Here is a 126,997-nt window from a genome sequence, read left to right as displayed (position 1 = left end):
TCCAGCTCCTCAGGCCTTGAAAAGTGTCTGTGTTTTAGGGAGAAAGAAGAGACAGGGGAAGTGAGCGAGAGGGAAGTTCTATGCTTGAGTCAAAACCAGCTCGTTCAGATTTTGTAGAGAAGTTTTCATCCAGTTCCCCAAAGTGAGATGAAAATAACTATCTCATCTTAGTAGATATGGGAAATCATTTGATAAATGTCAATACCTATCGTGTTTCCCCCAAAATAAGACCTAGCCGGACCATCAGCTTCTCATGTGCCTTTTGGAGCAAAAATTAATATAAGACCTGGTCTTATTTTACTATAAGACCGGGTCTATGATATGATATGATATGATATGAGGTCTTATAATTAATGTTTGCTCCAAAAGACGCATTAGAGCTGATTGTCTGGCTACGTCTTATTTTCGAGGAAACACGGTATTTGCAACAAAATCTCGGCAATCCAAGAATAGAAAGTAATTTCCTTAACTTGAAAAAGGATATTTACCAGAAAACAACAGCAAACATCTGGAAAACTTTGGAAGCATTCCCATGAAGATCAGGAGCAAGGTAAGCGTGTCCACTCCCACCATCAGCTCCACCATCAACTCCACCATCATCACCACCTCGACCACCTCCGTCACCTCCACCACCTCCGTCACCTCCACCACCTCTACCTCCACCATCATGACCACCTCAACCACCTCCGCCATCATGGACCATCTCTACCACCACCACTTCCAACACAACCACCAATCATGTTGAATTAGAAGTTCCAGCCATTGCAATAAGACACACACACACACAAAGCAAAGAGAAGCGGATAGACAGGAAGCTATGAAACAGTCACCCATGGATGCTTTGATCACCTCTACCTAGAGTCCTTCTTGAATGAGCACTGACAAAGTGACCTGCAATGGAGATTTGCCTTTGCTGTTACTTTTCTGGGTGACTTTGGGTGTCAGTTTTTTCATTTGTAGCACTGTGGTAGGACTATACCGATTGTTGGCAAATTATGCTCCACTGAGCTCTACAGGCCCCTGCAGGGGGCAAAAGGAGGCACATATGTGCCCTCTGGGTTTCCCATGGCCCCCTCTAAGATGCACCTTGATGTTCATTCAATTTATGTCAGCATTCCTAGTAAGAATTTATTAGAACAAAGGATTCTGTGGCCCCCACAGAAGTAGAAAATCAGCAGGTACACAACCAACACAAAAGGGGACTAAGGATAGAAACAGGCAATTCTTAGGAGAGGAACTCCGGAAGGCAAAGCCCCTATCTCACCAGTAATCAGAGAACCAGAACAATGGATACCACTTCTCACCTATCCAATTGGAAAAAAGACTGAAAACTAACAGTATTGTCAAGGATATGGGGAAATGGGAACACTCTTAGACCAGGGGAATGGAAATGGATGATGCATTTTGGAAAAGTCATTTGTCAGCATCTCTGAAAATATTACGCATGTCCCCTTGGACCCGGCAATCCCACCAGCATCCAGGAGCGTGCCACTGTCTACAAAGACGCACATATGCAGAGTATCCTTGGAAATGTGTGATGACACCAAGACTGTCCAGTTCTGCCATCTGTGACCTCCCTTTGTGAGCTCTCCCAGGGTATATTCTGGCCCCTACACCAGATCAGGAAGAATCCTGAATTGGCTCCATTCCAGAGACACCCAAAGCCCAGGTGAGCTGAAGCCTGGGCTCACCCCTGAAGCAGGTGCCTTCCATGTGTGGGATAGTCACGGTCAGGGCTGCCCCCTGGAGCTCAGAGCTCTTTCCCCCCAGCCCATAGGTAGACCACAAGCCACAAGGAGGTTGAACTCCCACGCCAGACAAAAGACCTGAGGCCTCTACCCCACTCACCAGCTGTGTGACCTGGGACAAGTCACCTCACTTCTGTGGTACCTCATTCGTCGGCAGTTCACTGAGTTGGGTTGGTTTCCTCATCGGCTAAATGAAGCTGACCAAACCATCTTTGTAGTGATTTTTCACATGAAATCATTTATCTGAAAAAGTGAATTGGAAAATATTGACTTATATCTACGTACCAGACCCTTAGTTCCAAAGCGAATTCTCTCTGAATATCCTCTCACTTGACAAGACCAATGCTTCAGTTCTTCTGCACTTATAAGAACGTGGGCGGTTTTCTCTTTTTCACTTATTCGAAACAACGCTGGCCTGAACGTCCTGGCACATCCATCTCAGGGTCCACATACCTATTTCTGTAGCCAGGTTCCAGAAAAGAATTTCTGGGGCAAAAGGCAAGAACATTTACAACACTGGTAATGCTACCATCTGACCCTCCAAAAAGGCTGTTTCTCTCTCACTCCAGTCTGCTCAAAACCAGACAGTGCGAAGATCAGATCTGGACAAAGACAAAATATTCTTATCTTATAAGAGGTCATGAGAAAAATTCAAAAGTGTTCTAATTGGTTCTGCAATGGCTGGCCCAGTCCTTCCAGCCAGAGCTCTGCTACAGGCCAAGCTGTGGGGAAATGGGCCTGTGAGCCCAGCCTGTCCACCTTAGGTTAGCTAGAAGAAAGGACTTCCGGATAGTGAGGGAGGGTGTTCAGATGCTGGAGAGACGACCAGAGGAGCTGAGAGATCTCTTCCAGGGGTCTCTTATAATGGGAAGCATTTGATCTCTCTGGGATGGATTAAAGGGGAGAAAAGAAGCCAGCTTCTCCCAAGGCCTTCTTATCCAAGAATCAAGTGATTTTTTTTTTTTTTTTTTTTTTTTTTAGGCCAAAGCGGCGTCTGCAGTTATTTTCCCCAGGTGCTGATAATAACGCCTCACACAGGAACACAGAGTTTGAGGCCCACCAGCTGGGTGAAAATCAGAGCAAGCCTTCTCCTTTCTTTCGTCAGAGATGGGACCCTTAGGCCCAGAGAGGGCACGGAACTCGCCCCAGGCAGCACAGCCAGGAAAGGGCAGAGCCCCACCTCTACCCTGGGGCTCCAGATCCAAGGCCAGTACCTGCCCAGATTCCCGCACTTCCAAGTTCACGCCTCCATAAAGCCCCAGGGCTGTGGCTTGGACTCCAGACCCTGTGGACTCGGCCTCTCTTGCAGGCAGCATCTTGGACAGGGCGAAGGGCGTTGGAGTCTAACAGACTGGCTTGGTTATTTACCAGCAATGTGACCTCTGGCTGGCCCCTTCAGCTCACTCTGTAAAATGGGGATAAAGGCCCCCCCTGTTGGGTAGTGGTGCTGACGGTGCTGTGCTGGGTGAGCAGCCCGAGTGGCCTCCAGGGGCGGGGCGTGCGCATGCGCCTGCCTTTGTGAATTAGGAAAGGCCTGACTCCACAGCCCATTGTAGTCAAAGCCCTCTTCGCTGCCTTTCCTCCTTGCAGATTGTGAGGCACGAAGCACCCAGCAGCTGTGAAGACACCTGAGCCAGCTGACTTGTGCAGCTAGAAGGAAGTTTGGACACATTGGCCTTGGGCCCCTTTCTCCAACCCTTTAGCCTGCATTCATCCATACATTCATGAATAGGTTTGCAGGCAATGTGGAGCCGTGACTGTGGGGACCAACAGCCCCCCGCAAGTTCAAAGCCCAGTTCAGGCACTTTCTGGCTGTGTGACCTTGGGCAAGTCACTTCACCTCTCGGGTTCCGTATGCCTCCCTCAGCTTTGTGAGTACCCAATGTATAGAACATGTTTAGTGCTATGCCAGCTACACAGCGCGTATTCAAGAATTAGGGACCAAAGGAGGTGCCTGGAGCCCCTCACATCACACCCTCTCCCAGGGCAGGAGCAGAGCAGATGTCCAACTGTCCCAGTGTCACCCTTCCCCTCTGCTCTTCATTCAAGGAGCTCCTTGAAGGGAGCTCAGCACTCTCCGCTCAGCATTTATTGAGCACCTATTGGGTACCCAGCTCCATACTATGCTGGACCCACAGGGCTTGGAGAAATCACAGGATCTGAGATCAGATTCCGGCACCCTCTTTGGAGCTTCCTGATGGTAGAAACGACAACGACAATCAGAAAAGCCAAGAGAAATGGAGCTCGTTCTCCAGCCTGGGCCCCGGGTCATGTGCTCAAGGTACACCTTCTCATCCGCACCTTGCAACACGGCAGGCACACTGAGGTTCCTGAGAGGGGGCAGAAGCTGCCCAAGGTCACGCAGCCTGAAGGTGGAGTTCAAGCTCTGAGATTTGAACCCAACTTTTGTGATGCAGACACCTTATGTCCCTCCCCCACTGTGCCTGGAGGAGTTTCCTGCCAGTGTCAGGGCTGATGAGAATTTGGTTTGTTTTATAGATGGGAACACAACAGAGAAAGGAGAGGACACATTCTAGGTCACTTAGCAACTAATCGCACCTGGTCCCCCTCACCTTTCCAGCCCCCCAACCCCAGAAATAGCCCTAGCACCTGCCCCCTTGGGCCCAAGTCCCTGGGCTCCCCAACCCATATCGCCAGCCATGTCTCCGGCATGCTCCCCCAGACAATGTTTAAGCCCTGGCTGGGGTCACCACACACCAGAGGGAGACAGGGAACAGCTGCGGCATGACCCCTGGCCCCCACTGGGCACCAAGCCCAACCGAGGGGCACGGGGTGGGGAGGGGGCTTTTCAACACCCAAAGTGTAGTGTGAGACTTTCCTCTTTCACCACGTCCTTTAACCTCCCTGAAGTTCGCAGGACTTCCCTGGCTGCTGGAACTGCTCTGGTCGCACCCACACTTCTAGGGCCCTCTACCCCCAAGATGTTAAAACTCTAAAATTTTAAGCACCTAAGAATCACTGATCTCCTGATTCTGAAGTTCTAAACCTAGATCTGGAGAGAAGAGGCAACTCACAGAGCAGCCAGACATTTAGAGACAGAGGTTTCCTCTTTTACTCTTCTCTGCACACAGCACTTCACAGTTTACAGCTAACAGAACCTCACATTCATTGAGCAACTGGGGGAGGGTGGCTGTCCTCAGCACTTTAAGTGAATGAATTCTGCTTCCACCAACCCTCCAGGGTAGGTACCACCATGATTCCCATTTCACAGATGAGGAATCTGAGGCCCAGAGAGATTAAGTGAATTACCAAAGGTCACACAGCTGGGAAATGGCAGAGTTGGGATTCCAACCCAGGTCCCCTGAAGCCTGCACTCCTAACCATCATGCCACACTGCCCTGCATATTGTAAAGTGCTTTTACATCTATTAACCTCTTAGTATTGGGGGGAGGGGGAAAGGGCACAAGGAAAAGGCTGTGCTCCCAGCTTTACAAGGGAGGAACCCAGCGCTCAAAGAGGTACGCTGACTTGCCCCAAGTCACACAGCTAGGAGGGGCCTAATTGGGTCTCCTGGTTCCTTATTTCCGGGTCCCACTACCTCCCCCTCCCCTTGCTGTTCCTAGTCATGGACCCCTTTGTAACCCCAGTCTCTCCTTTTCCCCCTCCAGACCCTCGAGCTGAGTCCAGCTCCCCAAACCCTAAGGGAGAGGCCCCAAGTAGCCACTCCTAGACCTGGACCCTGCAGGCTTCCAGGGTAACCCCAGGAGTCCCTCCCTGCAGAGGCCCAGTGGGTGGTGGGATGCGCTGCTGGGCATCAAGACGCTGGCGAGAGTGGATTTCCAAGCAGGGTTATTTTATACTTTGCAGCTGCTGCCATAAACCCTGGAGCCGCCTGGGGAGGGGGAGCAGCTGCGGGGGAACCTCCCAGGTCCCGGAGCCAGTGCCAAATCCTTCCTGCTATTTCTGAGCAGCCGGAGGAATCCTGAAATGAAAACCTCCTGAAAAAATGGCAAATCTCTGTCCTACTCCGGACAGCCTCATCCTTCCGCCACACTAGATGAAAAGCCAGCACGCAGCAGAGCTGAGCTAGACACAGCCCCAGACTGTCCGCCAGAGACCCGGATTCTCAGCAGCTCTGGACAGGCCCCAGCTCCTGTCTGTCCTCCGATGCCCACGTATAAAATGAGCGGCTGGTCTCAGTCAGGGGTTCTGGGACCCTCTGGACTTCAGAGGTCCCCTAAGGTCACTTAGCTCACTCAGTCCCACTGTTGAAGTTTCTGTGCTCTAACTACTGGCTGTATGACCTTAGACAAGTTACTTGACCTCTCTGGGTCTCCTTTTTTTCTTATCTGTAACATGGGGAGAAATAATGACCATCTCATGAAGAAGGCTGTGAGGAAGAAATAAAATAACATCGGTAGTTCACAGCAGATTTATTTGTAATAGCCCCAAACTGGAAACCACCCAAATGTCCATCAGCAGGTGAATAGATAAACGAATTGTAATACATCCACACAAGGGAATACTACACAGCAATTAAAAGGAGTGAAATAGTGATACACACACAATAGCATGAATAAATCTCAAAATATGTATGCCGAGTGAAAGAAGCCAGACCAAAATAAGAGTACACACTGCATGGTTCCATTTGTATAAAATTCCAGAGAATAAAAATGAATCACAGGGTCTAATATCCAAAATATACAAGGAACTCATGAAACTCAACAACAAAAAAACAAACAACCCAATTGAAAAATGGACAGAGGACCTGAAGAGACATTTCTCTAAAGAGGACTTACAAATGGCAAATAGACATATGAAAAAATGCTCAACATCACTAATCATCAGAGAAATGCAAATAAAAACCACTGTGAGATACCCCCTCACCCCAGTCAGAATGGCTTTCATCAACAAGACAAATAGCAACAAGTGTTGGAGAGGCTGTGGAGAAAAAGGAGCCCTCATACACTGTTGGTGGGAATGCAGACTGGTGCAGCCGCTATGGAAGGCAGTGTGGAGGTTCCTCAAGAAATTACGAATAGAATTACCACATGAGCCAGCAATCGCTCTCCTGGGTATCTACCCAAAGAATCTGAAATCATTTATACATAAAGACACGTGTGCTCCAATGTTCATTGCAGCTTTGTTTACGGTGGCCAAGACATGGAAACAACCAAAATGTCCTTCAATAGATGAATGGATAAAGAAGCTGTGGTATATATACACAATGGAATACTATTCGGCGTTAAGGAAAGATGACATAAGAACATTTGTGACAACATGGATGGATTGAGAATATAATGCTAAGTGAAATAAGTCAGACAGAAAAAGCAGAGAACCCTATGATTTCACTGATATGTGGTATATAAACCAAAAACAAGACAAACAAATGAGAAACAAGAACTCATAGACACAGACAATAGTTTAGTGGTTACCAGAGGGTAAGGGGGGTGGGGGGAGGGAGATGAGGGTAAGGGGGATCCAATATATGGTGATGGAAGGAGAACTGACTCTGGATGGTGAACACACAATGGGATTTATAGATGATGTAATACAGAATTGTACACCTGAAATCTATGTAATTTCATTAACAATTGTCACCCCAATAAATAAATTAAATTTAAAAAAAAATGAATCACAATGACAGGAGGCAGATCAACCTCGGTTGCCTCGGGACTGGGGGCAGGGGGTGGAGAGGAGCAGTAAGAAGAGGTTCCAAAAAAAAAAAAAAAAAAAAAAGAAGAGGTTCCAAGCGGTACAAAGACTGTTTCAGAGGTGATGGATGTATCCATTATCTTGATTGTGACGATGGCTTTTGAGTATACACATATGTCAAAATTATCAAATTGTACACTTTCAATGTGTGCATTTATTGTGTGTCCATTATGCCTCCGTAAAGCTACAAAACGTAAAGCGCCAGACATGCATAAGACTCCATTTATCTGATGTTAGTCATCATTGTGATTGGATCCGGATGATTCTTTGTTGACTTTTCATCTCCTCCACTAGAATACAGCCTCAGATCTGTTTTGCTAACGGTGTGTCTCCAACGCCTGGCGCATAGTAGGTGCTCATTAAATAGTTGTGATTGGAAAACAAAGGGTTTATGACCCTGCAACTTGCTTCTGGGCCCCCTTAGAGCCCAAGGGTTTAATGAATTCCAGCCAGGGCAGACTCAAGGATTCCAAGCCTCTGTGCATGAGAACCAAAACAGGCCAGACCCCCAGTGCCCTGCAATCGCTGTCAACATCCCAGGGGGCCAGGTGAGGTTGAAACAGGACCCATGATGAAACGCAGTGGACACAAAATGCACGTGCCCCCACCTCACTCTCAGCAGAGAGACTCGGCCTTGGGACCACAGAGAAGTTCAAAACTAAGGCGGGAGGCTCAGCCCTGAAGAGCCCAGGCTGAGGAGCCAGACGGACCTGGGTTTGAATCCCAGCTATGCCAGGCAAATCACTGCACCCCTCTGAGCCTCAGTTTCCTCATCTGTAAATGATCTTGCTCATCTCGCTGTGGAGAATGTGGAGAGAGTTAAATGTGGTTATGTATGTGCTGGCACATGTGCCTTCCTCCAGCCTCACAGGCACGTGCTCACACATCTAAAGCATCCACCATGTGCCAGGCACTGGGTCGAGGGCTGGGGAGACATTGGTGACATAGGCCCCTCTCCTCATGGGTTTTGCACTTGGTGGTGACACCCTTGAACACTGTGATTTAATTGGTCTGGGTAGGGGTTCCTGAGTCAGGATTTTTAAAAGCTCATTGTGCAGGTGGAAACCCCTGCCAGGTGGGGTAGGATCATCCCCTCTATACACACATGGAAATGGCGGCCCAGAGAGGTGAGGTAACTTGCCCAAGGCCACACAGCCAGGAAACAGTGGAGCTGACATTGACCCAGGCAGTCTCACCCCAAGGCCCAAACCATCCCAGAGGGTTAAAGACGATGTATGTGCCCAGGGCAGAGCGGCCCAGGAGACGTGAGTTCGTGACTCCTGCTCTCGCCCTGGACATGACTCCCAGCCAGCAAACGTCCAGCCTGTCGCGCTGATCAGAGAAGGGCAGGGCATGGGGAAGGGGGCTCTTCAGCACCCCCACCCCCATTCCCACACTGAACTGGGGTTCATGTCTTGGAGCTGGTTTTGCTCTCCCTCTCCCTTTAGGGCGACAGCAGGCCTGGGGCCCCAGGACAGATGCTGGGCTGAGGGCCCCTGTGCAGTTTTACAAGCCCTGGGACAGTGGGGGCCTCTGTTCAGGCACTTGCAGATTCCCGGATCCTTGGGAACAGTGAGACCCCCACCCCCTTCCCCAAGCCCCACTCTCCCCCCAACCCTAGCTCAGCCACACATGCTCCGAACCACTGTCTCCCTCTGAGACTCACTCCCCACTGGTGCCCACCCAGATGTGTGCCCATAAAAGACCCCCCTCCTGGTAACTCCATCGCAGATGGGGGGAAAGATTGAAGGGGCTCTAAGCAAGAATAGGGCCCTGCTGTCCTCTCCCCCAAAGACTTCTTTCATTTATTCACTCATTCATTCATCAAAAAAGCAATAGAGCCCAGTGGAGAAATCAGCCTCTGGAATCAGACTAAGGGGCCAGAATCCTGGCTGTGTGACATGGGCAACTGACTTCACCTCTCTGGGCCTCAGTTTTCTCTTCTGAGACATAAGACTAATAACAGTACCGACCTAGTAGGGTTGCAAGTTTCAATGAGTTAATTACATCCAGTGCTTAGAGCAGTGCCTGGCACATAACAGATGCTCATTAATTGTGAGGAATCACTGTCACAGAGCCCAGGGGACTGTGGAAGAGGCTGGGTTGGAGCTGTCAGGGAAGGCTCCCAGGAAGGAGGGACATCTAGGCCAGAAGCTAAAGGATGAGAGGGCTTTAGCAAGGCAAGGAAAGGTGTGGAAGGATGTCATAGGCAGAGGGAATAGTAGTTGTAAAAGCTCAGAGGTGAGGAAGACATTGGTTGACTCCTGCACTGGGGCTCAGACCACCTCCTTAATCCCCCCCCCCCCAACACACCAGTCCCAGTGGACACAGGCTAAGGCTAAGGCCACACTCCATGCCCTCTGGAAGGCCAAGTTGAGTATTAATGAGGAACCACTGACCAGGGAGCTGTTGATTGGGAAACTCACCCCTGACTGCTCCCAGGGATCTCCAACGGTCTACTTCTCTTACCTTGTTTTTGCCTGTCATGGGGAAGCTTAATGCATTTCCCAGCCACACCCCAGTGCCTAGGACCCCACAGGAGCTCAGGAACAAGGAGGGAGCCTGTCACACCCAGAGAGGTTGAGTGACTTGGTCAGAGCCACACAGCATCCGGGTATTCAGTATTTGTATTCAATTCTCCCCATGTTCTTGGGCAGGAGCTGGTCTGCTGAGAAAGGGAGGGCCCTTCCCCACTGAGCGAGACAGAGGCCATTGTGTGTTATGAAACCCAAACCCGGGCCCCCTCCGGATAGATGTGGGGGGATGTGGGGTTGGTAGAGGAGAGGGGCAGCAGAGGGACGGCCTCCCTGCCCCCACCACCCCGGGGATCCAGCACGTGCTCCTAGCCCAGCCACATCTGGATTCCAGCTGGCAGCTCCAGGGCGGAGGGGGGGGGCAGTGGCCACAGGAACTTGCCATCAAAAAACGAGGAGGAGCCTTGTGGTGAGGAGACAAAGGCCAGGGCTGCTTGCAACCCCAGGCGCCAGCAAGGGTGCGGTGAGGATGGCATCATCCGAGACCATCCCATCCACAGCCACTCTGCAGGGGTATGGAACACTGAAGGCTCGGCTGGGAGCACCTCCATTCCCTGTCTCCTCAGGGCAACAGAGAGACGAGTGGCTCCCCTGTGGTCACAGTAAGTCACGGAGACGTGCATGGAAACTGGCTGTGTGGCCACAAGTCCAGGGCTGGGGCTCAGCCTTGGGAGCATGAGTTGTTACCCCCCAACCCTTGGGACACCCTTTCTTTCCTCTTTCTCACATCGTTCATCCCCCAGGGCCTAGCTGATATGTCTCCCCCAGGAAGTTGCCCCACCCCCACAGAACAGCCCAGGGGAAATGGGAAACAGCCCCATCTCCCATCAGACTCATTCCCACCCTCAGAAAAACAGCAAGACTCAGGCCAGAATAAAGGTTTATTGTGCTGGTTTGTTATGTCTCAGCACCTGGAGAGTTGTGCAGAGGTTGAGGGGCCCAGACGGAAGCATGGGGAAGAGGACCCCCCACAACCTCCCCAGATTTAAGACGGAGCTCAGACTCCCTGGTCAAGGACTAAAGAATGCTATGGACACAGGCTGCCAGACAACGTGCATCATCTAAGGGCTGGGGGCCAGGGCCCCCATGCCCAGGCCGGGCGTCAGAAACCATCCCCCCCTCCCCAAGCTTCAAAAAAGGTTCAATTCATTTGCTCCATCGCCACCCGCGTACCTGGATAAGAGACAGCACTTGAGAGGGTCCAAACCCCCACACCCCAGAACAACCATAGACTGCGTGTATGGTGGGGAGGGGCGTGCCTTAGAAAACATTTAGAGCAGTAATTTCCAAAGTGTGCTCTGCAACATTTTACTCTGTAGCTGCAAAACAAAAAGGCACTTCACGGTCAAAAGCAGTTTGGGAAAGGCTAAGTGAAACAGGGGCTTTTAACTGCGCGACTGGTCTGAGCCCTGGGGTGCTCTAAGGGGAGTGGGGGAATAGAGACACAGTGTTTCTGCAACTCACTGGACTCTCAAATCTTTTTTTCCACAGGGTACCTCAGGGAACCCAGATGGGAAATGCTCATTTCAGGCCCTGTCAGAACCCTGAGCAAGGGCCCCTCCGGGAAGTTTCCTGATTAATCAGGGCCCTTTCAGCGGTAGCTCTAACCGCACCAACCCCAGGCACTTCTGCACCTCCCTTTCAACCTCTTCCAAAACTCCCAGTTGTTTTGTTTTCCTTTTCTACCTCAATGGAAAAGCAACAACGTTGGCACTATCACAAGAGACCTGCAAAGTATGTTTCCCAACTGACGTGGCTTTAAGAGGACACAGCCCCAGCCCCGCCTCCCAGGGAAACTGTGCTTTGGAATGTAGCCCTTTGGGAAGGCAGCAGCGGCAAATGTTCTAGAACTTCGTGAGATAACTGGGGTCGACTGGAGACCAGTATCTCTGCCCACTGTAGGATCAGGACTCTCTGGGATTTGCAGCTGGGAGTGGTCGAAGAGGGGACATCGGGGCGCATTAAGGACCAAGAGCCTTTCTAAGGCCGAGGAAGGGACCACTAGGGTTCCGACAGTCAGGGCCACAGCCCTGGAGGCTTGTTAGACGCTGGGGGTGATATTGCCGCAAGCACAGGGGCTTTCGGGGGGGCCAGCTGGACCGTCAGCTTCCTGGGCTAATGAGGGAGCCGCTTCTGGCTTCCCTGGGCCTTCGCCGGCCACCACAGCCCCCTCTGCCACTGCTGAGCAGGGTTCCTTCGGCACTTCTGGTTTCTCCACTGGGTCGCCACACCCCTGGGCTTCCTGGTCCACCTCCTGGCTGCCCTTCTCCTCTTCCTCTGACTTGCCCTCCATCATCCTGGCTCCATTTCCACTGGCCTGGGCCACCCTGGCGGGAGACTTGAGGTTCTGGGTGGCGGCAAGGATGTCAGCCTGCAGCTGCTGAGAGGAATCCAGGGTGTCTTCCGGCCGGCCATCAGGAGCCCTGTCTGGGACCTCGCTGAAGGCCTGGGGACCCCCGGCCTGGTCACTCTGGTCCACATACTTCTTCTTGGGGAAAGACGATGGGTAGTAGGCCGAGGCCTTATGCTTCTGGCGGGTGATGACAGCGGCACACACGATGAACATGAGCAGGAAGGTCAGGGAGCCCACCACAGAGATGAGCAGCACATACTGGCGGAAAAAGTCCACGATGCCGTCCAGGAAGTTGGTGGGGGGCTTGGGGCCCGCCAGGAGCGTGGGTTGGGGCCCCACCGATGTGGGGCTGAGGGCTGGGGTCTGGGGTGGTGGGAGGCTTGGGGAGGAGGCCGATGAGCCCTCGGCCTCCCCGCTGCCCCCCATGTCCTCCAGGAAGGCAACCTTCAGGGGCACGGAGTGGGTGGCCATGGGCAGCGCCCTTAGGAGCAGTAGCAGAGAGACGATGAGGCTGGGGGCCACCGCAGAAACCATGTTGTCCAGGACCTGTGGGGAAGCAAGACAGGAGAGAGCTCAGGTGGGCTCCAGGGTCTCAGGGGACCCTGAGGTGGTCCAGGAAACATGGCTGATAGTCTAGCAAGTTGCTTCCGTCCCCCAGGTCCCCGGGAATGGAGCCCCATTTCTTTAAATGCAGAGTTCACACCTGCCCCCCACTTCACTCTGTAGTCCTAGAGGGACCGGCAGAGAGTCACCGCATGTCACCCTGAGGTCCTGGGAGGCAGGGGCTGAATCTTACTTATCTTGGCATCCTTGGGGTTTCGTACCATATCTGATATACAGTAAGTACTCCATAAATGTATCCCGACTGACTTGACTGAATTCGTAATAACTTACCCTTTTACTGCTTGCCATGTGCCAGGTGCTATTTTAAGTTGCTTGCATGGAATTTCTCATTGAAGCTTGGGACCCACCTGATGAAGGAGGCACTATTATTGGCCCCATTTTCCAGATGTGGAAACTGAGACTTAGAGGGCTTCAGTGACTTGCCAAGGGCTGGGGTTTGGATCCAGGCACCAAGGGAGAGACGATGGTAGGGCTGAGTATGTGAGAAACTGAGTAACTGTAAGCTGACATCCCCCCTCCTGTAGGGAGCCCTCCCCAGCAGCCTCCAGCCCCTCTAATGGTCCCATTCCCTTCTCCAGAAGAGTCACAGGTTTTGAAGTCTGCAGACTGAGCTCCGCAGAGGGCCTGATGCCAGGAGCATGCTGGGAGCATCTGCCTCATGGCTAACCTTCACCTACAGGCTCAAAGAAGGATGTGGAGACCGCAGGGGGAAACCCCTTCTGTCTGAGGCAAAGCTGGAGCCTGCTAGAGCGTGAGTCCTATGGCCACCACTAAATGGGAACCAGATGAACCCTGCATCTCCCTCCCCCCTTGGAAGGCCGCTCCCCACATGAATCCCCAGGCCCTATCTGGCCCAGACAGCCCAGGTAACTAATACATTCCTCATGGCCCAGGTTTACAGAGGAGCCCAGCTTCTAAAACACTAACTCTCCCAGCCAGCCTGAGTAGGGCTGGGTGCTCAGATAAACCCGGGGACCCCTTTCTGTGACCCCCCGATCACCCGCTGAGAATCCCACCCGGACCCGGTGGAGGGCCCAGGATTCTTACACTAGGTGGGGTTAGATGTTCCAAGATGGAAAAGCCTTAGGATCCGAGGCCCTGTCTCAAGGAACTGAGATGGGGAGAGAGACGCCCAGAGAAGGCAATGGGAAGGCAAAGCCACACAGTAAGTTCCTGGGCTGAAGGGGGAAGTCAGGTTCCCAACACCTTGACTGCAGGTCCCCTTGAGTGCCCAGGCCTCAAGCCCTGCTCCATAATACAAATGACCATACCTACCTCACAGTAACTTGGGGATTCAGGAGATGAGGTAAGAATGTTGCTGAGCCACTGAGTGGCTTGTTCTAGGTGAGCGAGGGCTTCCCAACTGTCATTAACTAAAATTAATTGCACTCGTGTGAATTTGGACACACTGGCTCAGATGGCAAAATAATAATAATAATAATAATAATAATAATAATAATAATAATAATAATTCCAGGACATAAAAAGAGGCAACACGACTCAGGGGTTCATTTTAAATCAGCTGCTCATTCTTACTTTCATCATGGGTCACTGAGCCCTTCTGTGGGTATATCCTGCAGAAGCCCTGTGGGCTGGCACTGTCATTGTCTCCATATTTCAGATAAGGAAACTAAGGTTCAGAGATGGACAATGACTTGCTCAAGGACACAGACGGTACGTGTCAGAGCTAGGATTTGAACCTTGTTCTGTGTGACTCTAAGAATAGTGTTCTCTCTCTCTCTCCCTCTCTCACCCGGTGATGGCCTAATACCCTCTGGTTGACATCAGGTGGAACAAGACTTGGAGATGCTACGTGAAATTTGAGAGCCTTCCTGGGCCCTTGCCTCTCTGGCACTAGTTGGCAAAGGTTCCTACAGACAGCTTTGATCTTGGGGTCTTTGTCTCACCAATCCCCACCCTGCTTTCTGCCTCCAGTCAAGTTCCAGGAGAGACTTCTCATGGTGGCAGCTGAAGCTTCTCACCACAGACGGTAACTAGGACCAGCGGTGGCTGAAGACCAGGAGGCCTTTCCCGGGGGCTGACTGTGGGGTCCCCTCACTGAAGTTCTGAAGGTGGCAGAATGGTGTCAGGCCTGTTAGGTGGGGATTTGAATCCTGGCTCCATCTCCGTCTCGCTCTGTTGTCTGGCCCTTCTGGGCCTCATCTGTAAACTAGGGGCCTGCAGGGTGGGGAGATGACCACAGGTCCTGCCTGGCACAGAATCGCCGCTTCCCTAGGAAAGGGGGCATTCAGGAGGGGCCGAATTTCTACCCCAGCAGAGCTCCAGCAACAGCGGACATTTTCACACCCAAAGTCAACAAATGCTTATCTTCACCTGACGTGTACCTTTGCTCATTGTCTCCCCCAACCTCCAGAAGCAGACCCACTTTTTTACCTTGTTGGGGGAAGTCTCCTCAGCTCTGGCCAGTGAGGAATCCAGGACCAGACAAACGCACACTCATGTATGCACGCACACATGCAAACATATACACACTCACAGCAAGGAGCTGGACAGAGGAAAAGGCTTCCACCCCCTGAAGCCTTAGGGTCAAGGGACAGAGGATAAAGAAAGAGGCCACACAAACTATCTCTGGCTCTTAACGGCCAAGATCCCAACTCTCAGAGTCCCCCATATCCTCACAACCCTTCCTGGCTCCCCAAGAAAGGTGCAGGCAAAATGTGGGGAGCCGGCCAGGCCTCAAAGGGGATGACTGTGTGACCCAGCACGAAGAGCCTCCTGCCTTCTCTGGGCCTCAGTTTCCCATCTGTAGAATGGGCACACTGGACAGCTCTGAAATGGTCGTTCTGTCCATCAGCTGCCCCATCTCCTTCCTGGGTCCTAATTTTTTCCAGGACACAGGAACTCACAGGCCTTTAGGAGCTTTAGAGGGGTCAGTCAGTCTCTCTCGTTCTACTCAGCCAAGACTGGCAATAGCCTGCCTAAGGTTGCATGGCCAGTCAGCGTGGAGCCCTGAACGGAACCCGGAAGGGAGAGGCCACTCAGAATACCCCATAGGTGTGTGTCCCAGCTGTGTGTCCTGGAGCTGGGCATGTCACCCCTCTAGGCCTCAGTTTCCACATCTGTACAATGGGGATAAGGGCCACCTCCCCAAACTACTGTCAGTACAAGAAATAGCAGTTCTTAGTGCATAGTAGGTGTCAATTAGTGGGTGCCACGTAATTGGCCAGGACTCCCAGCTTGGAGCAGGGCCTCTCTTTAGAGCTCATCGCACCCAGGTTTTATTGTTTTAAATGTGATGGCCTCAGTGGAGGTCAGGACTATGCAGGTGATGCAAATCCTAAGGTCTAGGTACCCCTAAGGTCTAGGTACCCCAAGACCCAAGGCTGAGGGGCCAGAGCAGCTGCTGCACCCCCACCCAGAGACTGGCAGACAGAGATGGAAGGGCGGCCCACAAAAAACCTGGCTTCAATTAATGGCTTTTGGGGGTGGGGGATCGGGTTGCAGCACTGCACCCCCTGCTCTCGGGCAGCCAAGGACAGGGGCCTGGGCCTCTTGGAGGGGAGGCCTGGGGAGGGACAGGGGACTCGAGGGGTCAAAATCCATACACACAACATACAGAAAGCAGCAGCAGCGTGGATCCACACAAAAACATCTAAGGACACACAACACTCGGGCCCCCCGGACGGCTCACACGGCCCACCAGTGCAGATACACAGAGAACACACATGGACCCAAAATGGGCTCATTCTCTGACAACATGTGCACATACACGACCCCCTCTAACACCGTGGACCCCCCCAGATGGGACAGTCCCAGCCCACACCACCCTGCTGTTGACCCTGGGGGCAACCATCCTGGCGTCCTCTTTGAAGAACAGCACAACCCCCCATAGCCAGGCCACAACTGCACACACACAACACTCTGGCCGAGCCAGCAGGCACCCAGGGCGCAGAGAAGGAGCACACACATTCCGACCCCTTCACCCTTAGCACAGATCACCCACATACCCAGCATCCAGCACACCCTCAAAATTCACACACTCGGAGGCGCCTCCAAAGTCTCTAAACTCCAAGACACCCCAGGCTCCGCAGACAGAGGAGGGGACCCCAGGACTCACCAATCCCTCAGCACACAGGCCTGGTGCTCCCGCCAGGTGGAGCGAGAGAGAGTCGGTGCCGGTGCCCGGGCGCTGCTCAGGGCTGGCCGCCCCGCCCTCCTCCCGCCCCCTCCCTCCCTCCCTGGCTGCGGGGCCAGCTTGATTTCATTAAGGGGTTTGGGGTGGGGGTAGGGGAGGGGCGGGGCTGCACTGGGCCACACACATGCCCCTCACTCATACTCCCGCAGGCGCCCCCTCCACGCTCCGGAGAAGCCCAGATGGGGCATTTCCTCCCCGACCGCGAGTCCCCAGGGCAGGCTGGGGCGGACAGACAGACAGACAGACAAGGCTATCCTGCAGTGCCTCCCGCCAGAACAGCGAGCTGGGGTCGTTCTCGCCTTCCAAAGAAGACAGGTCAGGGAGGGTCAGAGGCCCCTGGAAGAGAGGAGGAAAATCCCCATCCTTGGTTCCAGCTGTGACTCAGGTTTTCCGAGGCTCAGGGTGCAGAGTGGGAGCCAGGGTGTGTGTAAGGGAGAGCATGGACGAAGGCCTCATGGAAGGTCCAGGGATGGTGCAGGGAGTGAGTTCTGGCACCCACTTGGGCCCTTCCCTTTTCCAGGCCTCAGTTTCTTCATTTGCAGAGGTGGAGGGAAAGCTTTCTGGGCTCCCTCTGGCTTTGACATTCTAAGGTCGGTGGCTTCACAACACTCTAAATAGAGTGACTAGAGCAGGAGTCGTGGCCCCATTTCACAGATGGGGAAAGTGAGGCAGGGCGAGTTTAAGTGGCTCAACCAGGGAACTGAAGTAAGTCAGTAGTAGCCCTGGAACCAGCACCTCTGGCTGACCTCAGGAATGCGACGGGTCAGTGGACCCTTGCATTCATTCATTCATCAAATGAATGTTATAGATGTTATTAATGAACTCCCATCGTGCACCAGGCGCTGTGCCAAGCAGATTTCAGAGGTGAATCAGACACAGCCCAGACCTGAAGGAGCTCACTGACTTCCAGGGAGAAGGACACATATATGAATTACTGTTTTACAAAACAGAAATGTGTCTGTGGCAGGAGAGGCCAGGCCAAGGGTGGGGGGCAGGGGACAGGGCAAAGAGAGGTCCACTGAGAGAAACGGGCAGGGAAGTGGTCCTAGAATACATAGGTATGAACTAGCGGAGTCTGAACTACAGGAGATGCTGGAGAGGCATTCCAGATGGAAGGACCAGCATGGATAAAGCAGAGTGGCTGGGAATGCCACACACAGGCAAGGTGCCGTTAGTAAATTTGGCTGGAGCAAGAAGCGGACAAAGGGAGGAGAAGGTGATGAGGGCTGGGAAGTCAGCTAGAACCAGGCTAACGTCTTGCAATGCCATTCATCCAGCCTAAGGCAGGGGCCCGTTCTGGGCTCCTCCTTTGGGGACAGAGTGGCCCCTACAAGGAGCCCCAGACCCAGAGGCAGACAGATCCAGGTTCAAATCCTGCCTCCACTGTATCCTGCCCCACACAGACCCTCTGTTTCATCATCTGTAACATGAGGATAGAGACTCTCACATGGGAAAAATCAGAGGCGATGGAAGGCATGAACGTGCTGGGCAATATACAAGCACTGGCCAGAGGACAAGTGTATGAGTCTCCTACGGCGCTGTACCACATTACCACACACGTAGTGGCTTCCAACAGCACACATTTATTCTCCTGCAGCTCTGGCAGCCAGAAGTTAGCCAGGGGTCTCACTGGGCTAAAATCAAGGTGTCAGGAGGGTTGCGTTCATCCTGGCATCTTCGTGGGGAGAATCTGTTTCTTTGCCTTTTCAAGCTTCTAGAAGCCACCTGCATTCCTTGGCTCACAGGCTTCTTCCTCCGTCTTCACAGCCAGCTGCAGTGGGCTGGGTCCTTGTCACACGGCCATCTCTCTGGGATTGGGAGTCTCTCTCCCAATCCCTCTTCCACCTTTAAGGACTCTTGTGATGACAGTGGGCCCACCCAGAGAATCCAGGATCATCTCCCCATCAAGGAGCCTTAATTTACTCACATCTGTAAATTTACTCACTCCATAAATTGTGCCACGTCAGGTGACATTCATATTCACAGGTTCCAGGGACTACGATGTGGACATCTCCAGGGGTGGGGCATTATTCTATCTCCCACATTGCAGTTGAATATTATTACTTTGTTTCCTGGGGAGCTGGAATCATCTACCCTCCAAAGTACTGGGGTTCCTCCTCCTATAGAACCTGCCACTGTACAGACTCCATAAGTGCTTGGGGAAAGGTAAGTGAATAAGCGAAGCCCATTTGACAGATACAGAAACTGAGGTTCACAGCAGCGTAACCTACCCAGGAGCCAACAACATGTGGGGCATCAGAGCCCTTCTTCATCAGCTGCTGTGTCTTAGCTGAACGTGAAACTGCCAGGCCAGTGACCTTCCCTGATCCCAGGGGCCCATCTCCCACAGTAGGATCCCTGTACTTCCTCCACCTGCCCTGTTAAAGGGCTAGCAGACCATGTCAACACACACACACACACACACACACACACATATGCTCTCCTCCAGCCAAACATCTCAACCCACAATCTGAGGACAGAAGAGCAAAAATGACAGGAGAAAAAAGCATCCCTGAGGTCCACCCGCAGCTAACACATCAATTGTGGGTGGCTGGGCCAATCACTGCCCCTCTCTGGGCTGCAGCTAAATGTAGGGTTGGACTAGATGTCTGCCACAAGCATGCCAACGCGAAGTTTTCAACACTCTAACATTCTAAATGTCATTCATTCTCCAATTATTTTTTGAGCATGGACTTTATACCCAGCCCAGTGTCAGGCCCTGGGAGACAGTGATGAGCAAACACAGGCATAGATTACAGAGTAGAGGGGAGACTCGCAATAAGTAAGTAAACAAACAAGTGACTGTCTAACTATAAACTGGGCTAAGAGTTGGGATGGGACCGTTTAGGGCCTGTGGGAGGCTAGTCTGGTCCCAACGCTCATGGGGGTCTCCATGCAGAAGGGATAGTAGAGCTGCTGGTGAAGATGAGGAGGAGGTGTGTAGAAAGAAAAGGATGTGAGAGGATTTCCAGCAGTGAGAACAGCATGTGCAAAAGCCCTGAGGTAGGCGGGAACCAGCACCTTCAGAGCAGTTTCTGAAGATTATTATCGAGTCACAGGAGATAAGCCAGGTTTGCGGGGACCAGGAACTTTGCCTGTTTCCTGCACTGCCTTAACTCCAACATCTAGGACAGTGCCTGGAATACAGCAGGTGCTCAATAAATACTTGTTATGTATGCATGACCACTCTGACCCGCACTCCTCCATTCCCAGGTTTTGACAACCTCATGCTCTGAGAGTTTGCTCCAGTCACAATTCGTCCGTCCCGAGGGTCTCACGTTCCACATTCTGTAGTTCCAGGACCTGTTGTGGCACTTGGCCCAGATGCAGATGATCCCCATGGCTTGTACCGCCATGGCTCCAAGGGGGTGAGGGGCAGGCCTGTGATATGGAGCAGGCTGAGCCATTTGTTTGCAGCCTGTAATTTCAGAGGCCGAGAGCTACGGGCCCTCTGCCCAGCCTTGAAGCCATTCAGAGGCCCCACCCTGCGCCCACCATGCAATTAGCAGCCGTGACCCCCGCCCTGCTGAACAACCATGGCCGAGGCAGCAGGGAGGGTGAGGGCAAAACCCACCCGCCTCCAGTCTCTGCCAGAGCCCTCCCCAGTTGAGCCTGGGGCGGGCCGCCTGGCCCACCACAGCCCCAGCTCCAGGCTGCTCATGGGCTCAGAACCCCTTCTAATTACACAGCTCCTGGGACCACTGGGGCCTGCGCTCTGGGAAAAAATAGTCCAAACCTTTCATGTGGCTGGAGAGGCCAGGGCTGCGGCCTCACAGACCTTGCCTTCAGAGGGACACCCATGGAGCGGCCTCCCTTTGGGTGCTGCAAGGAGGCAGACTAGGCCTCATCCAGGCAGGCCAGAGCTCTAGGTGTACTGTGAAACCTCCCTGGGCCTCAGTTTCCCCATCTGTATACTCAAGATGCTCACTAGTTCCCAGCTATTCCCCAGCTGAGCACCAATATGTGCCAGGAACCAGGCCTGGCAGAGAGCAGTGAATGAGACTGATGCTGCCACGCCTTCGCTCAGGCTGTTCCCTCTACGTGAAGCACCGTCCTCCATGCTACCCGCCTTGCCCAACCACCCCCTGTACATCACCACCTCCAGGAAGCCCTCCCGGAACCCTGGCCTCTGGGGAGGGAGATCAGTAGCCTACTCTATGCTCCTGCACCGCCAGGCTCCCCACTCAGAGCACTGAGCATACTGGGCTATAAGGCCTGTTTACATGTGTCTCTACACTGTCTGCCTCTGCAGTATAAAATCGGGGCCTCTTCTGTCCCTGTATCCCAAGCACTGGTGCCTGGAACACAGGAAGTGCTCGGTAAATGCCCATTCACTGGCTGAATGACTCTGATCCAACCTGCTCATGTTACAAATGGGGAAACTGAGGCACAGGGAGGGATAACAATGCCATTATGTCGATGTGCACCAGCTCCTGCATGAGAACAAGACAGACCAGGCCCCTGCCTCAGGGACCTTGCAGTAGGGGACACACATGAGAAACAAGTCAACTGGCAAATCGGGAAGATAACCCAACACTGCTAAACGCTATCGGCATGAGCAGATAGCAAGTAGTTTGGAAGGGGCTGACGGCAGATGCTTGGGCAACTATCTTAGCAATTGTGGTCAGGGATGGACTTTCTAAAGAGGTGCTTGAACTGACACCTGCAGAATAAGAGAAACCAGGTGCTCAAGGAGCAGGAGGAAGAGCTTCCTGGGCCTAGAGAACAGCAAGTGCAAAGGCCCTGAGGTTGGGAAGAGCTTGCCATAAGCCTCCTCCGGGGAAATAAGACTGGGTGCTGATCTGTTCTCACCAGGGAATAGTTAGAGCTTGGAAATTGAGAGATCAGTATTATGTCCTGGCTCAGTCCCTCACGTACTGTGTGACCCAAGACTCAGTTTCGCTTCCTGAACCAGGAAGGGTCAGCAGAGGCTCCTCCAACTTCTGTCATTCTGTGACTCTAAGTACATTTTCCACTTGTTTGCCCACCCCCAGCAAACAACCGGACACTCACCCACTACTGATGAGAGAAAAACACAGCACAGCTACTTTGGAACCCAGTCTGGCCGTTTTTATAAAGTTAACCAGACACTTCCCAGATGATCAAGCAATCTCACTTCCAGGTATTTATCCGAGACAAATAACATTTTGCACAGAAATGCAAAATTGTCTGTAGTTGCTTTATCCATAACAGCAAAAAAAACTGGAAACAACCCAAATGTCCACCCCTAGAAGACTGGATGAACAGACTGTGGTACATCCAGTCAGTGGAACGCTTCTCATCAATGAAAGGAAGAGAGATGAAACATACAACCATTTGGATGAATCCCAAGAGAAAGAACCAGCCCCAAAGAACACACACTGGATGAGTCCATTTACATGGTTCTAGAACAAAGGCAACACTAAGCTATGGGGACCGAAGTCCAACAAGCAGTCATCCTTGGGGGGTGCTGACTGGAAAGGGGCAGAAGGGAAACTTCTGGGGTGGGACATGCACAATATCTAGATCTGGGTGGTGGGTACACGGGTGCATATGGAAAAATCTAGCCGCACAAACTTCAGATGTGTGTGCTGTCCGTAGGTTATGACACCATTAAGTTTTCTTTAGAAAAAGGAAGAACCCTCCATCCCTCTCTTTTTTGGGGGAGGGGAGGACCAGAGCCGTAGGATCTCTGGCTTCTTGTGGCCGTGGTGGCCTGGCCAGCTGTACACTGCCTTGTAAACATTTACATTCCCCAGGGCCCCCAAGCGAGGAGTGGCTTCATTAGCCTGATGTGGAAACCATCCCAGAGAGCAGGAATGTAAATACACACCACCACACTGCTGACCGGGACCCTTCTCCTGCTCTGCCAGCTGCCCCCTGCCCCTTTGGTCCCCTTGGGCAGGGGACTCCCCCCCAGGAGCTCCCCCTGCCCCACCCTCCGTCCCCCATCACGAGAAGGAATTGAACTTCCTATGCAGGACTGTCGGAAACAGGGGAGCTCTCCCTGTCTTTGAGAAAGGGGGAGATGGCCAAGAAAAACTGGGGAGAGGCTGGAGCTGAACTCCAGGGCCCTAAGTCACGCAAACACTCAGTATGTCATCTCACACTTCTCCTACTCTCCACCCCCTCACTCTGCACTAAGGTCTTCTGTTCCATCTTCCCTCCCTCCCTTCCCCTCTCCCTCTTCCTCCGTTTCTCCCTCTCCCTTCACTTTTCCCTCCCTCCCCCCATTCCCTCCCTGAGCAGGTACTTATTGAACACATAATACGTGTCAAATAGCTTCCAAGCCCTGGGGTTACAACAGAGAACAACAGATAAAAATCCCGTATGTATGAAGCTTACCTTCCAGTGGGACAAGGGAGACAATTAAAAAGGTAACTTAGTACAGTGGTACCTCGGTTTTGGAACATCTCCCTTGACGAACATTTCGGTTTATGAACACTGTAAACCCCCAAGTAAATGCTTCGGTTTTCGAACACACCTCGGAAGTCGAACATGTCATGTGGCTTCCGCTGAGTGCAAGATCCCGAGGCCTAGCTGTTGCTGTTTTCCAACTTTTCAGAACTCGAATGGTCTTCCGGAATGGATTACATTAGAAAACCGAAGTATCACTATAAGGTACATATGGTATGACAGGTGGAAAGGGGTATGGAGAAAAATACAGCAGAGAAAGGATGGCATTCAAGCAAGATCTGAAGGATATGAGAGACTGAGTCAGGTAGATGATCAGAGGAAGAGCGTTTCAGGCAGAGAGAAGAGCCGGTGCAAAGGTCCTGAGGTAGGGGGTACCTGGCATTTTCAAGGAGTGGAAAAGAAGTGTCTGGTATGGCTGGAATAGAGTGGGTGAGGGGAGAGTGGGAGGAAGTGAAGCCAGAAGGAACGAAAGCCTGATCATGCAGGGCCTCTGTGGGCATTTGCAGGTTTTTGGCTTTTATTATGAGGAAGGAGGCCAGCCGTGGTTCCATGTGTGTGCGAAACCCTTCACCACTTCTCCTCTCCGTGCAGCAAGCCTGTCCTCTTCATGCCCCCTCCTCCCAACAGTCACACATATACCCTTTCTCTCTGGACCCTGATGAAGAGATGGCTCGGAGCCCCATCTCTGGAGAGAGGAAGGGACTCCACATAAGGCCCCCATGAAGCCCATAGAGGTCCCCAGCCCAGACCACCAGCTTCTGACCCAGCAGGGACCAGAAACTTGGCTCCCGGGGGCTCCCTATGAACCCCCTGCTCCTGGCAGCTGCCATGAGTCAGCCTTCTGTACGTGGGCCCAGGGCTGACCTCACAGAGAGGGTCTTCCAGGACATTTGGATCCATCCACCATGAAGGAAAGGGCCACAGGTTGGGGGGGGAGGGTTGACAGCAAGGAGGTAAAACACACCCAGGATGAGCCAAGATCACATGCCCTCTGGGACCCTGAGTTCTGCTGCTTCAGAGCTGAGTGACCTTGGGCTAAGTTACTCAACCACTCTGGGCCTCAGTTTCCTCATCTGTAAAATGGTGGTAATAATAACACCACCATCCCTGGATTACTGTGAGAAGGCAATGTGCCTCCGCACGTGGCACTAAATGATAATAATCAATAATAATAACAGCAACACAAGTGACACCTGGGACTGAGAGTCTATCACTCCAACTGGACAGCAGCAAACTTAGAGGCTTGGCATACAGCAGGCGCTCCACAAGGTCACTGGATGGAAAGGGGTAGAGCCACCCCAGCCCCCACCTGCCAGCAGGTGAGTCAGTGAGGGGTGCCCCCCATCCCAGGAGGGGTGTGCACCCAGCCGCCAGCCTCCAGCCCTGCCTGGGCTCCTGCGTGTGTGCAGGCAGCGCGCTTGCGTTACAGCGGGCTGACCTTCCCTGGCTGAGTCCCGCCCCCCTGAGCCAGCCAGGCAGGATACTCGCCGGCGCTGTCCAGGGGGGATGGGCCCCGACAGCTGGTAACATCTGGTTTGAATTGTCGGTTGGAAGCACCAGCCAAGCAGCCAAGGAATTTGTGAGCTAATTTTAGGCCAAAAGACAGAGAGTGTAGCAGGGCGGTGGGGGCTGGCTCCCCAAACCACAGGGGCGGGACTTCGAGGCTTGGGGGAACATGGAGGCCCCTCATGGTGCCCCTGAAATAGTCCACGCCTGCCCGGTAGCCAGGGACAGTATCTCCCAGAATGGGCGCTAATTGGGCACCTCCAGTGTGCCAGCCATGTCCGTGCTCATTTCACCCTCCCATCGCCCCCAGAAGTAGCAAAGACTTCTCCCCGTGTCACAGGTGTGGAAGCTGAGACTCCCAGAGGTTAGAGAGTTGCCCAACACCCTGCCACTGGTAAGCAATGGAGCGGGGATTCCAACCGGGTCGGCCTGACTCCAAGCCTTAAACCTAAGGCCCCCTCCATCTCCGCCCCTGGCATTTACATTTGTCAGTCCCCTTGCCTTACCTCTGTCCTCACGCCCTTGCAAGACCTCCCTAACACGTATGTTCATTCAGTAAACGTTTCCTGAACTCCTACTGCATGCCAGGCACTGTGCAGTGACAAGGAAAGAGGGGACATGGGGACAGAGGCCCCCATCCTTGCACAGCACAAATCAGTATATCATCACTGCTGGCCGTTATCAGTGCCTTGAAAGGAAAAAGGGGGTTGTTGTAAAAGATAGCTGGGGCAGGGCTGCAGAGAGGGCCTCTCTGGGGAGGTGACATTCAAGCTGAGGCCTAAAAGAAGAGAAGATGCCAGTCATGCAGACATCTGGGAAGAGAGTACCAGGTTGAAGGAACAGCAAGTGCAAAGATCCTGAGGCAGGAGCCCGTGAAGGAAAAAGAGCATGAAGGCTGGTGGGGCCAGAGCAGAGCGAGAGTGAGAAGTGACAGGAGCTTTTCTTCACTCCTCCAACCAACATGTTTGTCAATAGGAGAGACGGGGGTCTGAACAGGGCAAGAATTGGGGTCCAGGAGCTTCTTTGGCTGGTTGGACTAGGGGACCCCACTCTCCTCTCCTACATGTTCATCTGTGTCCAAAGATTTGCTGAGGGGCTGCTGAAACTCTGGGGGAAATCACTTGAAACTTGTCTCTCCTGGGGGCCCAGACGCCAAATGGGAGTCAGGACAATAGGGTCTCCTGAAAGAACTCCCCCAGGAGAGCAGGAGGAAGCCCAGAACCAGTGCTGAGGTGGAAGGGCGCTGGTTCACACACACATGGCTGTCCTGGCAGGGTTCATGTGCCTGGGAAAGGGCGTGTGTCTGCGCCACCTTGATGCTCCAGTCTCCTGCCGTGGGGCCTTCTTCTCTCCTCCTTTCTTGGGAAGAGCAGCACGGAAGCCATCCTTCCTCAAGGCTCAGCAGCAGCATTTTCATTCTGCCCATCTCCGGCATGGGAGTGCTGGCTCTGCAGGGCCCTGGGTGGCGAGATCTGGAGCAGTGATGGCTCCAGCCTTCCACCCACCATTATCACCCTCACCAGTCAAGCTCCTGGCCACAGAGAAGCCCCTCTGGGTTTCCAGAACCCTTTGAGAGGGGAGCTCTGCGGGGCTCTCACTGCCGGATGGGAAGAGCAGGGTTTCTCCACCTCGGCCGTTCGTGATATTTGAGACCAGACACCTCTTTGCTGGGTGACTGTCCTGTGCACAGTAGGATGTTTAGCAGCCTGACCACCTACTAGGTGCCAATAGCACTCTCTCCGATAGTGACAACCCAAAGTATCTCCAGACATTGCCCAATGTCCCCTGCAGGTAAGGACCACCGGCTCAGAGCCTTCCTGTGTGGGCATTAATCGCTGTAGGAAGATGGTTCTACTCACCAGCTGGGGAGGTCTGGGACCCCCAGATTTCCTAACACTTACGATTGTGTTCTGTCCATTGAGAAATATTAGGAAAACACAGAAAAGTCGAAAGAAGCCATCCTAAGCGGGATGGCTGACCGTTCTTAACAATTTGCTGTACTTCCTTCCAGCCTTTTGTTCTACATTTGATCCTCCTAATACCGTAGCTATGATTTGTGGAGCATTTACCCTGTGCCAGGCATTGGACCAAGTGTTTACCGTGATTTGTCTCATGAATCCTCCCAACATCCCTCCAACGTGACACTATTATGATCCCATTTCACAGAGGAGGCCACAGAGGCTCAGAGTTCTCGTAACGATTCCATCCTGGGCATTTTTCCGTGTTCGCTTCAAACACCTCATTTTCAATTGCTGAGTAACATTCTATTGATCCTAGGCTGGAGCTGCCTGGCTTTTCCTGACCTGTTCCCAGTTGTTGGAATAGTTCACACACATGTCCCAGTGATGTGCTCTGTGCCAGAATCACACTAGAGGCTGAGTCACAATTCCTACCCGCAGGGGCACACCACCTCATGCCTGGAGGCTGCATGTGCAGTGAGTGCTTGAGTGAGTGGCTGAGTGGACTGGGCCCCTAGAAGCCCATCCCTCAGGGCTCTGCCCACCTCTACCTGCCAGGGGTGCAGAGAGGGGTGTCAGAGTGCTATGTAGCACCCATGTCCCTACGGCCAACCATTTTGAGATTCTGCATTCACGTGATGCCTCACACACAGAGTTTTGGTCCTTCTTGATGATCTCTTCATTCCACACTTTCTTTGCACCCCTACTCTAGCCCAGGCCTCCCCTCACCCCCACACAGCCTTACCTTCCTCCCTGCAACCACTCTAGCTCCTTCCCATCACCCTGCCCTTGTCCATTCCCCCAACACACAGCCCTGTTCTCCATGCCTGGAACATTCTCCTCTCTCTATCTTCCTTCCCACATCAACAACTCTACATCTTTCAAGTCTCAAACATTCTCCTGAGTCCTTCCCACCCCGACCCCTCGGGTCTGGCCACAATGCACACACTCAGAGACCCCAGCACCACTCTTCTGGGCTCTGGGCCCAGCCATAATCTGATCGTTTTCTAGACGATCATTCGATTAATCTCTCTCTCTCCCTCTAGACCCATGAGTCCCAAAGGGCATCACCCATTCTGTCCTGCTCACCTGGCACCCCAGGATTTAGCACGGTGCCTGGCACAGAGTGGACATGCCATAACAATCAAGTTATGAAGCTTGGCTGAGTGGCGTTGGGGGTGGGATACGAAGGATGAGTTTGGGAAACCTCTGCCCAGATCGGCTGCTGGATGAGCCACCCTCAAGGCTGGCAGTGCCAGCTCATAAGAAAGAAGGGACCTGGAGTAAACTTAGCATGCCCCCCTATTTCCTGTCTACCCGGCTTCCTTCCTTATCATCAGAACTGAAGTCAGCAGTCTAGTTTCTTAGCAGTGCATCTTGCTGGACTAAGCGGTCCAGCTTTCTGAAACTCAGTTTTCCCTGCAGTATAATGGGGGTAATTATTACACCCACATCATGAGGTTGTTGTGAGGCCTAAATCACTTTATGCAGATAAAGTGTTTGGCATGGGGCCAGGCATGCAGTCAGTGCCCAGTAAATGCCAGCTTCTTGTCCCCCAGCCATCTCTCTTTGTCCTAGGGCCAAGCTCTGCTGTGTCCTTCTCTCTGCAAAGAGGAGGCTGGGTTCAACTCTGTCACCTTCTCTAGGAACAATGTCTTCCCTTAGCAACCAGGAACCACAAGGGAGACTGGTGGGGACTTCCAAGTTGCAGGGCTGCTCAACAGAGGTGAGAGTTTGGGGCGTGGGATTCCCCTAGAACCCCGCTGTGATCTCCAGGATGGCGTGACATAGAGGTATGAACATGGCTTTCTGATTGAGGCCTGGGTTGCAATCCTGGGTCCTCACACATTAACTGGGGTAGATGACTTCACCTCTCTGAGCCTCAGTTTTGTCTTCTGTGAAATGGGAGGGTCCTAGTCCTCCTTCCCAGGCAGTTTAAGGGGACTCATGGAGATACTCCAGATATATTTGCTGAATGGGTAAGTGGGGCAATTCAGGCACTGATTTTCAAGGACAAGAGGAGATCCAGGCAGGGTGAAGGTCGCAGTGGTATGCAGCGGCCAGCCTATACCCGTCTCTGAAAGCCAATTGTCACATTTTCAGAATTATGTGAGCCAGTTGTTTTGTAAGTTAAATTACCCTGTTTTCCCCAGAATAAGACCTAGCCGGACAATCAGCTCTAATGTGTCTTTTGGAGCAAAAATTAATATACAACCCGGTCTATATTATATTATTACATTACATTACATTGTTATATTATATTAAAGACCCGGTCTTATAATAAAATAAGACCGGGTCTTATATTAATTTTTGCTCCAAAAGACACATTAGAGCTGATTGTCCGGCTAGGTCTTATTTTCGAGGAAACACGGTATATTACATTAAAAACCAAGGTCCTCAATACTTAAAACTCATCACTTCCTAATTATTTTACTATTTTCTGCTATTCTCTCTACTCCTGAGATGACTTACATGTATTATACCATCTACCATATGGATGGTTGGTTGCTCAAAACCTGCCGTGGGAATATTTACACCAAGGAAATAGACAAGCACTGCAAATCATGGCCTGGGTACCAATCCACCCAAGGAGCCAGCTGTTCAACATTTACTAGCACTCCACTGTGTTTGTATCCTGGCTCCACAGTCCTTCCTCTTTCATCCTCTAACTGCACAGAAGGAAGCTCCAAGCCGCCGGTGACAAAGAGCTGGCGGCGCGCGCCCCCTGGTGGCTGCTTTAAGCACCCATCATCACCGATGCTAATCTAAATCCTGCACCTGGGAGAAATAGCCAGGTGGAAAACCAGGCACTCCCGGAGCCCTCAGGAGAAAGGGAGAGCTGCTCCCTGCCCAGAAGGACGGGTTGACAAGAACCTGGGAGACTGTTCAGGTGTCCCCCAAGTCTCTCAGCTTCTGGGTCCTCACTGCCATGATGTGGAATCCTCCCGCTGGCTTTTCTCCCAAAGGGCAAGTGACTCACGTTGCTCCTAACGCGTCATCCCTCCTCCTCCAGCATCCGCTGCCCTGGACCACAGTGGACACCGCTCTTCCACCAGGGCCCCCACCAAAGCATCTTGGACACACCTTCCTTGTGTGTCATACTTGCTCTACGGGTTCAGGGGAGGGGCAGGCATTCCTCCCCTTCTCACGGACTGTTCCTGATGGCCTGTTGCCTGCCGCGTTCCCTGCTGCCTTTCCCCAGTTGCTCCTCTTTCCTCACCCCAGCCCCTCTCTCCTGAGCTGCACCCAGGACCTCCAGACTCGGTCCTCTCTTTGAGCTCCCTCTTGGCAGGTTGTGTCCTGGAGTGGAGGGGACCTTCACTTCCAAAGAGGCTTCTGGAGGTATTTTGCTAGAAGAGAAAAGCAGTCTCCCCTGAGATGATGTTTAGTTCTCTCTTAGAAGATAGAACTCTGAAGCAGCAGTTTCCTTCTCCCCGAAGGAAAATGACTAAAAGACACTGGGACGCAGAAGTTCAAGAGTTTAAATACCTGCTCAGCCACTGCCGGCGGGCCAGTCTCTTTCTCCTCTGTGAGCCTTCACTTTCTGATCTTACCGCTTAGGGTCAAAGTGGGTTTTGAACATGGTAATGTATGCACGTGATAAGTGGTGTTTAAATAGGTCCACCAATTGTCCTGATTAGCTGGGGCGGCAGAGTTTCCCACAATACGAAACTTTCAATGCTAAAATCAGGAAAGTCTCAGGCACACCGGGACTTCTGGTCACCCTATACTTAAATCAGGCGTCAGTAAACTTACAGAGCCTAATCCAGCCTGCCGCCTATTTATAAATAAATTTTATTAGAACTCAGCCAAACCCATTTACTTATGATACATTGTCAATTACTGCATGTGTCCTGCTATATAAGGGTGGAGTTGAGAAGTTGCAGACCAGGTGGCCTGCAAAACCTAAAATATTTACTGTCTGGCCCTTTAGGAGAAAGTCTGCTGGCCCCAAACTTTAAATGACAGCTACTCCTGTGAGTTGCACAAAAGCCTGGTAGACAGACTGCAGCTGTGTTCGCCTGTGTGCGAATGGGTGGGTACTGGGTGTTAAAGGGAGACAGACTCCATGGGGAATGGAGAGGGGAGGGTGGGCTTCTGGGGAGGCTGGCGTTGATGTTTAGAGGCGATTTTTGTCTGAGATGTGGGGGGAACCCAATTCTGTAGGCCGAAACTGGGTTGTGGGGGGCATGAAATAAAGTAGTCCCTGGAAGCCAGCCCCACTTTACCCCCCCAAACAGCCGGAAAGCTTTCCCAGCTACTCAAGGATGTACCAAGATGCCCCCCAGTGTTCCCGAGACAACACTGAAGTCAGCCTAACAGGCTGTGGGGCCTCAGTCGCTGGGTGTGAACAGCAAAGGCCAACGCCACACACCTCCAGGAGGTACCTTGATACCTTGAAGCATCCAACCAATGTTTGTTCATCAAATATTTATTGAGTGCTTGCACTGTACCGGACCCCGGGCTAGGCAGTGGGGTACTTCGGTGAACAAGGCAGAGCCCACCCTGCCATGGGGACACAGGGGAAGGCCAGAGAGGGCAGGATGAGGGTTACTCTGTCACCAGAAGGAAGCTCGTTGGCAGCACACACAGTCTCAAAGAAGGGTGTCGCTTTGCGCTCTCCAAGCCTGCGCCAGCCCTCACAGGGTGACACCTCACCCTGGGCTCCCTGCAAAGACATCCAAGAAAACTGCAGCTGCCCCCAGGGGGCAGCAGCTGGAAATGGCCTCAGGAATGCCCTCATCCCCCAAATGCATGCATGTGACCATGACAACCAGAAGACAATGGCGGTGGGGTGAGGGCAAGGAACCCTGACTCTTCCCTGGTGTCTGGGTATGAAACTCCAGCAGCCAGGGGGAAGGAGGGACCTTGGCTGCTCAGGTCCTGTTGAAGCACTTGGGGACCCTGCCTTAAAGATCCCATCCCTAGGGGGCTCTGACAAGGGCCAGACTTACGGAATAGAGCCTGGAGGCAGTGGTGGCCCAGTGGGCTGTGGACAGAGCAAGGAGGCAGGGGACCCTGCTCCAGGGGTTAGGCAGGGGGAGCTAAGGGAGGAAACTGTGCAGGGTGAGGTCGTCCCCCTCATGGTCCTCCCCAGGCTCCTCCTTTAGGCCGGGGCTCGTGCTGTGCAGGTTCCCGTTGGCTGTGGCGGTGGGCCCCTCGCCCCTGTCGGACAGTAGGGCTGAGATGCAGACCATCTCAGTGGGTGAGTAATTGCGCACGGGGTACATGTGGTTCTTGCGGGAGAGGCGGACAGCCAGCACCACAGTGCACACAAGGAAGGTGGTGGCCACGAGTGCCAGGATGAGGATGGCCAACAAGCACTGCTTCACGGGGATGTTACCCAGGCCCCCTGTGGGGCTGGGGGCCACAGAGCTCTGCGGGGAGAGACCCTGACTCTTTCTCCATTGGTTGATTAAGTTGTCAGTCGAATTGCTGGCTGGCATAGTGGTGCCCCTGTGAGGATGGGAGAGCACAAGAAAGGCTGTGGTTAGGCTGCTTGTGCTAGCAGGTCCTGTAGATGGAGCCTTTGTGGTGGCTGGATCTGTGGACAGGGCCTCCGTGGCTGCTGGTCCCGTGGACAGGGCCTCCGTGGTTGCTGGTCCCGTGGACAGGGCCTCCGTGACAGTAGATTTCATAGTCAGCACCTCCGTGGCTGTGGGTTCTGTGGTCAGCGCCTCCGTAACTGCTGGTCCCGTGGACAGGGCCTCTGTGACAGTGGATTTCACAGTCAGCGCCTCCGTGGCTGCGGGTTCCGTGGTCAGTGCCTCTGTGGCTGCTGGTCCCGTGGACCTGGCCTCCATGACAGTGGATTTCATGGACAGGGCCTCCGTGGCTGCTGGCGCCGTGGCTAGGGCCTTTGTGGTGGACAGCTCTGTGGATGGAGCCTCCTTTGTGGATGGAGCCACCACGGTGGGAGAGATTGTAGTGACCAGTTCTTTGGTCAGAGGGCCCAGTGTGACAGGAATCCCCTGTGTGGCCAGTTCTGTGCTCAGATTCCCAAAGGCTGTCCCTCCTGCATCCAAGCCAGCAGAGTCCTCTGTGGCTGGCCCCGGAGTACCAGTCCCTGCAGAACCTCTTTGCCCCAACCTTCCTATCATAGCCTGAAGCTCGGGGCTCAGGGACACAGCCCTTGCGGTAGTTTCAAGCATTTCTGGAGGGTCCGTATGATACTCATCGTACATTTCGGTGAAGTCCTCATCCATGGGCAACTGTCTCCGGCCCCGGGCAAGCGGGAGGCTTGGGGACTCCTTGGCTCCATTCTCCTGGGTCTCCCACAGCTGGAGGCTGCTGCCAGGGCCCAGCAGGGTCAGCAGCAGGAGGACTTGCAGAGGCATGGCACCTGAGGAAGACACGGACAGAGGGACATCAGGACAGCCTCTCCCCTGGGCCTGCCAAGCACCCTCAGCTGTGATCTGGGACGGCCACAGCTGGCTGTAGGGCTGGTCGGGGGCAGATACTTGGCTTTAGGCATCTTCACGACCCAGTACATGCCTGGTGCACAGTAGGCCCCAAACAAATAGGGGCCATTACTATTTATTGAGATGAATAAATCCATCCAGGAGGACCTTCAACTCCCTCTATACGGTGCATGGAAACTATTTGTCTCCTCATCCTTTTTGGTGAAAGTTTTTTCCTTGTGGGCAAGACAATCCACTGGGGGTGTAGATAGAAAATGTTAGAGCTTCTACTGATATTAACTTCATGTCCCCCCTTCTTCATTTCTATTTTTGTGTACATTTGTAGTATATCGAGTGTACAGTAGTAGTACTTGTATACAATTCATCAATAGACCCATGTACACGTATTGTCCACTGATGAGGTCCATGAGCAAAAAAGTTTGGAGACCACAGGTCTACAGGATAAAGCTCCTTGTCTGGACTCGTGAGGCCTCTTGGAGTCTGATCAGGACCCCTCCTTCCCACCACGTCCCTCTGTTCCACTTGCCCCACTCTTGGCTCCCATCCTGCACAGCCCTGGCCTATCCCTCAGATTCTCAGTTTGTCACACCCTTTCTCAGTGTCTCAGCGTGGTCTGGCTGCCTTTGTCTATGTTCTTGTACACAAAGCGGATGACAGCACCTACCTCACAGACTGTGGTGAAGATGAAATGAGGTGATGCCCACCAAGCCCTTAGCATTTTGTTCCCGTCACAAGCTCCAGCAAGGGGTGGCTACTTTGGTTCTTTCAGTAAACCTATCGCATACGTTCTCCAGGGCCCAGAGCCATCAACTATTCTATCCGAGACCAGGAGAAAATTCAAATCTTTTCAGAACATCCCTGCCCTCAGAAAGCTGACAGTCATTTCATTTGCCTGTGGACAGGGTCACTGTCCATTCCGGTATCACCTTCAGCCTCCAGACCAGGTAGCCAGAAAGGGCAGTACCTCTCCTTTGGGCCATCTCACTGGTCTTTCTTCTTGGCACTGTGAACACTCATGCTGTCTTGTGTTGTTTTTTTCTTCCCTCTCTCTCTCCTTACGCTCCTCCCGCCATTGGCTAGTGTTGGTAAGATTCAAAATCTTGCACTAGAGAATCCTGCGATGAATGACAGCTGTGTTTTAGGGCAGGATTCAGATATTCCTGGGTTCCTGAACACAATACCCTCCAGCGGTGTGCAAACCCTGACACAGTGCTGGGGCAGAGTGAGCCTGGATAATTTCCAGTGTCTTCCCTTGCACTTCATGGGATTCGGAGCAGAGAGTATTTGCTCATCTCTCTTTGACTGACTGTAACTTACTGGCCCCTCAGCTTCCAGCCTCTATCTGACCTCCTTCACGTTAGTGAGAATTATGGTGGTTTCTAAAATGCCTATAATCATATCTGAAAATAATTTCTTAAACCAAACTTCATGATATTTGCACCAGACACTTTTGTCCCTCGTGATTATCCTCCTTTTGCTGAGGAGAGATGAGGCTCAGAGAGGTGAAGGAACTGGCTCAAAGACACACAGCTGGCAAGGGGCAGAAATCTGATTTGAACCCAGTGAGGATTCAGGAAGGCTTTGTGAAGAGACCTGATCTAGCTGTGAGGGCAGAAGGAGCAAAGGCTTCTTGGAAGATGAGCTTAGCTTGCGGTGTCTGTGGCTGGGGTTGGGGACCCAGTTGGGAGAGGAAGGGCAGAGTATGAATAAGGAAATCCTTGAGGCCACATTACCTAGAAAGGTCAGCCCCATATATACCAGGTGCCATGCAGGGCATATGGGGTCAGGCAAAAGGATGTTTGAGTCTCAGCTCTGTCCCTTGCCAGATGCATGATCTTGACACAGATCTTTGTCTTTCTGAGCCTCAGTTTTCTCATCTGTAAAATAGGGATAACAAACAGTACCAATCTCATAGGGCTGTTGAGAGAATGCAATGAGATGATGGATTCAAAAGTTCCAGGATTACAGTAGGTGCTTAATAAATGTGTCACATACACATGTACACATTCTTTGTCCTCTAACCTGCCTTCAAGAGGCAGAGTTTCTTTGTACACGGCGTGGAGTTCCTACTTGGGGAAGAGCATATGGCCTAATCTTGGCTTTCCTTGGGGGGGCAGGGGGAGCAGAGAAATTTAGGAAGAAGCCACCAGCTCAGAGACATATCTGGTAATTACGAAAAGACTCACAACCCCGGTATCCCCCTCCCCGCCAACTTGGGTAGTTCTCAGTTCCTGGAAGGCCGAGCCCTCAGCCACTTCCTGGAAGCCGAGAGGGAGGGGCAGAAACATAAGGCCCAACCCACCAGTTCCTGGGTCTGGAAGGTATCTTGGCAAGTCAGGGCTTGACTTGCTGCAGCCTGGAGGCTGAGAAGATACCACGAATGGGACCAAGGTTTCCTGGCCCCAACATGGGCTCTCGTCCTTGCCTGCTCTCACCCGTCCACCCATCCCCAGTCCCCTGCATGCAGAGATAGTCTCGGGTGGACGAGAGACCACTTAGCAGCTGTCTGACCTTGAGCAGGTTGCTTTGCCCTCTCTGAGCCTCATTTCCTCATCTGTAAAATGAATTATATGCTTCAAAGATTATGGTTGTGAGAATCAAATGGGATACTGCAGGGACAGTCCCCAATGCTGGCATCCAGCAGAGGAGGGCTGGATGGGGACGGGGCTTTTTTGGGGGCTGTGGACAGAGGTGCAGAGAAAAGGGAGACCTCAGACTCAGGGAGAATACAGACACGGTGACCTCCCTACCTCCCCTTGGGCAGTTCTGGAAGCTGCGGGGTCCCATGTGAGAGCAGAGACCTCCCATTTGTTGAAATAAAAGACAAGCAAACTGGGAAAGCTCCCGTCTCCCTACCTGGGCCTGTCTAGGGTGACCAGCTTGTCCTGGATTTTTCCAGTGTCAGTGCTAAAAGTCCCTCATGCACTTACCCCTTAGGCCCAGGCAAGCTGGCAGCTGGTCACCCACGCCTGGCACCTGACATCCTATGGGCTTCGAGGGGAAGGGGCCACAGACATAGCAGCCTTGCACCAACCAGCCATCAGCCCATTTGACTCGGTTCCCAGAAAGAAAACTCAGCTCCCACAGGTTCTATGGCTCCAAGGGGGCCACACAGGTAGTTAGGAGAGGAGCGGAGTGTTAGCACTGTGTGTGGCAGGTCGGACGATAACTCTAATATTTCCTAAAATATGTTTACTGTAATACAACAAACGTGATGGGTTATAAAGCCCTCACTGAGGATGGACTAACGATCTCATCATATGGGGGAACCTCATTTATCTTCATGCATACTGGCTGTTATGAGTCCCATTATACAGATTAGGAAAGCAAGGCTTAGAGCAGTGATATCGCTTCCTCCAGTCCCCACCTTTCACCTCAGATAGGAGGAAAACAGCTGAGCAGGGCTTTGACACTGCCTCATCCTATCTGTCTACTGCTTTACTGCTTGCTTAATGGACAAGGTCAGGCACTGCCCATTTCCTGTCTTTCCCCCTAAAACCAGGTTGCTTCTGATCCCAGCCCCACCTCGGCTTGAGGGGTGGGGGACTGTGCTGTAGGAAGACCCACATTCCAGCTCCAATGTGGTCACCCTGGGCTGCTCAGAAAAGATGCCCATGGGGCACTAAGAAATCAAAAGATCTCCAAATCCACAAGTAAGTCAAACTGAGGCCCAGGTGCCCTGCCTATTCCCCCAACGCCCCAAATCCCTGTGCAGATATAAGTCCTGGTGAATAGGACAGGCCCTGGCCCAACTCCGGAGCAAATTCAGTATCAAACCAGATCCTGTCCCCGCTCTGTGGCTTACGAGTTGTGTGACCTTGGGTAACTGAACTCACCTCTCTGAGCCACAGGTTCCTGGCTGGAACACAAGGACAATGGTAGCACCTACAGCTGATAGGGTTGTTGTAGGTGGAAGGGAGCTGGTTCAGGCTGCATGTTTAAGCACACAGTAAGCGCTCAATAAAGGCCAGCTGTTATCATTATTATTCTGCATGTAGGGCCATGTCCCTGCAAAAGCCCCAACTCTGAGACAGCTTTGACATACCTCTGACATTGTCGGCCAAAAAGGGCTGGAAACGTGTCTCCATGGCAAACCCTAGGCACTGCGCACAGCCTCAGCCTGCTCTGGTTCATAAACCATGTGTTTCCAGTGTAAACAATGTGCCAGGTGCTGGTCTAAGAGCTATACATGAATTATTAGCTCATTCGAGCCCCACAACCTGAAGCAGCTGATTCTCCCCTCTGAGCCTTGTTTTTCTCATCTGTAAAAAGGGAGCACAGCGTTCTGAGATGATTCCCAGCCCCTTTGAAGGCCCTGATCCTTCTGGCTGAGTCTCCCAGGAGGCATTGAGCCTGGCAGCCCAGCCCCTTCCCTATCTGGGTTTCGCTATACCCTGGCTGCTAGCCAAGCCTGGGGAGGGAGGCATCTGCCACTTAGGGTGTGGCTAGCCCGGGCAACCCTCAGAGGAAGCCACTCTGGGGCCTGGGGCCAGAGAACCACCTCTTAAGCCCCCATCCCAGGGACCTTGAGAGGTCTGACCCAGGGAACTAAAAGTCAGAGATGGGAGAGGGAAGAAAACAAGAGTGTCCGAGAGGGAGGAAGAGAATTCCAGACAACTAGAGCCCTAGTCCTTATCTGTGTGTGTGTGTGTGTGTGTGTGTGTGTGTGTGTGTGTGTGTGCAAGGGGAACTGCTTTAGCCATAAGCCCCCCCATTCTCCTTTTTGCCTCTAAAGTACCCCAAATAAAAATTAATAAGAGTATTCTAATTATTATTATTTTCTCTTTTTAGGATACTAGCAATAGTATCCTAATTCTAACATTTTAATAATTTGCTATCGACTAGTGCCATTTCCTCAATCTTTAAAAAAAGTGTGAAGAACACAGCTTTGGAAATGTTATTTTCATGGACCCATAACTCATGCGGCTTCAAGACAAATCCTGCACCGACTCCTAGGAATTGCCCTGACCTAACCCCAGCTCTGTTCCTGAGCCAATCCCTTCACCGCTCTGGGTCTCAGGGTCCCACCCATGAAAGTAGGGTAGAGTGATTTTTAGAGAAACGCTCCTGATTTCTCTAACTTTTTGAATTCAGAATGCTCCCAAGCCAGCAGATGCTGGCAAACCTGCTGGGAAGGACAGGAGGAAAGTAGACGAGAGCAGGATCTGGAAGAGACAGCAGAACAGGGCCACAGATTCCAGGCAGACATTGGTCCCGAGCCCCGGAACTTTGGTCTGCCCTCCCCAGGGGCTGCAGCTCAGGGCCTGCCCTTAGCTGTCAGGCAGGACGGCTGGTCCCTTGGGCACCCCCCACCACTCCCTGTGGTTTTGCAAGCCAGCACTTACCGTGCTCAGCAGAGCATGGGACAGCTGCCTCATGGGCCCAGGAGAAGTGGCTTCTCTGTTTTAGCGACGAGGTCCCAGCCCACACTAACCGGACACTGCTGTGTCACCCGCAGCCGTGGTCCAGGCCTTGACAACCCCCAACGGTCGTGTATGAAAGAAGGAAGTGTGCATGTGGTTACTCAGACAGGGCCACGTGATGGCCCACACCTCCTTGTTTGTGACAGCTTTGGTGACACTGTTGATTGGGACGGGGGGTATCACTCTTGGGTTCCGGTAACCATGAAAACACCAAGAACTATATGGAAACTTTCTGGGGAACAGTGGTTGAGAGGGCCCAAAGTGAAAAAGGCCACAGCATTACTCTACAGGTAATGGAGAATGGGGGTGAGAGGGGACCCCGCCCTGGAAGGAAGGGAGTAACCAGATGCAGAGAAGGATGGCTTTTTGCTTCTTGCCCAGGAACAAACTGGTGGGCGAGAACACAACACAACAGACCTTCCTGAGCGTTGCAAATACGATGTAGTCATTCTTTGAAATCCAAATGTTCTCTCTGGGTAAACAGGTGGTCCTTTCTGCTGCAACCAAGACCCGCTCTGAGGAGCTAGGTTGCAAATTCCAAGCGGGCAACAGCTGCCTATTTTCTCTCCCTGTCTAAATGTTCATTTAGCCAACTTGGGCACCCCAGGCTGCATGTGCCAACATCCAAAGGCAAGCAATTTCAGACTCCGGCCCTGCTGTAGCTCATCTGGTGGGGAAGCTGGCAAGGGAACAGACCATGACAACATAGTGCGGTAACAGCACCCTGTGGTGAGCCAGGGAGGGGTCCCTAACCCACCCTGGGGGGGGGCGTCAGGAGACTCTTTCAGGGAGAAGTGGCACTTGAGACGACAAGCAGAGTGGGCTGGGTGGGCAGCCCAGGCAGAGAGCCAAGCATGGACAAAGGCTGGGAGGCCGAGGAACGCACAGAGCTTTCAAGGAAGTGGAGGAAGGGGCATTTCCCAGGGTCTGGCCTGTGCTGCAAAAACGGTGGCTCAAGACACGTGCAGAGAGGCTCGTACCCTGCTTTGCACAGAGATTGTTTCCACATGAAAACTGGAGACGTGGTGGTTCTTACACAGACGTACCTCGTTTCATGGCGCTTCGTTTTTTGTGGTTTTTTTTTAATTGTTCTTCACAGATATTGCAGGGGTTTTGGTTTAATGAAGTTTCGTGCAACCATGTAGAGCAAATTTATCAGGGCCATTTTTTTTCCCCAACAGCGTTTGCTCACGTCGTGTCTGTGTGTCACATTTTGGTCCTTGTGGCAATATTTCAAACTTTTTCATTATTATTATATTTGACATGATGATCTGTGACCATTCATCTTTGAGAAATCGCTGGTGAAAGCCATCCGTGTGGCAAATGTCCCCGTCATCTTAAGGAATTGCCACAGCCACCCTACCCTTCAGCCACTCCCTGATCAGTCAGCAGCCACCGACATCGAGGTAAGACCCTTTCCACCAGTGGAAAGATCACGGCTCGCTGAAGGCTCAGGTGATGGGTAGCACCTTTTTTGTAGAGCAATATTTTAAAATTAAGGTATGCACATTGTTTTTGAGACCTAATGCTATGGCACACCCCCTAAATTACACTGTAGTGTAAACATAACTTTCATATGCACCGGGAAACCAACACGTTCGGGAGACTTGCTTGCTGCAGGGGTCTGGAACGGAACCTGAAGTAACGGAACCCGAAGTAATGGAACCCCAAGCATCTCCGAGGCGTGCCTGTACTTGGAAAGCTCCTACATGACCATCCATGTACGAACTGCGGTCTTGCTGACGTCAGCTGCTGGAGGGCAGTGCTTGCTGCTGCCCCGTTGGTGGTGTTCACACCGGCCCCCGCTCCCACCTCTCCAACCCCCCCACCCTGCACACCGGGTCCAGCTGCATCACCCCTGCCTGTCCAGCTGTGCTTGTGCGGCGGCCTGCTTGGTTGATTTTTCGCTCCTTTGTGGGAGTAGCTGGGTGAGGCGTGGAGAGGGGAGCTGTTCACACCAGTGATGAGAATGGCTCTAAAAAACCTCAGTACCATGGAGACAAAAGAGAGGAAGCAGTAGGCAACCAAAGCCAGCAAAGCTTAGCCTCCATCCGGTATTCACCAGGCATAAGCTGGTCAACTATGCATTCAGTTAAGGAAAAAGGGGGGGGGGGAACACTTGTGGAATCCTGGAAATACATGGCTGGGCAAGGACCGTATGACAGGCTAGCAAGGTAGAGCTGAGATCCGATCACCTTTTTGTAATTCGCTGTGGCCCTGCCCCAACACGATGTCCACTCCCTGTAGGGCCATTTCCCTGAAAATGGGGAAAACTGCAGGAAAACTGGGGGTGATGTCTGTCACAGAATCACACCTGTCTTCCCAAGTGGCCGTTATCCCACCACAAAGCTCAGGCTCAGGGAAGGACCCACACCGGCCAGACCACAAAGCCCACACTTCCTCCCAAACCAGAGACCAGCTGGCTGTGCAGCCCCGTTCGGCAGCCTGTTTCTTCGGGACAGTGGTTTTTGAAGCTACCCACCAGCCATGGAACCTTTTGTTTAAATGAAAGCGAAGGTCTCACAAAATAGAGAACAGAGCTGCTCGAACGATAGGCCCAGCTCTGAAGGGCTCAACTGCCTGACCCCTTCCTTCCCTCCCTGCATCCTGAGTCAAGGGAGGGCTCACAGGTTGCGATTTGCCTATTTAAATCATTTTAAGGGGAAATGGCCACCCTGGGGCCACCGCAACTGGGACGCAATTCCCCTTCTCAAATGGGAACAGAACTTCCGTGGGTTTCCATGCAGCCCCGATTCTGGCTATCAATCTGGGCAGTCGTAGGAGGAGGCTTCTGGGGTGGGAGCCTGAAGGGTGAAGCTGTTTCTCCCGAGGGAAAGAGAACAGGGCTCCCCAGAGCTCACGGGGTCAGCTTGGGCGATTGAGGGTGGCCAGCGCAGGGGCTAGTCCCAGACCTGGAAGGCCAGAGGGCAATCAAACCTGGAAACGTGCTCCAGACTCAGTGATTTTCCAAGAACGGTAGCAGCTGAAGGAACCCGCCTCCCCCAGCCTCCCTGAGCACCAGGTCTGGGCTTGGCCCTGGCAGTGCAGGGATGAAGGCTCAGGATCTCAGATCTCAAGGGGCTCTGATGAAAGAGACAGACCTGAATGGGGGAAGTCAACTCACCTCAACCTGGCTTATGTGGCAGTAGGATCCCTGGGGTACCTCATGGAATTTAAAGTCAGAAATGTAGCTGGACCTTAGGCATAGCCTTAGGGAGTGAAAGGGACCCCGAAGCCCTTTCTCCATCACTGCGCACCTGCTCTGCCTGCTAGCTCCCTGGCTTCCCCAGCTCCCAGGCCCCTGTACACAAACTCAGATTTGACACACTGGAGTGGACTCCAAGGGGCTCATGGGCCCAGCCTGGGGTCAGCTGTGGTCAGGGGAGGGATGTATTCTGGAAGCAAAGTCCTGCCACACAGACAACCCAATAGGTACTCTCATCCCAGATGTCTCTCTTTTTAATTCATTTGTTTAACAAAATATTTATTGGGCCAGATCCTGGGGCTCCCACAATGAATGAAAACAAGTGCCTGTCCTCATGGAGTTTACGTTCAATTCAGGGGACAAAAGCAATGAGTGAATAGATCTGGTGGCAATAAGGTGTTACGGGGAAGGTGGCGGGGGGGGGGGATCCCTGCAGATACTGGAGGTGGAGGAAGGCTGCGCGGCTCAGAAAGAACAGCACATGCGAAGGCTCAGAGGCAGGCCCCCTGAACACAGGGGCCTCAGGAGATTGGGGAGGCTCCAGAAACAGGTCGCCTCTGCCAGTGTGAGGATTTTAGCTTTAACTCTGAGTGGGATGAGAAGCCATGGAGGGTTTTGAATCTAATTATAGGGGTCAGCAAGATTTTCTTAAAAAGCCAGACAGTAAGTATTTTAGGCTTTGTGGCCATAGGTCTCTGTTGAGACGACTCCCCTCGGCTAATGTAGAAACGCAGCCAGAGGGGAGACCAGATTGCCCAGTGGTTAGAGCGCAGTGCTCATAACATCAAGGTCACTGGTTCGATTTCCACATGGGCCAGTGAGCTGCGCCCCCCCACTAGATTGAAATGACTTGCCATGGAACTGATGGGTCCTGGAAAAACATAGTTCCCCAATACTCCCCAATTAAAAAAAGAAAAAGCAGCCATAGATAATCCTTAAACAAATGGGTGTGGTTGTATTTATGGACACTGAAATTTGAATTTCACATAATTTTTTACTTGTCACTGTTCTTTTGGTTTTTTTCCTACCATTTAAATTGTAAAAAACTATTATGAGCTTGTGGGCTACACAGAAACTTCCAGATTTGGCCTATGGACTTAGTTTGCACCCCCCTGCCTCAATACCTTAAAAGGTTACTCTAGCTGCTGTGTTAGGACTAAAGCAGGGGACAAGAAGAAGCTCGGTTTGGAAGTTGTGATGGTTAATTTCATGTCACTTTCACTGGTCCCCACAGTGCTTAGATATTTGGTCAAACATTACTTTGGGTTGTCTGTATGGTATCTCTGGAAGAGATTAACATTTGATTCAGTAGCCTGAGGAAAGCAAATTGCCCTCCCCAGTGTGGGTGGGCCTCATCCAATCAGTTGAAAACCAGAACAGAACCAAAAAGCGAAGTGAGAGGGAACTCCTTTGTGTTTTCTTTTCTTTTTTGCTGCCTTTGGACTTGAACTGAAACATCTGCTCTCTTGGGTCTCCAGCTTGCTGCCTGGAGATCTCAGGACTTGTTGGCCTCCATCACCGTGAGAGCCAATTCTTTATAACGCATCTTTGTCTCTCTCTGTCCGTACCCATCCTATTGGTTCTGTTTCTCTAGAGAACGCTAACGCAGGAGCTCAGTCCACCTCAGAGATGAGGGGGGCACGAGCTAGTGGGGTAACAGTGGAGGTGTGAGAAGTAGCTAGAATATGGACGTATTTTGAAGCTGGAGCCAACAGGAAGAGCTGACAGCCTGTGTGTGGGATACAAGAGGAGACTGGAATCAAGCAGCGTGGGAGGCAGGGGGCAAGGGAGCTCTCATACAAGAGGCTGGAGAGTATGGATTTGTGTCTCCCTCAGAGCTTGACAGATTCTGTTTGAGAAGACATCCCTCTGGAAGCAAAGAAGGGACCAGAAGGGTGGAGGTAGAGTAACCAGTTCTAACAACGGTCCAGTCTCTACAAGGTTTCTGGCAGGTGACCAATGCCCATATAGGAATCACCACCTAGCCATCTTCGGTGACACTCTGCTCCACTGCCTCTGGTAGAAACTGGCCAGAGGGATGAGAACTCCTGTGTCATTTTGCATCTGTAGTTGAGGGAGGAAGTAAGTAGCCCAGGCGTTTAACTAGGAGGGGCTTTGTCACCTTCTACAACCCAAAGAACATCTCAGCACGGAAACGAACCTGCCAACAACTTCCTGTTATTTACGGGGCAACTTCCCAGTTCTCAGGCGGTCCCTACAGCCCCAAAGCTTGGATTTTGTTGCTGAAACCCTGAGGGTGGACGTCTCGGCCATCAGGGCACTGAGCCCCAACACGCCTCCTTGCCGGAACCCTTGGCCGTTTGCTCCACTACAATTTCCTCCAGGAGTTTTCCCCTCTCACTGTAAAAATGTTTACCCAGCGAACGTTAAGATAAACAGAACTGTGTCTAGTGGGGAGATGTTAGGAGTAACGAGACAGCAGGGCTATAAGGAAGTGAGCTCTGCAGCTGGGGACCCGAGAGGCACCCGATGGAGGGGGCAACTTGCCCCCTCAGCTTCCACGGCACCGGGGGCGGGAAGGGGGGGGCAGGATCCCTTTTACTGCAATCTATCTGCATCCAGGCTGGCAGTGAAGGTGGGAAAGGCGCCTTATTTGGATTTGGAGCCCTGGCACGTGCACACTCACAGCACCTGGTACCAGGCGAGACCCTTGCTCTTCCCTTTTGAAAACACCAATGACTGCTTGACTCTTTCTGCCCAGTGCTGTTCCAAATCCACCATAGCTTTTCCCCCAAATTCACTTCGTCTTTGAGATGTGAATAAGCCTCCATTAACAAAAAAGAAAAAAGAAAACCCGAAGCACCTAGAGGTCAGTCCCCAAACTCCACAGTGCGTGGATTCCTTTCAGTAACAGAAAGACCTGTCTACTTGCTTTCCAACTGTCTACTGACCTGAGTTCACTTCTTTTCTTCTGATCCCAGGCTCCCTGGGCAATGGATTCACAGTGCTTTCCAAGGACCTTCACCATGAAGTCTGTCGTGTGAGCTGCATTCCTCACCCAAACACTCCCTCCACTCACCATATAGTAACCCAAGCTCTTAAAAATCAGTTCTGGGTGGCAGTTTGCTCAGTGGTTAGAGCACAGTGCTCGTAACACCAAGGTCACCGGTTCGATTCCCACATGGGCCAGCGAGCTGCACCCTCCGTAACTAGATTGAAAACGACTTTACTAGGAACTGATGGGTCCTGGAAAAAAACACTGTTCCCCAATAAAAATATATATATTTTTTTAAATCAGCTCTTACCATTTCATTTCCAATAAAGTGAAACGACAACAAATTTCAAAGGTCTCACCAGCCTCTCTAAATCACCTTCCTCCACGTGTCAAGCAACCTAACAAACATAGCAGCTACCGTATCCTTGAGTATCTCTGGATCTGGAGCCATTTCGTACTCCCCACTTCTCCACCCCACCTTTTTCGAAACCTTGGAATTGGGGGACGTTCACAAAGCATACTGTCATTAGTGTCTCCTTGCAAAATCCTTCCACCTCAAAGTTTGTGACGAAGCCTTTGCTGGGGGACTAAAGTGTGGCGTTGGGGCTGAGGGAGGAACGCTGCGATCTGCAGTGGCTTTCGGACTTATAATCGGACCCAACCAGCCAGCGCAGTGATGTCCTCCCCATTTCAATTAGAGGTGGCAGCTGGCACTGAGAGTTTAAGCCTATTAAAGTAGATTGTCCCCTATCCTATTGGTTGAAAATGTATTTTCCAGTTTGTACGGCCTTCATTTTTTGACATGTTAAAATCTTATGTAATTTGTTTTGGCATACTGGAGTCTTACATAATGTGATTTTTATGCAGCCAATCTATCTTTTCCTTTGTGATTTATGCCATTGCTTTGGGATTTAAAATGTTTTTCCCCAGTCTGAAGTCTAGATAAAAAGGAACTTATTTTTTTTCTTCTAAATTGGAGGGGGGGAAAAAGTTTCATTTGATTTAACTATTCGCTTCATGAAGCATGTACGCAGATGTCCCTGGGAGGCTCTGAGGAGTCCCGGACCCCAGAGCTGCTTAATGTCATTACACCATTTCCTTCCCCCCACTATTTATGATGCGTGATTAATGTATTACTAATTTATCATTCATACATTCATTTAAATAATTCCTTTCTGGGCATAAAGACATTTATCGGAAATTTAGAAATTCAGAAAAATCAGATTAAATAAAGATTACAACTGCTAAGTCCATATAGTAATATTTGCGGTATTTACTCGACACATAAACAAACACTGTATATGCATACCCCCTTAAAAGGGTTTGTCAAAAACAGTCTGTTCTGGAGTGGTTACTCTATTTTATCTATCTTGATTCAAATCATGGAGCTAAGGCTAGCCTTCCAACTGGAAATTCTAGTCTTCTGTGTTTGTATGAAGTCTAATGGACGTCACACCCTTCTGCCGTCTTACTCTTGAAAAAGTACTTTTAAAAGCCAATTTAACATCATTTACCTCAAAGTGACTTCAGGGCTGAGAGAGTTGGTGAGAATTCTTTTTAAAACACAAACCCCTTTTCCAATGGCATTAGTAACGCAGCTCACTATGGGCCACTTGGAATATAAACTTGGTGGTTGGACACCCAACACCCTGAAACAATATGAAATGACTAAGTAACTACACAGTGCTACAGCACATGGACGTGACAAGTTAATTAGCCAACTCCGCTGGACTAACTTTTACTCTTCTAATTCCTCAGTGTATCTCCCACTGGTTTCCTTAGGACAAAACCCCCAGAGGTGAAAATCCTGGGTGAAAAGGTAAAAATATTTAAGACTTCTGATACAGCCTCTCAGACTGCCCTCTGGAAAGGTTGTGCCAATTTGCATGCACTCCCTCTAATAGTAGAGGAAAGGAGAAAGGACTTTCTTTTTTAATTAAACACAAAGGAACAAAGGGCATTGTCCAGCCTGGGTAACAAGCACTGCCCGCCTGAATAAGGAAAGGTGTATCCTTAACGATGATCATGGAGTGACCCAATGACGGCTTTAGGATATTCTAACTGCTAGCAGAGAGAGAAAGGGCCACTTAGAGTTAAAAGATTCTTAAGAGCCAACGAAGTTTTTCTGGACACAACACCAAGTACAGTAAGGGAAGTCACCTTTAAAAAAAACGGAAGTTGCCCCTTGACAGGGCCTGGCTGGCCGTCTGGGGCCAACATGGTGACCTTTAGGTCTCCTGGCCAAGATGCAAGGCGCCAAGTTGTAAACACCCCACACCACGCGTCTCCCCCCTGACCCTGGGCACGGCGGGGCTGCAGACACCATCTGCCAGCTTCTCCTTCCTGCAACCACGAGCTGACCATGGACCCGGCCACCATTCACACAGACTCCGGCAACTTTAGGAGAAGATACTGGAGGAAGGGTAGCTTTGTGCCAAGTAGTCATATTTACATTTAGAAACATTTAGAAGAAACAATGGGAAAGTCTTTGCTACAATGACTGAAATGTCATGAGACAGTATTTTAGTGGAAAAAGAGAAACCCCAAAATGGCTTCTGTTGGACACTGCAAACCTTCTGTTGGAATAAAAGTCACAGTCAAACCTAGAGAATTTTATTTCTGTGGAAGAAAAAACTGCTGTCAAAGGCCCTGTCAGGGAATCTGCTCATCGGTGAGGACTCCTTGAGTGGCCGGACACAGGTGTTTCCCTCATCTGCACTATCATGAAATTCTCATCTCTTTCATGATAAGAAAAAGGATTCACCGAGGTTGGGAAACCTGCCCAGGTCCCACCCCTGGCCAAGGCTACTGGCAGGATTCAAACATCCAAGCCTGCCGGGATCTGGCCTGTAAGCACTCGACTCTAGAAACCTCACTAGATGTCCCATCTCCCCCTTTGCTGATGCTGGTCGCTCACCCACACTTCCCTCACACTTACCCTCAGAGAAGAAAAAGCCACCTGGTTCGTTCCACTGAGTCAGAGAAGCTGTAACAGACAGAGGTGTGGGCTGCCTCGAAGGCTGCTGAGGCGTGAAATAAACACGGACACCATTTTGTAATCAATGATTTTTTATCTTTGAAAATGGAAGCAAGTATTTTGACAGAATACTATGGCCGCTCTATAAGAGCCGATCTAGGAATAATTCACTGGTTCTCCTCTGGGATAGCACGGCTTTAAAAAAAAAAAAAAAAAAAAAAGACAAAACAGGAAAAATATTCCACAATGCTTTAGGTGCCGACTCTGAGCCCGGCGAGGCACCTGTTCATTAAATAAGTCATAAGCTACACACTAAGATCAGGATGACTTCTCCTTGCCCTCTCTCTTCTCTTTGAACCACATTCCCGATGGTGTTTCACCACCATCAACAATTTTGTTACTTGACATCAGAACCTTACAACATTTCTGAATCTTAAAAATGAAAGTCCTCAGCAGATTACGTTGACAAAGAAACCTGTACAGGTTTGAATATCAGTCACTGTAATTACTGTTTTCTTTACATCTCATTATCCACTCCAATATTAAAAATACACACATACACACACACACAAAACCACACCGAACATTCAGATGCCCTGAAATCATGAAGACAGTGATCCCAACATCAGTTAAGAACAGGGTACCTTTTTTCATGTGGACATCACCCCCAGCTCGGCTGTGCATTCGAACCCACTGTCCACACTTAGCCTCTGTCCTGGTTCCCTGTACTTGACCCTTCCAGCCAGTCCTGTCCCCGCACTAGCACGAGAATGTGCAAACGAGTTCCCGGCGTGATCCCCATGGCACTGTACGTTTCATGTTCAATCACAAACTAAGCCCTTCCCAAACAGAGGCTCCTCCATCTTGTTTCTCAAACATGCACTATGAGCGAATGGAAGCGGAGAGTGTTCTAGCTAACGGTGGAATGGAACAGGCGAGCAGAGCTCAGGCTCTGGCCCCTGAGTCTGGGGCGTCTCTGTGCTTTGACACAGCCTCAGTGAGAGCTGGAGGGTAGAGCAGGTTAGTTGGGGTGGAGGGTGCAAAAGGACATGTTTGCACATATTAAAGCTACAGCAGAGGTCTGCGCTCCTGGTCTCGCTTCATTCTAGACCCTTTTCCTCCAGCCTCATCTCAGCTAAGTGCGGTTAGGGCTGAAAGGCTGGAAGGAGAGGAATGGCTGGGGGCGCCCTGAGACAGGTGGCTGCGTATGTGAGGAAGAGGAAGGGACAGGAGAGCTGGTGGTGCAGAGAGAGCCACTTCTTCCTCCAGCACAGCACAGGGACAGCACGGGACATGCAGGAAAGCAGAGGATCACATGGGGCCAGCAATCCCCTGGAAGTTCCCTAGTTTTCAGTCCCCCACTACACTCAAGAGCTAGGCAAGCTGCTGAAACGGGCAAGAAGGAACGTGCCACGGTTTGTGTGTCTTCTTGTCCTGGCACCCTTGTCAAGTATTGACTGAAACCTGAAACATGATGTGTAAAGTGATGAATGCAATCGAGTCTGCTTGTGTAACAAAACTGCAGAAACACATGCTAGTTTAGGGTAGATTATAATCATCTGAAGCGCAGGATAACCAAGAAGCAAAACTCCATTCTGGTACAACCACCCAATTTCTAGAAAAAAGAAAGGAAATACAGGAAATGATACGATATGAGCTTTTCTAATCAGAAGACTCAATGAAACGAGACGGGTGATAATACGAATCCACGTGATTTTTCAAGTCTTTCTTGCAGACGGACATGAAGATGACCAGGTTTGTGCTGCAAATGAGCCAGCACAATGTGGCTACTGCTCGGACTGTTCTCAGATGAATGTTTATACAAAATAATATCTTATCTTCATTTAGTTTATAAACATACACAGTGCTGTCCCTTTCAAATTAAGGAAAAAAAAAAAACAACCACACACGAATACTGCAAAGTAGCAAAATACAAAGAAAAAAAAGCTACTTTTGGTTTTGGCAACATTAAAAAAAAAAAAGAAATATAAAAAGCAATGTGGCATTGGTCCCTATTTGTTTTAAAAAAAAAGTACTTGGGCACGACACTGAATCAGAATTGGTTGGTTTTCTAAAATTCAGAATATCTGGGATTTTAAAAGTAGCACTTTCATCTTTTAAAAGTTCAACAAGTCACGTATAACACTTAAAACATCAAAAAAAGCTTTCTGATAAAAAGCTCAGCTTTTGAATCACATTTTGTTTCTGCAAATTTGGGAGACGAATTGAGTTCTCACTGGAATGTCGCCTATCGCTGGTTGACAAATCTGAAATGAAATGTCTCCAAATGGCAGTGCCTCCCTCTTGCCCTCCCTGGGACCACACCAACCACCAGCTACCGGCCAGTCCTTGCTCCCATTTTGGGGGTGGGGGTGGGCCTTCAGGCGGCGATCTTCGCCATCTGCTGTTCTAACTTGGAAATACGCTCATCTTGATTGCAGATTGTGTCTTTTATAGATTTGATCTCTTTTAAAATCTCATCCAACTTGGCTTCATTTTGCTAAAGAAACAAAAAAGGAGGGAGGGGAAGAGGGTGACTACAAAGCAGCAAGCAAAGATCAATGCAGTTAAGAATTTATAGGGCGTAAAGGGGAATTTTCCCTTTGGGAAGTGGCAAGCCAGAGGCTCCAGGTTGGGCCTTAGGAGACAGTAGTTCGTGCTGGTCCGTCCATCTGACGCCCCCAGCAAAACAACTGTATCACAGTACTGCTTGGTACTGTGCACTGGCCTGGACAGACCCTCAGGACACAATGAAACCGCACGACAAGACTGACTCCTTCTAGGCCACCCTATATCCCGACCACCCAATCACACAAGTCCACAGGAGTAACTTCTACATACCAGGGCGAGGGGAGGCCTCCCAGGGCCCTCCTGGGAGCCAAATCCCTTGCCCTGCTCGCCACCTCTTCCAAACAGGCGGAGCTCTCCCCCGTGGAGCTGACTCCTTTGGAAACCTCAGTCAGTCACCCAGGTCCATAGTGCCACAGTCACGGCCAAAATGCCAGCTCCTCCAGGCACTCTGCCCCTTTGGTCTGCTTACTTTCCCACTGACAATTCGCTGTCCTCCCCTCTGGCTCTCTGGAACTCTGTTCCACAGTGCCAGCTGCCCATCTCCTCTCCTCCCTGGCTTGAACCTGCTCTCCCAGTGGCAGCACTCTCCAGTGGCCTAACAGGGCGTCAGCGTCAGCCTTCAGCGTCGCTGCTCCGCTTAAATGATTCTTGCCACAATGTGCAAGATCACCTGCGTTGGGAAGTCCCACTCACGGCGACATTGGAACCCACTGACCACTGCGTCGTTCCCAGGCCCTTCTCTTTCTGGTACCTGTGACCCCACGCCCTCATGTTTCATTTCTGCCCAAGTCAGAGATGGGTATACACAGTTAAGAAAAACCCAAAGGGCTCCTGTTTACTTGGAGACAGCAGTTGACCACATTCTAGCCCAGTCATTATAAAAGAGAGCTAACGGAGCCAAACGTGGCCACAAAGGCAAGTGACTGAGGAGCTTCTTACAAACAGTACCTATTATTATTTACGGAAAGCCCCGTCTGTCCACAGTTGGGACAGCACTTGCGGTGCCCAGGACGCCAGCCAGGCACAGCCCTCAGCCTTCTGCAGTCCTTACCACACTGCTCGTGTCTGCGGTTTTCTTGGGGATGTTGATCAGGTCGCACTTCTTGTTTGCAGTGGGCTTGCTATCCAGAATGTTCTTCTTGACTACCTTGAGATCCCTGTTTTTGCCTGGAATGTAGCCATGCTTCAGGGAGATGAGAATTGGGTCTGCATTCTTCCCCTCAAACCACTCTTCTGCCTCCAGTGCTGCTTCGGGCCCCGCTGTGTCGGGATACAGGTCATCTTGGAAAAGGTCTGACTACAAGAGGCATTTTGGGGAAACCCTTAGGTGAGAAAGAAGAAAGTTCTGGGATTTAAAAATTTTTTTTAAAAAGTGGATTGCCTAGAGAACTGGGTACTTACCTTCCTGGGAACAGTCATGATAATAGGCTCACACTTTCTCTCATGAAGTTTGAAGAATCTTCAAAGGGGAAATAAAGGCAAAGTTGCATTATGTGAAACAGGAGGCCACGTAACAAACAGGCATACTGATAACCATTTTTCTACAACGCTGTATGGGATATGAAATGCTCTGCCCATCACCCCAGCTGCCCGCCCTGGGGAGTAGGGAGGACTAGCATTCCCAGTTTACAAATGAGGAAACGGAAGCCAAGAGTAGCTACACTAGGAAATGAAGGACTGGAGATAAGAACCAGGAGTACGGGTCTATGCATTATGGTGACGGTCAAATTCCAATTATCTGGGGACAGATCGACTGTGGTGGAAATGATACCACCCCTGAAAATGATTCATTTGTGAAAAGTTACCAGGTCAACAACAAACAGGAGAAAACAAACACCGACATATCAAATCTATGATTTGGATGACAGGTGTTCCGAAAACCTGAGGTGGTCAAACATGTGTAAGGCACAGTGTTTAAAAAGTTAAAGAAAACATTCTTAGGAATTAAAACTTTGGCAGCCAAGCACACCACATCATACACAACACGCAAAAAGTTGACATTATCCCAAAGAACAGGAACATAAAGCACGAAACCTCTCCAGTCAGCGCAGTGGAGGAAAAGACAACCTGGGTTTGACTTCCAGCTCAACTGCCACCTGAGCGTGTGACCACCTCACCGAGCCTCAAGTTCCTCATGCACAAAGTGGGGGTACAAACGGCACCGACTCACAGGGATGGCAGTTGAGGTAAAAGAGGAAACCCACACGACATGTCATTCAGTGTGCCTGCCATCTGATGAAAGCCCACGAAAGAATAAGTGGGAGGGGTCCTGAACAACTGTGCTTATGGTCTTTTAGACTTTTGGGCGACAGTAAAATAAACATGTGTTCTCCAGTATTGGCTGTAATCTTAAATTCAGATTCAATGTATTTTAACTCTATTTTGATTGGTTTGGTTTAAACCACAATTTTGAATGATCTGGGACAGCTTCCCTTCATGACTTCAGCTCCAGAGAGTTGAATGTATTTTTTAAAAAACCCACAGTGATTCATATAAAAAAGGTCTTAAAATTTGTCTTATTTTGCTTTTTAAAGATACGTCCGTTAAGGATGTGACCATGGAGACTCAGACCAGTGTCCATGGAAACGCAGTGAGTATTACAGTGTGCGCCATCACATCTGACTGACCACATGATGCCACTCATTCCGTTGTTTAAAACGGCCAGTGGTCAGTGAGTCTCACTGAGTATCTTGTGTTGACAAGGCAGAAGGCCTGGGCGTCACGGAATTGTGTTGCTCCTGCACAACATGGACGGTATAGACAACCTGAATACTTCACGCTGCTGATTCTTTACCTGGCAATCTCACATTTGTTAACGTCAAGTCCCCTTTTGGGCATGTAACCCATCCCTCTCTGAGGCTCCTTGCTGCTGAATGTGTTGAGGTAGTGGACATACGGGGATTCGTCTGTGATCTCAAAATAGCGGATGCTGCTGTCACCCTACGAGAAATTGGAGACAAGTTTGTGTTTAACGTTAACTGACACACCTCGTTGTGTTTGTTTTTTTTAAAGATTTTATTGGGGAAGGGGAACAGGACTTCACTGGGGAACAGTGTGTACTTCCAGGACTTTTTTCCAAGTCAAGTTGTCCTTTCAGTCTTAGTTGTGGAGGGCGCAGCTCAGCCCCAGGTCCAGTTGCCATTGCTAGTTGCAGGGGGCGCAGCCCACCATCCCTTGCGGGAGTCGAGGAATAGAACCAGCAACCTTGTGGTTGTGAGCCCGCTGGCCCATGTGAGAATCAAACCGGCAGCCTTCGGAGTTAGGAGCACGGAGCTCCAACCGCCTGAGCCACCGGGATGGCCCCCTGAAACATCTGATTTAAGTGGGTGTCTCTCTCCCCTATCCCAGCATTAATTAGGACTTCGCTATGGTGGCTGACCTTTCTTGTCTTCTTGAGAGGCTTGCCTAAAGCATATGACAGTTTCTCTTCCTGGCAGAGCAAGCCTTCACTTACCAAACACTAACATGCCCTTTAAACAGTCATCTCTGCCTCCCACTGAAGGCGCAAATGTTATTCCACAGAGCCCGGATACCAAGTCAGAGTCAAGGCAAAAATGTCAACATCTGTGCCAAAAAACTGCATTGCAATTCAACTTCGACAAACAAAACAAAACAAAACAAAGGACTAAGAGAACCACTGCTGAGTTATTTGTTCACTGACACAGAGCAGTACGTTCAGAAATCTGAGGGCACTAACACCAGACAATCAGATAATAATAAAAAGCAATATTTTTCCAACCAAGAAACATTAATGTTAGTATCCTTTAACTTCACAAGGTTTGCGTCTCATTGCAAGCATAAAATTCTATAATAATTTTGCTTAGAATGGTCAGATTTTCTTGGAGATCTGAAACATATACTAACCTAAGTATAAATAATTGTCACACAGTTATATCAACCTGAACAATGAAGGCAATCCTACCAGGTGGAAAGGATGGATGGCTGGCTGGATGAATGGCTGGATGAATGGCTGGATGGCTGGATGGAGATAGATAGATTGGTCTACATCTATATGTCTGTCTGTCTGTCTGTCTGTCTGTCTGTCTATCTAAAGATATAAATAGCTAGGCAGTATCACACTCTAACAATCCTCTCAGTTCTTGTGATTTCCATTTATTTCAATGATGTAAATAAATACTTAAAGCAACGGAAAAGAAACTAAACACATACTATTTGTTCTCTGTCCACGAAAAATAATTTTCCATCTAGTGTTGGTAACGTCTGGGTTAACAGCTCTTTTTGTTTGTTTTGATGCAATCTATGGCAGCTGTTAATATCTAAAGTAAACTGACTTTCAAGGAAATAGACAAGATCTCAGTTTCTAAGTAACTGACCTATAAAAATGTAAAGCAGCTTTGCAGCATGATCAATCAACTATGAAAAGAAGCAAAACATCCCTGGCTGTAAAGGAGCACCCTAATAGGCTGGAGGGACTACAGCACTCCCTTTTCATTCATTCGTTTATTTCAACTACAAGAATTTCTACGGAAAAGGGAACCAACAAAATAATAATACTGAGGTGACCACCTCAGTAACATGAAATAATAATAATAAAGCCACAACAGTTTACTTAGGCAGAGATCATTAGGCAGACCAAGGTTTTCTGATTTCAGTGTGGGTATTCCTGTAACAACTGTTACCTCCCGGAACTTTAGTTGGGAGCCACAGGTGTTCAAGCCCAGGGCTCTACCACTGAATTCCAGAAACAAGAAACCTCTAGAGAGTCTCTGGGGTGCTCAAAAGCTCCTATCCACAAAGCACCATTCTCTTTGAGTCCATGGCATGTGGTAATAAGTACCTAAATGCCAATCCAGAGCTATCCAGTAGATTCAGCATTAGATGTGGCAAATTGGGCAACTCATCCCTGACACCAATTCAGAGAAATCTAAAATCACCAACCACACAGCACCACGAGGTGCTATGTACTCTTTCTCACTAGAATGCCCAAGCGAAGATTTCCGTCAGCTTTCCCGCAGTACCCTAATCCAATCCCTTTCTCAGTCAAAAGTGCTACACACAGTATGTTATTACCACACAACTGGCAAGTTACAAAGAGTCCAGCCTCACCTAAAATCATACCCAAATCACCTGTCCTGACTTTCGCTCAAGACACACACATACACTCTCACACACACACACCAGGCAAATTAATTAAAACAACACAGCACACTGTCCATCTCCATCTACTGAATCTCTGAAGGATAAACTTTTCTTCTGACAGGATTAGATTTAATACCAAACATGAAAATGACTATTTACCTTTCCACATAAGTAAATGATACTGGTGTCGGGATCATAGAAAGGCAGCAACACCCCATTGCTGGTGTCCATTTCATGAAGAGCAATTGGTTCCTGCATATTTTTCTGAGGAAAAAAATAAATACATATGTTTTAATATACACAGACACACATTTTTAAAGAAATTTTTGTAACCTTATTATGTATGCATTCTTGTATCCCTCATTATGCCAGCCATGTCCCTAGAATTAAAGTTCGAACAATGTACATATAATAGTCACACATGTGAATACCAACAGGGATGATAAATGGGTCCAGTCCACTAAGATCGTGTCGATTTGACGACATCATTAACGCACACATCACTGCGCTCCTATGACAAAGACAAGAATGCCCTTCTCCTTTGTGACTTTTTTCTCTTTTAAAAAAGTACTTTTCTTATTATAACGTTCATTATACTTGTTCTTTAAAAAGTTAAAAGACACAAGGAAGAACATAAAAATCGTCCCATATACCATAATCCCAGAGTCCAGTGGGTGGCAGAAACACTGACCATTTTGGTCTATTTCCAAACAACACAGGTTCACACAGATTGGGATCATATCATATGGGCAGTTTAGAATTTTTTTCCCACTTAAGCTATCATGAATATTTTCCCAGCATGACTATTTTGATTTAGACATTTGATCATATTCTTTATAAAATATAACTAAATTTAGAACTTATTTCTCAAATCTAAGATGCTGGATTCCTTCTGCATTCTTTTAAAAAAATACAGTCAACTCAGACTCCTTGGAAGTACAAAGAATGCATTTTTGAAATGCATTTAGCGATAAGTCTATGTGAGGATGAGAACTTGAAGACGTGGGAGCTCGGAAAACTACAGTTAAGAACCCCATCATTTACGTACCAACCCAAAGACCCGCTCAGAAAAGACAGAAAGCTCAAGTGGAAGCCAGTGGAAAGGCTGGGCAAGGGCCTACCGGATTCCAGAGAGCCAGCTGCCGCTCGCTCATGCGGCTGAAACCAGTGGTGAAGACATTGCCGTCAGCCAGAAAGATGGCTCTCATGGGTCGTGCACCTTCGTGTGCTTTCTCCTTCTCCTGGGGAGAGTGAGCAAAGAGGATACATTCAAACTTCAAGAAGGAAGGTGGGGTGGGAGGGTGGGGGCCCATACACTGAACTCAACCACACCCTGCATGCCTTCATGTTAACTCTGTGTGTGTGTGTGTGTGTGTGTGTGTGTGTGTGTGTGTGTGTGTGTGTGTGTAGTAATAACCATCTCCCCACCCCAGATGAGGAAACAAAAAGACACAAAGTGATTTGGTCAAGGTCCTTCAGCGAATTAGCAAGTGTCAGGACTGGACTTCAAAGCCTCACTCTTCCCACCATGCCCGGCTGTGAACTCAAATCCACGCACTGCAAAAACCAGACCCACGAGAGGACTCTGGAAATGTTTCTGTTTCTCAGGAGGACAATGCCGTTGAGGCTGGACATACCCTGCAGTTCCCACCAACTTCCAGGGCTGAGAACCTAGTCTCTTAGCCCCTTCCTCAGCCTCATTTGTTCAGTGAGTGCGCCAGCACCGACCCTTGAAAGGTTGGTGGAAAAGGGACTTTGCACAAGACCAAGCGAGTCCCCAGGGCGCAATGAGCACCAGCTACGACTGCCGTCCGACTCACTCTTGAGAAGCAATACTGCCAAAGAAGGAGCACGTCTCAGAAGGGCGATTTAGGACCTCAGAGTGGAGCTGACGTAAGATGCTCCTGGATTCAACACCTGCGGTTTCAACCCTGACTCAAGTCGCAAACGTCCATCTTTTGTCGTGATATGTGATTTTGTTGAGGCCGAGTTTGGGTGGCAGAGACTGACACTGAGCTGATGCGAGAACCTGCTGTATTTCTGGGAGGTACTTTAACAGGCATTTTGGCAACAGGGTGGGAATCAATGAATCAATGAGTCAACATTCCGTACCAAGCCAGGAATGCCACGGACTGTGTGGGTTAGCCGATCTGGACTTGTCAGCTTTTAAGGACTCTAGTGAACTGATAAAAACGTTGTTCCTTCGTGAAAAATGGTCACCAAGTGAGAGACGAGACTTGGGTAGAAGCTGGAAATATACAACCCTGAAGAGAAACGTGACTGGGAGACAGAACCCTGCACAAGCCTTTTCTGATGCCCAGGTGTTTGCACACAGCCGAGGTCCCCTGGCCAGCAGCACAGCCTCTGCAGCCTGCCTTGAAAAGCAGAAAGTTCACTCACTGAAGTGCTACAAATACTGGCGTTTTGTCTGGAGAATACTTACAGCAACAATCTCTTGTTTCCTAGGATCAATTACTCTCACTTTCTTGTCTTTGGAAGCCGTGCAGATCAGACTGCCATTCCGGTTCCAGCTGACATTGTAAATCATGTCGGAATGCATGTCGTCCAAGTTTATCAGGGCTTCCCCGGTCCCCACATTCCAGATGATGATGGCGTTATCACAGCCTGAGAGCAAGCACAACCACGCCCCCCCACTCATTAGCAATGCCTTTACCATACATTTGGGAAGACTACAAACACAGGATATATATACATGCATTGAAAGGAAGGTGCTACTACTTACTGGGAGTTAAAAACTGAAGCAACAAAGAAAAAAATCGTATAAAAAAAGAAATCAGTGTTAAAGGAAATATATAGTTTGTTAAGTTTGGGTTCATATGAAACAACAACAAACCAAAACAAAGAACTACAAGAAAAAGAATCGTGTTTTTTTAAGAGATAACTGGGCTCGCCCCCCACCCCCAAGGAATTGTCAGTTTCTTTTTCTCGTAACACAAACATCAGAATGAGTACAGCTTGCTTCTTTTCCAGAGGAACTAAAGATAAAGAGCTTAAAGAACTGTTTAGGACACTCAACAAAAACAGTGGACGGCAGGTTATTCAAATCAATGATGCTGTACAACATGGTCTTGTATTAAAGCAGGCAAATTACAGGAAGTGGAAGGGAAATGCAAGAACTGGTCTAACCATGCAGACCTTTATCTTTAAAAGGGGAGAAAAAAATAGGTCAAGACTGACCTGATTTGAGAAGCCCAAATTGTAATCAAGTAAGCATGTGGATTCAGAACCTCATCTCCACAGAGGCCCCATGTTGACTCAGAGACAACCCCTCAATCCATCAACTCTATCCTTCCCTTCAGGGGTCTGCCCCAAGTCCCTGAGGCCCTTTTAAAAAGAGGCATCATTTGTTGCTTCCAGGACATTAGTTCAAGGATAAAGCACAATAAGGGAGGGACCTCCTGAAGGTGAATTCTTGTCAATGAACCAATTTTGCAAGCACTTTAGAAAAATTATACACTAATATCCCGGACACCTAAGTTACCTAAGAGTGAGAAGTAGGAAATGGGTGAAAAAAACTGCATAACAGTATGAAAGGTTGGAGTGGAACTCTGGGAGAGCGACATGACCCTTCCTCTGCCTTTTCCATCACAGGCACACAGGTAACTTCAGCTACTGCGGATGGATCATGTCGTCTTAAAATATGCAGAACGCGGCGTCAACCATTCTCCTTTGCTTGTAATGGGGAGCATGGCATCAGTCCGTTGATGATATCCTATGTTTGACCTCGATGAGAAGGGGAGAAGGAAATTTTCCATGATGGAATTCCAGCTTTGGAATTGTTTTCTCTCCTTATCAGTCTGAGGTCCTTTGTAGAACATTGGAAGGGTTCCCAAGTATAGTCAATTGTGATTTAGAAAAAAGAGAATCCTTAGAAAGGATAATTCAGGAGTGCCTGTTTCCTAACTTAAATTCTGAGACCTTTTCTTTTTGGTTTGTTGTTCTTTTTTTTTTTTTTTTTTTTTACTATTGTTGACCATCAGGAAAAGAGAGAGAGAGAGAGAGAGAGAGAGAGAGAGAGAGAGAGAGAGAGAGAGAGAATCCTACGTAATGCCTTTTTTGAAAAGCAGCCCTTGGTTTCAGTAGGTACCTGGCATTAAATTTTTTATTTAACTCACTGTATCATAAATATCCTTTATTCTCAGTTAAAAACTAAACTGCTGCCCTTCTTTTTACCAGTGAAGGAAAAGATCTTTAAAATTCTACCACTAACATCAGTATTCCTTTTCTTATAAACCAATTTTATTAGGGTGTAATTTACACACAACACAATGCACCCATTTGAAGTATACATTTATTAAGTTTTGACAAGTGTGTATATTTATATAGCCACCGCCATAATCATGATATAGAACATTTCCATCATCCCCACAAAGCTCCCTCGTGCCTTTTGTATTGCTTCTATAAAACAAAATAAAAATTTCAAATTTTAGACAAGAAACGGATTTCTGCAAGCTAAAATTCGGAAACTACTCAAGTGGGAAACCAATAAGAACACTACGACTTAGTCACAAAGGTTCATTGCAGTGCTGTTTAACAGTGAAAAATCAGAAACAACCTCAATGTCCACAAATAAGGGACTGATTTTTTTAAAAACTGAGGTATCCAAATAATGGCCTATTAATGGAGCCATTAGAAATATCATAGGAAGAACATTTAATGGCACATGTAAAACTACTGCTAAGTACAGAAAGCAGGTCATATGCAAAGTGTCTGAACCCGTCTTCATGTGTAAAACCATTTATGTATGTGCACAGAAATATTTTCTGAAAAGAAAACACCAAAATGGTAATGATGTTCCCTCCGGGTGGTAGGATTACAAGTGATTTGTATTTTCTTCCTTTTGTTTATATGTGTTCTACATAACATACATGTACTACTTGTATTGAAGAGAAAAACACAAGCAGTTTTTAAAAGGAAGAAGGATATTTGCTTATCAGGATTACCCCAAAGTTGGCAGCAACTCCAGAGCTGGAACCCAGGGGCCCTGGCTCCCACCCACCTGTTTCCCTTCTACTATATCAAGAATAACTAAAACTGCGGTCCATGGAGGGTCCTAGTAGGAACCATGAATCTGCTGAAATTAGAGGCAAATAAGTATGTATCTGCTCATTCTTCTAAGAGGAGTCGATGGCTTCCATCAGCCTGCCAAAGCCTACACACACTCGCACACACGCACGTGAGCATATGGGTTGGGGACCCATTGCCTCTCAGCACCACAGATTCCTAACGATCTGCTTTCAAACTGCACAGCACACAACCAAAGGCGTTTGCTGCTCTCCTCCACACAAAAATGATGCATGAGGTGACGGCAAGGGGAAAGGAGAGGACTGCTTAGCTCCTACCTGCGCTAAGAAGCACGTTGCGGGCTGTTGGGTGCCAGGCCACGATGCCAACTCTCTTTGAGTGACCTTCTAAAATCACCACAGGTTCGGTCAGGGAAAGGGTGAGTCCGTTTTCTGGGATCTGCCATACCTGTTAGAAAAGGAAGAAAGATGATCCAGATGAAAGCGAGCACCTTTCATTATCACGTTTACTGTGCCCACCCAGTTTGAAGACTTGCTCTGCATAAGCAGAACACATGGTGGGCTCTGCATGGAACACAGAACATTGTGGAATGACTGCATATAGTCGTTCTTAAACATAACAGGATAGTCAAGATTGGAATATCCATTAGGCCTACAAAATGCTACCTCTCCACTTGTATTTATTAGTTAAGATTTTATTCAAATTCCCGTAAGTTCAAAACTCTCCAGTTAGAAGCATGCAAAAAAAGTTGAAAGAAAAATACAAAATGATGGAAGCAACCATGAAAACCAGTCGTGGGGTGAGATTCCCTACCTAAGTCCATGGTTCCTGAGGGGAGAGCAAAGTCCACCCACCAAGGGCTCTTGGGGGATTTTGCACTTTTTAAGATGCCATATTTTCTATAATTTTACATTTGGAAAATAAAAATATACCTGATAGTTTTGCAACATGTACCATAGTAGACACATTTTACAACAAAAGAAGTAGATAAAATGGACCCCGTCAAAATTTAAAACTTTTGTGTTTCAAAGGACACTAACAAGAAAGGGAAAGACAATCCACAGAACGGGACAAGAGTCTGCAAGTCATATCTGATAAGGGACATTTATCTAGAATATATAAAGAACTCTTACAACTCAATAACAGGAAAACAACCCGATTTTTAAAACTGGCAAGGAACCTAAAGAGATATTTCTTCAAGGAAGATATCCAAATGTCAAAAGGGTACATGAAAAGATACTCAACATTATTAGTCATTAGGGAAATGCTGAACAAAACCACGACAAAACATCACACCCAATAAGAGGATGGAATCAAAAAGATTAACAAGTAAGTACTGGCGATGTGGAAAAATCAGAGCCCTCTTACACTGCTGAGGGGAATGTAAAATGGTACAGCCACTTTGGAAAACAGTCTGGAAGGTCCTCACACGATTAAGCATAGTTATCACGTGACCCAGCAATACCACTCCTAGATATCTACCCAAGAGAAATGAAAATATATGTCCACACGAAAACTTGGGACACAAATGTTCACAGCAGCATTATCCGTAACAGCCAAAGATGGAAACACCAAATGTCCAGCAACTGATAAATGGATAAACAAAATGTGATATATCCGTACAATAGAATACTATGTCCATAAAAAGGAATGAAGTCCTGAGACATGCTACAACATGGACAAAGCCTGAAAGTATTACGCTACATAAAAGAAGCCAGTCACAAAAGACCGGATACGGTAGGACTACGTGTATATGAAATGTCTAGAATAGGAAAATATATAGTGACAGAAAGTAGACGAGCGGTTGCTTAGTGGTGAGGGTCTAGGGAACTGGTGAGAGCTGAATAACACAGGAAAATAATATAAAGAACAAGAAACTTTAACAATGGAAGACCTGGTTTTAAAAGACTAAGAAACACCCTCTAAAAAAAAGGAGACAGAGTCATGGCCAAGCTGAATAGCACCAAGAAGCCTGTAGAAAACCAGATATTAAGTACTATTTAAGTTTGCGAAAAAGTTTAATTATCTTCTTATATATGAAGATATATAATTTACCACCAAAAAACTTTTAAGGAGCTAGTTCATGAAAAATTAGAACTTGCCAGTGAAAAACCATGCTCAACAGTGCAACAAGTGAGAAACAGAATTTTCCTTTGTTGGGGATTTTTAAGGAGAGACAAACAACTGTCTGTTTTCAATTGCTTAGTGGAGGCAGAGATCTGAATTAGATGAGTGTTTGAGGTTCCGCTCAGTTCTGTTGTCCTGCAAATAATCAGAACAAGAAGTCTGCCATCCTGAAGCGTGGAAAAAGTGATGAGTTAAGTGACCATTCATTTTTATAGCTAAATGCTGCCCCACCTAAATATAACCCCTTACGCAAATCATGGCAAAATAAATGTGGTTTTTAAAGGCCCAGGTTTAGGGTGTCACCTAATTTCCCCTGAATCCTCACCACTCAGCAAATTTTAAACAAGGCAGATGTAAACAAGCATAGAAGGCAAACGGAAAACCTGCCTCGCCTCTCTCTAACCCTCACTCACCCAGACCTCAGCCTCTCCCCTGGGAGAATGAGGGCTTCTGCTCCCTGCCCCCAGCTGCCCAGCACTATATACTCGTATGCTTTTATCCTGATGTGCACTGTTTTTACTCAGGGATTATGATTAGTAAAACAGCTCCAAATTGAACTTAACTACCTGACTATAAAGGAAGGCTGAAATTTTGAACAAAAGAACAGAAAATGACGCCTGATTTGATCAAAGCATGAAGTCGGCAGAGAAACAATCATGAAATGAGACTTTGGTGACTCAACAGGAAATGCATTTTACCAGATGAATTCTGATCCCCGCTTAGAGTGGTAATACTGCCTGCCACCTCCAGATGGCACTATAACCATGAGCTGCTGGATTTTCTTGCAAGAGTCGAAAAACCTCTGTGATTTGACCACGATTGAATAAATGGTGTGTTTTCTAAGTCCCTAATGAGGTGTGGAGGGAGAACAGGCTTTGGGCATAATAGCATTTCCAGGCTTCACTATTAGGGCAGTTGCAGACCTCACAGCGGGACTTCGCCTGTCCCTTTCTCGAGCTTCCTCATCCATCTCGTTGGATTGCCAGGAAATTTTAATGATGGCGCAAAACATTCATAATTATTAAAATAAGGAAACTATGTTCCTTCTTTATGTCATTTTCGGCAGATTCAATGGTTCCTTCAACTAGGTTTACTCATTTAATACAGGCACCTAACCCATTTTACTACCTTGGTGACCCATTCATGCAACACGTTTCTTGAGTAGCTACTATAAAGCAGGTCCGTTACCAGGCAAGAGGGGAAAGGGCGATGAAACACAGGCCATACGCTTGAGGAGTTTACTGCCTGACAGAAAGCAGAGACTTCTATGAACCTGAAAACCCACGTAAGCAAAGACAAGGGGTGTGATATAGAGGTTTGGAGCATGGTCTCTGGAGCCAAACAGACCCTGGTTCAATTCCTGCCCAGGCCACTTACTGTGATGGTCCCGGGCGAATAACTCAAATCTCTGTGCACAGAGGCCAACACCAGTACTAGACTTCCTAGGACTGCTGTCAGGATGAGATGAGTCAGTAAGGCCCTTAGAATCGTGCTGGCGTACAATCGGTGCCCCCCAAATGTAGAGACAGTACAGTGCAGTGGTTAAGAACATCGGCTCCCGAACTAGGACAGACTGTTCAATTCCTGACTCAGCCATGTATCAGCTGTATGACCTTGGGGACGTTCACCTACCCTGTCTGGGCCTTAAGTTTCCTCAACTAGAAAATGGGAAGAATAATGAACCTGCCCTCACTGGGTGGTTTTGAGGACCAATGGGTAATATGACTCTAAAGCGTTTAGAATAACACCTGGCATAAGGCAGGCTCTGGATAAACGTTAGCTATTGTTCTTACTTGCATTAAATACAAGGAATCCACACTGTGTATGTAACCAAGGTTATGCTGGTACAAGCTGAGTGCTAAATAAAAATACGAATGTCACAAGGTTACCTTCTTGCTGTCCAAGTTTTGTATGTCCAGGAAGGATGCCTAGGGTGACAACCTCTAAGGATGAACAGGAGTAAGGTGACAGGGGGAAGAAGGAAAGAAGGAAGGAGATCAAGTGTCAAGTTTCAGAATAAAAAACACAGACGCAGATAGCAATTTTCTAAAAAGTTGATGCCCCCTAGCGGTTGGCTGAGAGGTTGACAGGGGAAAGGACAGTAAAAGGGAACACAGACACGAGGCGTTACAGTTGGAGGAGAAAGGGACTGGGAAAGCCTGTGAAATTAAATGAAAAGACAATGGAACTCTTGCCTCTGCTGGCAAATAGAGGTGGTGCTGTTCTCCACTGCGGACTGTGTAAAAGAGCCAGCAGAGCTGTCAGTCCTTCCCCACGAAGCACACACACCCCTCGGTGGGTGCTCACTGGCCCCAACCATAGCCCTGTCATTATGTGCTTCTCTGCCCATTTTAGGGCTATCTGCTGCTTCCGGGCAATGGCCTTCCAGTATAAACGGAAAAGGTCTTGCCTCCTGCAGCACCAGGACAGCAAAGAGCAGAAGCGCCACTCCATACATGCTTAGTATTCTTGTGTGTAACCTGGGCGCAGCTGGGCGCAGCCTGCTTAAAACAACTTTAAGCAACGACGCTGGCCTGGTTGTCAGAAGACAGGGACTCCCCGTGTGAGCTGGGACGCTAACCGGCCAAGTTAGCATTCATTAGGGCGTTCATTTCTGGGAGTCTCAATTTCCTCATTTGATACTGGGGAAAGCATCAGCTCTGCTTGCTCAGGGGTTACTGGAAAGGACAAATGAGCTAAAACATTTTGCCCACCCAAGCACCACCCTAATGTGAAATACTGAAAATAGGGTGACCTTTGACAAAATGTCACTCTCAGGGCCTGTGTTTCCTAAGGTGCAAAATGGGACAGACTCCTGCCTTTCTGTGCTGCCACAATGATTCGATATAATCATGCACGTAAAGGCTTAAAATCAGCACTTGGCCAAAAAACAGTGCCTACTGTACATTCATGATTATTTTTCTTGCTGTTACTATGTGACCACTATGAGCCCCTGTATTTTTTTTAAATTTATTGGGGTGACAATTGTTAGTGAAATTACATAGATTTCAGGTCTACAATTCTGTATTACATCATCTATAATGTGTTCACCAACCGCAGTCAGTTCTCCTTCCATCACCATACACTTGATCCTGTATTTTGAAGTCTGAACATTGCAATTTCTTAGGATGAGTCTTGTCTTCAAACTAATTCAGCCCAGTACTGAAATATCTCCTTTAAGGCCAAGATGTCACGTGAGTTCACACAGCTCTGGTTCACACCCAGGCTGATTAGCACAAGTGAGAATTAACTGATCTCTAGGCAGGTCCGGTAGACTTTCTCTGCTCCGTGGCTACCGGCTAGTATCCTAATACCAATCAGCTTTTTCAAAACCATATGCAGTGCGCAGAGAGGCAAACAGGCATCAAACATCCTCCGCTGTGCCCAGAGTGGGCGTCTCAGCTTGGTAGGGACGACGAGCTATCCCCCCTCCAGTTGATTTCGTTTTTGTTTTTTAAATAATACTGTGTGTTCCTGAAATTTTCTCTTTGGACAATATATTACTATGGCAATGTTTGTGTTTTGTTTTGAAAGAAAAGGGGAAAAAATGTAATCAGTCCCAAGGGCTTCCAGATGAAAAAGTGAATCAATCCGTGAAAACCCACTGTGGTGCTGGAAAAAAACAACTTTAAGCCCATGTGCAGGAACTGCTGTATCACTAGCATCCTTTTCACATGTGAAATTCTGAATATGGAAAAAGGACAGCTCAAGAGAACATTTCCAACAAGCAAAAAGGAAAATTAAGAAACGTGGGTTTCTCTCAAGCAGTAATTTTAAAGTGCGCTTTGGTTGATGATTTTACTTCTCAAACACAGTGCCAATTTAAAGTGTACACAAAGTGTTTCCAGACACTGCTTCCCTATTTTAATCACCCGCCATGAACTTGCTACTGGGCTAGGCACTAGCGTTACAGCCACAAAAAGGACTCTTCCCCGCAAAAGCCACATTTTTTCAGATGCTAAGGAAACCAGTTCCAAAGTGGAAATGAAGGAAAGAGATGATCTTGAGGGACAGGAAGAGGCTTCCAGCTTCTGCAGCAGCTGCTGAGCAGCACAATTCCCTGCCGAAGCCACGGATCCGACTCCCAAGGGCAAGGATGCAGAAAGCCAGGATGTTCCTAAATGAACCATGACGCGGAGACCAGTATTAATTTGGGGAAAAATCAAGAACTGAGAGCTGGGTTCTGATTTGCCAAGGCTGTAATACCCACTGGCAAATGGCCCAGATGCAATCTGTACAAAATGGAAATTACGTGAAGCCCTGCTGAAGGGCTGAGAGACACAGGAACCCTGAGGAACGCGCTGGCGTCACCAACTACACCGCCACTTCCATTCTGACGTATTTCTGTATTAGGTGAAAACTGTATTAGGAAAATTTGCAACGGAGGCAAAAATGTGTCAAATAGGGAGCTTCTTTTTGCTGATTTCCACAGGAGTGTAAGACTGATTTGGGAGAAGGGAAAAGTGTCCATTTCCACTTAATTCCTTGGGACGGTTCAGAACATCTAGATGGAGACATGTAAGACTCCTGTTCTGCCTGAAAGATCTTACCCGCGCCCAGACTCTGCAAGAAACAGGTATGCACGCCCACTCTCTTGAATTAGTGCTTGGTTACTACGACCTGAATTACGTATAAGGGACAGTGTTGAATTAACATTGTTCACAGAACTTAACTTGGCTGCTCTTTGTATTAGTTAAAGCACTGTTATTTTCTTGGAGCTAAAATTTTCCCAAGTGAAATACTAGTAGCCACAACCTCTAAGGTTCTCTATGAGAAGGTGTTATTGGAGGAAAAAATATAACTCATAGTACCAAAAATACGGAACCCTTAGGAGCAGAGTCTAGTTTCTAGGAGGAGGCTTTATATAATTGCTATTTGCTGGTATAAAACATCACTTCACATAGTGGTATATTAAAAGCAATACCTTAAAAGCACATTAAACCATATCCATATAATTTACTTTTAGGCTGCTTAAAGAAGCCATCTCTAAAACATGGAGGAATGCCCCCTAAGGCTGGCATTCTTTCTCCTAATTCTACAAAGTGACATCACTGTCATGAAACCAATGCTTGCAAAATTAACAAATCAATACGTAACTGCTTAGGACTCAATGGAATTATACCACAAATACGAAAGACGGTTTTTAAAATTAGTTCCCTTACAGTTCATTTGATAAACTGGCTCTACTGTATTTTTTCTACTGAATATTTGCTAAAGATATTCTTACTGCTATGAATCCACTGCAGGTACACAACAAAACTCACTGCAAAAAATACCAACTCGTTATCCATTTATACTTTCCTCGATTCTCGCAACTGACATTAGTATTACTATCTTACATGTGAGGCAACCAAGGCCGAAAGCACGTATGTGACCTGCACGTGCTCAGAACTCCCAGACTCGTGTTTTTCTTGGTATCCTTTTTCTACCAGAACTAGGCCTTGACATACTACCTACTATGTGCAGCTCATGGGTGACTACCAACAGCCCAGGCTTGGGAAACTACAGAGAACTTTTCTGTTTAAACCGGTGTTGTCTGAAACCATTCAATCTATTGTGCAGTGTTCTTGTACCTTCAGAAGAGCAAAGTGGAAAATTAGATATTAAGAAGCAGGTGGGGTAGGAGAAAATCAAGTATTTCTTTAAAATTTCATTTCACCTGCTAAGTTATAAAAGCTTCTTGTAATTACCCTAATAATAATAATAAATGATTTGGGGGACTGATATTTTAAATGATTAAAATATCAGTGCCATACTTAAGGGCTAAAAAATACCTAGGGGGAGGATGTACCCCAACGCATTATTTAATTTACAAAATGCTCACTCTGGCGATACCAATAAAGGGGCAATGCTAGAGGATTCTGGGAAAGTGGTGGTATCAGTGGCAGCATAGTTTTGGGATCTTCCCAGGTCCCTCCATAAAAACACAGAGCAAGCAGAGAACAAAACCAAATACTGAGGAACAGTATTTACAGAAAACTAGGTGATAACCGCCAAATGGAAGTGAGTGAAGAACCACCACCAACAGCCAGGTAACCTGCATGCTATCAGCCTGTGGGGCAAAATCTTGGGGCAGCAATTGGGGTGCCTGGCAGACCAAGGAACAGCTGGCCAGTATGAGACCAGCAGTGGAAACTGGGAGCAGTTTTGCCCTCTCCAATAGCAGAGGAGAGTAGCGGCCTCAAATAAAAAGGTCTGAGGGGCCGGAGCAGTCTAGACCCCAGTAGTAGAGAAACCAGCCAGAGAGGGCTTCCTTCCAAGACAGGCCTCACACTGAGGTGAAATTTCAAGAAATGAAAATAAATCTGAAATCAGGACAAAAATAAGAGGGACCCATGAACGAGAAAGGCCAAGTAAAAGCAGACCAGAAGTGTCAGAAAGCCAGCCACCATGTTTCTGAACAATACTTAAAAATGACAGAAAGTGGAGCTCTGTGAAGTTAGAACAGCTATGTGAACCACGCCACCCTCTAAAAGTTAAGGGAAAAGTAAGTTCACAAAAAATAAGGCGGGGAAAAAAATCAAGGTCACAAAATTACTATAAGAAGAAAAGAAAATAAGGTGTAGAATATCCCTACAGATAATACAAAAATGCTGAAAAGACATGCTCGAAAAAAAGAGTTAAAAACTATTACATGCTATTTCAAAACAAGATAATAGACATTAAAGAAAACATACAAGACAGGAAACATTATAAATGAGAACTAGAAATACTCAAAAGTAGAGTGGCATAAATCAAGAAAATATTAGAAATAAAAAGCACTTTCGAAATGAAGACTAACCAAGAAACAACCTAAGATCAAAGAAACATAACAGATAATCCCGCACCCACCTCCAAATAAAAGGTAAAAAGCAGAAAATTTTTAGTCTAAAAGAAATGAACAAGAAAAAGGGTCTGGGAGAAACTGACAAATATTGATGATAGGTAAAGAAGATAAAGCATATGGATAAGGGAGTACCTGACAAAGAAAAATGAAAGTGAGAGAACAAAACAAATCCTAAAGGCTATAATTGAAGAAAACTTTCCTAGGGGGAAAAAAACTAGACGCTATATACTGAAGCAGTATGCCATGAACCTAGGAATACCAATTCAGAATAACCAACAATATTCTAGTAAAATTACTACATTTTAAGAAAAAGAAAAAAAACCCTGATGGGTTCTTTTTTTAGGCAAAAAGAACATGGTTAACAAGGGAAAGAAAATTAGATTATCACCTGATTTTTGTTTTTTGACACCAACACGTTATGCCAAAAGAAAATGGAATAATATAAATATTTAGATTCTGGGTGGGGGGAGGGAGATGAGGGTAAGGGGGATCAAATATATGGTGATGGAAGGAAAACTGACTCTGGGTGGTGAACACACAATGGGATTTATAGATGATGTCATACAGAATTGTACACCTGAAATTATGTAATTTCATTAACAATTGTCACCCCAATAAATAAATTAAAAAAAAAATTTAGATTCTCGAGGGAAAACTGTGAGCCAAGGATTTTACATCCAGAAAAACCAACCTTTAAGTATAAAGGTCATTATCAATATAGGAGAACTTAGAGAATATTGTTCCCTCAAGCCTTTCCTATTTTGATTTCATTCCTTGGAATTTCTCTCAGTGAAGGGCCTATCCCAGAGGGAGCCCTCTCTGGTTGGATTCTAGTATACTGGGTCTAGAATCTACCAGAGAAGGAGCTTCAGATAATCCAAATGACTTGCGAGAGATCGGCCTAAGGACTGACGGTCAACACTAAATGTAGTTACTTGCAGAACCAAAGGTAAGGCTGTTAAATGAGGCTATCTGATCTTGAAAACACAGAGTACATCATTTTTAAATGGAGGAAAAATAGAGATAGCATGGACTGAAAGTTAATTTTTTAAAAACTGTTTTCAGTAATCATAATTTGTGGTGATACTACCAGTAGTTTTACTCTGCGATTACTCTATGTATACTGTGAAAAAGCAAATGAGATCAAGGTATTCTAATTCATCCTCTGACTCCTTGAGAAGTAGGATTCTCAGTGTGGAAGAAAGGAGATAGAGATGTAATATTAAAGAGGTTTGGTAAACTCTATAGTCCTGAATTTGAATGGGAAATATTAAGATGAAGTCATCTTTAAATACATATGTATATTCTAGCCCCATTTATTGAAAACTATTTTTAAATTTTTAAAAGAGTTTTCAATTATAGTTGACATGCAATATTGTATTAGTTTCAGAAGTACAGCATGATGGTTAGACATTTATATAACTTAGGAGGTGATCCACCCAATAAGTCTAGTACCCACCTGACACCATACGTAGTTATTACAATATCAAAGTCTTAAAACAATGATATCAAAGTCTTAAAAACAATGATCGCCATGGTAACAACAGGTATCCCTGGCACCCAGACTGTGATCTAGAAATTCCATTTTCCATTCAAAGAAATCAGAGCTTCTAAGAAAAATGGCCGATTTAAGGTGTGGGGCAAGAGATGTCCAAGATGAGCCTGGAACACCTTACTAAAACAGGTAGCAAATAAGCTACTAAAAAGTAGGATCACGTCAAAAGGACTCGGAAACCTTGAGAGGTTCCCACTAACAAAGACTGGATGACTTGAGCTCTGAGATAAGAACTGTAATAGATCGAAACCTGTGAAATATGTTTAAATCCGTGAATTCAAAATTAAATGAAGAGGGGGAGGAACTCATCGGTCACCTTCTGAGGAAGACAGAGAACCAATTTATTATCCTGAAAACAGGGTAAATAAAAGGAAAGAATCAAGCATTGATCCTGCTTTCCTATATGAATTACATTACTGGGTAACTGAATAGTAGGTAAGAGGGAGTTTCCCCTTAAAAATTTCACCAACTAAAAGTGGAAAACAAAATAAGTGAATTGAATATCACGGCTCTGTGACAACCTCCTCTACCCCCAAAGAAAGTGATGGATCTAGGTGTTGAGAGTCAAAATAGCTGCACAAATCAAAAACCGGGCACTTGACATCTTGTGCCTCCTGATGGAGGAACACAGCACTAGCTACAGAGTCTTGCCAAGGGGATCGAACCTGAATCTGACCACACCTCGGGATCCAGCTGCCAATTTGCAGGAAATTCAGAGGACAGAAGACATGTTGAGCTGCACCAGGAGGGTACCATCAGCAAAATCTAGACTGTTGAAAGATAGAGGTCAAAGGACAGTCTTCTTTAACAGATAACACAGTTAAGGACAAGCAAAGGATGGAGAAGGGTTAAGAAAGACTTAAAAGACATACTCAAGTTTTTAAAACTTGCTCGACTAAGCTACAGTGTCTAGAGATGCACACTTGAGTGATTAAAACCATAAAGAAAGGCAAGGAAGTGAGTATTAGGAAAATCAGGACAGTGGTTATTTTGAGGGAAGTAGGGGATCGTGACTGGGAAGGGAGCATGGAAGAGACTGAAAGGCTGAGAAAGTGCAATCTCTTGATGACCTGGGTGATGGTTACAGGGGGTTCACTTTGTAATAAATCATCAGTTAATTCACTTAACTTTGTTTAGTGTGTTTTATAACACAAAAGCCTTTTTACAGGGGCAATATGACCGATAAACACTGGAGAGAAAGATGGATCAAACCTACTTCTTCAAGACAGGTTAAGACTCAGTTTTGGCATCAGGTCGAAACACTGTTCCTTTCACTTTGCAAAATGTGTCTGCAGCCATCAAAATGATCAATTTGCAAGGCACATTAAACGGAACAATTCCTTTTAACAGCAGCATATTTCTTTAATATGCTTTGGCTGCCAAAATGACAAGATCACAGGAGGAGTTAGCCTCAGCCAAAAGTCCATGAGGAAAGATGAGTAAATGTTTAAATGACACAGTTCAGGAATTAATTTGTTTATGTAAAATAATTTTAATTAATAAAGGCTTCCAAACAATGTTTGTAAGTCTGGTTCAGTCCACAGAAAATGAAGAGGGAACTACAAGTAGTGTGGTTCTCCAGGCTCTCCACCTGACATGTGTAAGGCTGCTGGTAACTTAATTAGTCCTACTCTCACTGATGTATTTATTTCAGTACTCCCCACGTGTGCTTACGCCTAACCTTTTCAATATATTTTGGGCTAGGATTTAAAAATGATTCAAACCAATCGTATTGTAAGGCGAAGAAGAACATAATCAAGAATAGCAAGCTTTACATTAAAAAGTACCCCAAAGCCTGGTTTCGTACATAACCTACTTTTGGAATCCAAATGAGAAAAATATAAAGAACTTACTTTAAAATTCTTCCAAAATGTTTGTAGAGCTGCATAAAAAGGACTTTCTTAACCGGGGTCAACTAGACAGAACACACCTTCTCACATTATCTTGTAAAGAAGTCACTTGCAAAAACTTTTTACTATCTTTCAATATCTGTTACACACCCCATTTTATCTGTATAACCTTTGGTATCTTATTTAACTGTAGTATACAATTCATGCTGGTAGTGTTTTCTCTCCTTTTCTGGGGGGTGGGAAGAATCACATGGTCCAATGGTATCCACAGAATTACTGGAAAGTCAGTTCAGTTTCTCTAAATCTTCCCATAGAGCTGATGTGTCAACAAGCAATAAACACATATGAACACACTTATACCAGAGAAGAAAAAAGACAACATAGTACAATCTTTTGATATAAAGGCTTGTAAAACGCTTATCTGCAGTTAAACTTGAATGTCACTAAATCCTGTATAATCCAATGGACAATCAAAAGTGCTACGATTTTTGAGCCTCTACACGCATGCACGCGTGTGCGCGTGCACACACACACGCTTTCTGAAGGCAGCAGGTGAGTCGCACCGGCCTGTGTGCGGCCCACAGCCTGGCAGCTTACCATAACCGTGCAGTCCTCTGAACCGCTGGCAATGACCTGATCGTTATGTGGGCACCAGTCTATGTCGAGCACCGGTCCTGTGTGGCCACATACTGTAGGGTAGGATTTGTCAATTCGACCAGTCTGAAAGAAGAGAGAAACAAACTTAGTATGTCACACCAATGCCACAGAGTTTGTGTGTTCTCTCAGACCCATTTCTCCTTGATCACCTCCACCCAAAACTCGCCACAGTTTACAACTGATAACATTCATATAAGCCAATGTCAACTAGTAAGAACTGTCAACTTTCATTTCTCGAAACAGTTGCTACTGACGACACTCCACCAAATTAAGAATCCAAATTTCTAAAACATTTTAGTTAATCAACAGTATTAATAGATATAGCAAAAGAGAACACAAGAGTCTTCTACCAAAATACAATTCTATGATAGCCAAATTTAAATTATAGGTGTATTTCTACTGTAAAAAACAAAACAAAAAACCTTGCTATTATTCAAAATATAAATTTTAATATAAGCTAATATCCTTGAATATACTAATAACAGTTCTGGAAATGAATAGCATGTTGAGCAAGCAAAGTTAAAGTAATAATAAGAAACACTTTAGCTATTGTTTAGGGGCTAAAGGACTGCATTTTAATGTCTCAGTCTCTCCACTGTCTTCAATCAATAGAAATGGTAGCCAGACAGTCTAATACCAACTGGATCTCATCCATTATCCAGTTCCACACCTCCTTAAGAAGACAATTTTTAATGTTGGTCATAAGTAGCCATCACAATTTGCTTATGTTACACACTTGAATGTAACAAGCCAATCTGGCTTAGACCAATTTTGTGTCAATAGAGACAAATGCCGTTTCAACAACAGATGCACAAAAGCTACTTCCTTTTTTTAAGCAGCATGTCATTCCATGTTGAGGGGTCCACATGTTCCAACAGCAGGTGAAGAAAAAGGCATCACCACCATGCAAAACGAAACCCGTTTTGTTGTTGTTGTTACTCTCCTGTGATGGCCAGTCATTACAACACTGGGGCATGCTTCTTGGCAATTTTTCAGGATCAATAAATTCTGTTTCTCCATTGTGACTTGGCCATGGAAATCTCCAGAGAAGCAATTTGCGAAAGAGCAAAGACCACAGGCTCCAGAGTCAGACAGACAGGGTTCAAATGGAGGCCATACTCCCTAACCAGCACGTGACCTCAGGCAAGCCACGTCATCTGAGCTTCAGCTCATCATCTGTAAAATGAGTAACGATAATAATTATCTCCCAGGATTACTGGGAGGATTCAGGGAGAGAACGTTTTTAGGTAAATCATAACTTAGCGTTACCACTGTCTGTACAAGGGATGTCGATATTCTAATTTACCTAGGATATAGTAAATACTCAATAAAATCTACTGTTATTTCTTATTAGTTCTCCTAGCATAATATATTTACCCCACCATTAGGAATGACAAATATGTGTTAGTGTGAACTACTATGGGCTGAATTGTGCGAATTATTAGTGCTGAGTGTAGGCCACATAGAAGTGAACGGGGCAGCCCTGTCCTGGCTGAGCATGGAGGCCAGTGAGAGGAGAGAAGACATTTAAACCACCAATTCCAGTGCAGCATGAGACCTGCTCCCCCAGGACAGACGCAGGGCGCAGGAACACGGACGGGCATCCAAGCAGGCTTGTCGGAGCCACGGCCTCTGGGAAGGTTTTCTTTGAGAAAGGTGAGTTCCGCGTTGAGGTGTGACGATACCTGTCTACAGACCCTGAAGGCCTGAGTTTTTGTACATGCTCCCCCTTTTCTCTTGAGAAACTAGTGAAATCCAGTTTGGATCTCCTGAGTCGCATCACCAAAAAAGGAATTCATAGACGAAAATGCCAAGGAAACAATACTGTGCAGAACCCAGGTGTTGGAAGAGAAGTCACAGGGGTCATTTACAGGCAGCGAAGCACCAGTGCTTGAGAACCAGACTGCCTGGGCTGGAGGTGCAGCTCTGCCATTTTCTACCCGAGGTCCTGGCCAACTTACTTCCTGTCTCAGCCTCTGTTCCTCAACTATAAAATGAGAACATGATGTGAGGATTCCTGAGACAATCAAGGCAAAGTACTTGGTACCATCCCAGCACTTGAAGTGCTCGATAAATGGTACCCCAAATTTACCAACTGCCAGACCCCACTCTACCCCATCCCTAACTGGGTCTTTCCTTAAAGACGGAACTGGCACCGAGCACCTAAGCCAGTCTTCCTAATTCCTTGACTGCATCCTCACAAAAACCACCTGAGTACGTCACTCCGGGAGCATCCACTCCAGGAACTGTTCTGCTCAAGCTGCTGGTGGTGAAATCACAGGTGCCCGTTTTATAGTAATAGCATTATATTACATACTGATGTAAAATATTATATAACTTATGTATTGTTATTATTTAAACTATAGATATAATCACTCTTTTGAAAACATTCGGAGACACCAAGGCCAGGATGAGGTCTGACACACACTTATGAGGTTGGGGCAAAAGTAACTGGCTTCAAAGGTTAAGGATAATTGCAAAAACCACAATTACTTTTGCACCAACCTAATAAACAGACATTCCAAAAGGAAAGAATAAAGAGAATGGAAGAGAGGCAAAAACTGAAGAGAGAATGGCTGAGAATTTTCCAGGTTCAATTACAGGTGTAAGTCTTCAGATTCAAGAGGCACAAGTCCCAAGTGGAATAAGTTAAAATAAATCCACATCTGTTCACATCCTAACACAATTTAGAATACCTAAAACAAAGATAGTCTCAAAAGTAGCCATAGAGAAAAGAAATATTACCTCAGGAGAGTAATGAGACTAACCGTGGGCAGGCTTCTCAAAAGCAATTACAGGCAAAGACACAGCTCCGAAATGCAATGCTGTGAAACACAACCACTCCCGCATCCTACACCTAGATCAAATATTATTGAAAAGCAACCCAAAATAAAAACAAACAAAAGATATTTTAAACAAAAAGAGACAAGAGAATTTACCATTTACAGACTCTTGTTTAAAGAATTAAGTTCTTAAACGTTTCTCGAAGAATTTCAAAATTAATTTCAAAGAATTGAGTTCAAGGACTTATTGCAGGAAAAGAAAGTAAACTAGAAGAAATGGGATACCAAAACAACAGTGAGCAAAAGTGAAAAACAGTAAATGTGGTAATTGTAAATAGGCATTGACTATAAAAGTAATAATGACTAATTGAAGTACAGACAAAATAAGACAGACTAAAATACTAGACCACATTAACAGGTAAGATATAAAGAGGTATGATCAGAGTTCAAAGGTTTCAGGGCCTTTCGCTAAAGAAAGGCAGAAAAATTGACTAGTTTTAGATGTTAAGTCATGTGACCATGTTAAAATGAAGGGTCATCACTAAAGGGGAAGAGATTTTTAAATCCACATGTTTAAGTAGACCCATGCAGTTCAACCCCATGTTCTTCAAGGGTCAACTTTATTTTCAATCTGTGGTTGGGAATCTGAGTATGCAGAGTGCCAACTACTAGTTACAGGCAGATTTTTGAGTGCAAGGAAGGTCTGGGCCTCTAACCCAAGTTGGTCAAGGGTCAACTGTATATAATTTCCCCAAAGTGTGCAGAGCAGGAGGGAGGTTGGTGGAATTTTTAAAAAAAACCTCATTCAATCCAATTAAAAGAGGAAATAAAAAAAAAGGCCAAAAAAGGGCATCAAAACTGTAAAGCACAAAATAAGATGGCAGAAATAAAACCAACTCTAAATCACAAATTGTGGTAAATACAAATGGTTTCAATTTACCAGACAGGGTGTCCAGATTAGATTAACCCAGCTCCACGACACCATTTTTAAAATAACGATAGCAAAAGGCAAGGAGGGGATATAAAAATATATACCAGGTAGCTATACTAGAACAAATAGACTTGAAGGTGAAATGCACGATAAAAGATTAATGTCATTACATTTTAACATTTAAAGAAACACTTCATGGGGAAGCTACAATAAACTTGAAGTCATCTGGATTACGGGATAGTTAACAAGATTGTATGCTCTCTTGAGGGTGGTTTATGCTTCTGAGGGGTCTGAAAAAGAGGCATTTCAAAGGTATGTTAACACAGAACACAAAAACAATGGACAGGGCTTCCCTTAGGCAGATATTCTTTTACTATGGAAGTTACAGGCCTCACATGACTCCCCACCATGACCTGCCCAGTTAGGAATTAATGATCAGATCACCCTGTGAGGTTCCTTTCAGTTAGATTACAGAGCCCCCTTTTCATCCTCAAGAACTGTAAGGAGAAAATGACAAAGCTACAATTCGTAAAAGATTTTAATAAATATTTGTCTGTCAAACAGACAAAAATTAGTATTGCTATAGAAGACTTTAAGAAAAGTAACAAGTGTCATCTAATGGATATACACAACCTTGTAGCCGAAATTTAAAATATACATTTTTTTCAAGCAAACATTAAACAGTTCTTTAATAACCAATTAGGACATGTCAAAGTAAATCTCAAAAAATACTAAGGAATAAATGCCACATAGAGCATGTTCTGAGTATAATGCAATACAATTAAAAATAGAAAAATAGAAACCCCAAATCTTTAAGACATCTAAATAATTTTAAACTCACTAAATAAGTCACACAGAAAGTCATAATGGCCAATAGAAAAATGTTTACACTGATCAATAAATATATTACTATGATACTATGCTTTGTAATATATTTGATCCTAGTTCCTGGTTCCCCAAACCCTTGAAAGTCCCAAGTGTTGGGAAAGATACAGGTGTCTTTTGTTATGTTAACGCAGTGATTTCTGGACCACACCCAAGGGTGGGGGCTGGCTGTTAGGAGAACCAACCATGTGATCAGAGGTTGGAACTTTCAGTTCCGCCCCCTGACGTGACCTCCAGGGAGGACAGAGGGGCTGGAGGTCAAATTCAATAGCCAGTGGCCAATGACTTAGTCAATTATGACTGTGTAATGAAGCCTCCATAAAAAACCAAGACAGCTTATTGGTCTCTTGTTGGGGAACACTTCCACGTGTCACCAATTCAGGCCCCAGGTTCCACAAGGACAGAAACTCCTTTATTTGGGACCTCACCCTATACATCTCTTCATGTGGCTGTTGATTCGCATCCTTTCTAATACTGTGTTTCCCAGAAAATAAGACGGTAAATTAGTAATCTAGTGAGTAAAGGGGTTTTCCCGAGTTCTGTGAGCCATTCTAGCAAATCAATCCAATCCCAGGAGGGGGTCCTAAGAACATGCAGTTTGTGAGTCAGAAGCACAGGTAACAACCTGAGTTTGTGACTAGCATCTGAAGTATGTGTTGGGGGAGGGAAGGCAGTTTAGTATGACTGAACCCTTAACCTGTGGAATCTGATGCTATCTCTGGGTAGATAGTATCAGAATTGAGTTGAATTTTCAGACACCCTGTTGGTGTCTGACAATTGCTTGTTGGTGTGGAGAAGCCTACACACACACACACACACACACACACACATATCAGAATTGGATCTGGGAACATTTTTCAATGACATCAAAACTTGTGAGATATAGCTAAATCAGATCTTAGGGGAAAATTTACAGCCTTACATGCAGAATATGAGCGATGACTGAAAATGAATTAAGCATCTAACCTGAGAAGTTCAAAACTAAACAGAGTACAACGAACATAAAATTTTAAGAAATTAATGAGAAAGATATAAATAATAAACCAAATCAACACAACTGGACAAATTAGGAAGAGAGAATGCATAAATACCAGGAATAAAAAAGGGACATCATACAAATATGGTAGAAATTTACATAATATGAAAGTAATAGGAATAGCATTTGATAATAAATTTGAAAACTCTAGATGAAATAAGCAATCTCCTAGAAAAAAAATCAAAACTTTTAAAGTAGAAAAACTGAATATACCTAAAACCATAAAAGAACCAGCAGTGTAACTCTACACATCCCTCCCCCGTAAATCACTAACTACCAAAAATCACTAGGCCCACATGGTTTTACAGGTGAACTTTACCAAACATGGAAGGAACAGAGTATCTCAAATGTTCCCAGGGAACAGAAAACAGAAGCACACCGCTGAACTCATTACACAAGGAATGTACCACCTTGATACAAAGGATGATAGTATAAAGAAGAGACACTTAAGCCTACATGACTTGTAAATATTGAGGCAACCTCCCCTTAAAAAAAATAAATAAACCAAATTCATCAGTGATTATGCTCAAAAACCGTAAGCAAAGTGAAAAGACAAGTGGCAGGCTGCGAGAAGATATATATGCAACATATCGACCTGACGAAGTCAACAAACAGTGTAACAGAAGACTGGTCACATGATGTGAGCAGGGAATTCACAGGGAAGGAAACCGGAGAAGCCAAGAGATGTATGAAAACATACTCAATCTCACTGCAATCAGATTAAAACAATGAGGCAGTATTTTACACCACCTATTAAAACTGGCAACAATTTAGAAGTTTAAATACAAGTGCAGACAAGGACCTCAGGAAAGAGGAACTCAGAGAAACTGATCACAGGAGAAGCTGTCCTGCTACAAACTGAGAGCAATCTGGAAACAAGCTGGAGGGAAGATGCCCAGCCCCGAGCTGCCCGACTTCTAGGTGATCTGTGAGACAAAAGCCCCGTATTTCACACAAGAAGGACATTAATCGCAGCACTATTGGGAATAGTGAAAAAAGCTGAAGCAATTTAATTGTCCTTTGATATGGGAACAAATAGCACATACTACTAATAATCTATGCGATAGATATATACACATGTAATAAACATACAAAAATATGATACATACCTGCCTTGAGGAAATGATTACCTCTGGGGAAGGAGAAAAGAACTAAAGGGTAACGGTATTTTAGCTATATCTATTATGCTTTATTGATTTTCAAAAAAGGGAGACATGAAACAAACATGGCACAATATTAACATCTGTTTAATCTTGTGGGTAAGTACACAAGTGTCCTATTATTTTATTTTTTGTTTGATTTGTTTCCTATTTTAAAATAATAATACATTGAGAAACACACCAATATATGTTACTAACCTTACATTTTAAAAAAATCTTTATTCTGAAGGGAAAATGTTTTTATATTTGAATTGTTTTATTTTATCTCAGGGTCTTTGCCTTCTTAGGCTCTCCGCAGCAAACCACATCTTCCATCCTTGATGGCAAAGTACCATCATTGAACTCTGAACTTCCAAGGGCACCAAATAATTTTGTTTCAATCTGGGCTAAGAAGAGCTTTTGCTCAGACATGAAGCAATTTTGAGGAAATTTGGAAGTACTAATACTAGTTCTTAATTACATACTGAGAAGCTTACTCAATGACTTTTTTTTGGGGGGGGTTAAAATTAAGCAACTCTGGCTAAAAGTTATAGCTATTCACCAATATTCTTCAGTCAAGTAAGATATTTAAGAATAGTAATAAACATTTCTGCCACTTCCAACTCAGCCCTGACATGACTATAGCATAAAAGCACTAAAGAGTCCAATGTTTTCATAGGAATTTGAATGTCATTTAAAGGGCAACTTCCACGTACTTCCCTCCTTTCTATCAAAAACATTAACAACAGCAACTGTTGAGTGCTTATGTTAGGAATTGTTTGAAAGCCTTTCTATCTTCACTCTCACAAGTGCCTTTACAATATAGGAACTTTATTACCCCTATTTTCTAAATAAAGAAACTGAGGTACAAGAGAAATCAAGAAGCAGATATATCACTGACCCGCCTTACAAGATTTCTATAGGGAAAGAAAATGTCCACTATGCCATGGGTTTGTGAAAAAGGCACAAAAGTAATGCTGAAATTATTGGCAGCTGGTTATCAGAAACATGGAGTTACCATAATAAAACATCATATCCTGCAAACATCTGCTTCCTCTGGCTGTGACGTCATCATAAATGCTTACAACAAATAAAACAGGGAAAGGAGCATATCGCAGCACAACAGAGAGGGAATTGACTAAATGTCTGATAGTGATAAAAGAACAAAAAGGAGAAGAAAGTGTGACCATTACATGCGGGATACTTACAACACACAGTCAAGTGTCAGCTCTCTTGCTTTCAAGGGCTTATGCTTCCCCATCTCTTTTATCCAGAACATGATCAAATCCAAAGAAAAGCACCTCATAGTTCACCTGATGAATGTATATTAAAAGTGCAGAGTTGGGCAATTATAAACCGCCGGGACTTCAAGTACATGGAAACCGAAGGAAACCATACAATAATGGCCTTAGACAGTAAAGATGAGGACACATCATTTTTGAAAGACATTTTGCACTAGGATCTAATGCGAATGACACATCCAGTGAATAACCAAGGAATCCATGTCTGATTCGCTAAATGGTGAAGGACCGTTCAGAAGGCCACCCACTGAAGTCATGGTGACAGCACAGCTTACCTGCACTTCTCAGCAGCAAATGTAAAGGCAAGCGAAGGCTGGAAGGAATACTTATGAGAATTTAATGCCAGCTTTTAAGTATCTTTTTTGACTATGGCGATTTATTTTAAGAACTACCCATCAATTTTCCAAGGCTTACACACAGAATAATCTCATTTACTAACAAATCAGCCCCCTGTTTCATGAGGGACGCGCTACCTCACTTGCATTATCTAGAATAGGACTACCTTTCTAGCATGGAATCGAAAGCTTCGCTGACAACAGTCAGTCAGCTATTTAGACACCCCACTGCTTAAATTTTTTAATTTACTCATTACTTACGGGTCCCAATCACATGTCACAGGAGAGCTCTGTACCTCTCTAGCTGAACCTCCAAGTGGTGGCAATTGCCAGCAAGTCAACTCAACTGGTGAAAATGACCAACGCCAAGGTTCCCAAAGGCTCTGGCCCAGAGCCCAGTTCAAACCTTGTGGAACATTAGTGAAATAGGTCAGGCACTAGCTTACAGACATTATCTAAAAGATCCAGTGGCCTGCCGGGGCCAAGCAACATGAGCCCCAGGGAAAATTCAACCTCCAAAGTGTGTGTACAGCTGGCACAAGCGAGAAGTGTGACAGCACACTTTCCATGGGGCTGGCCCGGGCTGAGGCTGAGGGCTTTGACATGTCCCAGCCAGCAAGCCTCACGTGGGCACAAAACCTCCTGACAGCAGCACTGTCATTTGCTCTGGGTTTGGGGACAAGTCCTCAAACATTTCAAAGCAGTGGAGCGACTCAGCAGAGCTCCAGAAGACTGATGTTTCAACTACACCCAGAGTTAGGCAACGCTTTTCCAATGGGCATTTTTTTCTTGGGGGATAGGGATGGTGTTGGGGGATTAAAATCAAAATTTAAGCATCAGTAAATACATACTTCGCTTAACTGCTCTAAGAAGGAATGTTCATAATTTTAAACAACTTTGCAAAAACATTCCTCTTAGGCATACACAATTCAACATTAATTCTCGTGAAATGACATTTCTAGTTGTAAGGATATTTGCCATCAATTTCAATGGAAAACCACCACTGCTTCCACTCACGTGTAACAAACAGAGTGTCTTATTTCTCACACTTCATTTCAAAAAAGAATCCATACTTAAGAAGTGCACTTCTCCTACACGCAGAGGCCAGAACTGTGCAACCCAAACCTTTTAATACACACTAACAACCGTGTACAGAAATCTCACACGTTTCAATAAAGGAGTTCCACTCTGGGCTGTGGTTTGAAAGGAGCAAATGGTTTATTACAGATGTACCAATAGGCATTTTTCACCCACCCAAACTCTCAAAATTCAACACTGGAATGCTTCCGATATGACCTGCGCATTATACAAAAGTTCATTCAGAATAATTGTTCCCTAATGTAAGAGTGACTCTCACGTAACTCTTTGACCTGCACATTAGCTCAGTTTAGGTCGCAGGTGCTAAGCAAACGGGTGCTAGCGAGGACCAATCTAATCATTATTGGCTCCTTCAAAATGGAACGTGCTGTGAAAGCCACACACCACCACCCAGCAGGCTTGCTCTTTCTCATGACTAACATATGGTTTCACAAAGCTAATAGTCACATGGTGATAAAAAGTGACACACATTACCTTTATCAGTCAAATCAAACATTCCCCTTTAAGTGCCCAAGGAACTCCACATCCCGTGTCTTTCTGGTTCACAGTCTGGAGTTCAATCATACAAACCCAAGCCCTTCTCGGGGCTGGGTTCTCACCCCTTCTATACTGTTTTCCCTTATCTAATCCAGCACAGGCAGCCTCCCAGTCCTTTTCCAATTTCTAATCTACAGTCATCTTACTATCCAGCCATTTCATAACCATTATTATAACCCGGGCTTATTACCCAGACTGGTTACACCCTGCCCCCCCCCATGTTAACGGCCTAAACAGCCCTCACCCCATCCTGACGCAAGGAGCAAGGTATAAAGATTTTCCAACCTGTTCATCCCTACTTTATATTTCTAAAAGTTTTCATTTTAGGAAAGAAATGCTATCAAAACCACTTTATGTGCCCAAATTTCAAAAACGTTATCATACTGTCTCTAAATTTAAAAAGCTTTCCAAAGGCACTGATAATCACTCCTCACTAGCCTTGGAGGAAGACAGTGAGATCCTGGAACTCGCCGTGAGGAGAATGGTGAGTCTAACACGTGCTTGGAAGCAAAGGAAAAGTTTCCAGCTCAGGCATAAGGGCTCCATTCACACTGTGTGGAGTTCAAAGGAGTCAAAAAAGGATTTCTATTGAAGTGGGTTTTCCTTCTTTCCAACTTCCCGTATACTTGTATGTATACGTGCTCTGTTGGAGTCTCTTAAGGCCCTGTTGCCACCCAAGGAGGAGCTGTAGTGACCGTGGCCATGGGACGGGGGACGGCGGAGGGGAAGAGTGGCCAGATAACGTTCTGCAGGACCAGAAAGAGTGATGCATGCCATGTAGGACTTGTTGACAGGCTGGTCACGGAAAGTGACAGCTCATGACCCAGGAATAAAACATGTGGAGGAAGTTTTACTTTAAGGGAACCAGAAACACCAAGCCTGAGGGTAAGAGGATGTGCTCCAGAATAAAGCCTACGGATTGGGTTACCCAGTCCTGGAAGGTAAGCTAAGCCTGGAGCTGCCAGGGAGCGGCAGTGTGGTTCTACAGACACCTCACCTCCCCGGGAGTCAAAAAGAAGTCTTTATGAGCAGTGAAAATGCCAAGCAAATCATTCTGCCATCATGGGTCCTCTTCACAACTGGCTTCAGTATCAAACAGACCACTTTTAAAGCCCATTAAAAACCTGAAGCAAGTTGCTCTGAAACGATGGATATTGTCTTACCAGCAAGCAAAAGAGGTGGAAGAGTAACATCTCCTTACTCAGCCACACCTAAATATGCAATAGCAGCCAGAGAAGCTGTATTTCCTGACTTCCCGACTTAACAAAAATATTTATGAAGTGAAAAACCCCATCACTGCAGACACACAATTCTATATGATACTTCTGGTCTGAGAACAAACAAAAACTAGGAACTTATGATGAGGTAGAACCAACTCAAAATAAAATTCCGCTTGAAAGCAGAAGCTGAAAAGCAAAAGACCGACAGACGTCCGTGCAAATATAGGAAATTAAAATAAAGCGTTCAATGTCAAATCGGAAAGGACGGTAGTTGCTTGCCTCGCCCCTTGGACTGAGCACATGACACGTCTCCCCTGGGACCTTCGGTATAGGATGATGAGCCCCAGGGCTACCTCTTCCAATCCCAGCTCTGCCTCGCTTTACCCACACGCCTCAGAATAAAAACCCACGCTCCTTGAAGTGGGGATGAAAAACGGAGAAAAGTGCACAACTATGTTAGGTAAATGGTTTGGGCTCCCTGGCCGAGGCAGCTCACATCTTGCAGCGGTTGTAAACAAGCAGGAAGGCCAGAGGAGAGACCCAATTCAGTAGCCTGTATCACTTACTCACAACTTAAAGCTCAGCCAGAAAAGAAACCCAAGTCACCAGTCCTCCGAGAGCGCCAACACGTGCTCCATCACTCGCCCTCCCGGCTCAGCCTTCCCTGGACTCAACTCAGGTCCCACCCCTAACAGATTATTCGACTTGGTAGGAGCAGAAAATTTGCTGCCTATGATTATAAGGTGGCTTCTGGATGAAGAGAGACGGCGGAAATGTGTCCATTAAACCTTGAGTCTATTTCAGAGGAATGCGCATTCGGGAACCTTTTCTCCGCCGCTTTCCCAGACTTGGGCTATCACGTTTACACGTTTACACGCTGAGGGCTTCTGCCGGCAGCACTTGCCTGTGTGCTCAGCCTGTGTGCTCAGCACGACTCGCGCGCCAGAAACCAGGAAAGAGTTAAACGTTCTTTGCACTTGACTCAGTGGCTCCCCTTCACCACATTCTCCCAGATCCCACCATTCTCTGAGCCACCCGTGCAGCCAATCAAAGCAAAGGAAGGAAATTATCCTGGCCAGCTGACAGCCCCAGAGCTCTGATGGCCATATATGGTAAAAACCACTGTCAGAGCCCTGTCAAGCCTGCAGGCCGGCTGCTGTGGACATATCAGGGAACCGCAGCAGTTGGAGAAGCCGGCCAAGGAAACGCACAAAGGACAGGCTGCCTGCTCATCTCCAGGGGAGGAGGGCGGGCGGGAAGGGAAGGGAAGGGTGGAAGCCCGTCATCTGCCAGGGCACACTCTGAGTCACAGCCACTCACTGTAATCAAAAATAGCCCCAGGGCACATTGTGAGGTTCCTTCTGCCAGGACTTTGTGCTCCATTGTTAACTGGGGTTGAGTAGGATATCTCCCCTCCCCCCTCCACAGAAGACTGTGGAAAAGAGTCAGTGGGAGAAAATGAAAAGGCCCTTCTGTGGCACTTCATGTGGTAATGAGGCCGTGTAGGGCTCGTGTGGCTGGCAGCTCGTGACATAATTTGGAAGTCATTGTTCTGCACCTGGTGCCCTCCCCCTGTATTCTCCATGCCTCCTTACCCCCACAAACACCCCCCGCCTCCCAGCATTTCCCAGCCCATCTAAGTGACAGTTTAAGGTGCTCAGGACATCAGACAGCATCTATTTCAGGAGGCAGTGAATGGGCATCCCAGGACACATGAGGACACTGGCGCTGAATAAATCACTTGCCCCTAACACCAAAGCCACCATGTGCCAAACATCCACATCTGTACAAAGGGCTACTGGCATTGTCCAAATAGTGCCGCCCTCTGTGGAAATGGAAATGGCCTGTCAGCAGTGTACAGTAAGGGGGGGAAGCCAATGTAAATCCAGCAGGTGCTGGTTAAAAGCACCATCGGGAGACTGCCTGCCATTCCCTTTGAACTACTCCATGAAAGAAGGCACATATCAGCACGGTGCCTGGCACTTAAAGAAGCCCTCAAAAATGTGAACTGCTGTGATTTCATCCTTGGCGCTGTCTCCACACAAGGCACGGTATGGACCAAGGACTTTCCAAACCTTAAGACAATTCTCTGAGCTGACAGAATCAAAGCCCTGACAAGCTACTGTTTTCGTTATTAAGCCTTCTAATCCCAGAGGAAGAATGCAAAGGATTACATGTCAATTGGACCCCAGTTTCTATACCAAAAAAACAAAAACAAAAACAAAAAAAACCCCTTTCACTCTCAGTGGGGGAAAAAAATGTTCATCAAAAATATACATGTACAAATCAATAAAGACTCACACACCTAGAGTCTAATCCATGAAAGGTCCACAGCTCTTGGCAATCACTCAATCCGAGTTCCAGTTTCCACAACCATAGAACAAAAACATGACAGAACCCTACCATGTGCAAAAACTGAGACACTGTTTATGTAGCGGACCCTCCAAGCACATTCTGATGTCATTCTAGAGGCTTATTTTTAAGAATATGACATGAAGTCCTGCCTATTCCTGAAGATGATACAGAGGAAACATGCTATGTTGTTTTAGTCATAACAATAATCCAAAAATGGAGAACAGTGCTTATTCTGGTTCTTCTAATGATCATGGAAAACACCAATTTTGCACTATTTACAATGGAAGAGAAGGGAGGAAAAAAGAGCCAAGAAAAGTAATTTTCTATCAAAAGCTATCCTTCAGTTCCTGTTAACCCCCCTCTAAGCAAACATCCCATTTCTCCAATACTAAAAAAGTCCACCGAATTTCCCAGAGATCCAGGAATCTGAAGGAGGAATGTGCCCCCCCCCCTCATGCTTTGCCCTCCTGGAACAGAGCACCTCTTCTCACTCATCAGTTTAGTAAAATGGCTGGGCACCTCTTCTGTTTCATCCCTAGCTCCTCCACACAGGAAAACCCCAAATTCCAACAGACCCTCCCTGTGACGTCTTCCTTGACTTCTGAGCCTCTGCTGGAACTCATCTCTCATCGCCGTTTCAAACACGTGATGCACACACAAAGCTCCCCGTAGGGGAGACCAAAGTCAACTGTTACCAAAGCTTGTAAAGAACAAGAACCCAACACAGGTCATGGCACAAATGTCTAAGGAGTGAGTACGTGAATGAATGCATGTGATTTTTTAAAGTGCGGTTTTAGATTTCATGAACACTTAAACAACATTTAGCTCTTTATATATGCTCTGGTGATGCTATTGATAATATACTTTAAAAATAATCTTTACGTGTAATAAGTTAATTGCAAAAATTTTGAAAAAAGTATAGGTAATTATAAAGAAGAAAATAAAAAATCACCTTTAGTCCCACTATCAATGTTAACATTCCAGACTTTCTCTCAAAAACCAGTAATGTAATTTGAAGTTACATATAAGATAGTGGCTATAGGGGCCGGCCCGGTGGCTCAGGTGGTTGGAGCTCCGTACTCCTAACTCCGAAGGCTGCCGGTTCGATTCCCACATGTGCCAGTGGGCTCTCAACCACAAGGTGCCAGTTTGATTCCTTGAGTCCCGCAAGGGATGGTGGGCAGCGCCCCCTGCAACTAAGATTGAACACGGCACCTTGAGCTGAGCTGCCCCCCAGATGGCTCAGTTGGTTGGAGCACGTTTTCTCAACCACAAGGTTGTCGGTTTGACTCCCACAAGGGATGGTGGGCTGCGCCCCCTGCAACTAGCAACGGCAACTGGACCTGGAGCTGAGCTGCGCCCTCCACAACTAAGACTGAATGACAACAACTTGACTTGGAAAAAATCCTGGAACAGCATGTACACTGTTCCCCTTCCCCAATAAAATCTTTGGGGGGGGGGGGAAGAGATAGTGGTTATAACCTTACAACATATATTTCAGGTTACATGACAGTATCATGGAACATAAGGATCACTAAATCTTGCCATGTAACTTGCTCTTGCTACTGTACAGAATCCCTCAATTATTCATCTAAGATTTAAGAATGTTATATATCTGTGTGTGTGTGTGTGTGTATGTGTTAAGAATGTTATATATCTGTGTGTGTGTGTGTGTGTGCGCGCGCGCGCGCGTGCATGTGTGTAGATTTTTTAAGGAGAGGTAGAAAGAATGCTTAAAACGCCCAGATGGCCTGGTAGGCCATTGTGAAGTACTCATTTATTTATGCAGCGTGTGACCTAACATTATATTCTACATCATATTCTGACAATACATGCATTAGTTCTCAACTGCTGCTTAACCCTACTACTTAGCTACTTAAAAACAATACACATTTATTATCTCACATAGTTTCTGAAGGTCAGGAGTTCAAAAGCAGCTTATCTGGGTGGTTCTGGCTCCAGGTTCTCATGAGTCAAGACGTTAGCTGGGGCTGCAGGATCCACTTTCAAGACGGTCGATCACTCACATGTTTGGTACGTTGGAGCTGGCTTTCGGCAAGAGGTCCTGTGGACCTCGCCACTGAGCTACTTGTGTGTCCTCACAACATGGCAGCTCCATGAGACAAAGTGGAAGCTAATATGCTTTTGTGCCCGGGCCTCAGTCACACTCCATCCGCTGTACCATAGCCTAGTGCTTACAGTCAGCCCTGTTTCACACAGGAGGGAACCACACAGCAGCAGGAACACACGGAGGTCAGAATCACTGGAGGCCACCTTGGAGGCTGCCACCACAATAGAGGAAGGCCAGATTTTGGGGAACCTGTTATCAAGAGTTACCATTCAAAGAGCCATCTGGCTTGCGTTCTCCATCCAAGTAATGTCAGGAGACCAAGCGCGTGTAACTCTAATCACCCTCCCCTTATGTTAATTGATGAAAAAAGTAATTATAATACAAAGTGAAAATGCAGCCTGTGGTACCATTAGCGGCAAGGACGAGCAGCTGAGAGAACCCAAAAATGACTTCCACTGTCTCAGCGAATTAGAGGTAACATGTGAGCTGGACACTGAACAGTTAGAAGAGACACTCAGAAAGAATACTGACTGAAATGAATCAAGATTTCTTTCTTAATAAATACGACAGAAAAACATTCTAAAGCAGTCCTTGTCCACCCAACTTCTGGGAGAGAATTAGGTCCTAATGCCCCAAGGCCGCTATTGTAAGCAATACATTTCTCTCCTGTGCATCTAGAAGGCACAGCTCCGTTTCATCCTTGAGAACTAAGAAAACATTCACTGCAATTTTCTGTAGGGCTGAATGCTTTCACTAGCCCTAGCTAAGAAAGACTACAAAATGAATTGGAAAGATAGTTCACAGACATAAATACAGCAAGATCACAAATATTCCCACATACAGCTCCTAAAATAAGTGGCAAAAACCTAACTGCACCAGAAGGTACTAGACAGAGGAGCTAGGAGGAGAAAGAGGAGATGGTGACCCAGAAGGTTAACAGAATGGCCACACCCATCCCATTAGAGCAGAGCTGCTCCACAGGCAATTAGTGGGAGGATAAAATCAGCCATCACTCCAGTACCTCACCTCCAAGTAGGAACAGTCAAGGGAAGAAGGGAGAAAGCAATTAGGGAAGATAGCAGCCCTCCGATTTGCATCCTCCATCCAAGAGAATATGAAGAGATCAAGAGCATATGCTTCTGACCAACTCCCCCCCACACTTGTTTAAGTTAGGGTTCACATGTTCACTGTGATAGGAAGTATCGGAATATGCACGCGGTGCACCCGACTACAAACAATGGTGCGTTTGAATACGCCACATGGCTCATTACAGGGACGGGAATGCCTCAGTCCCACATCACGAGTGTGGCTACTCCACACAGGAGAGACTTGTTCCTGCCCACGTGGTAGAGTGCACAGGGGACTGAGCCAAGACAGCTTATGCAGTTGTGGGGGAAGCAACCCCTGTAGCCAAAACCACAAAGCCAACTTCTGTTCAGCAAGACTGCTATATTATTCATCCTCTGAAAGACCAAAGAATAAGAAAATGTACTAAACCACACCTGGAGAAGTCATGACAGAATGGCATGCCACAGCTTGACCGAAGCATTACCAAAGTCATCGTGAATCATGTGTGCTAATCTAAATCACCCCACCTCAGGGCTGAATACTTTCAATAGTCCTCTAGCAGTGACTTCTTAAAATCCCATGTTCTCAATAAAACCTTCCTAACAAAAACCTCATAAGCCATACAATTAAAATAAACATACATTCATTCCTAAGCTTACCTCTTGCTGTGTACGTGTTCTAATGTATTTGTCTCTACTACTCCCTCCAATTTTCATTTTAAGTCCCGGAAGACAGAGACCATGATTCTCCCAGAATCTATTCCCAAGCCTCAGGAGGTAGCCATAATAAGCCGTAGTTACTGCTTACACTAACTGGCTTTGACGAGAAATTCATGAAAGGCCATGTTTTTAAATGGGAGCCTTTCTGAAAGTGCTACAATACATCTTAAGATCATGCAGATTCACTATTAATACGTACAGAAAGCCCCCAAAGCATCACCCAAACCAACCTACCTATAATCTGGAAAATAAAACAAGGTGGGGGGAAACATTACCAGCAGTCCTGAGCTAGTTAGTAAAAACCACACCCACTCCCGAAGTTCATGTTCAGAGTAATCCCAGACTGCTAGCAACGCACTGGAGCCCAATGCACACCCAGCACATCAGCCCCTGCGATCCTGATTTCAAGCAGCATCACTTCATATTGTATGTGGGAATTTGGGTTTTCTTCGCTTTTAAACAAAAAAGGCACCTCATTATAAAATGATTTTAAAGTTGATAAAATACTGAAGTTGTACGAATCTTCTTTCCAGGGCGGAGTCCTGTATAAGGATTAATGGGTTCACCATGTCCTTTGGGTTCCTCCCATCATATTTCTCCTTCAAGGCTCCACTTTTTTTTTTTCTTCAAGGAGGGCGCAGCTCACAGTGGCCCATGCGGGGATCAAACTGGCAACGTTGGTGTTATTAGCACCACACTGTAACCAACTGAGCTAACCGGACACCCCGTTTTAAAAAAAATTAAAATTAAACTTTTATTTATTTTAAGTGTGTTTTTCCAGGACCCATCAGCTCCAAGTCAAGGAGTCGCTTCAATCTAGGCCCGGAAGGCGCAGCTCACACTGGCCCACATGGGGATCGAACCAGCAACCTTGCCGTCAAGAGCACTGCGATCTAATCAACTGAGCCAACTGGCCGCCCCCAACCGGCCACCCCCCAAGGCTGCACTTCTAAAGAGAAGAGAAACACCTCAGGACCAGTTATCTGGGGGAGAGCAGAAAACTGACCACAGCGAAAACTAGATGCAAGTGCTCCTGGAGGGCAGAGAAGCTGGCACCGCAGAGCTACTCAGTTTACAGGTGAGTGAGCCACATGACTACACTTAAATAGTCAAAGACTGATGAAAGACTTTGTATTGTATAAACATCTGTAAAAATGTAAAATTTTTTATCCCTATTCAAATATTCATTATTATATCAAAATTATAAGGCGATACATATCAAGACGGCAGTCAGCCTCATAAAGCAGATAAAAATGTAGGTTTTCGGACAATGTGAACACAGTTCTGTTTTCTAGCAGCTACTGATGCCCAGCTTAGGTAATAACGAGGCAAGGGACAGGGTCTTAGGAAGAAAAGCAACAGGAGTGTCACCTGTCACTTCAGGACTCATGGGTGAGGCCCTGGCACCATAGCAAATCGTTCCGAGAGTTCCGCAGGCACAGAACTGTCTACAAGGCCAGAAGACCACTCTTCTTTGCTGGGCTCAGCCTTGGCCTTGGCGGGAAAGCATCCAGAAATAAAAAGGCATCTACTTTCCAAAGTTATGAATTGGCACGAAGGAGGGAAAAAAAGGGAACAAGTGTTTCCTTCATTGAAATTTGGGTACCAAAACCATCTGCAGCAGCAATCACTTTATAATTGAGAATCATAGGAGATGAGAAGCACTTCTGAAATCACCTAGAATTTCCAAGGCAGAAAAATCACTTTTCTATACAGCCCTTCACGTTACATAGAGAGAATTGGAAGAGCAGGACAGAGCGACATACCTGAGTTCCACTACAAGTCCCTGACTGAGCCAGGACTGAACCCCCGGCTCCCTAGTTCCCAAACCCGTGTTCTTTCCACTATGCCACACTGACCCTAAGGGCTAAATACAAATACTTTAATCCACGAACATCCCACATACTACATGTAAAGCCATCAATTATAAAAGTTGATAACCCCAAATGTTGACCTTATGTCCAATGGCTGTTACTGGGCTTAATTTACGCCAATGTCACCTCCTCCTAAACATAAATATTTACGGAGCCACACAAACCATATTAGAGCCTAGGAAATAAAGATCCCTGAGGTTCCTCCAAAAACCAATACTTCATCCAAACACGATTATTTTTAAAACAAGTTATTCTGTACTAATTCCTATGCAGCTGGTTAAAGAACAAAATACTAAAATCTATTAAGTGTAGGCCACTTAATACAAGTGAAAACCAAATCGTAAGATCCAGTTAGCTTAGGAACTGCATGCAGGTCTCCTTAAATGGCATAAATGATACTCAAAATTTCCCATAGTTTGTAAAAGCAAAGATGGACTCACAGAAGCTTTGGGGGATGTGGAACTTGAATAAAATTGTCTGAACTCAGAGGAAGATTAGCCATTTAAAAGTTTATTTGGGGCTTCTTAATTGGCTTGTTCCATTTCTTTGCAGTAAAAAGAAAAGGTCTTAAATTCATTCCTCAGTCTATAAAAGACAGAATAAAAACTCTTAACTCTACAACAGATCAGGGCAGTCCAGTGCCTTATTTTGGTTGACAAGCTGAAAGGTCTTCTCAGCTGGCCACCATAAAACCTACCACTGAAAAGTCAAGTTTCCAAATGTTCCTTGCTCTTAACAAACAAATAAAAATTTGTGGAGACCAAATGCAACTGGCATTAAATTCAAACTCCCACTGAAAAATCAAGTTAAGTACAGTTATAGGAGTGTAATGCATTATTTGCTATTCAACAGCAATTTTCTCCACAGAAATACAAGTATCCAAGTAGAAAATTAAATTTCAATTTCATGAAAAGATTCTCCTTTAGAATATGAGCGACAACTTTGCCAATAGAAAAGCACATTTGAAAACAGATCAAATTTGTTCCCGAAAGGCATCCATCTCCAATTTCTGTAGCGAGATGATCCTATTGAGTAATATCACAGCAATCCAGGCACTAAAGTAAAAATCAGATGCTAAAATAAAACAAGTTAGTCATGAGCATCTGAGAGAAAGAAAAGTACAGGAGAACTGGAAGTTTTCCCAGTGAGAGTTTTCCTAAGGAAATAAACACCAAAATATAATGGGAAACAAAACTTTGACAGAAACTACTTTATTGTAGCCACTTTCAGAATCACATGGTCCATTATGATGAGAGGCACCCCTCATAGGCATGGCACAGACGCAGGGAGACAGATCAACTATTCTCAGGAGGGTGGAAACAGCTGTAACGTGACCCAACACCTGCATCCTCACGGGCACTAAGCCCTTATCATTAGAGCTCAGGACTCACCAAACTAATTTTCCTCCTAAAAGCTAACTAGAATACGACTCTTTCCAGGCGCTCTCTCGTCACAGCAACACCCTCCCCCCAATTATTTGTGGCTCTGGTATTTCCTGTTAAAAGTACAAATTTTCATCTACAATATTCAAGAACAGTCAGAAAATCACAAATCTCCTATCTTTGCCCCCATTTGGAGAGGACTCTGAATGGATAGACAGGAGAAGGGAGGACAGAAAAGCCCCTTGACATTGAAGGTCCTATGAAACCACTTTCAGTAAAGATCCTTTATTTCTACCACTTACTAACACTGTTTAGAGCCTTTGCGGAACCTTACTATTGTCCAGACTTGAAATCTGCATTGTTTGGGGATGTTTTCTTCAGCTCTCATCCCATTTACCATTCAAAAAAACCAAAACATCTCAGTCCTCAGGACTTCACACAAAAAGAGATTATCTTATAAATTTCTGCCCACTTAAAACCATGTTTGTAAGACTGTGTTTCTTGGAAAATCTTTTGTGACAAGTGGATGATTATTAAGCAAATCCTACAACTCCTGTGCCTGCCCATGCTCACGGCATCATGATAATAACCTTTTTCATCTATAGAGGGCACGCCCAGAACAGAGTTCACCATTCTGTTTAATGATTCTCTATTAAAGAAAAACTGACGTGGTCAGGAAAGTGTACTCAATTACATCAGAGTCTAATGGTATCGGTAATCACACAATTCTTAGTGACCTGTCAATCTATTATGGAAGAAATAGAGATTACCAGAGGGTGTTTAACAGAAAGTCAGATTACTTACCTTGTGCAAAGGGAGCACAAGAAACGCTCCTCCCCCACTCGCTTCTATGATTATGGCAACAAATCTGGGATTGACAGCGCAAAAGGAACTATCCCAGGTCACTCGAGAAACCCGGATGTCATCATAACACTGGTCATTTTTCACCGCTTGTCCAAATACGTGCCGAAACTTGCTCTGCCGTACCACTCGCCTCATCGTGTCTGTAGAAGAGCAAGAATTATGTTAAAATAATGCGCCTAACTGAAAGCTTTGCTTTTACAAATGAACAGCTCCAAGTAGAAAAAAAAACAGAATGGTATGGCATTTTGTCTGTTCTAAAAAGTAGCCAAATGGCAAATCCAAATGCGTCAGGGAAAGAATTCCAAAGAAATGAAAAATTCCTAATTCAAGATCCAGAAACTGCTCATCAGTTTTAATTTCAGGAGAAAGATCAAGGCAAAGAATGATGGAAAATTAGCTTTCAGGACTGGGTGGGAACTTAAAGATAATTAACTCCAATCCTTCCCTTTCACAGAAAAGAAAACTCCAAAGTTATGTGCTAGATTTGAAGCTCAAGAAACGCCCCCAGTAAGTTATGGTATTGTGGCTTTTTCCTCAGTCTGCCAAGGTAATTTTTCAGTTTTAAGCATTTTCCCCAGACATCAGCACTCTGCAGTCTGAGAACTGTGCCTGCTCACGAGTGTTTCCAGAAGACCAGCTACATGCAGTGGAGAATTCAAGAAATATAAGCAACCACCCTTGTCTTCAAGAGCCGTCCAACATGGGGACAATAATCAGAGCAACTCAGAGCCAAACTCCCGGGGCTGAGTGCTATAGGGGGGACTAAGGCAACCGACAAGTCAAAAGCCAGATCTTGGGAAAGGGTGGAAAGGACTTAAATGGGAAGTAATGTGCTAAAGGTGATGTGTAGGCTGATAAGAGGTCTGACAGTTGCATACTAGACATATTGGACAGGAAGGCACTAAAAGCAAGGGCCCAGAGCTGTGATAGTAAACCAGGCCTGGAAAGGCCTGGAATGATCGTGGTAGTAGCAGTTGAGCAGAGGGAAGGAAAACCTCAGGAGGGGAAATGAAAGCAGGATGGATTTGCAAGTCAGAGCTGATCGTTCACCTGGGGGAGAGGAAATGACACTAAACTGGTATTCCTGGGCTTCTCCAGGGGTCGCTTCAGACTCCAGATTCCACAGGTGATAGACATGTGCACTGAAAGCTTCGTGCTTTAGGCTCACCAGGCCCCACCTGGCTGAGGGTTCCTAGACTGCACCCAGTGTGACTTTCCTACCTGCTAATTAACGTAGGACATTCGGTTCAGACCAGCTCAGATAGAAGGGGCCTGGAGAAAAGCGAAACAGAAATGGAACATGGACAAACCTTGACAACCCCGTTGAAAACCAGTCCTGAACCCTAAGCACAGAAGAGGGCTACCACCTGCCCACTCGTGCCAAATGGGCACACGGTGGGCTACTGCGAATCCTTCCAGTTCCCTTCTTTGTGGCTCCGGGCCCACCGCTAAATGCAGAGGGAGAGAATTTATTTCTGCCAGAGCCTCTTTCTACCCTTCCAAGACATATGCAAAAGTGGCCTCTCTCCAAGCCTGGGCATGTTGCTGGGCTGAGGCTACAGACCCTTGGCAGGCAGTTGGGCAGCCATGTTCCTCAGCCCAGCTGCTGCCAGACCTTTCCAGCTACCGGGACTATAAATTTAGAGGACTTGGTAGAGGAGATGGCAAGTGATTCACTTCCACTTGGCCAGGGTCCTTCATTTGTGAAGCAGTCTGACTACTTCTCAAGTTAGTAGATAAGACGGCTTCCATGAGGTGGCAAAAACCACAAGAAAAGCACATCCATACCAAAGCCAATGCACAGCCAGCTGGTCTCAGGATCCATTTCCCTATACAACCATCTGTACAAGTTAGCAAAAGCACCAGTACCTTCCAACAAGTGTTTCAAACGGAAGTTAACGCACGAGAAAGGACTGTAGCATATGTCGGAGTGAATATCCTTCATACATAAAATTTTTACCAATTCAAAACACGAAAATCCCAATAGAAAATTACAAAAGGGCATGAAGAGGTAACTTACAGAAGAAATACAAATGGCATTTATCTCCACTCCTTCCTGAAATCCCAATAAAATGACAGTCAAGGACTGAAAGCAGGTAGAAACACCAAAGGACAAGAGAAAGGAGACTGGAAAGGAGCCTAAGAAGAGAGCAAATGTGACAACAAAATCTTGGAAGATGGAAAGCGACCCCGTACGTGTAACTGGCTGAAGCGTGAACGTTCTCCACTCCCTGAGTGTTTCAGGAGAAAAGGCTCTCCCAAGGGTGCCAAGGTCCCCTGGAAACCCCAGAGCACTCAAGAGAAATCCTGTGTCTCTAAAGACAGGGATGTGGGAGAGGCACCGCAGAGGAAATGGACTGAAAGCCTAAATCAGAAGCAGCTAAACACCCAGCTCACCTCCTCCACTGCTGCACCCACCTCAGCAGGAGCCAGACTGAGAGCCCTGGACAGGATGACCCCCAGCACAGGTGAGCACAGGTGAGCACACCGACGAAGAGGTGCCACACACAAGCTGGTTCTGTACAGTGGCACCTCCAGCCTCCAAAACACTGGCTGCCAGGTCCACGTACCACCCGCCCGACCCGGCAGATCAGCCCTCACCACCCTCTGTGAGGCCCACCACTCAACCAGCCCTTCCACCCACACAGGCCTCAAGTCAGCTTTTTGTGCCTCCCTTTTAAATGTGAATAGACATTTGAAGAAGGCCTCTAACTTGAAAAATAAAGACAATTTTTTCTCTTTACTCAGATAGACTAGATCCCATCTAATCTCACCAACAATATCAATATTAATATATATACATAAAATGCTTCAAATGTGTTCATTGAAAGCTATTACACAAATCTGTTGGCTCACTTACATACTAAAATACCTTTAAAAATCATTGCTGTTATTACAGTGACAGCTTATTTTCATCCTAAGTACATGGAGTCAGAACGTTACACAGGTTCTTTGCTATAACCACGGAGAAGAGGGTGAGCTACAGAGCAGAGTGAGAAAAGCCGGTGCTTCCGCAGCACTGTGCTCAGCGAGCCAGCTATGCCCACCTGGAGCACGAAGCCCAAGTGTGAGCCCATTCATATCCAAGGTCAAACCTGATCTGGGCTCAGCTGGCCACATGTGGCACAGCTGCTGTTGCTGTATGCAACAGAGAAAAGCAATTAAGAGGACAGGTTCCAGAGTCAGACAGCCTTGCGAGTGAGAAGCTCAGCTGTACCATCTACTTCCTGGCTATGGTTCAATAGGGCAAGTCAATGAATCTCCTTAAGTGTCAGAGTCTCTATCTGAAAATGGGTACAATACATATAAAGTTGAACTGATCATTAAATGAGCACTTTTGGTGATAGTGTTAGCAGAAGATTAATATGTTAAAGCACATTACGTGGTTAGAGACACATATCTAATTACATAATAAATGTCAGCTATTGTTATCCTAGAACTTAACATAAAGTAATCCAGATTCAAATCCCAGTGCTTCCACTTATTAGCAAATTACTTAACTTTTCTGAGTCTCAGTTTCCTGATCTATAAAATGAAGGGAATGATACCTATAAGAGTATTTTTTTAAAAGAATTAAAAAACATACCTGACAAAGCCCAGGTCCAATGGCTTCACCACTGAAGTCTATTAAACATTTAAAGAATACCAATTCTTCACAAATTTTTCCAAAGAACATAGGAGGAGGAAACAGTTCCAAATTAATTTTATGAGACCTGCATTACTCTGTTACCAAAATCAGATGAAGACATGACAAATAAAACTAGACAAATATCTCTTTTGGATATTGATGCAGAAATCCTCAACAAAATACTAGCAGACCAAATCTAGCAACATATAAAATAGATTATACACCATGACCAAGTGGGACTTATCCCAGGAATGCAAGGTTGGTTTGACACCTGAACATCAATGTAACCTATATCAGTCGAACAAAAACAAAAATCACATGATAATCTCACAGAAAAAAAAGCATTTGATGAAATCCAACACTCTTTCATGATAAAAACACTCAATCAACTAGGAACAGAAGGAAACTTCCTCCTACTTTTACCACTTTTATTCAAATAGTACTGGAAGTCCTAGCCACAGCCATCAGACAAGAAAAATAAATAAAAGGCATCTAACTAGGAAAGAAGTAAAACTGCCATTTTTTGCAAATGACATGATATTATACATAAAGAGAATCCAAAAGATTCTACCAAAAACCGATTAGAAATTATAAACGAATTTAGTAAAGTAGCAGGATACAAAATTAATATTCAGAAATCAGTTGCATTTTTATACACCAATAACAAACTATCAGAAAGAGATTTTTTAAAAAAATCCCATTTACAATTGCATAAAAAAAAAAAAACCTTAGGAATAAATTTAACCAAGAAGTAAAAGACCTGTACTCAGAAAATTATACAATATTAAAGAGAGAAATAAATGGAAACATATACCATACCATGCTCATGTATAAAAAGAATATAGTTAAAATGCCCATACTATCCAAGGCAATATATACATTCAATGCAATCTCTATCAAAATACCACTGGCGTGTTTCACAGAACTAGAACAAACAATCCTAAAACTTATATGGAACCAGAAAAGACCCCAAATAGCCACGGCAATCCTGAGAATGAAGAACAAAGCTGGAGGTATCACACTATCTGATATCAAAATATACTACAAGGACATAGTAATCAAAAGAGCATAGTACTGGCATAAAAACAGACACATAGATCAATGGAACAGAATAGAGAGCACAGAAATAAATCCATGCCTATATAGTCATTTAATCTATAACAAAGAAAGCAAGAACTTACAAGAAGACAGTCTATTCAATAAATGGTGCTGAGAAAACTTAACAGATACATGCAAAAAAAAAAAAAAAGAAACACCTTCTTATGCCATATACAAGAATAAACTCAAAATGGATTAATGAGGGGCGGCCAGATGGCTCAGTTGGTTAGAGCGTGAGCTCTCAACAACAGGGTTGCTGGTTCGATTCCCACATGGGCCAGTGAGCTGCGCTCTCCACAACTACATTGAAGGACAACTTGGAATTGATGGGCCCTGGAGAAACACACTGTTCCCCAATAAAAAATTTAAAAAAGAGTTCATCTTAAAAAAAAAGGATTAATGACTTAAACGTAAGACCCGAAGCCATAAAACTCCTACTAGAAAATATAGGAAGCAAACTCTCAGATATTAAGCTTAGTAATATTTTTACTGATCTATTTCTTTGAGCAAGGGAAACAAAAAAAGAAAAAATAAACAAACAGGACTATATCAAACTAAAAAGTTTTTCACAGCAAAGGAAACTTCCATCAATAAAACAAAAAGACATCCTACTGAATGGGAGAAGATATTTCCTAATGATACATCTGATAAGGGGTTAATATCCAAAATTTATGAAAAACTCTTACAACTCAACACCAAGAAAACAAACAATCCAATTACAAAATGGGCAGAGGATCTCTATAGACATTTCTCCAAAGAGGATATACAGATGGCCAATAGACACATAAGATGTTCAAATCACTCATCATCAGAGAACTGCAAATTAAAACTACAATGAGATACCACCTCACTCCCGTCAGAATAGCCATCATCAATAAATCAACATATAACAAATGTTGGCAAGGATGTGGAGAAAAGGGAACCCTCATGCACTGTTAGTAGGACAGCAAACTGGTGCAGCCACTGTGGAAAACAGTATGGGGGTTCCTCAAAAAATTAAAAATAGAACTATCTTATGATCCAGTAATTCCACTCCTAGATATTTATCCAAAGAAATCCAAAACACTAATTCGAAAAAATATATGCCCCCCTATGCTTACCGCAGCTCTATTCACAAAAGCCAAAATATGGAAACAACTGAAATGCCCGTCAATAGTTGATTGAATAAAGAAATAGTGGTACATTTATACAATGGAGTGCTACTGTGCCCTAAAAAAGAATGAAATCTTACCACCTGCAACAACATGGATGGACCCAGAGGTTATTACGCTAAGTGAAATAAGTCAGACTGTAAAAGACAAATACCATATGAATCTCATTTATATGTAGAATCTAAAGAACAGAATAAACAAACAAAACAAACAGACTCATAGACACAGAGAACAAACTGATGGTTGCTAGATGGGAGGCGGTTTGGGGGATGGGTAAGAAAAGTGAAGGGATTAGGAAGTACAAATTGGTAGTCACAAAATAGTCACAGGGATGTGAAATACAGTGCAAGGAATATAATCAATAATATTGTAAAAATTTTGTATGTTGTCAGATGGGTACTAGGCTTACCAGGGGGAAATCATTTCATAAAGTATAAATGTCTAACCAGTGTGCTGTACACCTGAAATTAATATAAAATAATATTGAATGTCAACTATGATTTAAAAAATATTTATATATGTTTATATATTATATATATATATATATACATATATATACACACACACACACACAGTCACAGGATGTAAAGTATAGCATAGGGAATAAGTCAATGGTACTGTAATAGCTATGTACGATGTCAGAGGGGTAGCAGATTTGTTGGGGTTATTACTTTGTGAGGGGTGTAAATGTCTAACCATTATGTTGTTTTGTACACCTGAAACTAATACTAAAAAAAGAATGAGCATTTTTAAAAAAAGAAGGAAACTTCCTCAAACTGATTTAAGAAAAAAATGCTAGCACAAGATCCAGGGGTGAAAGACGCTTTCTCCCTAAGATTAGGAACGAGACAGAATGTCCACTTTTGTCATTTCTATTCAGCAATGTACTACAGGTTCTAGCCAGGGAAATTAGACAATAAATAAATAAAGGCATTCAGATTGGAAAAAAAGAAGTAAAACTATAATATCTTCTCATGCAAATGACATGATCTCACATAGAGAAAATCCTAAGGCATCCACTAAACACCTATTAGAATTAATATACATGTTCAGTAAGGTTGCAGGATAACAGATCAAGATACAAGAATTAATTGTATTTCTGTACACTCATCACAAATAATCTAAAAATGAAATCAAAAAAACAATTCCACTCACAATAGTATCAAAAATAATAATAAAGTACTTAGGAATAAGCCTAACCAAGAAGGTGAAAGGCCTGCTGTATACAGGCATACCTCATTTTATCGTGCTTTGCTTTATAACGCTTCACAGTTGTGTTTTTTACAAATTGAAGGCAAGGCCCTTCCACCAGCAAAAAGATTGACTCGCTTTATTGCAATACTAGCTTTAATGTGGGGGTTTGGAACTGAACCCGCAACATCTCTGAGGTATGCCTGTATGAAAAACTACAAAACACTGCTGAAAGCAATTAAAGACGACTCAATTAAATGTAAAGACATCTCGTGTTCATGGATCAGAAGACTTAACGTTAAGATGGCAATACTCCCCAAACTGACCTACAGATTCAACGCAACTATCAGAATCCCAGCTGACGTCTTCATGAAAATTGACAAACTGATTCTAAAATTCATATGGAATTGCAAGGGACCCAAAAGTAGCCTAAACAACCTTGAAAAAGAACAAATTACGAAGATTCATACTTCCTGATTACAAAACTTACTACAAAGCGATGGAAATCAAGACAGTGAGGTATTAGAACAATGATAGGCATATAGATCAATGAGATAGAACTGAAAATCCAGAAATAAATTCATACATCTTTAGTCAAGTGATTTTTGACAAGGGTACCCAAACCATTCATGGAGAAAGCATAGTCTTGTCAACAAACGGTGCTGGGACCACTGGATAGCCACATGCAAAAATTTTTCCCTGACCTCACACTATATAAAATAATTAACTCAAAATGCATCAAAGACATAACTATTAAGAGCTAAAACTATAAAACCCCTAGAAGAAAACATAGGAGTAAATCTTCATGACCTTGAATCTGACAAAGGAGTCTTAGACAAGACACCACATGCATAAGCAACGAAATAAATAATAAACTGGACTACATCAAAATTCAAAACGTGTACGCTTCAAAGGAAATCATCAAGAAGGTGAAAAGACAACCCACAGAACGGGAGAAAACTTTTGCAAATCATATATCTGATAAGGTACCTGTATCTACAAAGAATTCCTCCAGCTCAATAATAAAGACAATCCAATTTTAAAATGAGCAAAAAAGATCGAACTTTTCAATGTTCAATAAACACACGAAAAGATACTGCACATCATTAGTCACTAGAAAAATGTAAATCAAAACCACAATGCGATAACTACTTCACACACACTAGGATGAATAAAACAGCAGAGAATATCAAGTGTCTATGAGGATACAGAGAAATCAGGACCCTCAGACACTGCTAGTAGGAATGTAAAACGGTACAGCTGCGTTGGTAAGCAGTCTGGAAGTTCCTGAAATGATTAAACAACGTTACCGTATGACCCAAAAATTCCACTCCTAGGAATATACCCAAAAGAACTGAAAACAGGTATTCAAACAAATACTCGTACATGAATATTCATAGCAGCACACTCACAATAGCCAAAGGAAACTTATATGTTGAATATCCACTGGATGAACAGAAAAACAAAATGTGACATATCCATACAATGGAATATTATTTGGCTGTAAAAAGGACTGAAGTACATGCTACAACTTGGATGAACCTTAAAAATATTACACAAAGGGAATGAAGCCAATCACAAAGTCTACATATTATGATTCCATTCATATGAAAGTCCAGAATAGGCAAATCTATAGACACAGGAAGTAAATTAGTGATTGCTGGGGTTGGGGGCATGGGGGAGTTTAGGGGGACAGGAGTTTATAGCTAAAGAATAAAGGGGCTTTTTTTACGTGATGAAAATAATCTGAAATTGACTGTGGTGATAGTTGTACATATTTGTAAACAGACTAAAAAATGCTGAACTGTATACTTCAAATGGGTGAATTGTACATTATGTAAATTATATCTCAATAAAGCTGGTTTTTCTCAATCTGCCAAGTGCCTAGCATAGAGTCTGAAACACAGTAAGCACTGGCCAATAAATGTTAGCAATTATTATTTAAAAGCCCATTAATAGGTTTCTCTACCCAAGGGGAAAAAACCCAAGTCAATTCCCCAATTATTATGGGCCAAGAATATAAGTTTCACATAAGCGAACTAGCATCTGTTATCAAGGACCCTTTCTAACATTTTTTGTTCTCTCACCTCAGCATGGTATTTACTACATTTTAATTTCCCCTCAAACAAAGAAAAAAATGGGAACTATCTCAAACAGAAAAAACCCCCTCTTCTCAAGAGAACTGCCTGCATTATCAAACGGTATTAGTGTTTCACCAATTTTTTAAATGTTTAGATATAAATTTCCAAATCACGATGTCATATACTCAAACTTAGGAGTTCTTTTATTAAACATCTTGTCTGAAATTAACACAACTGAAGTGTCCCCACAACTAAAGCATTTTATAAAGCAATTTAATTCCCTATGTTAAAAATAGCAAATGAAAAAAATCCTGAACTAATACAATAGACACAAAGCCTGAGGAAACGCTAGGTACAATTTTAAATGTCTTGTCAGGGTTCGACCTTGGAGCAATTGCCTGCTCATCAGGTCTTTCAAGTACAAAATCCAAAAATAGCAATTAAGCAAATCAAAGAAATGTTTACAAATGTCAAAAAAATGGACTTTAGATGCGAGTAAATGCAACGTCGTTTTTAATTTCCACAAAATGTGGGAATTATAAACCTTTCCTAAGGCCTTCTGATATGAAATTTATCATTCTACCCATATTTCCAATAAGACAGGGACTATTGTAGAATGGTTTTCATTATGCTAAAAACTGGTGTCTTTGAAAGACAATGTGAGGACAGGTTGAGAACATAGGCTCAATTATGAAATGCATTCTCTGGGATTTGGCTGAAACCTCTATTTTAGAAACATGGACAGTCATGTCCCCAGCCCAATTTTCCAGGTGATACAGAAGGCCAAAGAAAGAAGATTAAGGGCTAGGTCTTGACTGTCCAGCAACTATCATAATAAATTTCTTTCTTTTGTAAAAGTGTCATCTTTTTTATAGTCACTATGCAGTACCTTACCTCCCCAGGACTTACAGATCTTATCTATGCCTTTTGACCACCATCACCCATTTCACCCACTCCCCAGTCCCTGCCTCTGGCAACCACAAATCTATTATGAGTTTGGGGTTTTCTTTTCCTCTTAGATTCAACGTATGCGTGAGATCATACAGTTTTTGTCTTTCTCCGACAAATTTCACTTAGCATAATGTCCTCAAGATCCATCCAGGACATCTGTTGTCACAAATGGTAGGATTTCCTTCTTTTTTATGGCTGAATAATGTTCCATCATATATGTCTATACGTAGATGTACATGTACATGTATATGTATAAAAACATATTTTCTTTACCCATTTATCTATCTATGGGCACTGAGGTTGTTTCCATATCTTGGCTATTGTAAATAATGCTGCAATGAACATGAGGGTGCTGATATCTTTTCAAGACAGTGATTTTGTTTCCTTTGCATAAATACGCAGAAGTGGAATTGCTGGATCATGTGGTAGTTCTATTTTTAATTTTTTGAGGAACTTCCATACTATTTTCCATAGTGGCTACTCCAATTTATAGTCCCACATGAATTTCTAATCAGTAAATGATATACTCCTGTTTTTCGCTTCAAATGAAGAAAATTTAAAGCTGACTACCCATAGTCACAATACTCAACAGCTCATCTAAGGAAACAAAATACTACTAAAATTTTCTTTACATGTTGGGTAAACATCTTTACCAAGAACAAGCTGTGAAAATAAGGTCTACCTCTATGGTTTAAGGATTTACTTCATACGTGTCAGAGGAATGTTTGCTAAAAATCATTCTCAGAATAAAATACATTCAATTTATAATCTTCAACCTCTAGGAGAGTACAAAGGCATGCTTTTATGGTACTGCCTACTGCCACGTCAAGTGACACGGAGAAAATTTATTTCATAGGCCCAACACGAGAAATATGTTGGGTGTTAGGAGAAAAAAACGTAGACGAGATAGGGTGTTTATATTGTAATGGCACCAAATAAAATACACTCAAAACACCTGAGTAAATGTTAGTACATTTTCTCTATTCTGCTTCCATCAATCTCATAAAAAACTGATCACAATTGACATTTTCCTGTTTATTGAGAAGTTATCTGGTTAAAGATTCCAGCAGATGTACTTCTATGGTTCGTATGAAAGGAAACACATCCTGCTAGGAACACATACAGGAAAACCCCTACTAGTAGCAAAATCCCGCTCAGCCCATTTGCTGAGACTTTTCCATAGCATCTGTTACTCCTGTGCTCACCAGGCTGAGAAGGTTCCCTAGCTAGGACTACAGAAGACTCCCGAACGTCCCAGTGGGGAAAGAACACGGTCCCTCTAAGTTGCTGCTTTTATGGCAGGCACTTTTTAATGTTGAAGAGATCGGATGCATCATTGAATAGGAAATGGCAAGTAGAATCACAAATGAGGAAACAAATGTCCTAACATCAGCTATGAAAATGGCAATGCCAACATTTAAAAATTCCTTTTGACAAGGTGGAAATGTAATCTGTAAGCCGACGTAGAATACACATTTACAAAAACGCAGACACCCAAAGTAAACATGGGAGGTGCTCTGATTAAGTATAAAAATTCAACTTTCATCATTTCTGGATAGGAGATGGCTGAGATTTTTTGAATTTTCTTAAACAAAACCTACCCGTGACACTCAAAGAGTTCACCTAACAAATCATTTTCACCGCATCCAATTCCTTAACCGATAGATATATGAGACATTCCAAGAAAATGCCTAATTTACCTGCTTTAATAGAAGTTGTTCTTAAAAGGAAGAGAAAAACCACCCAACATTTGCTGTAAAGCACAGCAGAAAGTCAGATATACAACAGACCTCTTACCCCACAGGTGTGGCTGAAATAGATTTACGTTCCATTGAACACTGAGGTGTTGGAAAATGCTTTTTCTAGTAAAACTGCTGACCATTTAAGACAACTGACTGCAAGTATGGAACAGCCTTGATGTTGGTTCAATTTACCATCATAAGAATGGTAAGAATAAAGGAAGTGGGTGGAAGACAAGTTTAGAAAACAAACAAAAAGAATAAAGGGGGAAAAGTCACATTCATCATAGCCCTCCAAACAGTACCATCCCATTATTCATCCAGGTAACAGGTAAGATGCCAAGCATGAGGCACGCCAATCACAAAGGCACTTTGTTGCAATTCAATAACCCGATATCATTTTGTTTTAAAATGTTTCTAGGAACGAAAAGACAAGGAGATGCAAGTAAGATCTACCAAAAAGCGTCCAGGCTCAGTCCTCCCTCACAGAAGCCTGGATTGGAAAGGGTTCCAACGCACATCAGTTTCAGCCCATTCATTTTCAGCCCAGAGACATTATGTGACTCGCCCAAAGACAAGGGACTCCAGAGAGAGACACAATGACCTTGAACCACAAAGTACAGTGAAGTTCAACTTTCTACCCTCTGAACGTTCCGTTTTTCAATGCTAAATGCCCCATCAAACATACAATTTGGCTTTCCCACATCAGCCAAGAGTGCCACTCAGAGCTCTTTCATGTGGGTTCCACTTGGCCTGTCTGTGCAACTTTTAAATATGAAATTGCATTTTGCTCACACTTTATAAACATAACTAAACACAGAAAAATCAAAATTCAGAAACTGACTGTAAGCATTCAAATATACTGAGACAAACAACAGATTATTAGGCCAAAGGAAGCAAATCTTGACTTCTGATTGAAAACCTTTGGGCTTTTGCCAGAGGACTATGTGCTCAATCGTCAAAGACAATTTCTAAAAGGTGAGGTATAACGAAGAGGTTTATACTTTTTAAAGCTTTCTGAGAACTCCTACTTTTACAATGTTGTACTCATTGTAGGAGCCTGTTACAAAGAGAAGTTGGGGACCACCTGATATCAACATAGCACTGATGATTAAGAGTAAAATGTGAAGCTATGAAAATGACTGCTAAAAATTAAGTCTGACAAGAAATAAAATGGGCTATAGACATACAGAAATCAAATCACCATGATGTAAACTTTAAATATCTTACAGTTTTATGTGTCAATTATACTTTTCAATAAAGCTGAAATTGTTAACAAAATGAAACAAGCATATGAACAGCAAAATAGCTGTTCAAAGATCAGTATTTAAAGATCCTAAATACAAAAAGGAAAAATCCTCAAATTAACTCTTCCACACTTGTATTAAGGAGAGACCCTTTTATCAAGTAAAAGATGCACAAATGGGTCCTGTAATGCACTTAAAATAAAATAAATAAGGATGCCATTACAGAAATTTTGCAGTTACTAAAATGAGATTATAAGGTTTTAGGGGTCAGCTCTTGCTCTTCAATGACAGAAATACATATTATTATTACACTGTCAAAATAAGAACAGATTTTCCCCGAGATAATGTGCAAGGATGATGTGTATGCAATCCCTCATGTCTCCCAATTTTCTGCTTATCACCACTGTCTTTATCAGCACAACCACCTCCACCCATCCTTGGAGCTTTGAAAAGGACTGAAGAAATCTCCGTCAGGGAGAGAGGCAGGCATTACCTGCCCAGAGAACACTGTGCAACTGGATAAAACTGTCTGCGGCCGCAGTCATCTCCCGAGGGCATCACAGGAGACTAGATTCAGAAGCTGAACTCGGCTCTGCCTCTCCCTTCAAAGAGCCAAATTAATCCCAAGAGTTTTCATACCAACTGCAGAACTTTTACAGACATGACTGACCCAGCAATCTCGCTTTAAAAGTAATGATGAACGTGTTTCAAAATACTCTTTCTATACTGATGACCTACTTTTCTTATCAACAACTGGTAAAACGCACACTGTGTATGACTATCTAAACTTGCTAAGTCTGTTTCCATTACTGAGTCAGATGGAGTTTCTGTGGGAATAAAATTTTAGTAATTCTTTGGCAATATTTTTATACCAGGAAATGAAATTAACTGGACTCCCAGATCTTTCTGTTGTTGTTTTTAAGGCATTTTTATAAAGACACTCATGAGCTAGCTGCAGGCAAAACTAGCAAAGTCAAAAAACAAAGTAAACACCTTCAACTGAAGAATTTCAGTCTTCCCTTTTTAACACCCCATACGATGGGCAAGCAGTGATTAACTAAACATATACTCTTGACAGTATTTCAAAGGAACGCTAAGGTACAGTAGGAAGAAGTCTGGCTTGGATGTCAGACACGAGTTGATCCTAACACAGTCACCTACACACTGAGCCATTTTTGTCCCGTGGTTTTTGGTTTCTTTCATACAATGGGAGAACTAAAATATAAATGATTTCTACGGTCCTATGATAATCTAAAGGCTACAACTCCGTAGGAAATGCTTCTTTCACTAGGATCTAGTCCACAATTAACTAGGAACCAAATTAGTTACTAGCACCCACAGGGTTACATACACAGCACATACACTCATCTGTGAATGCTGAAGAGTCTGTAATGCCGGTTATTTGTCATTCATTTATTCAACATCCAATTATTTACTGAGCTCTGGCCATACGTCAGGTTAGACCCACGTTAGACACGGAAGATGCAGTATGCAGTGGTGAGCACACCCACCTGGCCCTTGCTCATGGGAGCTTAGTCTACTGCAGGAGACACACCACAATCAGACATTCACCCAAACATTCATGTGGGGCTGGGACAAATGCTGAGATGATGAACTCCACGGGGAGGGAATCAATAACCAAGGCAAAGAACCACCTCTTTGTATATTAGTGCCAAAGAGGCTTCTCTATTCAAGTAGCGTGTCCGAAAAGAGTAAAGCATAGGAAAATATTTAAATTACTGATTGTACCTTTTCAGATTAATAACTGGATCTGTGGCTTTACAATTAAAGTTGTTTGCCAAGAAAGGTGCCTGGATCTCGAAGGTAAACATGCTAATCATGCCATTTCAAAATGCAACTGTTTAAAATAAAAATCTCCCTATGTTTCCAGAATTTTCAGACAAACTATAGAAACAGGAAAGTATACCTCTGAAAATCTTACTGCAACTTAGGACAAATCATTTTGTCGGATCCATTTTGGTAAAATTACAAACTATTTCCTTATCAGGACACCTCTCTCTTCTACAGGTGGGGGAAACACAGACTATCAGTATCTGTCATAGAGTGCAAGAAACCGTAAGAATGTAACTCACTGGGGAAAATGTAGTTACAACCAAATACTTTTTATAACCTTTAAAAACTACCAGAAATAAAAGCACCACACACACACACACACAACAAAGCCTATCGTTCCTGACATTTTAATACTGCACACATGAACTCCTAAACGACGAGGTCATTCAGCAGTTGAAATGGTGCACAATTTGCCCTTATTCAGTTGTCAAATTCTCAACTCAAAATGAATCCAAACACATTGCACCCTCGGAGCTCCCGGAGCCACTCAAATGCCCCGAGACCTGCCCCATGATTCTTCGGGGCTGGGCCTGAAGCCACATCAGGACAAACCACCAAGAGGCACAACGACACTTTTTTTTCCAGTCAGTCGATACATTAAAGGATGAGAAACTCGAGAAGAGGAGAAAGACAGTATAGGAAAACTCAGCTGTTCAATGGCTACCTTAACTTTAAATCTGCATCTTGATAAAAAATATGGTTCTTCCCATTATCTTTGACAAAAACTATCAAGATGAAAGCACGCTTCCACTAGGATGTGGCTTCACTGATTCTTTCTAAAGTCAAAGTGGCCCTAAGAACTCCATGCTACCAATATTTTCAATTGACTCAAGAAGTCAGTTAAGTACATTTGCAATAAAATACCAAAATGTAATGTCACCCTGTTTTTCAATCAGAATCCATGCTTTAAATAACCAGAACTCCAAAATTTGCTTTGCAAATTAAATACATCAATATACATATATACACACTTTGCTAACATTTATTTATAATGAAAATTATGAAGTTAGCTTACATAAAATAAGATAATTTAACAAGAAACGCTTAAAATCAGCCGTCCTACACCACAGAAAACTTCATACTCTTATCTTCTTTATTCATACTCTTATCTTCTAGGAAAATGGGAAGACTGACAATCTCTATGACAGGTGCATCATGTAAAACTGAAACTCAATTATTCAACCAATATTAACTGAGCACCTACTATGTGTCGGGCAGTGTGCTGAGACTTGGAGGCACGAAAAATGTAAGAGTCTCTTCCTTTCAAGAAACATGCAATACAGTCGCACTAGTGTTCACTTTCACAAACTGGAAAATACTAATTCTATACTTATATTTACCTTTGAATTTCTACTGATATAACCCAAAATTTCATTAGTATCAGCAATGAAATCATTAACACTGGTGACACCCACAAGTTACATTTGTATCTACTTTTATAACTCCGAATCGGAACTATATTGACACGTTGGCCTAATGTATTGTGTTATAATGACTTTCCACAATCTGGGCCACCCTACCTGGCTGACACGACTCTCCCCCATCACACCTGTTCCCAGTCAGCCCAGGGCTATTCCACACACCCACAGGCAGGGCCTCACCCTCCGTTTCCCATAAATACTGACTCTCCAACCCTCGTGTCCTCTTACCTCCCACAGAGCTCAGTCCCTACACAGAATTCAGCACCAAGAATTCAGCACTTGAGGGCTAGGGGAAGCTTGTAATGTACTTTTAAAGCGACTGCACATTCTATAAAGAAATCTCAACATGAAGCCTGCCATGAACACAAAGACTTTTTTAAACTGCCCCCGAAAAACCAGGTCCCAACCTAATCCTTATTCCACTTAGCTTCATAAATTGTTGGAATGAGAAGAGTTCTTGGAAACCGGGTAGTCCAAACCCTTCAAAGAGGCAATGACAAAAAGGAGAGCTCGATTATTTCCCATTGTTTGTGGAAAGAAGGGGCCTTTTGGTACAAGTTCACAAGGGAAGAGAAACACAGATGGAGATCAATCAGCACCTGGCTCTGGCAGCACAAGCGGCCCCAAATTACATTACCCTGCCCCAAGCCACTTCTCAAAGGTCACAGAAACCCAGCCTCTAGGCTAAAGCCTAAGACCCTTTCAAGCCTTGGTCCAAAACAGAAAGAGAACAAAAGGGATGATGAGTATTGAGGGGGGGGAAGTGGAGCAGATTTACGGTTTTTGAGGTAACAGGAAGGCTCTTTCAAAACAGGCAGGGCTTCCTCCTGATTCCAGGTATGAGAGCTGGCCGCTTTACATGGGCTCTGCCAGACCCCGCAGGCCTCCGCTCAGCTTTCCCCTGGGAACACTGTCACCTTGACTGAACGCCAAAATTTCAGAGAGACAATCTGTCTTTCAATGAGCCTCCTTTTTTAAAACTATCAATATTGTACCTCTACCTTTACTCAGGAACCTGAGTAAAATAATATAAAGAAGGCCCATAGCTGTCCTAACAGTGAATAACAGTGATAGTTTAGTAATAATTGTGGTCACCCAGCAACACATTAGTGGAAATACATTTGAACCACTTGCGTTGCTACTATTAATACTATTTAAAGACCAAATTAATCTGGGAAGTAGAAGCTTCAAATTAAGAGAGAAGCAAGATGAAGCACTTGGAGGGCTGCTGTGGCATGAGGTCACTGGTACCACACAGCTTGTGGGCAGGCACTCGGGGGTGACACATACCGTGTTTCCCCGAAAATAAGACCGGGTCTTATATTAAGTTTTACTCCAAAAGACGCATTCAGCCTTCTGTTCAGGGGATGTCCTCCTGAAAGATCATGCGAGGGCTTCTTTTCCAGTTAGGTCTTCTTTTCGGGGAAACACGGTAGTTCCTTCTGTTTCACATGACTCCCAGGTCCCAAGATCCAGATTCCCATTATCACCATTCACAGTTTCCAAAGCTGTGCTGTGAATTAAGCAGATTTCTTCAGTCTAGGCTGGGAACTTACCCGCCACTTGTAATATTGAATCTATACCAAAAAAGGCCATCTGAGTTCCAAATAGCTGCGTTCGACTTTGGAACACAACCCAGTCCGGGGCTCGGGTGAATGCACACACTGCCCCCAAACAGGAAGTGCATCTGGGCTCTCAACCATTCATTCTTAGAGACCCACAGGGTCCACAACGATCCTTTGCAGGTAAGATGCATCATTTGCTCCACTTGACAGTGTAACTCAGCCCAATGCATGCAAGATACCCTGCATAAGATCAAACTGGAAGTCTTAGGGTTAAAAAAACAAAACAAAAAACCCCACAAAACTTTCAACTTATCTTTTCCTATAGTAGCACTGTAAAGCTACATTGGACCACATAAGAGAGACCCTAAGGGATGATTACTCCAGTTCTAAAACAGACAACACGCATCTTATTAAATATCACCCCTAAAGAGCTGGGGCCAGCACTCGTTGGCTCCAGCCTCTCTCCTGCTTGCCAAAAAAAACCAGTGACAATATTAAGCTAAAGACACTACTAACCGCAAAACTAATTCACCATTTAGCTTGTAAAGTGACTAGTCTCCTAATAAATTCTTCCACTTAAGGGAGATGATACCTCAAGTTTATATGTGTTTCTCAGTCACCACTCAGGCAGCATTTGAGTTTTTATATTAATAAATCAGCCTCAATTCTTTAAGTTCCTAAGAATGAAAGGAATTAGAATCTTTAACTAGAAAAGAATGCTTGACCATTATGAAAAGGAATTTAAGTATCTTTCATGTCAAGTAAGTAAATAATGGCGATTAAACATTTGTTCCAAGGAGGAGGTGCTTATGAATTTTGTCAAGAGCCCCTACAATGTCAAGAGTGGAAAATAAACCCCCCACCCAAGAGATTTCATGCTCCCAACACACTTCCTTTCCCAAGTGTGTTTATGGCCTTTCACGAAACTGAAAACCTACAGCTTTGTTCATCCAGGATGAAAACCCCACAGCAATTGTCCGAACATGAGGACACACATCGGATTCCACAATGGGGCCAAAAGGCTCTCACACCAAACTGCCATGTGCCCAGATTCCCAGGCACAGAATAACTGCACTGTGAAACAATGACCAACTTCTGCTCATCCCAAACGGTTTTCATTATGCCTGTTAAAATCTATGTAGTTCAGTACTGGCCTTGGGTTGTTTCGTCAAATTTAGCATTTGCATATGAAGATGACCTAATGGTGCCAATTATTTTGGTAAGACAGAATGCAAGGGCACCTTTGAGATATTAATTATTGGTCTTTGAAACAGTTAGAGGTAAGTCCTTAACAACCACTGCTTAACTAATGGTCAGATTATAAGATGGAGGAAATAGAAAGGGATCAATAAAATACTATCTGGACCAAGCTTAATTAAAACTAGGAAATCAAGTCTACCGAAGGTTTCCTGTATTTCCAAGTTTCCCAAACATGCATCTAAAAAAAACTTGCTGAAAATCTGGACCAAGCTTAATAATACATGAGCGATCTGAAAATGTGAGAAAAACACAAATAAACGTTGGTACTACCTACCAATTGTGATGATGAACTGAAGAGATAGCTGCAAGGCTCAGTTTGTAGATCTGGCAAAAGACCGTGGCAGAAGGTTAAGAGAGAACGGCTGCACTGGGTCAAGAACTAAAAAGGGAAAGCCAACATCAGGGTCACATTGTAAATCAAATTCTAAATTCCACACTATACTACAAATGCACACTACCAACTGGTAACATAAATTCACACTACTCAACGGAAGGGGAGCTGGGGGAGGAGGGAAGGAACAAGTGAAGTTCCTGATCTTGGGCAAGTCTCTGAAGCTCCTGTGAGCATTGGCCCCACATCTGGAAGATGAGGAATAGACCAGCGAGGTACTTCCCATTTGGTCTGTGAGTCAGAGTCACCAGGGAGCCTAAGCCCAGGAAGCTGTATTTATAAAGGTCTACAGCTGATCCTCACATGCAGTCAAGAATGAGGACCTCTGCACCTGAGAAATCATCTCCCAAATCCCCCTAAAATGATATATATCTTTAAAAGGTGGTTTAGATACTGGTGCTAAATAGGATCCATCATTCATAATTTTTTTAATTATATGATAATTGCATGACCAAAAGAGAAAAAAAATAAATGTAGAATTGTGAAAAAAAATAAATGTAGTAGTGTGTTGGGAGCATATAGGAGAAAATATAAGCCTCCCATCCTATTTATATTCCAGTTCCTCTCTCTCTCACTCTGACCTGTACATTAATTTGATTTAATTTCTCTTTATTGTGGCAAACAGGAGGAACTGCTTTTGTTATTAATGTAAGATTCAAACGACAGACCACATTTAACATCCCATGAAACTACTGTGGCTCTTCTCCCACCCAGAGTGCTACTCTTGATTACAATGCTGCCTGCCACTCACATTGTACCAGAGGAGCGTCTCACGCACTGCAGTGCAATCTCCTTTCAAACCATAAAAAGATGAATCATTTGTCAGGAACTAAACCTTTTTCCTTAAAATAGATAGACAGACAGACTAAACATAAACATAAAGCCTGAATAAGAGAAACTTGTCTGAACAGACATTTCTAATTCATTTTTACCACCTTCCTGTGCTAAAATTAGACATTTTCTTTCCTCTTTAGTGATTCAACTTGATTCAAAGTCTAAAATGCTGAGGTGGGAGTGGGAATCCATACATTAATAGCTCATCACCAAAAATAAACTGTATTAAATTTACTCTATTTGATTCTCCGCAATTCCATTCATTAACAGACATTTAAGAGTGAAGAGCACAGGAACACAAATTTATTCAGTGCTACTCATTATTAGGCATTTTACATCTTTTTTCTCATTTAATCTTGACAATAACCCAACAAGGTAGTCATTAACATCTCATACCCCAGAAGAGGTAACTGAGGTTCAGGGAGGTGAGGTTAATTGGCAAAATCAGTTACTAAAAAAACGGAGCCAAAAGTGAAACCCAGCTCAGTCTGGCTCTAAAGCAGGGGTGTCCAAACTGTGGCCCGCGGGCCAACTGCGGCCCGCGATCCATTATTAAATGGCCCGCAGCAAATTCCAAAAATATATTTAGTTTACTTAAGTAAACCAAGTGAGGCAATACGTACTTCACGTCGAGTGAGTGGCCCGGCTGTTTGTGTATTTTACCGCATATGGCCCTTGGTGAAAAACATTGAAAAAAGTTTGGACACCCCTGCTCTAAAGGCTTGCACCCTACATTGTCTCAGTTTCTCTAAATACAAAACTCCCTTAAAGCAAGAAACTACATAAGGTATTTTTCTTCTCTTCTTGACTACCTTGCCACAATTCAACCACTTCAGTGAACTCAGTGCAGAAAATGTAACCCAAACGGCCAATTAGTTTTTCCTAATTCTCTGGAAGACACTAAGCATTTTAAATGAAAGTAGTAAAAGTGAACATAAGAATACAAAATAGAACTAAAGACTACTACTTGGGTCAGATGCTCTAAGAGAGAAGCGAGAGTATGAACAGAAGAATGAAAAGGAAGAAAGTGTGCAATGCACCCTTACCCCCAGTTTACACCCTGTATGAGACCTAGTACTGACCACTCCATACCAACAGAACTGGCCTATTGCATTTGGTGTGGCTAAATCGTACCCAAGTAAATGCGCTCCCTCGCCATCTGCCCTGCTGAGAAAGCTGTGAGCCAGTCATTACTGTTCATTAGGGGGAAAGAACCTGGACACCAATATTCTACCCTCAGGAAAATGTTTCAAACACTCAGTTTTATAATCTGAACAATTTTTTGGTAAGAGCTGGACTTAGATGCGAGAAAGGCAGAAGGGAATCACTCCTATACTTCATGTTATTCTATCACAGGCAACAAAGCTGTGAATAATAATCAGAGAAAGCCAATGACCTCGGGATCTTTCCATTTAACTTCAATCATCATTCATTCAGCAAATATCCAGTAGGCACTGGAGACCAAGCTGTGAGCAAGAGAATAGAGAATCTGGTCTGCCCCTTCCATGTGAATTTCTCTCTCACATTCCCCCTTCTAAGGGAAGGTGCCTTTCAGACTGTAAGCTCAAGTTCAGCTCCAGTTCCTGTAGCAGACAGTAGTGATGAACGTACAATGCATGAGGGCAGAGCCAATGTCTGCCTACAATAACGAGGAAGGTTTCACAGAGGATCCCAAAGGACAAGTGGGATTTGGTAAGTGGAAAAGGGTGGAGTCCTCAGTGCATCACAAGATTTGAAGGAGAGGATATTTCACAGAGTGGCAGTGGGGGTGAAGCATGAGATAGGGCTGAAATCAGAGACACCTCCATCTACGACCACATTCAGAAGTCTGAACTTTAACCCTAGGCAACGAGGTGGGAGACCACCAAGGATTTTAAACAGCAGAATGACATTGTTCCCTGATGAACTCTTTCTGATCTAGGACTAATTCAAATCTTTCCCTGACCCTTCCACCTTTGGCTTTCAATTTATACAACCAAAATATTGATGAGAATATGATTTAACGTCTAAATAATTTCTAACTCCATTATTCTCAATCACGACTCCATTAGGCATAAATTGGACGTCACCCAAATTAAAAACTTGTGCTTCAAAGGACACCATCAAGAAAGTGAAAAGAAATGTATGTCAATTATACCTCAATTAAAAAAAGAGGAAGTGAAAAGACAACTCAAAAAATGGGAGAAAATTTTTCCAAATTATATACCTGATAAGGCACTTGTATCTAGAATACATAAGAAACTCATAACTTAACAATAAAAAGATAACACAATTTTAAAATGGGCAAAGCATCTGAATAGGCATATCTCTAAAGAAAATATAACTGTCCACTAATCACGTAAGATGCTGGACATCATTTTCCATTAGGGAAACGCAAATCTAAATCACAATGAAATACCACTTCACACCTGTTAGTATGACCAAAATCAAAAAGTCAGAGAATAGTAAGTGTGGGTGAGGATGTGAAAAAATTGAAACATTTACACACTGCTGGTGAGATTATAAAATGGTGTAGCTGCTTTGGAAAACAGTCTGGCGGTTCCTCTAACACTTAAACACAGTGTTATCAACATGTCCCAGCAATTCCCAAGAGAAATGAAAACATATGCCCACACAGAAACGTACACGAATGTTCACAGCAGCTTTATAATGACCAAAAAGGGAAAACACCCAATGTCCCTTAACTGATGAACGGATAAAAAACAAACAAACAAACAAACAAACATGGTATATCCATACAAGGGAATGTTATTCGATCATAAAAAAGGAAGTACTGATATATGCTATAACACAGATAAACCTTGAAGACATTATACTTATTGAAAGACAGACACAAACGACTCCATATTGTATGATTCCATTTATATGAAATGTCCAAAATAAGCAAATCCAGAGACAAATAGTAGATGAGTAGTTGCCTAGGGCAGGGGAGGGAGGAGAACTGGGGGGGTTGCTAATGGGTCTGAGGTTTTTTTCTGGGCTGATGGAAATATTCTAAAATTGTGGTGATGACTACACAACTCTGAGAATATACTAAAACCACTGAATTGTATACTTTAAATGGATGAACTGTATGGTATGCGAATTGTATCTCAATAAAGCCATTATAAGACAAAACACATTATGCAGTACTGAAATACAAAATAAGGTCTCAAAAAGGAGCCTAGAATCTTGTTCACTCACTTTAAAGGATCTGAACTAGGGCAATGAAAACCCAGAGAGATTCTATTACTTAACATTCTAGGTACTAGGTCATACTGAAATATTCATGAGGATTTCCATGTTTTAATACAGAAAAGGCATCTTAAGTTTAAAAAGACATGCAAGTGTCAGAAAAATAGTTCATAACTCAGAATAACACAGGAAACTCATCAAATGGAAAACAGACATGGATTTGACCCTGAATATGAAAGTGGCACCCACATTTATTACTGTTCCACCTCTGAAAAAGAAGTCAAAGGTAAAACAGCCCAAGTCAAAGATAAAACAGCCCAGTAAATGTTTGTAGAATATCAGTTTGTGACAAATCAAAGTATTAAGAAATAATTTGTCTTCATAAAGAATTGAATTGCCACATTCCCAGTTACATAATTAATAGACTTTCATAATTAAAAGTCCATTTCATAGACTTTACAGTGACTCGTCCCCCCATGGTTGGAGTGGATCCCAAAAGTGACAGATGCATTAAGCATAAAACTTAAGGAAAACAGTGTTTTACCAACGGTGTTTAAAAACGGCTATTTCTCAACCCTAAATCTAATCCTAAACTATATATAAAGTGATCGACATAAATGCTGATTAGCACAATGTGCCGGCAAAGTAACAAATGATCATGAAAAATTCAACACTGTGTGCAGTGGCATCTGATTGGTATGTGTGTTATTAAAATTCATCAGGCTTTGATGTACCTCCCACAAGTAATCAAAAACAAATACAAGGCACGTTCCGGATTTGTCAGAAAGTACGTACCGACCTTTACACCAATCTCTGTTCAAACCTCAGGACACACGACTATTGCCTACCATAAAAAACAAACAAACAAAAAAAACCCACATTGTACTTCAAGACCTAACATGCAACACAATTTCCAGTTTTGACTTTTTTTCCTCTGATTTATTTATGTAACCTCTCAGACCCAAATTACTATTAGGCTTCACAGCCAAACACTGCGACTCTGAGATGTACCTCCGAGTCAAAAAATTTAGTTTCCTTAAATTGGTTTTCTGAAACATACAGAATCAAGTCCAAAGTAGATTTTTCCCATTTCTTCAGTGTTACAGGGAATGCAGAAAGTAATATAAACAGATTATCTATCTGCCTTCACAACTGAACAGACGGTACAAAGCAACTACTTACACTTAATCATGTTTCTGTCTATTCTAGCAGGCCCTGGTGTCAGGAGAGAGTTCTGCCAGATAAGGACAATGAAATGCATTATTATATAGTGTGACTAAGAGCCCGACAAGTATAGTTTTAGAATGCAATCCCCAGGCAGGAAGGCTACGGCAACGGGGCCTAATATTTTGTGATAACTATTTCCAAAAGTAAACAGAGTTCCCACACAGGACTAGTTTACAAACACGCACTCTTATTCAATTCTTTTAAAACGTCTTATAGGTAAGAAAACCCTTTGTATCTTACTATCCTGGGGGAGACGAACAACTCGCAATTTGCTTCTCACACTGAATCCCACGTTTGCAACACGGAGAGCAAGGGCTTCAGACACCGCAAAACAAGGGCAGCCTGCATTCAGGCCAAATATAGGATGTGATTCTAAACCACTCTGCAGTAAAGCCTGCGTTTCCTTTTCCAGCGATCAAAACCCTTTGAACACTCCCAAAAAAGGACGGCAGGGCCAGCGCCTCTCTGCAAGAGGAAGCCCCTTTCTTCTCCGCTCTCCCGCAGCCTGCCACTTCCCCCAACACATTCAAACGGTCGGAGAGACGGAGAGCTGGTGTGTGTGCGCCGGCTGGTGTGTGAGCTCGGCCCCTGCATCTCCACCCTCCCCGTCTGACCTCATCCTCGGTCCTCTAGGCGCAGCGGCGCCCCACCTGCAGCACCTCGCTCCTTTTCACTGCGCCCCTCGCCAGCTGCTCCGCCAGGAGGGGAGCACGCCTCGGCATCACCCCGTGCACTCCGACGCCCCCGGCCCCCGACCCTGCAGCATTCCTGCTTCATTCTTCCTCTCCCAACCCCCCGCCGGTCCCAGCCCTCGGCTCCCACCGCCCGGCTCAGCCACTGCCCAAACCTCCCCCATCCACCGGACTCAAGCTCTGGCCGTGCCCCGCCCTTCCCCACCGACCCCAGCCCAGGTTTGCAGGGCCCAGAGCTGGCGTCGCACCCGGAGCCAGGCAACCCCTGGGCGACGGAGCCACCCTCACCGCCCCCCAGCCCCCCAGCCCCCCAACAGGACCCAGCTCGCCCCGGCCCCACGTGAACCCGGCTCCTACCTACCCCCACCCACTCGCGCCCGAGGACCGCTCAAACCCCGCCCCCAGCCCCAGCGCCCCGAAGCTCTGCGCCCTAGCCTCGGGCAGCCCTGCGCACCCAAGACCCCACCCCACCAACCGGGTCCCTGACCCCGGGTAGCCCTGTGCCCACCCGGCCCGCGCCGCCTCCCCCGCCAGGACACCTAAAAGCCTCCCCTCCCCTGGACAGCCTCCTCCCCACGGGGACCCGGGTTCACTCTCTCCGGGCCAAGCCGTCTGTCCCCAACTCCAACTCCGCACCAGGCCCCGAGCCCCTGCGCACGGGCCAGGTGGGTCCCCGGCCCAAAGACCCGCGCCCCGCGCGCCCAGCGCAGCCCACTCCCCTCCACCCGGCCCTGCCCCACGCCCCGCCGGCTCCTGTCAGCCAGCGCCCGCACATGCTGAGCGGACAGGGCCGCCCGCCCGGCGCGCTCCGGAGACACCCCGCCGGCCGCGCGCTGCTCACCAGGGCCGAGGTGCCTGAGGCGCCGCCGCCGCCGCCGAAGTCCCCGCTGCAAAGCCCGGCGAAGCCTCCAACCGCTGTCGCCTCCCGCCTGGCACTGAGGGCTGCGCGGGGGAGGGGCGCGGGCAGCCGCCCCCGCCCCCGCTGCCGCACGCAGGCCCCGCCCCCGCTGCCGCACGCAGGCCCCGCCCCCGCGCCGCGCCGCGCCCAACCCGTCGCTGCGGGCTGCGGCGCGCCACGCCCACTTCCGGCAGGGGAAGCCCGCTTCCCACCCTAGGTTCCACGCTTCCCCCGCCTGGTGGCGCCGAGGAATGCAGGTGGGCCGCGGAGGACGGCAGTGCTCAGACGCACGTACCGCCCACTAGTCCTCGAGGTGGCCCGAGAGCCACGCCCACAAGTGCCTTCCATCCACGCCCACTGCCCCTCCGAAGCTGAGCGGCATTCTTTGAGCTCCGCCCACCGGCCTGCTTGACTCTGCAGAGCCTCATGCCCGGCTCCTCAAAGGTTACCCAGAGCCCCGTACCCCCGGGACGTCAGCTCCTCTGCGCCCCGCCCATTATCTATCCAAGCCCTCAGTCAGCCTCCCGGCTGCCTAAGCCCGGTTCCCTTCCCATTGCATCAGAACTGGCCAATCAACACCACAAAACCCCGCCACAACTTCCAGAAGCCACGCCCACGGACCTACAACCGCATTCGCCGCATCGCAAGCCCCGCCCACTTCCATATAAATGCCTGACATTCCAAGCCCCGCCCCGACTTCTCGAATCCCCGCCTCTGGCTCCCGAAGCTCCGCCTCCGCTCCCATCAAACCCTCCCACGACCACTTCTGGGGACTCCTGATGCTCTGGCCCTTCCCCCGCTTTCCATTGTCAGATTCCTCGTACTGGGCTGGGCTACACCCACGTAATCTCCACCACACGCAGAAGGGCCCGTCTTGACCCCATTTCGCAGGTGAGGAAATGAAGGATACACTGTCCCTCCCTTTTCCTGGCCAAAGTCCCTCACCCTTTTGCTTAATAACTGGATGGCCCAGGCCTGAAGGTCAGAGGACCGGAATTGAGTCCCATCTCTGCTGTTGTCAGACTGTGTCGCGGGGGCAGTTCCCTTCACCTCTGTATGCCTGAATTTCCTGGTCTTGAGCGTGAAGTTGGCCTGTTAATAACAGCCAGAGTCCCTTTCTGAAATACCAAGCTCTGAAATACCAAGATTTGGGAAAACTGGGCTTGAGAAACTGAATTAACAAAGCAGACCTACTGAGGGGTAAAAGCAAGGCATCTTTGCTATTCACAGGGGGAAATTTTTCACTTTAAGCATCAGCCTCAGAAATGTGTGTTATGTAAATCAATGTCCCCCTGAACCAAAACAGCTGTCACAGCAATAGATCTGCTCTAAGTCTCAGAGTCTTTATTAGTAGAATAGGGATACCGTAGTAGCATCTCCTCCCTGAAGGAGTCCAGGAGCTCACAGTCAGTAATGCACTTAGCAGGGTGCCTTCAACAAACATACCTGTTGCTGGTACTGCTGGGCCGCAATATGGAGAGATGCATTTCATTTTGCCTTCAAGCAGCCACTGCTCACAGGAGGGACGGCACACCCTTTCCAGAGCCAGACTTTGCCACTCACTTCATTTAAAATGAGATGAAGATAGTAAAGCACCTAGTCGGATGCCAGGCATTTGATGACGCACAAGTATGATGGGCTGTTATTGATTCCTATCTTTAGTGAAACCAGGGCACTGATAGCAGGTAAGTGGTGGGAAAAGGAAGGTTGAGAAAGTGCTCTGAGATGGAATTATGGCTAACAGTTTCCATTGCTTATATATGCCAGGTGCTGTCTGAGTTCTATACATGCAAAATCTCCTGAAATCCCCTCCACAATATTATGGTCCCCTAAATAATTCTTAATCCCTACCTATAAAGGTGAACAAAATGAGAAGTTACGTTACTTGCCAAAGGTCACACAGTTTGAACCAGGAGGAGCTAATGATAGAACCCAAATTCCTCTACTTGCAGAGTCTGCACTCTTAGCCAGTTAGTCATTACATTAAATTGCCTTTACGGCAGGATGACAGAATAGAAAAAAATGTAGACTTTGGATTCTAAGAGACGTGGCTCTAAATTCAGGTTCTACTACTTACTAGTTGTGCGATCTTAGGCAAGTCCCTTCCCCTCTCTGAGCCCTCCTCCCCTCAAGTTTATGCAAATGCTTACTTCAGGGAGTGGCTTTAAAGATTCGAGAGTTTAGATTCAGTGAATTCACACATGGCAAAGCATCCAGCACAGTGCCCAGCACAAAGTAGGTGTTTAAAGTTTAAAACATGTTGATTCCCTTCCCCCGGTTCTTTGAATGATGAGATTAGAAGTAAACTTTTCCATGGCACCAATTCCCCAGCAATGACGCTACCATAGAGCAGCCACGGAATATGTTGAGAAAGAAAGATTTCCAACGCCTTTCTTTGCCTCCCAGCTGCCTGTTTCACTTCCTAGTTATATCCCTGGGTTGAGGGAGGTGATTCTTACAAAGGAACTATCTAAAGCCAGCAGCAATGCTACTGCGCTACACCTGCCCCAAATGTGGTCAGCAGAGAGCTGCTACTCCCAGAAGCAGCAGGAAAATTGCATAACCCCTTGCTGGGAGAAAACCTCCAACAACTCGTTGTTCTTGAACCCATGGCAATCCCTGTATGGTCCCTAGAGAAACCTTGGCTCTCTGTCCAAGCTGACCCTATTTGAGAGTCTTTTCCTGCTCTCAAATGTGGTGACTTCTGAAGTCGCCTAAGATAGATGCGAAACGAAGAGGAATTTAACTATCAGAAAAAATAAGCGTGATTCCAAATCACTCATGTATGAAGAAGAAAGAATTGTGGGACCTGCATTCGTAGGCTCCTGAGCAAATCATTTTTCTAGTTTCTCTTAGTAGCAAATGGGGACATTAATCTTAGGTTGCCAGGGCAACCTGGAAGCTGAGTGAATTACCTATGGAAGCATTAACAAATACTAATAATATTACTAAATACATGAGAAACTGAAAGCCCCTAGAGTAATCTCAGTAGGCAAGACCCCTAACTGAGTAACAGAAGAGGACAAGACACAGAGAATATTAAAATTCACCCTACATTGATAAATCTTGATTCTCATTGCTTTGAGTGCTGCTTCCTACAAAATAAAAGCTAGAAATGATTGGCTGGCTACAGAGGGAGGTCTCTTTTTTATTTTCAATTAAATTTTTTATTTTGAGATAGTTGTAGATTCACATGCAGGTGTAAGAAATAGTACAAAGTGATCACATGTGCCTTTTACCCAGTGGTAACATCTTGGAAAACTATAGTACAATATAACAACCTGGATACTGACATTGATACAGTCAAGACACAGAACATTTCCATCACCACTAGGACTTCCCACATTGCCCTTTTAGAGCCACACCCTTTAGAGCCACTTCCCTTCTGTCCCAACCCCTTTCTTAATCCTTGGCAACCACTCATCTGTTGTCAATTTCTATAATTTTGTCATTTCAAGAATTACAAATGAAATCATATTGTATGCAACCTGTTGGGACTGGCTTTTCTAATTCAGTATAAATCTAGAGATGTTTCCAGGTTGTTGCATATCTGAATAGTCTAGTCTGTTCCTTATTATTGCTGAGTAGTACTCTAAGCCATACCTGTACCACAATTTGTTTAACCGGTTACCCGTTGAAGGACACCTGGGTTGATTCCAGTTTGGAGCAGTTTATTATGAATAAAGCTGCTAGAAACATTATAAACATTCACGTACAGGTTTTTGTGTGAAGATATGTGTAAGTCTTCACTTCTCTGTAAAAAATGCCCAGAAGTACGATCGCCGGGTCATATGGTAGCTGTATGATTAGTGTTTTAAGGAACTGCCGAACTATTGTCCAGTGACTGTATCATTTTTACATTGCCACCCATCAGCAAGCTAGTCGTGATCCAGTTTCTCTGCATCATTATTTTTTATTTTAGCCATTCTGATAGGTATATAGTGACATCTCACTGTAGTTTTAATTTGTATTTCCCTGCTGACTAATGATGTTGAAAATCTTTTTGTATGCTTATTTGCCATCCATATGTCTCTTTATGTCTTTTGCCCATTTTTTAATTGGACTATTTGTTTTGTCATGTTCAGTTTTGAGAGTTTTTTAAAAATATATTCTTTATATTAGTTCTTTGTAAGTAAGATATGTGGTTTGCAAATATTTTCTCCCAGTCTGTAGTTTGTTTTTTCATCCTTATAACAGAGTCTTTCACAGAGAAAATGTTTTTGAATATTGAGCCACCTTTGATTCCTTGGAATAAACCCCACTTGGTCATGGTATACAATTCTTTTTATATATTGCTGAATTCTATTTTAATGTATTGTTAAGCGTTTTTGTTTCTAAACTAATGAGGGGTGCTGCTCTGTAGTTTCTCTTTTTTACTGTCTTTGTCTGGTTTTGATATCGAAGTAACCCTGGCTTAATAAAATGAGTTGGAACATGTTTCCTCCTCTTATATTTTTTGGAAGAGATTGTGTAGATTACATTTAATTCTTTAAATGTTTGGTAGGCTTCTCCAGTGAAACCATTTGGACCTAGAGATTTCCTATTTGTGAGCTGTTAAATTGACAGTTCAATTTCCTTAATAGTTACATTGCTATTCAAATGATCTAGTCTATATTGGGTGAATTATGGTAGTTTGTGTTTTCTCAGGAATTGGTCCATTTCATTTTTTTGGTCAAATTTATGTATGTAGATTTGTTTGTAGAATTTTCTTATCTTTTGATGTCTGCAGGGTCTGTAGTAATAACTCCTGTTTCATTCCTGATATTTGTGATTTGTGTCTTTATTTTCTTGGTCTATCTTAGAGATTTGTCAGTTTTACTGATCTTTTCAAAGAACTGCTCTTTGTTTCATTGATTTTTCTTTATTGGTTCCTTATTTTCAGTTTCACTGATTTGTGCTTTTACCTTTATTATTTCCTTCCTTCTGTTTGTTTTGGGTTTATTTTGCTCTTCTTGTTCTAGGTCCTTGAAATGGGAGCTTAGATTATTGATATGAGACTTTTCTTCTTTTCTAACGACATACGCATTTAGTGCTATAAATTTCCCTCTCAGCACTGCTTTAGCTGTGTGCCACCAATTTTGTTATGTTGTATTATCACTTTCATTCAGTTTAATATATTTTTAAATTTCCCTTGAGTCTTCCTCTTTGACTCATGAATTATTTATGTTATTTACTTTCCAAGTATTTGGAGATTATCTTGTTATCTTTCTGTTATTGATTTCTAATTTGACTCTATTGAGCCAGAAAACACTCTGTATGATTTTAATTGTTTCAAATTTGTTGAAACTTGTTTTATGGTCCAGGATATAGTCTATCTTGCTATATGTTCTG

General features: G+C 45.5%; 3 protein-coding genes across 11 annotated transcripts; all 3 read right to left on the bottom strand.

The window, feature by feature from the left end:
• Positions 1-10,826: 10,826 nt before the first annotated feature.
• On the bottom strand, positions 10,827-17,091 carry TMEM119 (transmembrane protein 119). Of its 4 annotated transcripts, none has more exons than XM_081037216.1 (2): positions 17,014-17,091; positions 10,827-12,857 (listed from the first exon to the last, which is right to left on the bottom strand). In XM_081037216.1, exon 2 carries the CDS (start codon positions 12,843-12,845, stop codon positions 12,000-12,002), a length of 846 nt encoding a protein of 281 aa, XP_080893342.1. In that variant the 5' UTR covers positions 12,846-12,857; positions 17,014-17,091; the 3' UTR covers positions 10,827-11,999. The 4 variants fall into 4 exon arrangements, with proteins under 4 accessions (XP_080893342.1, XP_080893343.1, XP_080893344.1 ...); XM_081037217.1 differs by having other exon boundaries at positions 16,904-17,029; XM_081037218.1 differs by lacking the exon at positions 17,014-17,091 and adding an exon at positions 15,330-15,418.
• Positions 17,092-31,373: 14,282 nt separating this feature from the next.
• Positions 31,374-38,866, bottom strand: SELPLG (selectin P ligand). Of its 2 annotated transcripts, none has more exons than XM_081036610.1 (2): positions 38,719-38,866; positions 31,374-33,294 (listed from the first exon to the last, which is right to left on the bottom strand). In XM_081036610.1, the coding sequence occupies exon 2, from the start codon at positions 33,287-33,289 to the stop codon at positions 31,997-31,999; it is 1,293 nt and encodes a 430-aa protein (XP_080892736.1). In that variant the 5' UTR covers positions 33,290-33,294; positions 38,719-38,866; the 3' UTR covers positions 31,374-31,996. The 2 variants fall into 2 exon arrangements, with proteins under 2 accessions (XP_080892736.1, XP_080892735.1); XM_081036609.1 differs by lacking the exon at positions 38,719-38,866 and adding an exon at positions 35,107-35,250.
• A 9,145-nt stretch (positions 38,867-48,011) lies between these two features.
• CORO1C (coronin 1C) lies at positions 48,012-121,759 on the bottom strand. Of its 5 annotated transcripts, none has more exons than XM_081037082.1 (12): positions 121,610-121,759; positions 114,725-114,829; positions 95,205-95,404; positions 73,607-73,729; positions 60,969-61,098; positions 58,049-58,230; positions 56,727-56,846; positions 55,765-55,869; positions 53,300-53,445; positions 51,907-51,964; positions 51,557-51,802; positions 48,012-50,434 (listed from the first exon to the last, which is right to left on the bottom strand). In XM_081037082.1, the coding sequence occupies exons 3-12, from the start codon at positions 95,397-95,399 to the stop codon at positions 50,315-50,317; spliced, it is 1,425 nt and encodes a 474-aa protein (XP_080893208.1). In that variant the 5' UTR covers positions 95,400-95,404; positions 114,725-114,829; positions 121,610-121,759; the 3' UTR covers positions 48,012-50,314. The 5 variants fall into 5 exon arrangements, with proteins under 5 accessions (XP_080893208.1, XP_080893211.1, XP_080893210.1 ...); XM_081037085.1 differs by having other exon boundaries at positions 114,725-114,774; positions 121,610-121,705; XM_081037084.1 differs by lacking the exon at positions 121,610-121,759 and adding an exon at positions 120,032-120,078.
• Positions 121,760-126,997: the final 5,238 nt, after the last annotated feature.

This window comes from Rhinolophus hipposideros (genome assembly GCF_964194185.1).
Source record: "Rhinolophus hipposideros genome assembly, chromosome: 24".
NCBI lineage: Eukaryota > Metazoa > Chordata > Mammalia > Chiroptera > Rhinolophidae > Rhinolophus > Rhinolophus hipposideros.
The sequence above is the reverse complement of the archived record's forward strand: the minus strand, read 5'-3'. Positions and strand labels throughout refer to the sequence as shown.

Bases quoted from the DNA above. Each gene is read 5' to 3' on its own strand.
- CORO1C (XM_081037082.1), bottom strand. From the start codon at position 95,399: ATGAGGCGAGTGGTACGGCAGAGCAAGTTTCGGCACGTATTTGGACAA. The intron at 58,231-60,968 runs GTAGGAGCTAAG...GCTTGCTCTCAG, and splicing joins CAACGTGCTTCTTAGCGCAG to GCTGTGATAACGCCATCATC. The intron at 50,435-51,556 runs GTAAGGACTGCA...TTGTTTCTTTAG, and splicing joins CCGCAGACACGAGCAGTGTG to CAAAATGAAGCCAAGTTGGA.